The sequence below is a fragment of the Plectrocnemia conspersa genome, unplaced genomic scaffold (assembly GCF_051122295.1).
Source record: "Plectrocnemia conspersa isolate PC_06_02 unplaced genomic scaffold, ASM5112229v1 ptg000011l, whole genome shotgun sequence".
In the NCBI taxonomy this organism is placed as follows: Eukaryota; Metazoa; Arthropoda; class Insecta; order Trichoptera; family Polycentropodidae; genus Plectrocnemia; species Plectrocnemia conspersa.
In genome coordinates this window covers 8,536,036-8,680,214 of record NW_028277175.1, presented here as the reverse complement: position 1 = coordinate 8,680,214, position 144,179 = coordinate 8,536,036, and the positions used below count along the sequence as shown (strand labels likewise).

The 144,179-nt window shown below is 29.1% G+C and overlaps 2 protein-coding genes and 1 long non-coding RNA gene across 6 annotated transcripts; 1 reads left to right on the top strand and 2 right to left on the bottom strand.

Annotated features, from left to right (window-relative positions):
- Positions 1-21,007: 21,007 nt before the first annotated feature.
- LOC148229366 (uncharacterized) lies at positions 21,008-27,178 on the bottom strand. The gene is made up of 2 exons (XR_015811397.1): positions 27,044-27,178; positions 21,008-21,193 (listed from the first exon to the last, which is right to left on the bottom strand). It is a non-coding gene; the product is annotated as an uncharacterized LOC148229366 (long non-coding RNA).
- Positions 22,757-25,515, top strand: LOC148229367 (uncharacterized). Its single transcript, XM_088197747.1, has 3 exons — positions 22,757-22,878; positions 23,673-23,871; positions 23,952-25,515. The coding sequence occupies exons 2-3, from the start codon at positions 23,719-23,721 to the stop codon at positions 25,167-25,169; spliced, it is 1,371 nt and encodes a 456-aa protein (XP_088053873.1). The 5' UTR covers positions 22,757-22,878; positions 23,673-23,718; the 3' UTR covers positions 25,170-25,515.
- A 68,748-nt stretch (positions 27,179-95,926) lies between the features above and the next one.
- Positions 95,927-143,598, bottom strand: gsb (paired box protein gooseberry). 4 transcript variants are annotated; one of them, XM_088197742.1, is made up of 7 exons: positions 143,155-143,591; positions 127,613-127,699; positions 114,734-114,906; positions 114,404-114,662; positions 106,076-106,275; positions 105,202-105,815; positions 95,927-96,642 (listed from the first exon to the last, which is right to left on the bottom strand). In XM_088197742.1, exons 1-7 carry the CDS (start codon positions 143,207-143,209, stop codon positions 96,522-96,524), a joined length of 1,509 nt encoding a protein of 502 aa, XP_088053868.1. In that variant the 5' UTR covers positions 143,210-143,591; the 3' UTR covers positions 95,927-96,521. The 4 variants fall into 4 exon arrangements, with proteins under 4 accessions (XP_088053868.1, XP_088053870.1, XP_088053871.1 ...); XM_088197744.1 differs by having other exon boundaries at positions 114,560-114,662; positions 143,155-143,473; XM_088197745.1 differs by lacking the exon at positions 127,613-127,699 and having other exon boundaries at positions 114,560-114,662; positions 143,155-143,598.
- Between the last annotated feature and the right edge of the window lie 581 nt (positions 143,599-144,179).

Here is a 144,179-nt window from a genome sequence, read left to right as displayed (position 1 = left end):
AATCATTATTTTAAAGTGAATATTTGATCAATTTTGTAAGGAATTTAATAAGTTTTCATTGTATTGCTTTAAAAATATTTAATATATAATATAATTTACAACGACAAATATAGGAATATCAAAAACACTAATTCTAAATATAGTTTTATATATTTTAATAATTTTTGGTAATTTTTCTAATCAACGCAGTATTTTTTATTTGTTTGGTATTGACCATTTATTTGTTGTATTATCATTGAAGTTATATTTTCACTGGCATCATATCGAAATACAATTTCACCAGCAAAAATATCATTTAACTTATAAAGGCTGCTGAAATTATATGCTGCTCTAAAATTTATTTTATTTATTTAAATTAAATTATAAGCAACGTTACCGAATAGGTTACCCCAATGCGTTACGATGGTCAAAAAACAATACATAGTATTATTTCAGTACATAATAAAATATAGTTAAAATAATACATAGTAAGAAAGAAACAATAAAAAAGATTATGATATATTGAAATTAAATTATACGAATCGGACCAGTTTCTCGTAGCTGATAAAAAACAGATTAACGAGCCGGATTGCAACAGCCATATGCGAGTCGGCTAGTGCGGACGTTCTGGCCATAACAGGCATCAAAAGAGGACGCGATCGTGATTCACGAAGACGTTACGGAACTCAAAACTGGAATTTATTGAGAATAATTTTGATTGTATTTAAATAATAATTTAGAGATTGTCGGCAGCATCCTTCAGTGATTTGAAAAAATGCTTAGCGACATTTTTACGAGTCATATTCCAATGCTTCTAAAAATATACAGGAATACAAGAACGGATAATAACCAAATATCCTCTCATAACGGTATCTCAAGAAGTTTTTTGATGCTTTGAAGCTTATATAAAGAGTAACAAATTTTAGAATACATTTATATAATAAATAATTAGAAATGTAGCAATTTTCTTTCTTATACTTTACCATCTATGTATATTTTTATTAAGACATTAAATCTATAAATAAATTTATATAAATATATATACCTCTACATGTAACAAATCAATTTGTTATTAACTTTTATTGATGTTGGCAATTAGCGGAAACTCTCCAAGCACCGTCATAATCGCCGAGCTCGTTTCAATGCGAATCGTTTATCTCCTCACTTGATAGATTAAGATCTAACAGTCAAATTATAGGGTCATCTTACCGTTTTGTTAGACCCGTTGTCGATCGATTGCGTTCCCGTGGCTAATCGATCGGCTTTTCTTCAGTTTTCCCGGACTTTTTCGCAATCGACAGTAGGAAACAGGCGGTCAGTAGTCGCGTTACACACAAGATTGACGTGGGAAACAAAAACTCGACGTTTCTTAATCGCCCGGTATTTCTAGTATGGTGAAAAAAGACTTGCCGCGAGTGACAGGTCAGCTTTGAAAGCGGCTCCTTTATGGTCCGTGGCGCGTTTCCCATCCGGGAGTGGATAGATATACATACACACTTGAAGCTGATATATTATGTGTGGTTCACATTAAGATGTTTATATAACGTGAAACTGGACTGTAATGATTTCTGGTACAGCTATAATAGTATAAAAGCAATGTATCTACGTATCAAAAATTATACAACACAAGTTTTGGTGTTTTGATGTAGTTGATAATGAGCATTAAAATTCTAGCGAAAATAATTGACTTTCAGGAGTGTCAAATATTAGTTTATTTATTTATTTATTTTTTTTCTACAGAAATAACAATTTTGTACGAACTGTATATCGAAATTTCATCGCCCTACTGAGCAGACAATTTACAACGTAGTGAAAAAAAATTGAAGAGGCTGGAAGCGTTCAGTCGAGAATATTGCTGCTGTCAGGGCTGCCGAGAGTGGAGGGGGGAGGGGCAGAGGGGACACAAATTTCCGGGCACCGACTAGAAAAAATCTTAGCAAGAATATATGTATTAAAAAAAGTAAAAACCGACCTCAAATAATGAGATGTATTTCAGTTTCCTTCAGCCCTTTTTACACATATAATAAATAAAAGGAGCGGAACATTGCCTTCAAAAGCACCCACTTTCTATGTAGTAATTCACAATAAACATTATTATTCAAAGGGACAGATTGTAGTTTTTTGACGCGGCTCCGTTTGTGTTAAAGTTTTTTTGCAAATTATTATTGACTTTGTTGCTTTTTGAACATTTAAAAAATATTAGACATGAGAGAAAATATTCAACCAATGTAAATTAGTAGCGGTAAATTCGATCTGAAAATTCAGATCGAATACCTAAGGAAGCAGCAAAAAAAATAACGAAAAATCAACAACAGTACCAGCTGATTTATATTATATAAATTTAATGATTGTATTATTAGTAATTTGACAAATGGATTTAATGCAGCAAAATAAATAAATAATACATTCAGTTTCATGTGGTTATTCATATAAAAAATCTAGAAAAAATAGTATGGAATAATTTTTTAAATATGTCATTTCAGTAAAATCAAACCGGAATACATTTTCAACAGTAGATATACATTGTTAGCAGTGAAAATATAAATTATCTGACAGGTGCTAGTACAATTATATGATTTCAACTTTTCTATATGTAGTAATATATATTTACATACTCATTATTTATTTACATTCGATGTATAAATATTACAGTAAAGCTATATTTTTACTAGTAAAGTCCAAATACAATTCCACCAGTAGATATATATTTCTACTAGCGAAAATATAATTTAATTGTTAAGTGCTAATATGCTGCTCTATTTTTATTTTAGTATTTTCTTCTTATATACTATTTATTATTATTTTAAGTGATTTTTTACAAACGCTTATACAATATGGAATAAAAAAGGACATATTTTTGATCATAATCTAATATTAAAGGCTTTTACAAATCAACAACGGATGTGTGAAATTTAGCCGAGTTAAAAAAAGTACCACTTACATATACATACATCCGTTCGCTCTAAATTTCTATATTAAATTATATAAAAAAATGCATATGTTGTATTGATTTTAGAATTTAGACATCTATATAATTTTAAAGTGTATTATTGATTATCCAGGTCGGATTATCTGTGCTTGAAATCAATTTTTTTAATTGATTAAATTTTTGTGAATCAGAATGCATATAAAACAAACATGTGGTGAAGTAAGTGGACTGAAATTAAAAAAATCCTTGTGATTATTATGAGAGATTAGGTGAAAGATTTTTTAAAAAGTAAAAGGTTACCATAGAAAGCAGTATTAGTAGGAACTGTGGTCATATGGTTGCAATTTTTTTATGTATAATTCAACAAATGGGCCAAGGTCTTATATTAAAACTCTTGCTTAGAAAGATGATGGCTTGATCAATTTCTGAAAAAAATAATGACACTGGATGCTATATATGTAATAGTACAATCTTGCTCAGAAGTAAAAACAGTATCACTAGTTCGATCATGGAGAAATTATCTTTCTAACGCGGAAATAATTATTGGTTTCAAAAGAGTCTGAGGCAAGTGATATATCTGAAATATGCAGATTAATGCAAAATTGAAAATGTTGTTCGGGAAAACATTGAGGAATGGTTTGATTTCGATTCAAATGATCCGAGTTTTCAATGTTTAAATGATTAAACGATTTTCAATGTTTATATTGTCACTCAAATAGAAGAGAATGGGAGTGTTAGTGAGAATACAAGTAAAGAAGTTACTGACGATTACATTAAACACAAGATAGCACTGGCTCTCTTAGAAAAAAAATTGAGATTCTCAAAAGCAAATGAGAATCACAGATTTTCTTAATAAATAAATTGTAAATATATTGCAAATATTTAACACCACATAAAAAAATATAATCAGGATTATCTCTGCCCTTTCTCTCTGCCATTAGCCCGGATAATCGAGAGTATATTTTCTTATTAGTTTAACTTACTTTAAGAATCCTTTCTGTGTAATTACTTTATACAGCAAAAACGCTATTATATACAGTCGCGCGTAAATAATCGCCTGTCCTCGACCCACGGTCAGTTCTGCTCCGAAATTAGACTGTTTAATCACGTTCAATAGTTATTGATCTTAAATTCGTTCCGCTCGATCTCATTGGTCGAGTTGCTAGCACGTGACTGTGACTGCTCTGCGGCCCCTGGTCAGCACGTGAACGTGATTCGAATATCGGTCCTGTCGCCGCCATGCTAAACAGACTGTGATGATGATGACTTTTTGTGTGTCCGAAGAACAAAAAGGCCACGGCATTCATCGACACTTCGCACACAAAAACGGTCCGTTTCGTTTGAAGGTTTGAAAGGTAAGCCGAACGGGGTCCAGATATGATGATTTGAATTCGAGCCGAGATGCTACGAAATGGCAATGTCGTGGGAAAATGTACAAAATTGGTTTAAATTCGACACGGACGGCCGAGAATTTATTTGGTCAAGTCGTGTTTGCTGTTCTCCACGGAATCGGTGGGACGATTCGGTAAGTCGAGGTTTGTAGTTAACGTATTTAATTTTAAAGTATTTGAGAAAGCATAATGTTGATCAAAATATAAATTATTTGTGTCTTCTAGAATCAATATTTTATGTTTTTTAATATTAATTTAACATTTTAATCCCGTTTTGCCAATAAATCAATATTTTTAAATTGTGAATCACTTTTGATTGATGTTTTATAATACTATTTATACGGCGCATTTCTTAAACTCGTATCCAGAAGATTTTCAGCCAGTTGAGAGTTTCAGCATCAATATTTTTGGTTCTTTTTAAAATTGCCTCCTCCATAACTTGGGTTGAATAACAGTCTTAACTTTTCATTTCGTGTAATAAAAATGAATTTTGTTTGCGACATGTTTGTATTAATTTGTAATAATCGTCGGGAATGTACAGAAAAAAAAACACCAAAATCGCGATCATTTGGTAAGAATGAATGTCCAGATAATAATAATTTATGGTCAATAATATCTATATTGTTATAGCTAGAACAAACAATTTTTATCCACATTAACTCCAACTTTATATTTATATTTTGGCCAGCGATAACATGCTTTTAAGTTGTCACATTTTGTAGATGTTTTAAACAGCAATAAGCTACTTCTTGTGATCCTCTGGATGCAGTTGGTTCCTCCCAGTTATACATATGAATTTCAACATCATGTAAATTGTGGAAACCTTGATTTATAACATACATGTTTCGTTTATAGTATGAAACAGAAACTATCAATTTAGGGCATGGTATTGCATTTTATAAATCAAATGTAATTTTTTGGGCTTCTCTCTTCTCGTAAGGCTTTTCTAGCTAGTTCGTGTTATTTCATGAGATTTTTTTTGACGTTTTAATTTGCATATTGAGCGAATCGCATTTTTGGCATATGTCTTTACATAGATGATGAAAGTGAAAATTAAATTCTTTGTTAAAAATATTTCCATAAATTTTCTCCCTAACATAACTTGTGTTATTGTCCTTACATTTATCAACGTATAAATTGTACATTTTTATTATATTCAATTCAAAGTTTAAATACCTTCGATTTGGATTGTAAGACCTTGTATAATGGCTTTTTGATTGAAGAAAATGTATTCATTCACGCGTGTTACTTCTTCTTCACTGGTTTTCATGGAGAAACCTTCCATTCTACCACAAAAATCTTCTCCAAATTTTGTTGCACTGAAAGCATGGTCCACTCTTCCTTTAGATATATAAAATCTTTTGCATACTAAAACTTTTGCTTCTTTGGTATCTAAATAATATTTGAAACTGCAAGTCCTTTGCATTTCTCTGTAATTTCTCGGTCGCATTCTTCTTTTAGCACACTTCTGTGTAAAACGATTAGTCTTTAAGACTCCAAAAATTTTCAAAATATTGTTTCCTCGTAACGATTGAAACAAACTAACATAGCACGCTTTTGAATTTTTATTAAAATTATTTTATTTTGAGTGGACTTGCCTCACTTTAAAAATCAACAAACAATATCATTGACCAAAATAAAATTACTAGTAAAAAATTAACATTGTTATTTATATGATTGTAAATTGATTAAAAACACAATTTGTAAGATAATTTCTGATGAAAATTAGCTTTAACTATTTTTTAACAAAATGGACTTGTCCCACTTTCAAAATCAACGGCTCATATATAAATTAAGATAATCCAAAACTAAAAACATTTTTGAAGTAAATATGTATTGCAAAACATTTGACTTTGCTGGCGTGTCGAGTTGTATTATTGTCGGCTGTATCAATTATTTTATATTCAATATTATGAACACACAAAATACCAAAATGTGCCGGCTATACTAGCATAAATAAATTGTACATCTAAGACTTTCTCAATCACACCTAATGGTCTCCAGCGATACTCAACAATTAGCACAGCGCACACGTCCCCGGCAAAGTGACACGCGCTAAAAACAATACGGTCCAGTCGTAATTTAATTTGCAACCAACCTCATACTCACCACACACGACTTTCCAATTAGTTTTTCGCAATTAGCAAGTGGGCGATAATCCGCCCAACGTTTGAGAGCCTTCGCGTGGCGGCGAGCATTTCGGCCGTAATTACAGAAGACGGTATCATCATCATTGGTCATAGTTCATAGCCGTCGTTATCTCGACGATGGTTTCCGGTAACGTAATTTTGCTTTTAGACTTGCACGAAATTTCACTATTTACCCTCGGCTCGGCTCGTTTGAGATACGGATGCTCGAGATAACTTCACTCAGAGAGGAGAACGGACCAGATCGATTTGCTTTTATTTTTATGACGGCGATGTGCCGTCGAATAACGACTTAATTTTTTATAAACGGTATTTATATTGCATTTTTATTTGTCTTTTCCTTCGTATACTTAAAACAACAGCGATTAATAAATGTTACGTCTAGAATCAATATCAGATGTTTACTTAATTTTTGGTAAAATGCAAATATAAAATATATTAGATTATACTGTACGACATTGACTTATACCAAAAGATAAGATTACATTATTTATCTTATATAATATGTATAATTTCATGTTCATCAAAATTTAAAAGTAGAGCCATTTATTTTAAACTCAATTAAAATTAAGTTTATTAACTGATACTACTGAATATTTTTAGAACTGCCATTTTTTGATACAATAAAATAAATATTTATTTTTTTGGGCGTGTGAGAATAAAAAATAGCACGTAGAGTCCATAATACGATAGCAGAGCTTGTATTGTTATCCAAAAAGAGTAAAAGAAAAATTGTCAAATCGGTCATACATACTATACCAACTAGAAAAATCTTTGCCAGTATTTAAATATAGGCTTCTATATTCTTACTTAGTGGAAATGCTGTAAAGATTTGAAAAATCGAATCACTTCTAATATACTACAGCGAAAACCCGAGGGCAATATAAGATATATACAAAACATTACCTGTTATATGAAAATCTAATAGAAGAGTATGTATGCATGTGATAGACAAATATTGGAAACATAATAACATACCATAAGTTGATGATAATACACCAGGTCATTTGACTAAGTTAAAAACAGAATGATAACGTCTCTTTCTCCGAATACAACCTCTATCAATTAACTAATGGATCAAGGTGTAATTCATGTATTTAAAAAATAATACATACGGACCACTTTTAGGCGGGCAGTTAGAGCTATTGATGGACAGAACGTTGAATCTTTAATGCAGTTCTAGAAATAATATGACATTTATATAGCTGTTTAAAATATTAGTAATATCTGGAGTAAAATTTCAATATCTACGATAAGTAATATATGGAATAAGCTCGCTCTAAAGTTGCTCATAGTATGCAGAAGATGTAGATGTTAATAGTGAACTAGTCGAAATGAACAAAGAACTGTATTTAAATCTGGAAGAAGAGGATTTCTTTTTGAACGGAAATGAGTAACGATGTTTTGATGAAATTTGAAGGCCAGAGAAAAAGATTTTTGATAAAGAATATGTCTTAATATTTAAATATGGGTAAGAACGATTTTAGAAAGTGTCAAAAGCAGTAAATAATACTAATGAATGCTATACATTATTTTATGAAGAAAAGAAGCAAATACTACATACAAGTATAAGCTACATATTTTAATAAATAGCCTGTAAAGTGTATGTTTATATAACTATTTTATTTTTCACTATCTTTTGAACCAAACCATAGTATATAAAATATTTATAAAATTTAAGATTTGGTCTTAAAATGAGAATTCTCGATTTGGCATTTTTCTCAAGAATAAACACTAGTAGCTTTTGAATCACAATGGTCTTAGTTTAACATAAATAAATAAATACAGACATTCTCACCTAACTATACTATTCAGAGATGATATTCAGCCGGTAATTAATTAAAACCGGCGGTATTTAATATTATCATTTCCCTATTAGATAAATAAAATAATAAAAAAGTTTCATTATCTGTCGGTAGTCATATTTTTACAGAAATGAGAATATTTTTATAAAACAGATAGAGGTTATAAAACTTTAGTTATAAGCTTTAACAACTTCCCATAAAAGGGTTTTATTAGTTTATGTGAAATCTGATTGTTGAGATACTGAGCATAAAATGATTCCAAATAGAGATAATATGAAATATTCAATATTTTTTTAAATATAATTGCTGTTAATGATACTAGGACATCCGGCGAGTGATAAGCAGGTAAAATAATTCTCTAGTTACACATTCTCGAAAGTAGGTATGATATGTAAATTGTTAAGAGTGAATGAAAAAAAAATGTATTATAGATTTATCTCATGTAGTGTCGCTTCTAACTTTTTTTCTTATTGCTCGTCATTCAACATCCATCTGATCTATATGTATTTATTTACTTTTCCGACATATTGCAATTTATAATACGCTACTGGTATGTTGTATGGCGATAATGTACTGTATTCGTTATACGTCCGAGATACCAGGTACGAATTTTAAAATACATTTTTTCGAACATTTGCAATCCTGTCAGCATTCTTTAGAACCGAAATAAAAAGTTGTCCAATACATCTATTTCAGAATGTTTTTTTATCCAATAAAATGATATTTTATTATTGAATCGAGGTGTACATATTAATTTCAGGGTTGAGCAACAATGTTTTACACCCTTGATATATTATTTTAACAGGCCACTTTAGGTTACGTCTACAATCACTTAAATAGCTCAGGAATTATTGAGTCAGATCATCAGAGCAATTGAAACTATGTACATTCGACATTACCAATATTTCATCATGAAACAAAAGTGGGGAAGTTTTGCTTTGTAAGAACAAGAATATTTGTCAACCCTATTATTGTAAAATTTACTCGAAGATACTGTTTATATAATGTGTATAATTCCTAATGTTTTTTAATCCGTTATGATGAGTAGTAGAAGTTATTCAATACTTGTTATTGTATAGTAGTAAAGTGTTCCATCATTAACGAGCGCTGATACGTGTTCATTTCCAGTTAAACATACAGCGTGGGCATCAGAAAAACAAACAGTCCAATAAACAAATCCCGAGTTTGATTACCGTGGGACTTATATATCTTAAATGCTCTTGCCACCACGAATTCGTCAGTGGCACTGTCAATCTTGATCGTGGACCACGCCATCACGCCCACAGAAGTGAGTCATCTCGATGACTTTACATCCTCTCTAGTGCATCTGCCGCACCTTCCCACGGTTCAGAACTCGTTCGACTTGAAACACTCGAATTGGCCAAAGTCGAAAAACCAGTAAATGTCGCACACACCAAATACATAAAGACCAATGTACCTATGTATCGGCGCCAAGAGGTTTCCACGATCGAAAACCGCAACCTAAAAAAGAGAAGCAACTACTGCCGTTTATAAATAATTATAATTATGCATCATTGCGATAATAAAAAAGCGATGCTTAATGAAACTGGTTCTTTTTCTGTTGAGCCTTTGTCGCCCGGAGCTACACCCGTGCCCGGCACGACCCAAACGATTTCAATGTTGAAGGCACGTGCCCTCACCTTTAAACCTTTTTAGGCATGACCTTGTTGCTACTTCTCCTTCGTGAACTTGTTTTGTTTGTTGGCACGTCGATTGCGTGTGAATTTTCATGCGACTCTTAGTTTTTTGTGTGGATCTATAAAAAGTGGTAGATGTGTTTTTCGGCTCCTCGAGGTGGGCGAGGAATCTGGAATGGGCAAAAGGAATAAAGACGAGGATGGTAAATTATTATCCCAGATGTAGAGGAATTAATGTGTTGGCCGTTGGGGATGACAAAAACGAGCACACTTTGTGTCTGGCATGTGCTCGAGTTTTATATGAAACACGGTGGTCTTAAGGTATGTTATCTATTTATGAAATTAATTTGAAATACATTGAAGAATAATTACGTAATGAATACAGTGAAAAACTGAGATTCACTAGTATGGATGACATTATTTGTTGCAATATGTTGCACAGTTGTATATGGTATATTACGGATACAAAACTTTGATAATTGTTTCCAATAACATTTGTAATGCTAAAGATTTCGGGAAGCAAAATTATAGGAAATGTCATGGTACTCAAATTTGGTACAACTAATAATTTTTGCTACGTAAACTAAGATAGGATAGCTTGATTTACACCTAAGCTTATACGCTGGTTTTAAATTCCACTATATCTTTTAAATGGAAAAAATCTAAAAGTATCTAATAAATGATATAAACTAGTTATTTGAACAAGTTTATATTTGTGAATAAAATTGTGTATGCTTTAATGAAAGGTTGAACATGCCCTAATATAGGTACATACATATGTATATAAATAGATTTATAACTCAAAAAGAAACTATTCAGATTACTTCATGCTGGATTGCAGTACAGATTTTTCAGTCTACAGTTTATTTTGAAAAATGGGAGTTCTATTACTAGTGTTTCTTTTCGAGAATTTCCGGAGAAAACTACAAAATGACGATTTCTTAATTCATGAAAAATTTCCTAAATTGTTTTTATGTTGAAAATTAAATTTATACGAATATTTTTAATGGTTTATAATCGCTGCAATTTTAAAGACAAATAGTTGTGTGAATTTGCATAATTCACAGCTGTATTTAAAAGGTACAAATATTTCCGATTAATACTCTGAAAACATTGTTTGTCAATAGTTTTATGACCGACTCTAGGAATTACGATTAGCGAACACTTTGTTTCGATTTCCTTGAAAATTAATTTTATACGATTTACAATTGCTGCAATTTTTAAGACAATTAGTGGTTTTAATCCGCTAAATTCAATAATGCATTTAGATCAGGTGGTACGAAAAGGACAAATACTGCGAAAATATTGTTTGACAATAGTTTTATGACCGACTCTAGGAATTACGGCTAGCAAATACTTTGTTTCGACTTAATAAAATTTATACGAATATATTTAAATGGTTTACAATTGCTGCAATTTTGAAAACAGATAGTAGTTTTAATCTACTAAATTCACAGCAGACAAATATTTCAGATGAAAACATTGTTTGTCAATAGTTTTATGACCGACTTTAGGAATTACGATTAGCGAACACTTTGTTTCGATTTCCTTGAAAATTAATTTTATACAATTTACAATTGCTGCAATTTTTAAGACAAATAGTGGTTTTAATCCGCTAAATTCAATAATGAATTTAGATCAGGTGGTACGAAAAGGACAAATACTGCGAAAATATTGTTTGACAATAGTTTTATGACCGACTCTAGGAATTACGGCTAGCAAATACTTTGTTTCGACTTAATAAAATTTATACGAATATATTTAAATGGTTTACAATTGCTGCAATTTTGAAAACAGTTTTAATCTACTAAATTCACAGCAGACAAATATTTCAGATTATCACTGCGAAAATATTATTAGATAATAGTTTTATGATTGATTTCGAACATTTCGTTTCAACATCCTTGAGCATTTGCCGATCAACAATGAATTAAGCACACGAGGAACAATGACTTAATTTTAATTATATTATTAAGTCTTTGGTAAGGATTCGTTCATCAGAAAAGTGAAACAAAGGACAATGTTTTTTATGTGTCATTGTCATTTTTTTTTAAAAATACGATAAAAATAACATGTGATGGAAAGTGTCCATTAATTAAATATGTATTAAATATTTTAGTAATAATTATAATACTATCTCATGCAATAATTATATACCCATATGTTTTACTATCATGTTAACTAATAATAACATTATTTTCATGCATAGATATTGACCCAAATTTTCCATGTATAAAAATATTTTTTTTAATATTACATATACATACATATGTTAATTTTTTTCAAATTTTTCGAGAAATGGGAAACACTAAGTATAACATATTTGATGATAAAAGTAACAGAAAAGCACGAAACCATTAAAAAAATCTATATGCATGATAAACGATTTCTTAAATTATATTCTTTAATGTTGTAAAAATTATGTTTACTTGAACATGCTATCAATGCCCGGAAGTTTAAAAGTAGGATTTAGATATATTATCTAAATATCTTAAATTCTACTCAAAGTCAAATAGTACGTTCCATTGTATAAATAGTCAATTCGTTGTGAAAGACACTTGACTTTATTTCTTAATAAATTCACTATCGTTCAATCGATGATTCAAACTATTCCACGAACCACTTTTTAGTATAATAAATTTGTAATCAATATTTTTTTATCAATTTATTTGATAAACTAAAGATTAAAGTATATTTAACGTAGACTAAGTTAGATAATCCAGTATTTAATTTAGAACATATAAAAACATCCTTTGTGTTTTTTCTCTAATATATTGTATTCTTTAATACATTACACAGCTTTATTGGATTATTTTTATCTGACATTACACATTTTGCCGTAGATATTAAATGTAAAAATTAAAAATTTAATGGCATCCCTGTTAGATGTTTTTAACTACTATTGTCGCATTATGATCAAGTTGAAACTCATAAAGCATAATATAGCTTAACTAAGATTATTTTATCCACTGCCATTATTGATTTAGGATTAAATAGCAGTGACTAAATAGCATCATTGATACGACTACCGTAAACAAACACTGAAAATATCATTAATTTATAAAATGTTATACATTTTTGCAAATATAAAAAAAAATAGCTCAAAGACTTATGGGACAACCTGATATATAATTTGGCTGCTACACGATAAACGTATGTATATAAAGTTGTATATATTTAAAGACTATTATCACATAAAAGACAAGATACGACAATTGTATTGTCGTATATAAGAGTTTGACACAAAGAGGGAATTACTCTATACACAATAACTTTTTGTGAGGTTATATGAACTGTTATATGATTGTAAATATCTGAAAAGTTTTATTATAATTCGGTAATTTATTATTTTTGTGAATTTTTTAATAAAAAAATAGAGAACTATGTAGTGATAAAATACTTATAATATAAAAACAGCGAAGAAAAGTCATTGAGGTTAACATTTTTAGAAAATCTTTACCTTCATATATGATAGTCAAAAATTTGGTAGCTGAATTTTACACGTTAGCTGCCACGGCACATAAGTATAGTAGTGTGCCATGGTGTGCAACGGTGCCCGACATATCGATATACGTCATCGGTTAAATACAATGTACCCCAAATGGCGTCTTTTAGTCAAATGCATTTGCTAAAAGTAAAAAAATCATTTTATTTTTAATTAATTGCTATGTTTATACGTAAAGTTATTTTATTACGTAAAGCTAAATTTTTAAAATTAAAAAAAAATTATTTATCAGAATAATTCAACTCAAACTTGCTAGATCATATAATTTGTGAAGATATACAAAGAAAGCGAACTGGAAGGCTTACGCAAGGTGTGATTTTTAATTACTATAGCGCTCCAGCATTCACATGACTATTTGCGATATCTGATTTATTTTTATCAGACTTTCACATATGTATTTCTTATCTTAAAAAATACCCGGTAGGTTAACGATTTTTGTAGAAGTGGAAGCATTTTGCAGACAAAGCATTATGCCATTACAGCAGATGGAGTGTAGAGACTAATATTATAAATTGCCCGGTATCGATGCCACAAATTTTATGTAGTTATTGTGAATGTTTTGATAAGGGTTTAAAGTAATAGATGAAGGTCGGCAGTTATAGTGAAATGTTTTAAGTCTTAACTAAACTCTTGGTGAATCCAGACTTATTGACAAGACATAAATAATTGTTAATGCTAATATTAAAATCGAAATTATCAGTCTTCTAACGGACCGAATGATACTCTCATATTTTAAAATGTGAGGAAATCAAGGAGAAGGCATTCCTAGCTGAAAATTACAATGCAGCATTCGTTGCTCAAATTACGAACTACTGACCTTTACTTAAACTTATACATATAACATCTACGCTCGTAGTATTTTATTGAAATGATTCTGTTTCTATCCAAACTTATGTATAGATATATTTATCTTCAAACTCAAACAGCATCCAAATGCATTGAGCCTTTAAAAAAATATTAAGCTAGTCGGAGTCCGTCCTGCAACTACACGAGTGCTTCAAAATCAATGATCAAGCTATGTTGACAGAGTATAAGTTAACACTATTGAAATCACTTTAAACCATTTACACTCTAAAGAGCACCGTTTAACACTATCATTCGTCCATTCAAAGCGAAAAAAGCGGATTTGATCCGCATTGCGCAATTAGTCGCAAATAGCCAAGAAAAAATGGCCGCTGAGCACAATGGTGTCGCAGTTGTTGAGTAAAAAATGTGTTTGTGTATTTAATAGGCAACAAAAAAATATAATGCGTCATTATGCAAACACTTTGTGATCATCCGCCACCGGTGGCAAGTTGGGAGACAAGTTCGCCGCAGACGTCAGCATTTCTTCTTTCGTCCGCTCATCAATGAAAACGTAGTTGTCTCGCTTGCACCCGAGGCAGACGATTCGATTTTATCTCGCTCGCGCGCGGCGCATTCATACCGTGGGAATACTTGTCCGGCTCGTGTTCCCACACGGGCCACATTAGTGGTCTGCGGCACGGAAGACAAACTTCGTAACTGGAATTAATTATAAATATTTATAGGAAAAAATATATTATTTATTTATTTTATATTTATATTCTTGTTATAAAGAATCATGCCATGAAACGATTTTTGATCACGAACATCGTACATGTATTTGATTCTTTCTACTACCAACATAGCCGATATATTGATTTTATCTAATAACTACGAAATGTTAATTCAACAGATAATAAACTTTGTATGTAAATTAGTAGCTGACCAAACTCTGGTTGTCCTAAGAATGTACTACTCGCCACAAATGGTAAGCATATCAGCGTTTAGGTATCTATTAACCGCTTGATGACTAGCTTTTTTATCGTAAATTTCAATTGAGAGTATCATTCATATCGTAAATCAAAGTCAAAACTTGAACGCGCGTGTTAACTCGTCCATGAGGAAATTGGATCACATATTTTTGGCGGTAAATTAGCACAAATGTTGATAGATCAACGTAGATTAATGTACACATCATCACTGCCGTATTAAGAAATTGTTATATATGGCGGAAATTAAAAGAAAACTTTGTTTTACTCGCATCATAAGAGCGTCAAAAATTAACGTCAAAAGCAAGAAAATCTGATCCCACTGCAAAGTCAAGAAAGAACAATTTAATTGTAAACCAAGTTACTCGCAATCCGAGGGTCCACTGTATATAGAAAATAATACACACATACATGCTTAAAAATATTTAAGCTACAGTACCTCAAGGTAGTGTCCTGGGACCCGTACTCTAATTGTTATTTATGTTACAGTTATATTTTTATGAAATATACAATGAATAGACATAGTATGCATTAACTATGAGTTTTAGTTAAAGCTTACAATGCTACATTTCGTGTAACTTTCACTAAATAATGTATGCTTCAACTAGTGAGTGTGTGAACTCTCAGATGTGAGCTAGTTATATCGACAACGAACAAGATTTGAAAGACGAGCGTGTTTGACAATCGCGAGCCACACAGAGTAGGACAGATAGGACAAAACTCTACAATATATCTACTTAAAAAGAAGGATTATATAAAATGTCAATAAGATTTACTTTACATAAATGATTTCAAATACCTATTAAATATATAAATTATTTAATTTTTAATACTTTAACAAATATTGAGCAATGAGAGCATACAATAACTAGTTACATTATTCATAAAGTCTCTTGTGTATACTGTAACCAAAGTGATTTGACAGTGTATACATTGCCTAGGTAATGTATGTATTTTCGAAATTCATTCTTTGTCTGTTACATATATAATACATGTGATATAATTAGGGCCACCGAGAGCGAATCAGGGCCCTGGAAAAACAATGATTCCAAGCCTCATGACAAAAATTGCATTTTATATATTTTTAACATCGTAATATATTGTAATTTCTAAAATAAATAATAATAGATATGAGTTAACCTTTTCTATGCTACAAATAAATATAAAAATTAGCCACCGTTGCGATATATTTTCTGAAAACATACTTTGTGCGAAATATTTTAATAAGGCATTACAAATTATTAAAAATATCTACTCATAATATTTAACTGATAATAAGCCGTGTTTTCTTTGCTGCTCAGTGTTGCCATATAGTGAATTTCTAGTCCAGGTAAAAAGCAACAAAATCGCAGTGAAAACGCTCGATTATCAAGCGAATCGAACTAAACCGTTTATCTTAAGGCGTGAACACATTTTAGATGTGTGTTTAAGAAGCAATGCAATTGGTTCGTAAATATCCTTATCTGTCTCGAACGATTAATATAAAATACTGCAGCAAGACGAGCAGACACATGCAGACTTTGAAGAGACATCGAGGCAGAAGATGCAAATAGAAACAGACAGAGGCTGATCGATACGGATATTTACTGCATAGTAAGTCTTCCTGCGAGGTTTTGAGACGACTTTAATAAAAGTGTGAGACGCAAATGACCTGAAATGTGAAGACTAGGGATTGGATGTTTCACTACGATAATGCATTTGCATACACATTCTGACAAAAAGTAAGGACTGTGTTATTTTATTATTTTTTTATAGTCGTATTAAACAAACAATCAAGCTCAAAATTCACTTAGAGAATTTTACAGTATAGCTGGACTCACCGCCGGGGCTCTGCCCTTAGTTATTGTTGTACCCATAAATTGCAGTCTAGATGCTGCACGATCCAGCCAAAGAGTTCTACTGCCACACCGAACAATTATTGTTAATGTATGCATAGAATAGTACCTATTTCTCAGTTACCAGGCTATTGTCAGCAGTCAATCTCGTTTGATTGTCAGACGGAATACCGAGTAAGTGCCGTCACATAGCTTTAAGCTCACTGGTGTTTATCGTTAATGGTCGAGGTAGGCGCGCGATAGTCAGGAATGCGCGTGGCCAGTGGCTGGTCAATGGCGACCCATACACACAAACAAAACCAGGTGGGGTCAACGCATGCTCGCGGCCGTATCTTTTGACCTTTCCTCGCCGCGGGTCGACATCGTTATTCACGCCCGACATATCGCACTTTAAAGAAAAAAACTAAAATAAACAACGGCCGCTATCTACACAGAGGTCAGAAAGACCACCCGCAATTAAATATTGATATATCGTAAACTAAACCGATCGATAACTGTTTGATAATTATTGAAAAAATTACATCCGTTTGTCTTATCTTTATAATGGTTATGACCCAGTCTAGAGTTTATCTTCAAGTATTAATTCGATTTGTCGCGAGGCGCGAATGACCAAACAGTGACTAAATATGTTTCCGCATGCTTTAACGTGACATATGCCAAGCAGTGATTTTACAACACTCTCAAAACTCAATAGAGATGATGATGCGATCAACTCGTTCTTGGAAGATGTCAGTTTTTTATAAGTGCCCAATTTGGATGAATAATTGCATAGTTTAAACATCATGATGATGTTACGAGGTATCTGACCAATGAGTAGCTGACCTTAATTACACAAATATAGGAGAGATTGATGATGATTCGTAACTTCTTCCATTTTGAATTAGTACATCGGTTATTTTGTATATGTGTACTAAAAGCTTCGGAAGTCCTAAGAATGGAATAATTTAAAAAATCAAAAGTTTAAAAACCACTATTGGCAAAATTTTTAATATCAATGTACTCGTATATAATGCTACTTAAGATTATGTTATTTATATATTATATTTTTTCATAAAAGTTGGTCTGATACTGTTCGCGATAGAAAATTATACTGATAGTGTCAGAATGTATACGAATATAAAAATTCTCTATATGCATATATAGACAATTATAAAGACATCAATTTCATTACTGACCCTATCGCCATTTTTATGATACACTAGTGTTATTATATTTTATCGTTTAAATACTAATAAATAAGGAAACATTTACTATGGATTACAATACACTGATTTAAAGACAGTTTGGTGTCACTACATACTTAATTGATAATTATGTTTACCCAGTTATAATGCATCGGGCTACAAAATAAAGCCTTTCATGTTGCAACAGAAAATTCACAATAAATAAATAAATATTAAAAAAATGTTTTAATATACGTTCAACGATCCTAGTAAGACATATAATTAAATCTTCAATATAAAATGTTTACCAAAAGATAAAGCGTAATCTTAGAATCCACTACTTTCTGAATATAAAAATATTTTCTGAATTCCGTTCTTTACTTTTCAAGTATACCTCGTATATAATCTGTACAGTGAGAAATTTAATAGGTGTATATTTTTGCTCTTAAAAACAACTTTATCAATTTATATGTAATATTACTAATCGGTCAAGTGGCAACATTGATATTTGTGCTTATCGATAACGCTTTATTTGCTCATTGGTTACTTTTTATACGTAATACATGTTTTATTAACATTTTTCCAAAGTATTTATCATACTGATGGCAAATGTAAGTTGGCTAAATTCTCTTTTGGTTAATGCTCTGTTCTCATATGCTATAAAATCTCATATCTCCATTATATAAAGTAGTTCTAAAAAATTGTAACTAAAATATCAGTAATTAATATTTTTTTTTTTTTTAAAGAATTGGAGCTAAAAATATTCAGAAAAGTAACTAAATGGTTATTTTAGATGAGAAAATAAGCATAATAAACGGATTAGATCAATATAAATAGGTTTTGTAATTATTTGTGCGATAATGATGATTGTGTTTTTATATGCACCTAGTCACCTACAACCTCTTTAAATTTTTTTCTGTATGCAAAAGTTTTTTTAAATATTTTTCATACATTTTTAAACTTAAATTTCGTTCTTCAGCATATCCAATAATTACAACAAATTGTATAAAAAACTTGGGGAGTATTAAATTATGTTCTAAATTTTATTATCGAAAGGATTAGCACAAAACGATTAAGTTCACGTTGTATTTCAGAACAAATAAAATTTGTCGTTATTTGTGTCAAGATGTGCTTTATATTTTACAAGTATCTGTGACTCTGGGTATTTTAAAAAATAAAGCGTAAAATTTTTTGAAAGTTGTTTCACTTGAATTTGATGATTACTTTACAAAAAAGGGCACTAATTGGACCGAAGGTAACAATAATATAATAGACAACCGCAATAAATCCTTCCTATGCGCTGAGATATACAGCATAAACATAAACTGCTTTTGTATTAAATATTGCTTTAAAAATATAGTGGAATGTTGCAAATGCTGAACAAGACTTCAGGAAAATATGCTATGTATAACAAAGGGTTAATGAATGATACAAACGTGTCCAAAGGGGCCGAGAAAACATCAATGAGATATATTTTAATGATCTAATATCTCATACGATTCATGCGAAACAATTTTATCTGAGATTTTGAGCATGAAGCCGATAAAAATTTAATTTGTTGTAAACATGTTTTTTGTTAAAAATTAAATTTATTCTAAAATTGTAAATGGTTTATAGCCGCTGTAATTTTGAAAAAAGCTGCTAAATTTACAGTTGCATTCATAGCAGGTAGTGCGAAAAGGGGCAGGGATTACAATTAGCACTACGAATTTATTGTTTGGCAGTATAGTTTTATGGTCGGATTTAAGAATTACGAGAAGCAAACATTTCGTTATGACTTATCAATTTTTTTAAAATGTTTATTTTTTTAGATTTCTTTGGCAAAATGAAATAAGAGTCAATACTTTCATGTAAATACTGTTTTATATTTTAATTCTTAACTATAATATAATATTGACCCAAATTGTTTTAAAAGAAATCAATAAAAATATTTTTCATATACAAATATATATTTATATTGCAATAATATAAAAACATATATGTTTCCATATATATAATACATATATAGATCCAGATTTGGACCTAGGAAAAAATTAAATTTGGTGCAAGGAAACACTGCTGTGTAAACTGGAGAACGACTTTTTAGTTTGTTTTTTAATCACCGTAAAGAATTGAGTTGTTTATTCATTGATACTCAAATTAATTGTTGATTTTTTAAGGCATAAGGACCAACTGGGTGTCTCCTGAATTGTAATGAATGGTCAATCCCGCTTAATTGGGACACATATTGTCTAAACATTTTGGCTCAAATTAGCGAAGTTAAAGACAAAATTCAGAATGAATGTTTTTCTTAAACTTTATTATATTCTTGAACCAGAATTTAAGTGAAATAGTCAATATTACTAATAAAAATATAGATTTTTAAACAAAACTTTAAAATAAATTATATAACCCCAACCCAACAAATTGTAAAATAAAATTAATGTATATGTTTCACTTAAAAATAAAACAAAAAACTGGATATATCAATTTTTTTGATATGAAATTTTTGAGATAGCAATTTTTTGAGCATGTGTAGGTATAGATGCCATTGTCAAGTCATTTTCATCCAAAAGTGTAGTTAAAAATTTACACTTTTAGCCATCGGTATGTATGGTACATACTATATGGGAAAAAATAAAAAGTAAATTATTCTTTTTTGTAAAAAAAAAAAAATTTACAAATAATATTTACTACTACTTTTTACATTTTATCGAAATTTAATTCTTTTAATAATAATTTTATTTTAGATAACAAAATACTGAATGAACCGTATTTTATTCCATGTTAAAATAAAATAAATAAATAAAATCATACAGTATTTTGTCAAAATATTATTTATTCTAACTGTATCATATTTATTATCGAATAATTAAATATGATTATTTACCATATATCGTCTGTTACGATGTTTTGAAAATGTTGATGAAATCACTCGAATGAGTTTGTTTAAACGTTTTTTTAATATAAAGTCAAAGGACTTACCAGATTAGAAGTACTTATCGGGAATGATGACGGTGAAACCAGGAGCTAGAAGACAAACAAAAATTGATTACTTAATACATATTCTAATTAGAAATCAAAAACGACACGGACTTTATTGTATGTAACCCTAGAGTGTTCTTTCTGATGTACCAAAAGATTTGTACAAAAATATTTTGAAGGCGAGAAAAACACCAACGCCTTTTATTCTAGAAAAACTAGATATTGAACATTTTTATTCTATGAAAAAAAAGCATATTTTAAAGTTCCTGTGGGTAAAAATTTCGATCTTAGACAAATTCTAATGTACAAAATTGATCACTTATCAAAAGGGGATGTACTATGTCGATACAACTTTTATAGATCTAGGGTTCGATTATATTTGAATTACTTTCTAATATTTTTTTGCTATTTTTTTTTTCTTCCTATTTTACATGTTTTATTTTTATTTTTTAGTATTTGTAATGTATGCTAGCATGTATTATATATATTAAGCTTTAGCTGTAAATATAAGCAAATTGCTTATGAATATATTTAAAAAATAAGACAGCCAATGTAAAAAACTGACCAACTATGACTAATATCCAGGTTTTTATTTTTCATCTTTTTTTGTGTGTATTATTTTATTTCTATATTTCAATATTTAATGTTTATATTTCAAACGTAGTAAATTAAATTGTAATCAAAGAAAAAAAATATTCTCTTATATAAAATGTTGTTCTTCAAATAAGGTCTTAAATTATTATCTTTTGCTAATAAAACATAATAGTGCACCAAATAATCACTTTATTGAAATTTGGTCCAAATAAGCGGCTGCCCTAATTATGCGAAATCGACTGTATTTATTTTGATATTTGTGTTGAAATTCCCATTTATCAATGGTTTAATTTGATAAAAACACTATTAGTCATATCACAGCAAAGCGATTGTCAGAAATTTAGTTACTAAAAATACTTCATATTTTTCCTATTTAATATTTTTTAGTGAACAAGTTGTATAGAATATGCAGTGTTTTTGATCCGAAATCCAAATCAAAGAGCACAAACAAATAAAATTACTGTTTTTACTCAGATATTCTTCATAACAATCAACTTCTACTATCAATATTCCTAAATGTCTAAAATGAATATTCAATAAATTAAACAATAATCGAGAAAGAGATAAGTTTTTTCTTTTTCATTTTATTATTATTCATATTTCGATTACGGTTGTTATGAAAAATTTTTGCGAAGTTAAGAAACTATGGATTAATAATTACATAACATTAAATTATGGTATTTTATTGTTTTAAATAAATATAATTATTAAACCAGTGATGATGTTTTTCAGTGAATTCGATTTTAAAATAGAACTCAGTAACCCAGACGCCATCTCTTATTCGAACTACGAAATAATAAAGTAAATAGTCTTTCGTCTCTTTTACGCGAGTCATAAATGTGTGCGATAGAAAGAAAGAGATGTATTTGTGCTTGTTGCTTTGAAAGGCGCGTATCGTTTTTCTCGCTCTTTCGTTTGTCGCTATAAGGGTTTCAACGCGAGAGAAAGAGATGGGAGGTATCTAAGGCGAGAAGGTGTTTGAGGAAGTGGAGGTGGAAAACGGTGAGAAGTTTCAGTTTCCTTCGAGCTTCGGGGAAGTTGGTGGTGCGACTTGGGGTGGCGAAAGCTCGTTTGGAAAACGAAGTTTTTACGCACGCGAGAATTATCTTTGTTACTATTTTTGGTGATTGCATAAGGTAAGATTTTATTTGATTGAATATCTATGTAATAAATCTAAAACGATTAAAATGTATAATTATTAATATATATATATATAATTAAAAAATTGAAAATAATATTAAATTATGCTAAAAATACATATTTTTCACTACATTTTAATTGGTAAGAAATAAAATATTTATTTATAAAAGGCAAAAAATAATATTTACAATTTTTATGTATATAAAAAAAATATGTATTTGATAAATTAAAAATAATTATTACTTGAATTAAGAAAATAAAGTTTATAATTTTGTACTATATAGAATAACCAATATTATAATCATATTCGCTTTAAAATATTAATTAATGGTAATTTTATTTTATATCTTAAAATGTCTTTTAATTCATGAATTTATTATTTTATTTTATTTTTAATTGATAATAATTTTAATATAAAGTATAATATAAAACAAGAATAGATATTTTTTACACCATTATATTTCAATTTTGTGTCCGCGATATCGTAATAAAATTTAACTAGTGATTCCCAACCTTAATAACATTTTTATTAATATTTGTAAACTATTTATGTTATTATAACATATTAATATTATTGTTTTTTTGAATTGGAGATATACATATATTAATAAATATTAATTAATGAAATACTTCATAATTATTATATAATAGCAACATGGAATTTGTGTTAGTTTTTAATATAATTATGTATAAGTTAACCGTAAAAAACTGAATTATGAGCATTACATATCATATCATAAATTAATAAATAAATTATTTTTATATTTAAAAATATTTTTTTTTGTTATAGATGCTATTTAATTAAATAAATAATTATAATTAAATAAAACATAAAAATGACGATGGTGAGTCCTGATGATGGAAGGCCTTCAATTTCGAGGACAACTCGCTACAAGAAAATCACGAAACCTTTATTGGAAAGAAAGAGAAGAGCTAGAATCAATAGATGTTTAGACGAACTCAAAGATTTAATGGTGGGAGCTTTCGAGGTAATTAATATTTACACTCTCAACATTTTTCTATTATTATTATTTTTTAGAATTAATTATATATATTTTTATTTAATCAGATGGAAGGAGATAACATAAGCAAATTAGAAAAGGCTGACATATTAGAACTGACCGTTCGCCATTTGACTAAACTACACAGTCCAAAAGATCCGATTGCCGATGCAAAACGCTTCCAAGCTGGATTCGGTCAATGTGCTGCTGAAGCGTGCCAATTTATTCTATCGATGCCAGAGATTGATAAGCAGATCAGTCAGAATTTAGTTAGGCATTTGACTTCGCAAATATCTGAGATGCCGTTGAGCGTTCAAGTTCCACCGAGGCAAACTTTCTCACCGCCTATATCTCCATCGGCTAGGAGCTCTTGGTCTGGATCAAGCGGAAGAGAATATCCGAGAAATCCGCATCATTCATCACAACAAGGATCGCCAGTTGAAGTCGTTCCAATTAATAAAAATTCACCTTATGTTCCATTAATGTGCGATACCATGAGTTCAACTCCGAGCGTTCAAGATCTATCAAAACCTATGACTGGTCTTTTGATGACCGTAGATAACAATCCATCTCAATCTCAATACAACAACGCATATGCACACGAATACAAAAACACCGTCGGAAACGCCGAAGCTAAAAAGAAATATGACGCTGAAGTAAAGCACGTGATAATGAAGAAAATAAGGGATCAAATACTCGGACGACAGACTAAAGAACATGAAATCAGAGAGAATGTTTTGCCGATAACTTATGAACAATCCCATAACGAGCGTCATTATCAAAGACCCAATACAACATATAAAAATCCGTATACAACTGAATACGGACAAAACGAATCGATCGATCTAAGAAAAAAGTCTAAAGCCGAATACAAACATTATTCTCCGAGACTCATTGAAGACGTTCCTGCTAAGCAATCTCAAATCTGCTATGAACAAAGTATACCTCAGAACGTAATAAAATATAATCCAAGTCAACAGGAACATTATGCATCAGAACAGTCTGAAGAAACGTACAACATGAAGAAACGAACAGCGGACTACAGGAACATTCATCCCAAAAAAGTATTAATAAGACCAATCAGCGATATGCAAGTTACCAGTTCTGTAAAACAAGATCAATATAAGCGGCAACAGTTTCATAATGTCGATAACGGTGGAACATCATCTCAGAAGTTTTACGAATACAGATATTCACATGCTAATAATGGTACCGCAAGTATGTCCAACATGAGACCGGAAAACTCTGATAGCGATCAAGAAGACAATATGTGGCGACCTTGGTGATCAATTACTTATTATCATCGACCTCGAAGTAAAGCTTTAATTAGTATTTTAGATTTAGTTTGTATGTATGTACTTGACGCAATGCTTATTATGATCTCAAAGTTGTACGTATTTATCTAGATTACTTCAAAATTTATTATATTTTTTTATATGCAATATCTTAGCAAATAAGTCGTTTCAAAATACATATGTATTTGCTCAATTATATTTACCTCCGGTAAATCTAGCTTTAATGTTTTCGTTATATTGTTTATTATAAATAAGAATCATTTAATTATTTGTCTTCCAGTATTATTGTAATGAAAAAATAGTATATTGTTAAAAGTTAAGATTATAAATACATATATGAAAATTATTTTATAGGATATTTACTTATTATTATTATATAGATTTTACATATTTTTCTATGAATATTATACCCTTTTTTAATCAATAAAATTTTGATGAATATTTATGTTTTTAATTTTAATGTCATGTCCACCTTAGCTTAAAATGCAAATAGTACTATCAAATAATACTTACTATCAGTACATTTAATTTTAATAAAACCTGTTCTGTAAAACCAAGATTAAGTTCGAGTTTGAGATAGATAAACTAGTGACATCTAGTAACAAATATAAGAAATTATTTTTGATATATTATATTAAATTAATATTATTAAAATATAAAAATTATATAGCTATAGAGAAAAACTTCATTTTTTTTGGATCAAGACTTACATAAATTAAAATTGCTTACCGACATTTATTGATTAAAAAGAATATTCAAAAAATAAATATTACAACATTTATTATAAAAATATTCCAATATTTACAATACTGTCGAATAAATACAAAAATCTGCCAGCTCTGACTTTTTTTTAAATAATTTTATTTTGCAATGTGTCACACATAATCCTACTCTGGGTTACCGCCAACTGCACATTTTTTTTTTGATGAGGTTTGAAAATTAGATGAACTATTTTCTTATATTGTCAATAGATGTCTATAGTAATATTTCAAATTTGCTAACATTTCAGTCATTTGAAACAGCAATATTTGTTTGCGCACGATAATTCGACAAATGTACTACTAACTACCTAATTCAATTCATTAAAAATTTAATCAAGTTTGTTGCGAGCGAGTGAGCGTTATCCAGAATATACAAGCTGGGCAACATTTAAAAAATATTTGGTACCAATTATAATTAAAAAAAAAAATTTTTGTGAAACACCTAATGAAAAGGGTAGACGATTTAGAGGATTTTTTAAGAAGTGAAGAATTAGCAATGAACACACATAGACTTCCAATTTTTACAGATGTGGACATTGAATTCATATTGAATAACTTTAACTATGCACGTATAAAGATTTGTCAGAAAAAAATATGTTTTAGAATTTTGGGAGGGAAATAAAAATACATATCCTCATTTTACAAAATTGCAATGCTGGTTTCATTAGCTCCAGCAACACAAATTAGTGTTGAAATACCTTTCTCTGGCTTAAAGTTAATTTTGCGAATAATTGAAAATAAATTGTATATTAATAATTAGAGGAAATTTTAATATTTTTTATTTAAAATAAATAAATAAACATATACTTCAACCATGAATATACGAATTTACGTTGAATAAATTATATTGATATTATATATTATATTATATAGTGCAAATTATTATTCCTATAATTAATTATAAATTATTATCATTAATATTATATTATTATATCAAGTAATATAGTTTGCTTATAAACAATAGATTAAATAAAATACATTATAATATGTCAGAAAATAAAATTTTAATACTCCCTCTTAATAATAGAAGCAAAAGTAAATAACGTTTGCATTAACGTTCACAGATTTGTTTTTTCAAAGAATCAACATTAACATAAGACTCACCGTGTCAATTATTTTCGGAAGCACGTTTCCAAATTCTTGATATGGTCACTCTGTTGCACTTAAATTGTTTTGCAGCTAACGTAATTGCACTTTTCTGCAAATATTCGTTTTTTTATACAATAAACTGAACTGAACAAGTAAAACAATTGAATACTGAAAAAAAACAATTGATTTCGATCAGCGGATGAAATTAGAAGAAATAATTATAATTCGTAATGTGGCGGCGTTCTGACAGTTCTCAGTGCTGCCATACCACTGCTCAACTTAAAAGCGGGTGTTCTTAAGAACTGGCAACATTCCCTCTCTCTCATTATGGCTAAGGATTAGACTGCAGCGTCCCCGCCAGCTCTCCAAAAAAGGTTTAAGGTTGTTTTTTAAAGGTAACTTACATGCGCTACAGTAATAATTAGTTTAACCTAAAAAAAGAAAGACGTGTCAAAACAAATGACAGATGTCATGAAATATTGATTTTGATTGAAGGCTTCGCAAATTTTGCTCTACAACGTAACTTACAGCTGCATTCGCCAATAATTCCCGTTTAAATATTCATTTGCTACTTTGGAGCCTGTTTATATTTATATTTAGATTTTTATCATGGCCAAAACTTGGCAGTAACACGGGCGTGTGACGGTTTTTCTCTTGAGTGGCAACTCTGGCGAGGCTCGCAACTTCCTTCCGTCCTTCCGCAATCGTCTATTTCACCACGTAAACAACTTTATATCGCAATAAAATATTACTGCAGCAGCTCAATCTGTAACTAATTGCCACCCGTCACCACCCTGTCGCTAAACTACATTTATTATGGGACAGAGGGAGTACAAATAATAACATTTAAAAATAAATTACAAGGAGTTGAACCGAAAACAGCAAAAACCGATATTTTTTCCGGAACTAAATCCGGAACGATATATATATTTTTGATTAAACTGGAACGAAAAAAATAACGGTTCGATTCCCTGCTTTTAAGTCAGGTAAGTAAGGTAAATCTTGTTCCAAATATTATAATCTTCCTTTAAGTAGATTCCTTGCAAAGAGTTATTCATGGGGTTTTACTCTTCTAAGCATTAAATAACTTAATTTAGCTAATTTAAAAACCTAACCTTAAAAATTATGTGTTGGACGATGACAATTAGTACCCATAATTTTTGAAAATATAGCAGAATTTAATATTCTAAAAAAGGTTTACGACTTAGCTAATTTATTTAATTAATATACTGACATCTATGTATTTTTTATTATTAATATAGTTTTACTAGTTTTGCTAATTTAATTTTTATGAGACATCTATAGAATTATATTTAAAATTATTAATAAAGTTGTAAGGTGTTGGAAAATTCTTTGTTGTTAAAATTATTATAGCTTATACATATCATATGGTGACCAGATTTTAGTGTCCTCTTTTGAAAATTGAAAAAGAGGACATTAAAAATAAACACGCCATCTCGGAAATTTTTGTTCAGAGAGGATAAAGAAAGACAAATTGTCATGGCATCACAGAAATTTTTGTTTCAAAACCATCTCAGAATTTTGGTTTGAATGCGATAAATTGCTGCGGGAGCTAAAAATAGAAAAAGGTCATAGCGAAAATTTTGTTCAAAAGCCATCTACAAATCTTTTTTGAGGAGAAGAAATTGCTATGGAAGCTAAAAAAAGGTCTTTTGTAAAGAACAAAAGGAGAACAAATTTATTTATGAGTCTCCTTCATACTTATAATATACAAATTATAATACATATGCATAAATGTTTATAAATAATAGGTCTTACTAGAGAAGACATAATCTAATATAATATTTATGATTTTATTTAATGTTTTTTAAGCGGGTCATGATAGTCATGATTAAGCTATTAATCTAAAAATTACAAATATAATCGGTCATCTGAGTTGTAGTGTTAAAGTAGATTCCTGATCCATATAGTAAATACTTACGACAACAGATGGGTGTAGATGAACGAAATCCCAACATTGAAGTATAAAAAATCTATCATTGTTAACCGATAAGGGCTGCGAAACGAAGATCGCATACAAATGATAGTTATATTTAATTAATAATTAAAATTTAATAAAATAAATAAATTATTAATTTGAAAAACAATTTTTTTTTTAAATAATTTGTAACATGATTATTAGATGTCACTAGTTGAATGACAATCAATTAACAAAAGTTTTCCTAATACAATAAATCTAAAGCTTTTAACTTAATGCGTACTATAAAATTAAGTGTAATATATATGCCTTTAATTAATGTTTTCAATTAAACGTAGATCCGGAAATCTGCTTTTGGCATCAATCAGGTGATTCTTATACTTTGTTGTTAATGACCAAATAAAACTAAATCCGAATTCATTTACTTATATATGCAAATGGAATGATGCCAAAAAACAGTTCTAGTGCTGTACAGAGAAATACATTTCAAGAACTGTATTTATTCAAAAATCAATATGAACATCCTTCAGCTTTTATTCATCTTATATTTTTGGCAATATAAATTCACGATCCATTCTTCTGAAATCTTCAGAATGCTTTTTATAGTTTTTTTTTAGGGATAAGATCTGTCATTTCAGATTTTTTTAGGAGGGGGGGGGGCAAAATTTGGCCAGTTTGTGGTAGTTTTTTTATATTTTGATAGGAACGGAAGTGCTCTTTAATGTCAACTAACTTAAGGGACTCCCATTAATCCCATATGTGTCTTCTTCGGCCATCACGCGATGAGACAAGCATCTTTCAGCGCTTATCTTTTGATACCCAACGGGTTCTTGGCTAACTTAAGCCGGTGCAGATATTCTCTGAAGGTCTCATGTCCAGTCAAAAACTGCATCGTAGCTAGATCGCATTTAATTTATGATAGATAAAAGTAATGCTTTGGTTATCGCTTCTTTCAACACTTGACTTGTTTAATCCCACATGATCAGAGCTAAACAAAATCTTACGAGCGATAGGTGCAGATTGATGATCCGATTGAAGCGTATGAGGCAATTCAGTGTTTGCCTCCAAGCCGCAGAACATTCTCATTGTAGTCGTAACGTAATTTTTTTGATTAACCGATCGTTCACACTACAACAAGTATGGAATGACTTGAGATTTTTTAGCGCTACTACCTTCTTGGAACGGTTAAGGCTTAGCACCTAGCAGAATATTCGAATCACTAATCGAAAATCAAACCACTAAGAATATAAAGAACGATTTGGCAAAGGCAGTAAGAAGAAAATAATATATTTCAGTGAAAAAATCGAAGGAAATATAATTAATGATTACAAAAATTCAGCTAAACTAGTGTAAGACCAGAGAGAGAGAGAGCTTTCTCTTCAACATAAGAAATCTCCAAAAAATTAGAACCAGCTAAAATGATGACTCATTAAACATGTCATGTTTTTTAAGGCTCACTTAATTTTTTCTTCTGAAAGAGAATTACTTAAACAATTTTTGTAGCCGGTATCGCTGGTACTCAATGTCAAACTGTCTACATTTTACAATCATAAACCAAAACTGGTCTTACTAAGCTATTGTAAAGACATGATTTAGTTATTCTGGATATATGTATGTGGACCATAAAAACACTGATACTCGGAATTCTTGGATTAAATCTAGATGTGTCCTTTTACTAAAAAATATTGATATGAATATCTTATATTTATTAATGCACTGTTTGTAATCCCGAATTATCCTTAATTTATAATAAATAAATATAAATCTTGATTTATACGAGTGTAATATGTGTATACATATATAGTGTATTTTGTGTAATTTAGGCACGCTCTTCATGTTTTTTATTGACTGGTGTTTTCAAAGACGTCTCTGAATAATATTTATGACGAAAATAAGCACAAAAATTAATTTAGGACGATGTTTTGACGCCAGCGATATTTCGCCCATAGTCCTGGTTCCGAGAATGCGAATCAACAAAGTAAAACATTACAAACGAAAATGTTTCCCAGCAACGCATATGCGAATCCTTCGCGTTGAAGCGTAAAATTTATTGGCTACCATTCTTCTAGAGTTCGACTTGTCGATGAATGGAATATAAAAAAAGGAAGTACATAAACAAAATGAAATAAGAGGAGTGAGCTTTTCGAATCGATACTCATGGCCGATATACAGACGAGAGAAATAGATGGAAATTGGGGGAAAATTGAAGGGTAAACGAGATATTTATAAAACGACGGACCTTTACAATTTGTTTATTTGGTAAGGTAAATTGAATCGGATGGATCCAGGTACATTTTAAGAAAAAAATATTTAATTTTATATATGGCAATATAAATAATAAAATTCGCATTCTGCTTAAATATTGGGTTTAATTATTAGTATATATTATTAATTCAATAATGATATTATATAATATGTTATAGAAACTTAATACATTAATTAAGATTTGAATGATAAATTATTATGCAACATATTATTTTTTCTGAATTGATATAGCAATTCTACTAACAACAGTTCATTATTTCTGTCATAATGAAGTGTCTTCCATTTATTTTATTGTGAGATTATGTCATTCGAATTAAATATGGCGAAATGTGTAGTGTTGTATGCTATCTCTCACCACAATAAGATTTATTATAATATACAAATAATCTCCCTCAAAAGAAAAAGCTCACATAATAATGGAATAAATTTCTACTACGTACTTACATTTATAGATTGGCACACATATAAGGGTTTATATACAAACCTTAAATCACATAATATGAAAAACTAAAATAAGTTTCCAGATACACTAAAAAAAATACAGAAAATTATTTACAATATGTTAAAGTTACAACACATATGGACAAACATTTTTTCACAAACAGCTTCTAAGTGGCGCGATGCCGAGGATCTGTGCCCCCGGATAATATGCTCCGTAAACCGTGTCCACTGTGGTGTTTAAATGTGTTTATTCAGTGCTTAATTTTTACTTGCTATATACATATATTATAATGTATTTATAAAATGTCAATTTATAATCGCTTAAATTGCATGCCATATATGGCGAATTTAAGATCCATATAATTAAAATTTATTATAGACTAGCTCTGAAAAATTATTATAGAGTTTGTAATTTTTTGCAACCTTATTGTAAAGTGTAAATTCAATGTCATTCTATTTTATAATTAATCTGAATCATTGTTTTATTATTTTTGGTATGAATATTTTTTTTATTAAAATACTCAAAGGCTCCATTTGACACCGGTTCACCCCATTAGAATTTTTATCCCGGTTATTATAAATCGCGCTTGTCAATTTGACACTTCACAAATTTGACGAGATACCTTCCTTAAGCGCGCAACGATTTGTATTATTAATTTATACACATTTTTTCTTCGGAGGCTTCCAAAAAATAACGCGTGGATATTTATGGGTGGTTCGCGGGCGGTGAACATTAAATGATATTTTCTAATTTGAAATATGAACGGAAAAAATGGTCCATAAATTTATCAAAATGACGTCAGACATGATGGCCCTTTTTTCTCCAGCCGTGCCGGGGCCTCCTTTGGACCCTTTGAGCCTGGCCGACGTCAATCTGTCACTTTCGGGACCCGAGGAATTTCTCGCGATGGTGGCGCACGAAAAGGCCGACCGACACACTCCTGTACAGCACGAAGGACACGGGCAAGAAATCAAGGACGAACCTTGATTTATTATGAGAGAAAAACCTAATGTACATTGCCATTCTTGGCGTACGTGCGCCGAATGAACAGGAGAAAGAAATGCGGGAAAGAGGAAAATTGCGAAAATTCATCTCTATATCAACTCGAAAATAATATATTTTATGAAAATACCTATCGCAATTTAGGGTAACTTTGATCTTGTAAGGGAAACTTTGATCTATTAGATTGTATTAAATATAATTATTAGATTTCTATTACAAATTTTATCAGCAAGAAATATATCCATCTAGAATAAATATTATATTATACATTTATCACTTTTTATTTTTTTATTTATTATTATAGTTGACATAATCAATTATATTAAAATCGTATAAAATTCATAAAATAAAATCAATAAAATAATTAAATAAAAAAATATAAATTTAACTTAAAAATCCTTTGCTATACAAGAAGAAATAAAAAGTTAAAAATCTCACATTTTTGTTAATAAACATAAAGTTGCACATTACTTCAAATAAAGACGCGTCACATTAAAATTATAGCAAACTCAAACAAATATAAACAACCAATCAATAGATTCGGTTTAGTTAGTTTAGAACCATATGGTATTCGTTGACCAGGATAAAAATGGGTTAAGTGCAGGATTGGTTCCACTATGTCACAATTGCTTATTATAAAATAAGTATTAACCTATGTGCTCTTGTCATTTTATTAAACTGTTCATTAGTTATTTGTACTGTTAGAGGGATTTTTTTCTAGATTTTTTCAGAGCAAAATGGTCCAAAAATTTATTAAAATTTGCTTGTTCAAGTTTGTCACTTTTATTACACAAAATACTCTATGCAGATAAATTCTTCTGGTACATTGTGCTAATATATTTTTGTGTGTGTACTAATATATTTTTTACAAAAGTCCATAACTTCTTAGTTGCCCAAGAATACAAAAACTGATGAAACATAAAAACACACGAAACTATGTAGGTGATGATAAATCAACTTCACATATTCAACTAAATATTAAATATTTTTATTTAAGCTCACTCAGGTATTACACAATAGAATATGACATGTACCTTCTGGCTTATTAAAAAAATCCAAGGCATTTTGTTTGCTTTACCTTCTTTGAGCCCTGATGAGACAATCATATTACTTGAGTTAATTTTACACGAAGATTAAGAATAAGCCACCAAAGAGCTAGTCCGGTTTGTATCATTTCATTTTAATATATAATGATTTATTCCTTTCTTATATACTATGTATTATTCTTACCTTCGTTTTAATTTAGATAAATAAATAAATATAATATAACCTGTTATTTAAAAAAAACGTATCCAGGAAGTCTTTATTGTCTCCAGCTTTCCTTATACGAGTATTGTGTAGTATATTTATAATATTTTTTTTTTAAGATTATAAAATGTGTACATATTAAAAATAATTAAAATTAAATGATTTTAAAACATATAAATGCATTTCGCCGATGCATATCCCTACACATGCCCATAACTCTTTCATTTTAATTGATTATAATTATGCCGAAACCCCATTGTCTTTTAAACGGTGCGATTATTCATCCGATAGTTTTCCGGCGTCCACCATAGTTTCTCAACACTTCCAACACGTGATCGATACGCACACTACGTCGAAACTTTAGCATCCGACACGAGGTAATTTGTAAACGCCACTGTGATCGACCAGTTTTCGCCGGCAATTAGTCAATGTGCCTTGTTTAGTAACTATTTTAATGTTGGTTTTAATTTGAAGAGAGAACACGTAGCCGCGACTGGTCAATACGAACTGAAAAAAATAACTAGCTAAAGCATTAGGTAATAATTTGAGAATATTGTCAGAATAAGTATATATATATATATTTTAATTTAAAACATATTCAGGGCAAATTAATTATAGTTTAACATAAATAAAAAATGAGCATCTAAGATCTTTAAAAAGCATTACCTATATCTCAGGTGCATCGTCTGTCCTGACCTTCGTCAATTGTCTCGCCAACTGCTGTTGCCACCATCCCCTTCTTTTATATTATAACTCCGGAGACGATCTTGTGACGTTTTAGAACAAAAGCCGATAAATCACACTGTTTTGGTTCAAATAAAGCGCCTAATGCAAACAGCGGTCACGCCCCGTGGGCTTCCCATTCAACGATGGTGTCAGAAATAATTTGACATAAGAGTTATTTATTGAAACCTATATCCACCTTTTAAAATGCTATTATGAAATGTTGGCATACATATTTAAAAAAAAAGTAATCTAAATTAGTTCAGCGTATTTTTTATTTGTATTGTAATTCTACCGTTGCAGCATTACATACAACAATCTAATGCTTTACAACGGGGGAAACAACGGGGGATAACAGCAAATTGAATCTGAGTCAAGAAATCGAATCTTTTTTTAATTGTAAGAATTTTTGTATTAAAAACCCTACAGCTGATATAAGACAAAACGTATTTTTATTGTTTGCAGAAGACATTTTTATGATTTAAAAATTAAGTAAACTATCATGATCTTATATTTACCGGTACATTTTTATGTACCAGTAAATACAAGATCAATATGTTTCTATAAATATAAATGTTCTTTTGAAATAGCGTATTGATAATGACAAAAAATATGATTTTTTAGACATCGGCAATTGATGCTGCTATATAAAAAAATAATAAATATGTAAAAGCTCATTTTAACTAATTTTCATTCATGTATCAAAGGACTGGTAATATGTCATAATTTGGTGTTTTTATTAGTATATTTTTATTTAAATTATAATTTGGGTATACATCAATGAAATGACTTAAATTAAAATTTTTATATAATTTATATCTTTAACGATTCATGAGATACCATAAACGTGAGTCATATGTATAATATTTTTTATACTACTGTTGTGCTCATTATAATGTTGAATTTAATACGATCGAGCAATTGGTCCCTGGCTATCGAGACTTTGTAAATGTATCGACATATTCACTATCGGTTTTGAGGCCGAAGAAGATTGACTTTGCAGCTAAATCATACATAGTTATCAACATACATATAAATATAGATGCCGCTATCAGAAGTTAAAGATAAAATGGCAGGAGTCTTCATTGGCGTGTCGAGTTGTATTATTGTCGGGTGTGATTTCGGTGGAGTAGCTGGGTATTCTCGTGATGTCTCTCGTGTCGATGCAGTCTCTTATCTGTTTATTTCTGTAGCTGTGACTTCATGGTGTCTTGGCGGCGTCTCTTTTCTGCTTCTTTCATCGCGTCTCTCCCCTCTGTTATCAAGGATCACATATTTTATAATGCTGATTCGAGACAGCTCTTCGGTATTACAGATGAGGATAATTGTGAGTCAATTGCATCGCTTTTTGAACACACAAAAAATATGCTTTATAAGAGAAACGATCCAGGAAGTCACTTTAGCAATGCGTATGGTATAATGCATAGTTTCTTAACCTTTTTACATCCACAGACCACCAAAAAAATCAAAAAATGTTTTGCGGACCATCAACATTGGAATAAAATAGTAAATATTTATATAATTGATTTTTTTATTCAAAACAATTAATTTTGCAACACAGTATGCTAATATAACCATATTTAAGTATATTAAAACAATCAGTAACAAGAAATATAATTTAAAAATCCATAAAATACAGCATAAAATTCGATTGTTTCGAAATAATAAAAATCAATTATTATATGAGTTTTCAGTTTATTTATAGATATTCCAGAATTTTTGTAGGGCTATTTAGAACGGTTTATAAATAGCCCTATGCAAATACCAGCGAATACAGAACAGATGGGAAATTAATTTTATTACTTGTGGCCCACCCAAAAATCTTCGCGGACCACCAGTGGTCCGCGAAGATTTTTGTATGTATGGTCTAAGGCGCATCCTTTTCAAATAAAAAGTAGTTTTTCGGCGGTACTTATTTATTTTATTAATTAATTCAGCTTTATATGTAATTTTTATATCAACAAATTTTAACCTAACATATATATAATTTATAACACAAAAAAAAAATAAAAATAAAAAAGACTTATGAGTGATTAACATCTCGAGACGTATGTGGAATATTTCCAATTAAAAACGCAATTGTTTGGTAACGAGATCTCTCTTCCACTGTTGTGTAAAATACTGTGTGTGGCTTTACTTTAAAGACGCAGAAAAATACATGTCCAAAATACATAGCGTCCTACAAGATTTAAAAAAAAGGTTTAATGCTTTGAAAAATTAATAAATTCCGGTTCAATTTATTATCAATATATTCAAGGATGGCGTCGATATTAAATCAGAAGCAAATAAATTTGCAAAGCTTTTTAATTTTAAGAATATTGCGCTTAAAAATAAAATGATATGATATTTCTTTGAAAGCCACGTCTTTTGAAAAATATTTTTGAAAATTTATTTGTAAGGAAAAATACCCAAATTTAAGAAGATGCTGTGAATATTTGAATTCGTGTTTAAATTTTAAGTATCGTATCTAAATATGATAAAACATAAAAATCGAGTGAGTTTGACGAATAGTCACACGGTTCTTTAAGGTTAGGTTTAACCAATTATACTCCCGATTTTCTTTATTTTGCGGAAGAAATGAAAGTACAATCATCAAATCTTCAATGTATATTTTATATTGTACAAAAACATAATAAATGTTGTACTAAAAATAATAAAATAGTACACAAATATTCATTTAAATCTTAAAATTAAAACATATGAGTCAGTAAACTTCTTGCAACTTTAAAATCGTTCATTTCCCTACGTTCCCAACTTTATACAATATAAATAAATAAGCATTCGAACCAGTTATATCATCGCAATTTTTTTCGCGACTTTCCATCCAACCACCGTGAGAAAAGCGCCGATTAAGTGGTTCACAAACTTTTTTCTCACCCGTCTAAAATCCATTCGTCTTCCACGCTCATGTCGAATCGATCGACTTTATGCAATTTTGTCGAGTCACATTTTTCAGCAGTGCAATTCGGTCATTCGTCCTGACGTTTTTTCTACAACCATATAACCTTACGAACGTACATTTTATATCCATCGGGAGAAACGTGTCAGAAGATATTGATGCTGGACCATCCATCAGGCTGACGCGACCGCGGTGTTACATTTATTAAATATTAAAACGCAAACAAGCGTCGAGGTGATATGTTACGTTTCATATTGGACAGGTACATGCTCCGATAGGAAAGTGGATATATGTCGTAGGTTGAGAATCATACTGAGCTATGTGAACATTTTCATAATATATCATTGAAGCTTCTATCCAATAAATGTGTAGTGGTTTTGATTCCATGTCACTTTTGTAAAAAATCATGATTCAAAATCACTTCTTATAGATTCACATACTGTTTCTTAGTCATCGTCGAATGCTGTCATCTACGGATAATAATTTGAAATGTGTACTGACACACACTAACAACTTTTTTGGGAAGCATCTTATAAACTTTATATCTATTAGTTTTTAAATACAGTTTATAAAACTGTGAATTCTATCTAATGGTGTTTTTTAAAAAGTATTGAAACTGCACTTTATCTATTTTTTTTGATTAGAGAATTTTATTGCAAAAATAAAATTATTAATGATTTAATATACAGTGCAAAATCAGATTGCGAGTAACTTAGTTTATGAGTGTTTCGCAATACTACATTTGAAAAAAGAAATTTTGATTTGATAAACGAGCGATTTCTTGCACTACGAGCAGTGCGTATTGCACCACTTTTTCCCTACTAAGCCGATTATATTTCAGGACATACATGTGAAGACATACATTTTGAAAAATAATTTGCCACTAAAAGATCTTAAGGACAACTTACTGGAGGAAAGTTCTAAACCTGATTATACAATAGTTCTAGAACTTTTATTAGGTCAAGCCCAAAATATAAACTAAGCCAACTCATCTCTCAGGGGAAAATAAGCGGAAGAATAAGTATAGATAGACATCGCATCTCACATATTCCTCCATAGTTTGTCTGCATTTCGGTGTTTCACTATGTTTTAAAAATATGATAGCTATCCTTACCGATATTACTATGGAATTATAATATAAGAGGGCTGATCAAAGTATTTTCATATACAATTTTAATCTATAAAAGAGCGCAAAAACAATTATCACTTCTCAGAAGTCAAAAATTCACGTCAAAAGCAATGAAATTGTTCTTATAAAGAATTTTGCTTTGAAATACGAACACGTTTCCGGAACGAATTATGTTCGTAAACCAAGGTTCCTCTGTATATCGTATTCTTAAACACTTGACCACAAACATTTAATATTTTTTTTATAATATATATCTCAAAGATTTAAAAAATAAATTATATCACATACAGTAGCGTAGCTATGGGGGATGGGAGGGGATGGGCCGCCCCGGGCAGCACTTGCTTGGGGGCGGCATATTCGCGATGGAATCTTGTAGTGAGGTTCTTAACCCTGAATAAACTAAAATTTATGTAAATCTACGAATAGCAAGAGCTTAACAATAATCAATATATTATTTTAAGAAATGCTGATTTTATGACCCTGCAAAAAATGTATGGGGTGGGGGCAATTTTAAGGATTGCTCCGAGCGACACATACACTGATCACATAAAATCTGTTATTAATAAATTAATATATTTTATGAATAGATATATAATATTACATGTAAGTGAGGTATATATGAATCAAAGCGAAGCCTAGGGTGTTAATATAACCCAAAGAAACTTGCCATAGCGACAGGATATATTTTGTCAACAGTTGATGGATTGAAATCCGGAATGTATAGAGCGTTTTCGTGTACAAGCACTTACTCATGCAAACTCTCTCGAAATATAAAGCGTTATCATACAACCGCATACTAAATTCTGATTTAGCCACTCGAATTACGTCTGACCTTTTAAATCTTGTTTGTGTGCTCTAGTGTGTGGTGTTTTATCAATATGTATTTTTTTTCAAACTTAAAAATCACAGGTCTGACACTGACGTGTCATTGGCGAATTTAGTTCTGGGAAACTCACCATGGTGCTGATGATACAGTCATTTTTTTATATTACAATATTAATGTCAAACGAAGTCGAGCTTGAATTAATTGCTCGGTCGAAAAACAGCTCCATTAAAAGTCTCAAACGCACCTGGTGGCATTATTTTTTTTAATTTAATAAATATAAAGGTTGAGTTAAAATCATCTTCTCAGTAATATAATTTTATTGTTGATGATTGTTTTGATTTATATACGGAAATAGTTCGAATGCTTATGATATGATAATTATTGTAATATATATTTAACAAGATGGTTCACAAGTATCATTAACATTAAAAAAAAAATATTATTTCACTGTTTAGTATTTTTAATTCTTCTGTAAATTATTGAATCTGGTTTTATATAATTACGCGTATAGTTAATTAAATTTTATTTACAAAATCAGTGCTTCATTGTTAAAACGCAGTGAGCATGCATACATAAAGAGTGAACCACAAATATAAATGTATATACATCTTATTATTACAAATTAAATTTGGATCTAAAAATAGGTTCTTCACTTCTTGTTTATTATTCCATGCTTTAATGGCATGATCTGGCAGCACTTAATATTATGGTTGATGTTGAGCTTGTGCAATGGTATTTTTTTAATACGGAAAGTGGATTTGATTTCTATTAGAAATGCTGTAATGCTAAAAACTTTTCAAAAATTAGCTTACTTACTTTTACTTTTTTATCTGAAGGCTTTTTTCAGAACAGATTATGTTTCTTCAGATCAAAGTTTTAATTTTTAACATATATTAAAACGAATATAAATAATTTAAAATAATGTAGAAACCATAAAGCGGTTTATTAAACATCCTGTATTATAAATTATTTATGAGTGTTACGTTTTTCTGAAAATAAAATTAATACCACTGAACCTAAATAATATAATATAAAACATGTCATATCCACGTCAAAGCAAATACATATGTCACCCACGTTTTCCATAATAATTCAATTTGCAAATCCGCACTGAATGTAACAAAAAATTATCACCACCCACCACTCCAACAATAGAGTTAAATTGCTCACTTAGTTGGTGCACATTTCAAAATCGGATTTGTACGCAAACACCACTGTATATGTTTGACATCCACTTGATGTTTCAATCTGAGCGCCATTGTCTTCCTTCCAAATCTTCTTATGGCATATCCTCTTCATCGAGAGTCGGTTAAACGAAACTCATTGTGTGGCCGAATAGTTGTCAGTCAAAGTTGTTGACACGAGCCGAGTGTCAACATATCGAACGGTGGACAAAGCCAATTGTGCAGACCTTTGGACCATTGTCAATGCAATGACAATCGCAAACAAACATTTTCAATGACAATCATTTGGCACACGCAGCTCTTCTTAATAACCTAAATACGTTTCTTCGGTATTAATAACGAGCTTTTTAACATCGCCCCGGGCGGAGCTTTAACTGATTTTCAACTTTAGGATGAATGATGGTCTGCATATATCACGAAAGGATCTATGCATTCCTTTAAATGAGAAAATATCTATGAATTTAATTTTTTAAATGTTCATTAATTTTTTTTTATCAATAATTATTCCTAAATATTTTATAAATTATATTTATTTTATCCAACATATCATTAAATTAATATTTATATTTATTAAGTCTTTCCATTTATTATTTATTAATAAATGGAAATTTTTGACGTTTAACATTTAATAATTGTTATTTTAAAACCTTCGATGTATGATTTTAAATTTGCTTTAAAAAAAATACTCGTTTTAAAATCATTCAACAAAAATTGATATCTCGCAAACTTTTGAAAGCTTCAAAAATTTTACTAATTTTAAGTCTATTACATTTACGTTTTATGCATGGTTTCCTAATGCTGTAATAGCTTTTATACGTAGAGACGAGACTGAGAACAATCCTCTTATAAATATTATTCCACAGGATTGAGCAATATTTGTTCGAGTACTTTACCGGAGCTTTCAAATAGAGTTTGAATACTTATCTTGGTGCTTCTTATAAAATATGAAATTTATGCATAGTTTCAATAACAACATCCAGATTTAAACAAAAAGTTTCAGAAAAAAAACATATAACTAACATAATATATTATTTTTTGGTGAAAAGAATTATATAATAAATAAATATAAATATATACTATACGAGTCTTCAAGCGGAAAGGTATGCAATATATCCATATATACATAAGTATTAGTGTTATCGTAAATCTCATACATTTTATAAGCATGTGAAGGCTTAATTTTTACTGTTACCCGATACGTTTCGCCAGCCTGTCCTGCCCCTTTCTTCTGCTCATTTCTCAATTTATTTTGCACAGGGCTCTCTTCTCAAAATATTTATTAATTATTTTTTATTTATTCTACATGTATATGTATTATATTTTAATTTAAAATACGCACTATAATATCATTTATAATATTTACCAGCATAAATATTTATAAATATATCGATCGTACCTATTATTATATATTGCTAAATAATTGTTATAGTATTATAGTTTCTCAATAATAAGATGTACTTATTGCTCAATAGTTTATGATATATTATTGTATTTTATAGTGCATTATTTATTGCAAATTCAGCAGTATTGTCAAGCCCTATTGCCGATCGTTCGTTCACTTTGGCCGCAGGTGTCGGTGGGTTTGACCATCGTGCGGCTTTCCCTTGTAATTTGCCTACGTTGGTAATTGAACCCTGTGCCGGCTCTTAGCGAAGCCTTCTCTTACCAAATTGACCGTCGAGAAAACAAAGGCCATCGTCGACATTTCACTAAAATTATTCCATTTATAACGGGAGCAAATATTAAGAGAACCCTAAATTTTGGGCCACTTCGCTAAATACTAAAAAATCTGAACCAATTTTTATTTTATATAAATAATATTGTAAAAATAAAAAAATAATGTAAATAAATCAATACACTATAAAATATATGCAATATAATATTTAAGCATATATCATAGATATAAAGGTCGGAATAGCGTAGTTTATATGGTCTCGCAGGTTCTTATTAATACTTGTAGACATTTATTATGTCTACAAGTAATAATAATATTTATACAGTTATTACAGATTTAATCCGATGTAAAGCACTGGGTTTACGCCTGTCAGTTAACAGCTATATATTATTACTCTAAATTTTAGAGTAACAAACCTTATGTTTTAAGTATCTTGGACTTTAAATTTTGTTAATCGAAGTTTATTTTACATACAGCGCGAGATTTTTAACATTTTACTAACATCAATATAAAATTACCTTCATAGTGTAAACATTTTATATATTCTGCTAAATAACTGAGAGATAAGAGCATAAGATATTGCTGGTTTTATTTAAGAAAGATGCCGGCGAAAGTTTTTAAAATTGTTTTTTTTACGAGAGTATCGAGATGTAATGACTATTTTAAATAGTGATTGTAAAAATATTTATTTATTGTAAATTTTTAGTTGCAATATTACAGTCGTTAGCCCAATGCATTACAACACGGTAAACATTCTAGGAAAACTTAATATGTAAAGATCGATTGGAATTATTTTTATATAATAATAAAAATTCCAATTTTCCAGACATGAAAGAAATGCAACTACCCTTGGGTCAAAATGGGATTTGAACCCAGATATTTCTAATATTAGTCACCGATCTTTTTTGATAAATTAAAAGCTCGTGCTATTTTTACATTAAAATTAGCGCATGTATGCTTCTTAAAACTATTAAGAAGCATACATGCGCTAATGCAATAATAAATTACTATATGATTATTTAAATAATATACACTTTATTTATTTAATAATTAATTAAAAGGCAATAAAGAAACAGTATCGATATAGCAAATTAGTTACGAAAGAATTTGGTAGATAGATAAATATGTAATACAAAAAAGGTTATTCCCACTGCCATAGATTTTCTATTAGAACAAAACGCGGTACGTCTGTCTAAATTACAGGTTGTTTGTACAATTTATTGGGCGTTTACCCGGCAATTTAGCCTAAACTATTACAGCGCGTTATTATTAGCCGGGTGTACCCGAAATATATTTATTTACCGGCTTTTTCCACTAAATATTGGAGATACGAGCATAATATAGTGGCGTCGTGCAGTAGTACTGGCAGCGCGCTCGGGTTTCGCGCGAGCACGACGCTATGAATGATTTACGACACGGCGCATGCGCGGGCCCCTAATTTAAAAATCAAATATTGGCCTAATTGAAAAAAGGCGTCGAATAAATTACCAAATCGCCCTCGTTGGCCTCCAAAAATAAAAATATTGTGTATAGAAAATTGGTGTTGCGTGCGAGCCGAGTTTTCGACTTGACTGATGCGGGTTTCTAAGTATGTGGGATAAAATATGGGAGTTTATTATTTACGTATACAATTTTTTTATATGTACATAATATTAAAAAAATATTACACAATATTGTGACTCGATATCATTTTTATCAAATAAATGTTTGTCCTTCTATGTGTCTGTCTTATGATTTTTTACGAAACGATCTTATAAGAAGTTACCATATAGCAATTTACATTCTTAAATTACCTGAATAGAAATGATAATCATATCCGTTCTTTTTGGAAGCATTGGATACATTTGATTGTCATGGCAATAATGTGCTTATTTTCTAGTTATTTTGCTTTTAGCTATAGGCAGTTTCAATTCCTAATTAACCCATGACAATACATAGGTTTTTAAATGTCACAATAATCATATTATAAGATAAACTCAATTTTACGTCACAACATCATAAACTTAAAATTAATTCTAATAATTCAACAAAAACATCATTTATGATCAAGTGCAAAAGTAATGTTCCTCTGCAAGAATTATTTTTCGAGAGTAATGTCAAATCGAGAATTTTTATAGTTCGAGAAATTTACTATTTTCTCTAGAATTTTCATAGAATCTTTTTTGTTAAAACTAAATTTATACGAATATCTTGAAATGTTTTACAAAACGCTGCATTTTTTATACCGCTGCATAAGAAAGAGTGAGCCTATGCCATATGTTTGAATTAATGCATGCTTTCTTGGAAGCTTTTAATAGGAATTGGAAGTATTTGAATGGTCAAAAATTGTTTATGATTTTCTTAACTAATCTAATTGCTCTCATCTTTGTTGGTTTATTTTAAGATCTACATTATTTTTAAAAAAAGACAAGAACTTTTCAGAATATTTTAAGAATATTCGTATAAAATTTAATTTGTATGAATATTTTTAAATATTTTACAACCGCTGTATTTTTTTAATATTACTGAATAGGAAAAACCAGATGTTAAAAAATAATCATGCTTTTTAAGAAGATTCTAATGAAAGTCGGAAGTATTTAAACAAAAAAATAATTTACGACTCTCTCAACTACTCTAATTGCCCTTAAATGGTAATCTAAGAACTATAAAAAAATTGCTCTGTTTGTAAATTGGGAAAGATATTTTTTTTTTATTTATTAAAATTTCTCGAGCAATAAAAACATCGCGAAATCAGAATGCTTAGCTATGAGATTATGGGAGCAACACTGGTAGAAAAGCAAGTATACATATTAAGGGTATATGCATTTGCATGCTTCACGATAAACATATTTCTGTACTTTTGTATTTATTAAAATGTATAGAGTCAGCCGAATGCTTTATGTTTTATGTAGTAGGCGCGTCTGTGCCTATTATATGAAACTTTACTTGACGTGCGACGTTTTTACGAAGGTTCGAAGGACCAGCGAAACACTTGTATGATTGTTTAAATCCTATATTTCATTTAGAATTAAGCTCATGCCCATGTCCGATCGGTATAAAAAATTGCATTTGATTTAGTATACACAAATTAGTCAAAATAACGGTTTTACTAGGCATTTTTAAGTAAATTAATAGCTACTTTTTTTTGTATTAAATAATTCATAAAATTTTTTATTTAATTTACTGTGTACATTGGTCATTGATTTGTATAATAAAATACAAAAATGGCGTTCTAGAGCTTCCAATACTCTTAAAAATTGTTCTTATATACCAATCCTGATTTTATCGTTAAAAAAAATGCTATTTCAAATCCGGCGATAGTTTAGTTTACTAATTATAAGATATTTTTGGTTCGAAACAATGCAGTTAATACAGCTATTTAATATTTTTCATGAACAATAAATATTTTTAGCTTTCTTTTTTAACTAATATGAGTAATTGATATTTTTTTTAAGTATTATAACAACATTATGATATAACACTACAAATGATTGAATAACAGTCTTCAAGGCAGTGAAAAAAATATGTGTTTTTAATTAAAAATCTAAAAAGCAAACGTGTCTATATTTGCCAGATACATGTAAAAGAAATTTTAGATAGAGAAGTATTTACTTTTAAAAGCTCATGACTTTTTTTATTACTAATTGACATAGAAAGCTAGGTAGTACCTATTGATAACATTTAGGTTAAAAAATTGCATATGGACATTATAGACAAAGTACTAAGCTGATCAGGTTACATATCTATGATGAACATATCGGACCCATCACATCTGACAGGGTTGTCAAAATGTCTGTCGAAATGTCGTACATGGTATTGTCGTGCGTGTTACGTGACAAGACCAATCGAAGCATAATAAAGGTAAATAATTTATAACTATACACATATACTAATGTAATGCAACGTATACAATTATAATCTATATTAAATTAAATTAAATGGTAAAGAATATTTCTTGGATTAAATAAATATTTATTAAATAAAAAAAAGTAAATATTTAAATAATTCACAAAATTGTTAGGTATGAGTTTTAATACCTTCAATAAATAATTAAAAAGTAAATAAATAAATAATTTGCGTTTAGCATGTAATTGGAGATTATCACATTTTTGCAGTAAAAGCATTTTGTTGATTTATATAGATACATACTTGTAACATAATAAAAGTTAATTACAATAATAACATTATTAGGGCAAAGTAATAATGTGAAGAGAGTAATAAATATATTATTAAAATACATAGTGTAAGTAGTATTTAATAGTTATCATTTTAAGAGCTTTGAAAGTAAACCGTAAAAATAACTAAAGTATTTTCTACTGAAGTTTTTCGACACTAATGCTAATTATCTGTTGTTTTTTCGATGTTTACAGTACTAGTTTTTAAGAATAGACTTAATAAATATTATGTGACATTTATTAAATAATTATTATCTCAGTTCTTCATTTATTAAAATAATTACTACATTATTTATGTATATGTATAAAAATGGTTACACTTATATTTAATATAAAAAACATAAAGATCCGTAAATATGGTTAAACGATTAAATTGATTTTATATTCACCGTTGATTTTTTAACTTACAGAATAATCCTATCTCTTACTAATAACATTTATTATCATATATAATACAGTTGATATAGTTAATTTATTATTTACAGCTAGCAAATGTTTTTTGTATAACCCATTTCTTAACTCCTTTGTATTAAATTTTATATTTTGAAACCGATTTAAATTAAACAAACAACAGCACCTTTATTTTTATAATTACGATTACATTATACTTCCAAACGAGATTATCTGAAGCGTGAGATTAGTGTAAAGCTAGATTTTCTTATTTTATTCGATTTTGATCATTAGTCCGTGAAAAGAGCTAAAGAAAGTTACGAGTCCAAGAAGTAGTTAATTAAAATTTGATAGTTTTCCATTTTTTACATCATCATTAAAAATACTAAAAAAGCTTTTTTAGATGAAATATTTTCAATTACATCTCATAATCGCATTTCACCGCAGAGACCCATAAAGTCGCCCTTATCGAGTGTCAATGCCGTCTGACCTTTGCGACGGACGGGAACCCTCGGGGAAAATCTCATCTCTTGCGTAGTACGTGTGTGACGTCAATAGCTTCCGGTTCCTCTGGCAGGGATCGTAAACCGACCGGTTCTTGAACTCTTTCCGTTGCGTAACCGTTTATTTAATAGATCATTTAACGGTCGAACAGTTGCGATTTGGCAATTTGGCGTCGCGAATTTATTGCAGTCGTTGCACTCGACCAAAAAATGTTTAGTATTGTTTAGCAACGTCTTTTTTTATTTGGTTCTTGCATACATTTAATTGTCGCATTTCGAAATTTATGATATTATAATTCTTTAAAAGGTGTTAAAGCGTCGATTAATTTTGTCGGAGTAATAAATGTGTGTATGTGTGTGCGCGTGTGGTATATGATAATATGAGCTTTGTGATTTAGAGTGAGAAAGCTGCGGGGTCAGATATTCGAATATTATATATTTGTAGGCACCTGTGAGCTTTAATGGTAAGATAATATGACAGAGAGCATGATGCAGCCAGCGGGGGTCTTCCTTTGATATTTATGCACTTTTCGTCCACTTGGACACCGACTAAAACTGTGTTCCTAATCGCCTGGCATTTAAAATAAAGTTTATTAGAAATATTTTGAATCTTACTGTTTACAGATTACAAGTTAAAGATATAGACTTGAATTTTTTATACGAAATAGAGCTTTCGAATATACTTACGATAATGTTTAAAAAAAAATTAAAAAAAAAAAAAGTTTATTTTTTCCAAAACACGTTTAGTCGATCGATCGACCCCCCATACATACGCTCATAAGACTTGCAATATAGTTAAAGTCAGTGTGAGCTTATTTATACATACTTAAAGTGCAATTTTTGTGACAGTATAGAATTCTTAAGCACCCTGTGTATGTTTGTTAGCAAAATTCAACGTGTCAATTTTTTGCAAAATGGCGACAAGTATAAAAATAAAACACTCGTAACTCAGTAGGTTTGAATTTTAACAAAGAGATTGCTATAAATGAAACGTTTAGAAGCCTAAACTACATCCAAATAAAATATAAAAAAAATAGTTTTTTGCTTCAAAACAAGCGATGTATCAGTTCGAACGGATCCCCATACTAACCATTTTGAGACTTTCAGAAGAGTTAACGCTCTTAACTGCTTGGTTTTAAAGATTAAAAATTAAATTTTTAGTATCGTATAGAACTACCATGCACCCCCTATACGTTTTGTATGGAAAAAATATATAAAATTGTTTCACAAAATGGCGGCCAATGTAAAAGTTAAAAGTGTCATAACTTTGCAAAATGAAATCCTACTAATAAATGTGGTACGCAAAAAGTGCTAGGAAGCTTAATTTGCATTTAAAATCAATTTTTTAATATTTTTTTTTAATAAAAAACGAGTCTTACGGTATATTAACCGGGCCCCTGAACGAGCTTTTATGCGACTTGGCATATAGTTAACGGTCGTATTTAGTTCCTTTTAATCAATGTTACAGTTTAAAAGGTAATCTTCTAACTTGATATGCATTGAGTTTAATACGATGCAAGTAGTGTTTCTTCAATTTAAAAATTTACATTTCTCAATAAATTTTAATTTTTTTTTTGCTAAAATATTGATTTTTAATATTATTTTAAAATGTTTTACATGTGCTGTATATGTTTAGACCGCTGAATAAGAAACGGTAGGTCCGTGCCAGATGTTTGAAAATATGCACACGTGCTTAGAAGCTATTCATATAAATATTTGAATGGCAAAAAATTATTTACGATTTTCTCAACTACTCCCATCAGTCTTATATTTGCTTTGCTAATCTATGAACTACATAAATTAAAAATCAGATCTAAAGAAACCGCTTCACGTGAGAAGTGCTAGATTGCAAAAATATATAGGGGCTTTCCACAAAATTAAGCTATAAAATTTGCCTTTTGGCGAACTTAAATCTTGTTTTTCAAAAAATCCAAAAAGATTTTTTTTCTTTACTTGTTCGAATTATAAAAAAATGTCATCTAAATCCGGTATAAATAAATCGTCTCAATTATGCAAATTAAAAAAGTTGCCAGTTTTATTAGAGAAGTAGTTAAAATGACCTAAGATTGGATCTAAATTTAGAAGAAGAGGATTTCGTGTTTAACGAAAATGAGCAATGAAGTTTTGATGGAACTTGAGGACCAGAGAAAAAATATATAATTTATAAAAGAACAACTAGAAAATGAGCAATCAAAGCAAATTTTAACTAATAAAAGAACATGTAAGTGATATATTAATTTAGATAGAAAAGAATATACCTGTAAGGCTAACACTACATACATAAAAGTATAAACTATGTATTGTATTTTAATAAATAGTTTGTACTTAAATGTATATACATACATATGTACATACGTTGTTATAATATATACGTATATACATTTTGCGTGTATGTATATAAAGACATTTTAATTTAACCGATCTTTTAAAACTGACCATATTATATCAAACAAATATTTACGCAAAAAATGTGTAATTTATGGACTCACTGTATATGTAGACAATTTAAAAATAAAATATAATAAATAATAGGAGTCAAGCATTCATGAATGGATTATATATGTTGATGCATCTACTTCTAATATATTGACCGAGTCTGTAATTGAATATTAAGACTTTTAAATTAAACCATAAAATCGATGTACGCACATACATTTAAAATACATTTATATATTTATATACATATAAATAAGCTTATATTATATATATATATATATATATATATATATATATATATATATATATATATATATATATATATATATATATATATATATATATATATATATATATATATATATATATATATATATATATATATATATATATATATATATATATATATATATATATATATATATATATATATATATATATATATATATATATATATATATATATATATATATATATATATATATATATATATATATATATATATATATATATATATATATATATATATATATATATATATATATATATATATATATATATATATATATATATATATATATATATATATATATATATATATATATATGAAAACCTTATTTTCTGTGAAATTTAACACTTCATTGAAGACGTGTTTATTTGCCGAGCAGAAGATAGATGGTTTTAGCTTCGACACATCTCATTGTTTTTGACGTTCCACCATCTGCGGACGATCTTGTACCAGGAAAATGGATGACTTTGCAATTTGCTCATTAAACCTATGGGCGTAGGTGTATTATCATCACACTGGTGACGAGACGTGATTAATACAAGCTAACCCTTCATGACTAACTGTGGGGTGAAAGTCATGACACGGCAAAAATATTTATTAAACATTTTTTCCACGTTCAAGCTTAGTTTGAATAATAAATAAAAAATATATGTTATATGAAAAACTTTAAGATGTGTGCACATGTTACAATATGCTATTTTTACGTGCTAAAATTTTGTACGACACAAATTCCTTGGATGGTGCTCTAGAATTTCTTCGGGTCGTAAGGAATACTTGAAATTGCTCAAAATTGCTCCAAAATAACGTAATTCCTAACGCTGTTTTTTACACTACTTTCTCTCTTACATTTTCTTTCGCCTTATTCTCTTTGACTTTAAAAATCGTAGTCCTTGTATTTATGCGAAAATATCTTATCGCGTAAATGATCATTTAAGCTGAGGAACGAAAAGTGTGAAAATAAAGTATGTAATTTATTATTCAAGTGTTTTTTAAAATATGTTTCTGCTACATACATATTGATTAAAAAATATATATATAAATTGACAATGAAATTTATATAAATTAAAAATTGAAAAGAATATTAGTGTTCTAATCAAATAATATAAGATACGAGGACGTAGAATTAATATCTATAATATATTATTTCATATCAAAAATAAAATTTATTATATCGTATGAAATATAAAATATACTATCAGAATACTTTTTATGTTATTTTTATCTGTAAATGTGCTATTTTTTTTAAATAAACCTGTAAACATATGTATGTGCAGAAAATTAAAAGAATTTTATGTACCTGATGGGGTCCTGAAAATGTATTGCAACTGTTAAATTGAGTTGCATAGACATTTTAGAACAGATAAAAAAAATAGACTTGCTCGGTGTAGATATTTTTAATAACATATATTACACAATTTTATACAAATTTAAGAAAAACTTTATAAAAGCCTACAAACACATTTTCTTACTAGAAAATATTATAAAAATATTTGACGTAACAACAATAACCCACTAGTCTCATGTATCGACTATGATAGAAACAACCTTAAATTAAAATATAAGTACAAAATGCCAAAGCACTACTTAAGAAGTTAAAGATCACATAACAATGAATCCATTAATTCTTCTTCTTTTTACTTAAACTAGAAAGTTTTAGTTTTTTCCTTTGAATTTTTACCACCACTTTTTTAATTAATATTTTTTAAAAATTTTAGCTAATAATTAAATTATAAACATGAAAATTATTAAAAACTAGTAGCGTGTTTTGTATCTAATAGTAAACATTTTATAAAAACGAAATGGCATTTCAATTTTTTCAGGCCCTTAGTTCCCTTTAAAAGGGATATACAATACAATCAAACTAAAAGTGTGAAAATCAATATCCCAAGAGTAATCAGAACATCTCTGAGCTTAATACTTAACAAAAGACTGATATTTAAAAAACATTAAAAAAAACAAACTGACAGCGCTAAATTCTAAGATGTTTTTATTAAGACATGTCTTTTAACTTTAAAATATTGCCATTTCTCAACAATAACGACATTACACAGTAACCATAAATACATTTAAGAGACAGTCTCTTACAGATGCTGAAGGTAAATTTAAAATAACTTTCATTTTCCCATGGTGAACTTAATGAAACAGGCATGATAATCAATCCATGATCCATTTTTATCTCAGCAAAACAAAAAAAATATAAAGAAGCCTACAATAGTTTTTATATAATGTTTATTAGTAAAGTTTTATTTGTACTATAGTTTCAGTTAAATAATGACAGAATATATTTTTACTAGCAGATATATATTTATACTAGTAAAAATGTAAATAAAATGATGGGCGTTAGTGAAATTATATGTTGCTTTAAAACTGCGCAAACTGCGCAAACTGCGGCCCGCGAGCCGAATCTGGCTCGCGAGCTTAGATTAAATTTTACATTTTCAAACTCTTTAAAAATTTAAAGTAAGTGCTATAACGAAACAGCTATTGAGTTTATGAGTTGCGAGATATAACCATATGTGGTGTTCCTATTGCTTCGCATTACACTGTGGCGTTACGCAATTGCAATTTGACAGATGTTTTTTTGACATTTCGATCTCATTTTGTGAAATATAATTATAACTAGCGTGAATATTTTTTTTTGTTATTGAATAAATTATGTTTATTGTGCCACGACTTATTCATTATTAGAACAAATTTGATAGTTTAAAACGGAATTTTTCATTACAACAATTTAACTAAAATCAGTTTATATGTAGCGATGTAGCTCATTTATAAATTAATAAAGGTGAATTAATTCAGTTATATTTGATTGTTTCAGCCTCCCGGAAAAATATATTTATTTCAATCAGTTTATCGGCGAGAACAGTTTCAAAAAGGATTGAGCACATTGTGAGTAACATCAACAGCCAATTAAATAGTAAATGTTATTCTTGGCCCCACGCAGTGGTTCCTAAGCGGATAAAGATTTTCCCAAAGTGTCAAATTATAATAAGTGCACTTTGCAAAATAGCGAATATTTTCTATAAAAAAAGGTTAGGTAAAAATAATAACAGTAAATATTCTGCAAACGATTAGTTACTGGTTTGCAGAGTGACTGAAAAATTAGCTTCCATGAATAGTCTGCATGGAACAATTGCAGACAAAAATATTTTTAATGAGGTAAAGTAAAATTCATTAAAAAATAGTGCAAAAAATAAACGCGGAACAGGTTAAGACTTTGTTGGAATCAATATGGGGTTATAAAAATGCAAGGCTATTATTGATTATTAAATAGCCTTGGAAAATCAATGAATTTAACTTAAAAATATAAGGAAAAACAGTGCTTATTTATGAAAGTACGTACTTTCTTATGAAGCTCACTTTCATAAAATGAGTTTGCCGACCCCTGCTCTAATCTGTCGTAAAAAATATTTTGTCGGTTGCGAAACGTCCATTTGCTGTTCAAATTAAAACCTAAGCTCCACGAAATAACCGTTATAGTATTATAATACTTGTTTAGGTTAGGTTTGGATATAATACCCAATTTAATAGGTGCTTGGCGATTTTTTTTTATAATCAAAACTGACTTTAAAAATGTTAAGAACCACTGCAATAAAACGACACATTACCTGCTATCATGTCCGGTTAAGGACAAAATGTTCTGAATGTATGTGTAACAATACAGTATTACTGATTTGACAATTTTTACTGCCTTTGTTAATAAAATTATATTTCTTCAAGTGAAAATTTTGTCTCAACATACATACAATAAAAACTTTGTTATTAGTTTAAAGTACGTTTTTAAGTAAAATACTGTTAAAATAATAATTATAATAAAACGAATCAAAATAATATTTATTCAATGTATAAGTTCTAATCGGAAAAGCGTGTTCTCTTTTTCTGAGGTTTATCAGCCTAATAAAGAACACATCTAAAAATGTTTCATATCCTAATTATTCTTGTAATGTGTGGAAGCTTTTTAAAAATCGCTTGTATCGCTAAATATTTTCATTATCAGAACACATCTAATTATTCGAAAACTAATGACTATCGCTGGGCGTGTCTTTCGAAAGTCCCTGGGGTTAATGAGTGAAATTTGATTAGCGCGTAAAGTGGACCCACGTTGACCCTAAAAATGGTGTCAAAATCGAATTCGGTGGGAATTTGACCCTAGATAAAAGGGTCGGATGACTTGCCGAAAATTCAGCTATAACGAGGGCAATAAACGGGGGATAAATATGATGCCAACGAACCGTTGCCGATAAGCGTTCGTCACACTACATCTCGCGTTAACTATGCCAAATGTAAATCTAGTGGCACATTCAATCCGATGATGTATTTTAATAATATAATAATAAAAAATATACACAGGAAGCATTGTAGATCGATAAAAAAATCTTAGTCAATTTATTATTGTAAAAGTGTGAATTGATTTTTTGTCAGTTGCAACAATGTGGGATAGATTTTTTTATATTTATTGTTTATGGAATTAAAAAAGAAACAAACATTCATCATTCATTATTTCGTGGCTATTGTAGTGTGATTCCTGCGATTGTCCACAGGGTGCACAATAACACTGCGTCCGTTGAAAATCGTCGGAAAAACGCACACAATGCACGAAATTTTCAATTCACTGCTTTCTGTTTGTCATTTACTCGTAATTGGGTGTGGCTTGTACGCTTACATATACACGCACATAGTATCTGTGTAATTTACTTAATTTATTATTGATGTGAATAATGTTTATTATATTATACGAGCGTAATATTTATTAAATTTGCGCCGATAATGGTAATTTTCTGGAAAATGCGTCGATTTTCCGAAGTCATGCGTTGCATGCTAAATGCGATAAATTATCTAAATGCGATGAAAATCTATGAAATAAAAAATCGTCTCACGTGTTGGTCGCAATGAAAAATGTATTTTTCATATTTATTACACATATATAATACATATAAATGAAATGGCGCGTGTATATTATTCGTGAATAATTATGGGGTTATAATATAACGAATTCGAAAATCGTTCAGCAGTAACAAACATTTTTTTATAATATTTAATATATTCGACACATTTAACTGATTTAATTATTATTTATTTATTTTAATAATTTATTTAGCTTAAAGCTAATTTTTACACCTAACAATTTTTAACTAAACGTACATATAATATGGTATATAATTAATACTATAAATAATTTTATACATATTTGCCTGAATCTGCATTTTCATATTGACCAATGTTTACGATTGTTATCACCTTAAAATCCTGACCTTATAAATATTGCCAATTCTGGGCAGATCAACAAATTCATTAAACATGATATTTCAAATTGTTATTTTAATTTACTGAAGTATTTAATAAGCATTATTTATTTATAAAAATATTATTTATCTTTTGCATTTTGGTAGATCGCAATGATTTTTTATAAAGAGAAGTAAATCGCCACTAATAAAAGGTTCGGCAGCCCTGGAATAGATACTGTTACATCCAGTGCTGATTTCATTGCTATGGGTTGTGTAGTGCGGCGCGTCTGTTGATAATGAATATATTTTATTAATCATACCATTAATTACAATGGTAAAAAGTAATTAATGGCCCAATAATTGAAAAAAAACATGAAAAACACCTCTCAATTATCACATCAAAAGTTAAGTCAAATAAGTCATAGCCCCGATAATATTCTAAAAGGTAAATAAAATATGTGTTTTCTACCTTAAAACATGACATTTATTATATCCATATTTTTCAGTTTTATTACTACACGTTTCATTAGTACATTCAATGTATTTTTTATCTTTGTGTATGGTCGTAATTCATCGGCTTATCGCCAAAACGCGTCTCAAGTTATAGTGAACGAAGTACCCGATCGTTCTCTGAAAAAGTTTTTTTTAATGGCAACGTATTTATTTATATGCACCAGCGGCGGTAATGGTCCATTGTGCGCACAGTGCGAAATTTTAGCACCGTTCATTGTGTCGAGTTATATGTGTGTGGGGTGCGCGGGTTCGCAAGCACGCATCCCAAAACGCGAGCGCGCTATACACAAATGAAAATTGAAAAATCGGCGTGAAGCGTGACGCGTTCACCCTCGCTCGCGAATGTTGCCATACTTAAAAATGTTATTTATACGTTGGAAGAGTCTAAAAAGAATTTCTTTGAATCGGGATCAAGCTTGCTTACACTGATGAATTTTAAAATTGGCGAGGAAAAATTAGTGTCAGCTACGAGGAGCTGGTGAATTTTAATTTATTACATTTTGAATTGTTACCAATTAAATTTAATACTGTTTAAAAATAATTTCGGCCCATTTACCACAAAATAATATATATGTAATATCACGTTTTATGTAAAAAGTGGATGCTGTGATGTTCACTGCTGTACATTTTATTTCTATGCAATTTAAGTAAACATATATTTTTAAGAAGCAGATTAACAACATTTAAATTATATCATTAATTTATAATAAAATTAAAAAATAATTTAAAAAATCTGTTCTTAATAAAGTTATTAAAATTAAAATCTGTAAAGAAAATTATCTGATTAAATCGGCAATAATAGATAAAAAATTATGTTTAACGAAATTCCTCATCAAAACGCAAGTCTGAAAAATATTATTTCAGGAATAAATTCCCTAATATGTTACGATATTTTAAAACGAGGCTCACTAAATAAATAATAGCAGATAAATCGACACCATAAAACTTAAATAATACATTTTATATAATATAATTGATTAATATTAATTAGTTACACTAAATTTAATTATATCAATTAGAATGTTTACTCTGCATGTGTGGAGATTTAAAGGAGAGATGGGAAAGGCGTGTAATGGCTTTTTAATTATATGTGGTGGATCAATAAAAACGGTCTAAAATGAGCTTTCGTTTATTGTTTTTTTGAAACATTAGCGAAATTTGTGGTTCAAACAGCTATAATAATAACCGTTACAATAATTTTAATGGGCAAAGCTATCGTTAAAAAATGATAGCTTGAATTGCCATTTATTTCAATAGCATGAATATCTCGTTATATAAGAGCATTACTAAGAAGCTTACAAATCTGTTTAGTATCCTTTGAGGTAATCGCAAATTAAATATTCAATATATATATATTTTTACAGTGTATTTTATAAAATTAATTTTAAAATATGAATTAATTTTATTTTCATTGGTAATATTGACATACTGCTTTACATATTCTTAGTTTATTTGTAAACAGTTCAGTAGTAGTTTTAAATAATGTTCCACTTCAATTGAGCCATCCTGTATATTGTCGAGAGCATTGGTATAAGTTAAGACTAAAACCATATGGACCCGTATCTGGGAAATCGGAATTAATGATTTTTATAAAATATGACAAATTATAAGTATTTTTAAATATTTTAATAATATCTACGCTGAGAAATATATAATAAATTAAGCAAAAAATGTGATGTGATTCATATTTCAAATTATGGATTTATTTTCTTTAGTTCTAATTGTTATCCTTTATGCAAATTTATTATATAAGGACGAATATGTACAATGGTGAAAAATATCACTTTAAGTCTCAACCTTTTAGCGAAAATGTTTCAGACGTTTCTAACGTAGGTAAATAAAATTTACTTTTTAAACATGCCACAACCGTTTCCGTAGAACAAACCACCAAAGCGGCAAGAAAGTAACTACTTGTATGTTCAACAGACCGAACTCAGGTTTGTTTCAGACATTTCTGACATAAATACAATTTCCTTTTTAACACTAATATATGTTTTATTATTAAACATTATTGTTATTAAATTAATTTTATTCATTTAAAAGGTAATAAATAATACATAAATTCGACCACCCATGCTAACTAAAAGAGGGCACATGCCCGAGTGTTGACCGTGTGCCAGAATCCTATACGAATATACACAAAAGTCCTAAAAATTACATGCATAGGTTTTCATTCATTCAAACGCCAATTTCCACGCATGTCAATCTGGTCGTTTAGCCATTCTTGCCACTTTTTTCGACCCTTACTAAATCAATGAGAATGGATGCCAAAGTCGACGGTCTCGTTCTCACCTGTCCACGGAACGAATTATATACCAAAAAAATAAATACGTGCAACAAAAAATTACGCACGTGCATATAAAATCATTCCATTTCAATCTTTTCAATCAATTTCATTCGTTATAATTAATATCAACCTATTTTATATTTTTGTCTTAGTGACATTTTATTATCAGCATTGTCAATAGTCAGATTTATAACAATAATATAACAATATATAAATAATTTATAACGTGACATATTTTTTTATTTATGTCACAGTTAATAAACTTAATTTTAATTATGTTTTGATCACTTCCTTAATTATAAATAAAGAAAAAGATTTTTAATTACTGCTTTCTAGTTTAACAGGAAAAAATATACTAAAGCGTTTTTAATCAAAGTTTCGCTTGAACTTTGTTCAACTTGTGCTTAACTAAAATTTTTATTTTCATCCGCTAGACGGCGCCAGTGTTTAGTATTTCATAGTTAAGTTAAAAACATTCATTAAATTCAACAACCGCACTTTGAAAGTGGATTTTTTTACGTGCCAATAAGCAAATGGCAGAATTCGTCGATTTCATTCGATTCAGCGAATAAAATCGCAACAAAAGTGTGTCTTGCGCGGTCTCGTGGGAATCGTCAATGCCGGAGTAGTTCTCATACGTTGGTTGCGATCTAAATTAATAGAAAAGTATAGTCATTGATTTCTGTACAACCATTCGGGGCCGGGAATTATAATTTCGATTAGTGACGCTTCGATTCCAGATCAGACACTCGGCCGAATTAAAACATTGATATGGTTACGTAACGATTTTTTTATTGTTATTATTGATATTAAATTTATCTGGCCGCCTCTGATTACAGAGCAGGAGCTGTTGGATTTTGAGGATTTTTAAAGTGATCGAATAATTTCATGGGGTTTTCGCATAGGCCACTTAATCAAAGCAGAAACTGAAAAGTATATATTGCTTAAATAAAAATATGTATGTATAAATGAAAAGATGTTATTTTTTAAAAGTATTTTACAATGGTAAAATTTTTAATTATTATTTTATAATATATCGATGACTATAACTGCATAGCAGGGGATGTGAATCTAAGTTTCACGGACCTCTTTCAACCCCATAGAAAGATTTCAGTGGTACTAGTTCTCTAAAATATCGTATTTTTTAATAATTTTGTTAAACTTTTATAACACACAAATACGCTGGCTACAATTTTTTTTTGGAAGAAAAAAAAGCTCACTTTTGGAACAGAATTTTTTACCAGATGAATGTGACACGTCAGAGGTATTCGACATTTTGAATCTTCTGAGCCGCACCGCCCGATAAAAAAATTGTCAAGGGCCGCATATAGAATGTAACATTTTTTTGATAAACAGGCCTGCCGAGAGATGGGAGTGATTGGAAAATTTCCGGGGGCCCGTTTTCATTTAGGAGCCTGTCTCAAGGCTCTAAAAAGTATAGCAAGAATATATTTAAAAAAATAAAAACTGACCTCAAATAATGAATCTGAAATAAACTACAGTTGTTTGAGATGTATGTACAAATGTATTTCAGATGTAAGTTCCTTCAGTCCTTTTTATACATACAAGAAATAAAAGGAGCGGAACATTGCCTTCAAAAGCACTTTAGTACTTTCGCAATAAACATTATTCAATGAGACAGATTGTAGTTTTTTGACGCGACTTTGCGAATTATTGTTTAAAAAATATTAGATATTAGAAGAAATATTCAACGAATGTAAATTAGCATCAGTAAATTTAAGTATTTGATCTAAAAATTCAGATCAAATACCTAAGAAATAACGAAAAATCAACATCAGCATCAGCTGAATTATATAAATTTATGTTTTTATAATTTGTATTATCGATAATTTGACAACTGGATTCAATGCAGAAATATAAATAAATAATACATTCAGTTTGATGTAATAATTTCTAAAAAAAAAATTAAAATACTGTCTCGAATATATCACTTCAGTGGAATCATATCGGAATATATTTTCACCAGTAAATATATATTTTTACTAGTTTATTTATTTATTAATTTAATTTATTTAGCTCAATAGCTAATCCTTACATCAAACAACGTTAAGTATATAAACATATATAAAAATATATAAAAAATACACAACAGAAAATAAAAATATACACTAATAAAACTTAATATTATAATTTATTTCTATATGTACAAAGGTGTTTTTTAATTCCATTTAGAAAACCCGTTATAGTGAATATATATATTATCTGGTAGGTGCCAGTAACATTATATGATCTCAAATTTTCTATATGTTGTAATATATATTTACATACTAATCATTATTTATTTACATCCGATGTTTTTGCTAAAGTTATATTTTCACTGGTAAAGTAAAAATACGTTTCCACCAGTAGATATATATTTCTACTAACAAAAATATAATTTAACTAATAATCTGCCATAAAATGTCCATGAAACTCAATTTGACAGTTGTGCAACGTCCATTTGCTGTTCAAACCCAAACCTAACCTAACGAAAGTTCTAAAACTAATTTTAATTTTAGAATTTTTATTAGGTCAAGTCAAAAATACAAACTAAGCCAACTCATTTCTCAGAAGAAAATAAGCGGAAGAATAAGTACAAACATATCGCATCTCAAATATTGCTCCATAGTTTGTCTGCATTTCGATATTACCGATATTACTATGGACTTTTAATATAAGAGGGCTGATCAAAGTATATTCAAACCGAATTTTGGTCAATAGGAGAGCGCAAAAACAATTATCACTTCTCAGAAGGTAAAAATTCACGTCGAAAGCAATAAAATCGTGTCGGCGCCGTCGCAGTGGGAATGCTCGGTAACGAGCGTTCCCACTGCGACGGCGACGGCACGATTTTGTTGCTTTCGACGTGAATTTTTACCTTCTGAGAAGTGATAATTGTTTTTTGCGCTCTGCTATTGGTCAAAATTTGGTTTATATGTGTTTTATTATATTCTCACTCGTAATATTGTTATAAAAAGTCTTAAATAAAAGCGCTTGATAATCGAGCCGTTTCATCGCAAGACCATAATTTTATTTCTTTTGACCTGGACTAGAAATTTACTAAATGGCAACACTGAGCAGCAATGAAAACACGACTAATTGTCAGGTTATTGTGAGTAGATATTTTTATCAATTTTTAATAAAATACAATATTTCGCATAAAATATGATTTCAAAAAATATGTCGCAACGGTGGCTCTGATTTTTATTTTTATTTGTAGCAGAGAAAGGGTTAACTCGTACCTATTATTATTTATTTTGAAAATATATTACGATGTTAAAAAATACATAAAGTGTCATTTTTGTCATGAGGTCCAGAATCATTGTTTTCGCAGCGCCCGGGCTCGTTCTCGGCAGCCCAAGCAATGGGTCAATTACTACTTTACTTTTTACACAAAAAAAGAATAAAGTATTATTCACCATGTGAACATTCCGCTTTTTTATTCGATATCAGTGCATCAATATCGGGTTAATAATAGCGATGAAATATTGGTGAAAAGGCGATGTATAGATGTTTTAATTTACGGAAAAAAACTTTGCAAAAGAGACGCCATTAATAGAGCTTTTTCTTTGTTCCAGGAAAAATCAATATTTTATAGACAACGTATTTTATGTTATAAAACTGTTCTTAACTTTTAACAAAATGATTAAAAATTAATTAATAAAAGTTAATATATTTTACGCGGAACTCCTAAAATCTTTATATTTATAAAGTCATAGCATTTTTAATTTTGCAATACAATAAATACATTTTATTAAATAATTCTTAAAATTGCATATCTGATGTCAAATTATTATATCTGCAAGTTTGTAGGCAAAGTATCGATTTTAACTGAAAATGAAGTAGCAAATATAGTGAAATGCAATGACTGTTTTCTGAAATTTTAAAATCTACTTTCAAAGTCATGTATTTAAGCGATTTACTTAATATAATATTTACAATCAAATACATATGTTTATTAAGAATGTCTTTAAGTGTAAATTGTGTATATAGATAAATATCAACATTATAAAAATATTGGAAGCCCCAAAATTAAAAAGCTTAATTTTTAGAGATTAAAATAATTTAAATAAATACTAATATTGTCTCTCAAATAAAAAATAAACATGAATTTTTTTTTATAATATCAATATCGCGAGAAATGTGGCCATATTTTTTAGACACTAAATACCTACCCCTCGTTTCCCCCTTCACTCGAATCGCGAGAAAAAGTAGCACATCTGCCACGCGATGTATGTAAAAATTCGGTACCTAACTACCCATTATTATTTAACTTCCTATTATATAAATTAGATGATAGATGATGGGTTTCCGAAGCGTGGAAATCGGGAAAAATAGGGTACGTACCCGGGGTAGTAATCCGCCGAGTAACCAATGGCAGCGTTTCGTTCGGCAGGGTGCTATAGCATAAGGGGCGAGACCATTTGTGATAATTTTTTGTCAAACGTAACCGTCGCAGTTGGATATGTCCGTGACAATTTTAATAAGTCACGGACCGCTGCGTGGCGAAAAAAATAAATAAATAACGTTGCGCCGGGGTGAGAAATTCGATTGTTATGGCCAATTTCGGCGTGCGGAAAAAAACATCGAACGCTGTCGATGTGTGCTCATATATTTGCATATGTGTGTATTTCAATCAAGCGAGTGCTCAAATATCAGCATTAAAAAAGGCATATTTGTTTTAATGAGCGCACATCTTGCGCTAATTAATAATATTAAGTAAATTAATTTAAGCTCGTCGATGTTTTTGAACCGTAATATTATTTAATAATTATAAAAATAACTGTCATTAATTAATAATCTGATTTCAGTCTGGTGTCCCGCAAATAAATAATTATATTTATGTATTATTTTAATAGTGTAATACACAAAAAAATCAATGCTTTTTATTCAATTTTTTTTACAAGCTTACATAAATAAAATGATTTAAACAATGACAAAAATAGTAATATTTATGACTTAAATTAAACTGATTCAAGCTATTACTTCAAATGATGTATTTAGATTTAAGAAAGGAAACATAATTTACAACGTCCAATTTCCGGTAGTTCATATATAAATCATTCAGAATAATTTGGTATTTGACTAAATCCAAAAGTGAAAGCCTATAATGGTGTATGTATATAAATATTTGAGAACATTCTGTGGTTAGATACTCAATTATGGTTATTTATTTAATATAAGTTGAATTATTAAAACAATTATTTGTAATTTATTATTATTAAGTATATGTATATATTTTTAATGTTCATTAACATTAAACATATTTTCATTATCTTAATATAATGTTTTTCAGGGATATAAAACCAGTCTACTTTAAATTCTATTAAAATGCACAGAGTAAAACGCGGCGTGTGGTCAGAAGCGAGTGCAAAAAAAGAAAATACCCATTTAAAAATTCTTATGCATTTACGAGGTTAGCGCTTCAAAGCGAAAGCTCATTGTTCTGCAAGTTGATTGCTTCAATTATTTTTAGGGCTGTAAAAGCGCCTCTGCCGGCTGCAGCTGAAACTTTCAACTGATCACGCGACGTAACTAATTCGCGTTCCTAATCAGATTTCTACGAGCTGCACTCTCCTTTGACAAATACTTGCAAGTGCTCGCGCTTTGGTTACACTCGATACGTTTATACACGTTCAGAGATAATCAACTATTGGATTATATATTTTTTTGTCTATGCATTTCTGGTTGATTGCAGTTTAAGTAAATATTGAGTATAAAGCAATAAAGTAAATAATTATTTTAAAAATAAAGTGTAAATTGTGAATGTGATTCTAAAAAATACTAGATTGGTTGTATATATTCAAAGATTCCGTGTCGAGACAACCAAGAAATTTATTCTCAGGAATTCCCTGCTTTTGTGCCGTCTTGTGTCCCATTAAAAACATAGCATAAAAAATGTCTACTGTATTAGTAGATTTGTTTGCAGCGCTGAAATTAAATAATAAAGAGAGAATTAAAAAGCAGCTTTTTAGTTTATTATATATTTTTTAAAGACTTGCCAATGAAAACTATTGTAATTTTTTTCAAAAAATATGTTTTAATAATAAGAAAAAAATATTATAACAATTTTTTTAATGTAGATAACAGAGCTTGATTAACGGAGAAAATAATACTAGATTGGTCGTATATATCCAGAGATTCTGTTTCGATACAACTTTTGTGCTATTTCCTGTCCGAGACATATTAAATTATATTTATTTTTGAAGTTACTCCCAAAATAAATGTATTGGAATAATGGGCAAGATTTATTTTTTCTTCTAATTTAGACAGTTCAGAATCGGATTCTGAAATACCTAATAAAGATAATATTATTGACAACTTCATTATTATGACGTTGACAATCGAAAAATAATTTAATAAAGAACTAATAAGCCACCAAATATTTCTCCGGTAAAAAAATTAAGGAATTTTGCAATAAATCAGAGAAAGGCTCAAAATTAAAATCTTTTATAAAACGCACTACAATATAGCCAACATCAACGGAAAGCGAGCGAGTATTTTCAACGGCGGGAATATTCACTGCGAAATTTATCTGATTCGTGGTTCAACTTATTTTGCCAAACAAAAATAAAATATGTATTCTTATTTTTATATTATAACTGTACGAATGCTATTTTGTTAAGTTTTAAGTCAAGTTTTTGTAGTTGTCCATAAAATAAATGTCCGTAAAAAATCCATTTCATATTTTTTAATAAATTAATATGTATGATTTTTTTACACATATGTACATAAAAATATTTTTTGCTATGGTGCTACCAATAAGCAAATAAATATTTTTATTCCATTTACTCTACTTTTTGTGTTCCGGAAATTGGAGAAAAAGTCAAAATTTAAAATCACTTTACATATAACATATCCCAATTATAAAAATCTTTGTAAGGTGTCTCACTTCTACTTTGTAGAAAAGCTAATGAAAATTGTAAAAATCAATTAATTTCTAATTAACCAAAGTAAGAATCTAAGGGCCTTAAGAGTATTTCTAAGACATTCCTAGCTATGTATGAAATCTATGGTTCGGAAAATACATTTTTGAAGATTAATTTCCTTATCATTTTATCATTAATAAACATTATACATAATGTAATCATTATTAAATCAATTTATATTCTATATATAGAAAGAGTAACTTATGAAATAAATTCACTCTCAAGTTTGTCGGGAATGATATGTAAGCTAAAAAAGTTGACGATGCTATTATTGAATTAGACGAAATTAACAAAGAACTGGATCTAAATTTCGAGAAAATAATTTCTTTTTGAGCGGAATTGGGTAACAAAGTTTTGACGAAATTTGAGTACCAAAGAAAAGAAAATTCTTTTTACAAAAACTACTTAGTAAATAGATAGATGAATAAAAAGCAGCCTAAGTAATTTTTAATCAAGAATATTTTGATTTAAATAAATATACATAAGTACAAACTACATATTTTAGTAGTAGTTTTTATAATATTTACGTATATTAGACCCCCCAATAACACGGTCAATTGGGGTCGTGCTATTTAGATGCTCGTTACTTTATGTGTGAGCGAGCTAAAGAGAGAATATCTCACCACACGTGCCTGATTCGTACATATTGCAAAAAAACGTATGAGTATTTTCTAGTCCCCCAACTACACGCACCCAAATTACGCGTCCCCAATTAACCGTGCTATCGGGGGGTCTATTGTATATAAATAAATTTAAAAAAAAATTATCTTCACCGTAAAAATGTGTCATTTTACATGTCATTGCTTTGGAGTCTTATTAAAAAATAGTTAAATTTAAGGAATTAGTTTATTGAATGTCTCTACAAAAATGTAAGCATACACTTGGAAGATTTCAGTGCTTTTCGAACGTTACACCAATATCCATAATAAAGGTGTTTAGAATAAATTCGCCAAGATGCTAGGAATATTTCGCTGGCATCAAGGACCTTGAAAATAATATTGTGTGATATATATTGGCACTGAAAGGCAATCGGTTATTGAAAGCACAGCTCCTTAAAAAAAAGTGACATCCTCCTGCAGTTCATGAAAATTCGAAATGGACTCCATTCTCTTAAAAATATTTTCAAGTAGTTTGCATATAATAAGAAAATCGAACGATTCATTGCATCAATAATGAACAATATAAACTGTAATGGACCCAAATAGAATAATAAATGGTTCTGAAAATAAGTTTTCATACTTGATGAACTGATATTCATCGGTTAAATAATTAGCTTCATAAGACATTCAGAAGACCCAAAATTGGATAATATTTTTACAATGAATGTTCATATGGATTAAAAATACATATACATATAGATACAGACTATTGATGAATGTTTAGATGAGCTTGTTTAATTAGCAAATATGCATTAACAACGTTGACAACTTCTGCGTTGCACAATTGACTGTCGAGTTTAGTTCTGATTGCATCCATTCTACAGAATATTTCAATAAGGTCACCCGCTCTGTATATTGCTAGTTAATTGAATTAGTTTTAAAGCCTGCGCCTGACAAATCTGTTAATTAAATTAAATTTGAATCATTACGCCCCAGTGCTCAATAGCCGAATGGCTGTCATGTTCCGACCGATAGTCAGTTGAGCGCCCCTGTCGTGTCACGGTGGATGAAACGGTAACGATTGGGGCTGTAAACCGTGGTGCGTCGGCAAAATGTCGCGGAACAATTCGCGTTGGCTCCGCGTCTTTAGCAAAACAAACATCGCGAAAGGAGAAGGCGAGTTTTGTTTGTGTCTCGTAACTAATTACGGCCACTTTCGCCTCCCGTGATCGTTCATGCCAACTTTTTGCGCGTCTAGACCAAATAACCGGCGGACGAATAATAAACTCTTGCATTATTATCGATGTTATTTTTTTCTTCTTCTTTTCTTTTACGTGAATATGAAAAGAAAATGCAAAGGTTTTTCCGACGCAGAATTTGCATTTTCCTCGGCTAGCATCTCCTACTTCATTGCCAACTTATGCTAATCTGGCCGTTTGTGTTATTTATGCGACAATTCTGAATTTGCACAAAGGCGGTCCTATCATAATCATAATATGACATTCTGAGATAAAAATAATAAGACAAAATGGCGTTCGCCTCATCTTTGCGTATTGATTGATAAGCGGTTGTGTTATTAATTTTTTAATTAAATTCCATAAAGAGCATTGTTTATGTTATGATTACGATACATATGTAATTATTAGGTAAGAAATAAATATTAAATATAAATATTTAAACAAACATGTACACACAAAAATCAGTTAAAACTATTTTTGCAGCAATATTATTTTATGAATCGGGTTTAGCATGTGAAAAACACTTAATTTGATTCTCAATGCACTTATTTGAAAAAAAGTTTTCAGAAAATAAGCATACTAACATTGCAAAAACTAACTGTATTGGATCAGTAAATTTGAATGAAAATTCTTGCCCCTTATTTATTTAACGAAAAATAATCTAGCAGATTTTTGAGTTAAAGTTATATATTTTTAAGATTTCAGATATTTTTTATTTCTGTTTCAATGTAGCTATGTTTATTAATATAACTTTTAGTCTTAATTTTGTTTCGAATTGCAAAACAATGAGACGCTTTTCTCAACAAAAATATGTGAATAGTATGTTTATCGGCTGTATCTACTATGACCGAAATTTGCAGAATTCTTTCGTTGAACAAAAAAAATATTTGGAAAGGCCTAAGGATTTTATTTTAACCAGTTTCATAATTCAAGGATTTTATTTCAGCCAGTTTCATAATTCGATCGCGATTAATTAATTTCAAGTTTTTATCTTGATTTACTTCCGAGAAATCTTGAGACCGGGGAAAGATTCTATCACTGTAAGACCATAATGAAACATAATTTAATGTTGGTTGATTATCTGCCAATGAAAATAATAAATATAAAAGATAATAATAAACTAAGAATTATTTTTAATTTTGCTCAAGTTTATCTTTATATATAAAACACGTATGTAATGCTTATATATATAAAATAATTTATTTTCAACCCATAAATATTTTATTAATACCTTACACAAAAACTAAAGATATATTCATAATGAACTAGTTCAAAATAATCATTAATGTGGTTATAACAATAAAACGTAGACATAGCTTGTCACTAGGAAATACAATTTCATTCTTAAAATTTTGAGATTAAAATTTTAAGATCGTTAAATTATATACTTATATGCATAAATTTATATCTGCATATTTTTTATTGCATGGTGTAACTGCTATTTCATAGTAATTTGCTTAATAAAAAAGGACTGTGAATTGCGTTTTAAGTGGCTCTTAGCATATTTTGATTATGTTATTTAGCTAATCTTCCATTAAAAATTTAAAATGTTTCAAAATAGCATCATTGAATGAGTTGTGATTTATTAAATATTTTAGTGCATCAGTCAAATCTGTTAGCCTGCCTTTTTTATTTGTTTGTTTAAGAGCAATTATATCTTCAGAAAGTCCGAAATTAGATAATTACAAATTACTTAATTTAAAAAATATTTATCAATGTCAAACTTAGTTTAAATCAGTTATTAAAATCTTAATTTACAATATCATTATTGACAAATAAATTATTTAAAATATTATTATTATAAAATATAATAAATATCTAATAGGGCATCATTTGATTGGCACAAGATTTTAATTCATATTTCCATATTTGTTACACAGTAAAAAATTATCGTTTTTTAACATATTTATAGCCTCGGGACACAGCTGTCAAATTTTGAACCATTGTCAAACTCGCATATTATGTTTCAGATATGGATATATTTCCAGCACGACGGAATAATTTTGACAGCATTATTTTCACCTTAGTAAAGAGAGATAATTGGATTTTTCGAGATTTTTCACTGGTTCAATTTATTGAATAATATTTTTTACCTATATAATTTTTTTAAATGATATCATTTACATTTACTAAAAATAAAATGCAAACGTAATTTAAAAATACGATGATCGTAAGAAAATAATAGTTACGCTTGGTTATATATTTTTCCATTAAGTTCTGTTTTTTGTAGGTTTTTGAGCCATCCAAATCATTCAGACTATCTAATATTATATAAATTAAAGGTGTAATTGTGTATTAATAAACGGATTTTTCGATTAGTGAATGTTGTTTTCAATGTTTAACAACATACTTTAAAAATGTTTTAAATTATTTAATTCACAAAACAATGTTGAGTAAATTTAACAGTTTGCACACAAACTTATTTTTAGTTCATATAATTTCAATTTTAGACGATAATTATCAATAAGCTCAAAATAAAAAATAAAGTACAAATATTAAGGGTAATAAATAAAAAAAATACTATAGTGTAAATATTATTAAATCTAAGTTCTACATCAAATTTACCATAACCTATAGAAATTTCCGTCATAGCAATTAGAAGTTGTCCTGACGGGACAGGTAAGGACCCCACCGCAAGGCGCACGCTTCTCCACGCCATAATTCCTAATCAAAACGGCGGTGGATAGGTGTAAAACGCAGTGTAAAAATTAGTGTACAAATTAAGATTGGATCCAGGTATTTGTGACCGCTTGTTCGGTCGGATTTAACGCTCTTTTGTGAGGGGGCATTATCTTGTTCGATTCACTTAACGGTTCGCACCCGTCACAATTCGTTAATTGAAATGTGTTAAAAGCGGATCGTTACCGACGGATAAATATGTATGAACGTGACCAATCATGTGTGTAGATGTTTGGACACGTGTGTGGACACATCGGTGATAAACTTTTACGTTTTCATCCCTAATGCAGATACGATTTTGATGTCATAAATTGCATAAAAATATTTGTATATGTAAATTTGGATCCAGGTGTGTATATATGGGATATATCTATAATGAATATATCTATGATATATATAGTGTTATTGAAATGGATATTCATGATCACAAAATTAAGTTCTGAATCATGAAAAAAAAGTGTTTTATTATAACATATTTATATGTATGTATGTAATATTTTTTGTGTAAGAATCAGCTATCAATACAATTTTTATAATATATGTATATATACAATATACTATGAATGTAATCATTACTACAAACATACACATGTACTGGGAATATAGTGAGACAAAGTTTATTTTGCGCAGTACAAATTTTAGGATATTTAAATCGCAATTCTCCGTAAAGAAAATTTCAAAACAACATTATTTACGTAGCCTGAAAATTTGGAAAATTTTGTTAATAAATTACAATATTCTCTCAATAAAATGTCAAGACTTATTTTCCTTAATTAAGAAATAACTGTGCAGTTAGTAAATTTGGAATGCTATATAAATATTAATTAATGGCTTAGACTTGAATTATTTCTTTATTTATATATTAATATTATTTTGAGGGGGTTCGAATTCTGAGTTTGAAATCGATATGATCCCTAGTGTTTTTTAATAACAGATAATTATTATATATCTATTGAAATTTCATTTTTGTACTGAAAAAGTTGTCGGATATTAACACAACTTTATCACTAAAATTGTTTGCAAAGAAAAATTAAGCATCTTTTTCGTTTAATTATTTTTTTACAAAAGCCTAATTGTTGCTAATTTCACAGTTGCTTCTTAAAAATATATTAAAAAATATATTATAACGATTTTGTTTGACGTTAAAAATCCATGAGGTAGCAAACAAACAACTAATAAACCACCAAAATATTTCTCCAGTAAAAAATAATAAATGTAGCAGAAGAAAAAAAAATACAACTGCAGTAAATTAGAGAACGGACTTAATATCTAAATATTTTATGTAAATCATTGCTCACAAGTAAGCCAACATCAACGGAAAGCGAGCCTTGCCATAATTCTTGCGGCATGATTATTCACTACAAAATTCAGAAATAGACTATTTGAATTTTCTGTAAACTTCTTTTTAAAAACTTATTTGGATCATTCATTTAAAAAATATATTTTACAGTTGCTGCTTAAAGCAACTTGTTTCATATTAAGTAATCCCAAAATGAATGTCGTTATCTTAATATAAGGAAAAAGTAACATCTAAATTTTTATTTTATTGATTCAAAATATAATTTCCTCCTAAATATTTAATTTTTTTCCACCACTTATACATTTTTTTAATTGTTGGAGGCTTTGCTTTAAAAATATTTTTAAATAAAAGATTAAGCCGAAAGCTTCATTTTAAAAGTCAATTTCGACACATGGGGACGCGCGTTGTCGTGTTGTAAAAGTATTAGACTTATGTATATGATCCATTTGGTAACAATATAACCTCTCTGTTATTGTTTGATCAGGTTTAAGAGTTTCGTAATGCACAGTTTCTTTGCAATCCCACTATACACACAAAATATTATTTTTACAATGAGTCTGGGGTTTGAGCTATGATTTCTACTTGACCACTGTCTTCTACGACGATTATTGTCGTATCTTTTGTTATCAAATGATCGATAAAAGGTAACTCTATATTTGTAAAATCATAGCAAAATATTTTTTCGCAATGATTTTACTAATAAGCATTGATTCCCGGAAATTCCCGAGACTTCAAAAAGTCGATACTTCGAAATCACTAAGCCCACTTTATAGTCTATAAAATATTGCTAAATTCACCAGTTTCACCACACAGCTCACCAAAAGACTTAATATTATAATTTATTTCTATATGTACGAAGGTGTTTCTTTATTCCATTTATGAAACCCGTTATATTTTTGCTGTTTCGGATTTCTCTTGGAAGACTATTATATAAATCAAAACCTCCGTACATAATTCCCCTAGCCGTACTCGTTTTCTTATACTTAATTATCTTTAAATTTTCTTTATTTCTAGTATTATATTTATGTACATCTTTATTTCTTATTAAATACTTATTAAAATATTTTTGTAACATATTATTTTCTAACTTATATATAAATACTAAAACATTAATACTCAATATTTCTTGAACATTCAACCATTCTAATCTATCAATCATACTTTTACAATTAGTTAATCTATTTTTATTTAAGATTACTCTCATTGCCCTATTTTGTAATTTTTGCAGCATTTGTTTATCTAATTTATTTAACATATTTAATAGTGTTGCACAATAATTAAAATGGGGCAATATTATACTATTGTAAATTATTTTTTTTGTATTTATACTTAATATATTTCTTAATCTAGATAATAAACCTATTTTTCTACTAATTTTTTTTAACAATGTTCTTTAAAATTTAATTTTGTATCAACAATTACTCCTAAATATTTTATATTATCTACTATTTCTATACTAGAGTTATTTATTACTATTTTGGTACTATTATCTAACACATTTTTATAATTAATAAACATACATTTAGTTTTATTCTCATTTAATTTAAGTACATTATTCTTTAACCATATTTCTAATATACTTAATTCATTATTTAAATTATTTACAATTTCTTTAATGTTATCACCTATGCAATACATTAATGTGTCATCCGCAAATAGATGAATTTTACATTTTTTCACGTTATTAACTATATCATTAATATACAAAACAAATAACAATGGTCCCAATTTAGACCCTTGTGGTACTCCATAAGACACTAATTTCTCTTCAGAATATACATTATTTATTTTAACTTTTTGTTTTCTTTTATATAAGTAAATATTAAACCATCTTAAAACTATAAACTATAAAAACATATTCTTTGCATTAGGAAATATAGTTAATAATAACTGAAAAAATGTATTTAAATTTAAATATAATAACCGAAATTATTTTTCTAGCAATTTTTAAAACAATTGTTACACCATACTCTCATAAAAGAGCAAAAGTAATTTTTATATATATATGGTACAGTATTTTTAAAATATTCTCTTTTTCATATACGTAAACATCGTAATTAAATGCGACTTGAATGGTCGTTATATTATTAGAAAAATAAAAATATAAAATACATTATTACGTATTTCTTGTACAGCCCACCAATCATCACAATGGTCCCCGCGGGGTTGTTCGGGTCCAATTTTTTTCTCATATTCATTACATAATAATCGGATTTTCGCATAAAGCTCTCGTTCTAATTCTGCCTCGAGCATAATTTTCGGATGACGGGAAAACGGCTTAAGCGTGTATAAAAGACGCAATAAATTATATTTTATGTTCACAACTGAGGCACACACAATACGGAACGAGGTGTGACTATAAAACGGCCGACAAAGGACTCGGACCCCAACATTCAGAAGTCGACATTTTGATCTCAGACTGTTGCCCCCGTTGTGTTTTCGGACCATTGTTTTAATGGCTCAGCTTTCGGAAACGTTCCCAGAATCGTGAAAATAGAACGGGAAAAGCTCAACGAGGCGAAGATAGACGAGGGAACGCTGAAAGGAAAATTTTGCACGCAACGTGCATTCATAAAAAGGCTTATGAAATACGGCTGCATATGCAAATTATTACTAATTCATGCAACGTCCACCATGACGGACTTGAGTGAATATGAAAAAAATGCTTTTATGTGAAATGCATATTTGGTAAATCTATTTGCATTTAGCTACTCTAAATGTGAAGATTTTTTATAAAAATATTTTGAGCTAGACGTCTTAAAGTATTTTATGTAATAATAATATTTAAAAAACATAATAAATTTAAGTTATATAGAAACCATTTAATTAAATAAAAAAGTAAAAATATATTGTGAAATAAGCCATCTAAAGTTTATACATATTTTATAGTATTTATTTTTTACATAACTAAGCCAATAAATATATTTTTATAGTTATTTCATTGTTTCACTATTTAATGCAAATAACCTTGATTTGCTTATGTACAGTGGTATAAGCACAATCAACACCTATAAATTAAGTAATGAGACATCAGACTGAAATCAGTATGTTAATAATTGCTATTTATTTTATTAATAATAAAATATTATTAAAGCTTACAATTGCTCGATTTTTTAAATTATAATAATCTGTAAAATTTCAGAAATCTAGAAAAAACTGTGACGATCGATTAAAATTATAATTAAATAATAATTACTAATACCGATCTACCAGACACTATAGAAATTAAAAAAAACGTAATGGTCCATATATGATTCAAACCCAGGTCCTTCGGATTAGTCAACGGATGTATATATAACATATAAACATAATTCACATATGTTTTCAAATAAGCGTTAAACAATAGTAAATTATGAAGCATTAAAATCGTTATGTTCCTTTGTATCACGTGTAAGCGCCTTTCATAAATATTTTGCTTTTGTAAAAGGTAGGGAAAAATGGCAGCATTTCATGAAGACAAAGACATGGTGCTATTTTAATTATAAAATGCAATATTTTAAACCTTGTAAGAAAAGGACCTTTCTAAAGAGCGTTTATTCTAACTTTCACCCCTGCTTTTAAGAAAATATAATCTCAAAAAAATAATTTTTAATTTCTCACAAAAAAATTATGATATTTTTGGAAAACTTTTTGAAACCATTTTATTATAAATTTTCTTTAATTAAATAAATGCGTTTATAGTATGATATATGATATAATAAATATGTGCAAAGCGTTAACATTGACAAACGTTTTTTGGTGGAAATTCATATCGCCCCTTCATCGCATTTCCGCATCATATAAGCAACATGAGAAATATTGAGATAACATTCATAAACATCCCCACGTTGTAACACATTCGGAAGTGGCAACCGATTACATTCCACCATTGATTTTAGAAATTATCACTAGCGATAAACGTCAGTAACAACTTTATATCCGGCGTAGACCCCCTGGGTGTTAGGTTCGTGTGCGGTCTTGCTCATTCACCACAGCCTCTCGGGTACCATATACCATACATGGGACACATTTAATGGGGGACCACATCTCACAAGAGCGGCGCGCTCTCATACACACGGGGTGACAAGAAAAGAAAAATAGGCGTTGATGCATATTTTACTTGTAGCTTTCGACACCGCCACAAAAGACAAGCCGAATGATCTATGCCCTTTGAATTGGGCCCCTTTCAGATAGTCAGATACTACCCAGGTACCATTGTGACATTATAGAGGATACGTCCGGGAGGATACGCCCCTGGGCAGAGTGTGTGTGGCGTCGCTTGGGTGGTTGAGGTGTTAAGGTTCAAATCCCAAGAGATGGCGCCTTGTTATTGTCATTGAAAAAAAGAAATGTTTTTCCGAACGCCCAACTTCTTATAAGATGTGAATTAATCAGATATTATCATGGCATGATAATATTTCATAATGAGATCCAAAGTTATATCTATTGTAAATCTTCCATTGCAATATGTAAGGCGTTAGTAACGGGGTCAACCCAATTAACAACTACTAAGTAAGTAGTGAGACACCAGACGGAAATCAAAGTCTGTAAATCTGTGATATTAGATATAGTATTATTGTAACTTACAATCAAATTTTTCATCATGATATTTATCATAGCATGTGATGATCGATCAGAATTATAATCATAATATAATCAATTATATCGTTCTCTCAGACACGATTGCGATTTAAACCTAGGTCTTTCAGATTAGTCTATCGTGCTGATACAATTTTTCATTACAATCATTTAAATATTTTTTAAAAACATATATATTATTTAACAGGTGTATTTAATTACTCAACTCTTTCATAAAATCGGTAAAAATTTAGCATTTTTATGTATATTTAAGCATAATAAATAATTCCGTAAGTAATGATAATATTGCTTTATTCTATTATGTTTCACACATTGATATTTATCTTCATAAATCACTGCTTTAATTATTTAAGATTTCCTTGAACATTAACATTGGATATGTTTATTTCTTAATTTTTTTATTACAAACTCAGGTAGAAAATCAAAAAGTATTAGATATACCTCATTAAAGAATATATTCTATGTAACATGTAAAAAAACACAAAATATATTTTTAAAATCTTCCGAATAACTGTTGATTGATTGTCTGAAAATCTGCAACTTTCATAATTTAAAAATCAGAGTGGTATTCATTACTAACGTTTTAATATTGTGATAAATCATAAATCATAAAATAATTTTCAGTAAAAATGTTAATATTAAAGTTCTGATTTTTTTTATGTATTCGGTATTCAATAAAAATTTGCATTTTAAACAAGAAAGAAATATACGAAACAGTAATATTACTCTAGCAAGCGAATTTAATTTTATTAATTCTGTATTCAAAACGAATGGTAAAATGATTCTTGTCTACGAATAAACATAGTACGTCCACTCAAAACGCCAAAAATTTCTCTATTGAAAATAAAGTTAAAATTAATAACGTAATCAAATAACTAATTCAACAATGATTTCTTTTAACGCATTGCTTTACTAAATAGGTAGTTAATATTTTGTATTATTTAGTATAAAGTATTAAACCATTAGGTAAAAATTTAGTTTTAAGACCAGGCTGTAAGTATGATTGTTAATGTGGGCCAGCAAGTGCGCAGTCGGAATCGGCACTTTATTTTTCGACTGCCTAATGAATGTTTAAACCCCTTCTTTGACTTTGCTTTTGTTGCCATCATAAACCAAACCAGTAAATATTACATATATAATAATTTAAGGCAGATTAAGATGATTCCACGTAAAAAGGATTTATGCAGAATGACTTCTTGTAATTAAACCAGGAGTCTTAAAATATCTAGTCAGAATCAATTAAAATATATATTTTTAAGAAAAAAAAAACATATTTTTTAAATGAAAATAAAATTTATTCTCATTAAAAAAACCATATTTTTTAGTAAACATATCAATGCCATTATGTGTATTTTAAGTCAAATAACTTTATTACAATTTAACAATAATTAAAGAAGGAAATTAAGTAAAACTAACGATTATCAGTTAATTTATTTTAAATTTATCAGTTAAATTTATAAAATCCTAATTTACCATTGAAAAGTCAAAAACCATTCTTGAAAAATTTAAATATCCAAAATGGCATACCTCAATAAATTTTGCAACATTTTCATAAGAAGATAAACTGCTGAACAATTTATATGTGTGAATACCAGTAGATAAATACAACTAGATGAATTTAAATTTTACTTTTATTTCATTGCAAAGAGTTCAAAGTAAACCATATTTTTTATGTTTACTGTGAAGTTAATATTAAGAAAGTAATCTAATTTATACTTAAGACTACCGATAATATATTAATAAGATAAGCTTTAATGAACAAATAAAATTTATTGTGATGTCATCTTATTATGTGAAATAAAATAAATATAACCAAACTAACCAAATAAAAGTTAAGCAAACTATACTTAGTTTGGGTTTTAACAGCAAACTGAGTTTCAATGACAGCTTAAAGCAGAATATAATTTCACTAGTCTATTAGTTCAATTAAATTTTCGCTAGTAAAAATATACATAATTACCGGTGAAATTGTATTCGAATATATTCATTAAGAAGCCAGGTAAAATATGAATTAAATGGTAATTTAATTAATTAACAAAAAGTTTCAAATGTTGCAGAATATAATGGTTTGAATTTGTAAAAAAATATTTATCAACTTAGGTAAGATATATTTTAGTATTCAATACATTAAATGAGTATGATAGATTATGTTAATTGAATGGGAGTGTTTATTTATAATTTTGGTCATAAGTTGTTATCCTTATATGATATTTTAAAGAACATTTATTTACGTGACATATGTGACAAATACTATAAATTATTATTTAAGGAAAAAAGTGACGATAGGTTTTATGCATACCTAAATATATTTATATTATAATATAATCAAATGCTAAGAGACGTTAGGGAATTAATATAAGGCATTAATACAATGAATTAATACAATACCCCAATACAGACGAAACACTAGATAATAATATTTAATTTTTAGTTATTGAAAGTATTTTAGATAATAATATGCTAAATAATATTATATAGATGTATGGTAAATCTTTTTTTCTGTAACGTCACATATTTTTTTTCTTCAACGCTCTGCGTTAAAAATGGAACAATCTCAACAATTCCTCGTAATGACCTGAAATTTCTCAGTTGTTTCTCGGAAACACAAAGATCCATCATATCCGTCAATTTGGCCGCATTGTAAAAGGATTTCATGGAAAAATCTTTTCCAAATGCAACTGTTTGTTTGTTTATGGCACCCTAAAAACATTACACAGTAAACGCAGGCCCCCATTTGTCTTTGGGTGTAATTTATGGCCCTTGCTACTAATAATAAAGGACAGGGGGCGCTATTGTCTTTATTTAAGGACGCCGAAGCAATGTTTGTCTCTTGGAAGGTGATTCAATTTGTATGCGGTCCGTGTAATTTGAGGGACAGACACAAAAATGCTTGTATAATAGACAAACGGTACAATACTTAGGTGTATATGTGTCTACATTTCTATGTTTGAACAGTAATTAAATATAATAATAAATCACATGAACTATTTCCAATTTAGTTAATATTGACTCTTAATAAACTCAAATAAGGATAAAATTTATAATATTAATAATAATATGTTCTATGTCTTCGAAAAATAGTTATAACTATAAATTTGTTACGATATAAATATTGAATCTATAATGTGTGTAATAGGTTTGCTTTCGAAAATTGATCCGCAAAAAGTATTAGATTATGTATAAACTACTACGCTTCAAATAGTCGTAAAAAATATTGAATCGTCTATAATAAAAAAAAATACTATCTAATAAAATATAATTACTCAATATATCCATCAAAAATATTATATGTACTGAATACAATTTTTTTAGCTACTAGTAATCAGGGCCGCCAAGAGCGAACCCGGACCCTGGGAAAACAATGATTCCGAGCCTCATGACAAAAATGACATTTTAAATATTTTTTAACATCGTAATACAATTTCTAGAATAAATAATAATAGGTACGAGTTAATCCTTTCTATGTTACAAATAAATATAAAAATTAGCCACCGTTGCGATATATTTTTTAGAATCATATTTTATGCGAAATATTTTAATTAGGCATTAAAAATTATTAAAAATATCTACTCATATTATTTATCTGATAACTAGTCGTGTTTTCTTTGCTGACTTTTAAGACTTTTAATAATGAGAATCAAACGAAGCACATCTAAACCGAATTTTGCCCAATAGGAGAGCGCAAAAAATAATTATCCCTTCTCAGAAGTCAAAAATTCACGTCAAAAGTAATAAAACGCTAGTTACCGAGCGTATCCACTGTGATGGCGCCGACACGATTTTACATATTAGATATCGATTTTTTTTAATATTGAGATACTGTTCATAGACAATATCTTATATTCATTTAATTAAAAAAAATATGTACCTCTTTACTAGACGTAGAAAACTTTTGTTTGAACATTATTTTATGCACTCTTTTTTGATCCTAATAATATTCTAATAATATATAATCATATCTACTTATATAAATATGTGAGTATCAACATTTCCACTTGTATATTATATTTTTTTGTATACTTCGTATGTGAGAGGTAAATAATACATGAATACATAGAAATACCCACATATATATATGATTTTCTATATAAAATAAATCAAAACAAAACCTAAATATCTTTCCACATAAAAATGCAAAAATATATTTGGTCTTATGGTATATGTATGTATAATTATATATAAATAAACAAGATAAACTTTCTAAGAAATGAATGAGAAAATTCCTTAAATTTAAACCAATATCCAAAATATATAAAAGGAACAATCGGACGTGGTGAACAAACATCTAAATTTAGCTCCTTGAATTTCATTATAACCATTTTCTATTGTCCGTCTTATTTCAACATGCATATGTATATTTAATATATTAGTGGGACAGTGTAAAAGACGCGTGATTTGTTATTCTAATTTTTTATTTTCTATACGTGTGTATTCTACATTTTTTTACTCTCGTACAGGCCCCTCATAATTTTGTGAAAAATATATCTGTTTCAGTTCATCGCTCTAAAATGTTCAACAAATAAACATATTATTTATTTTTCCATATAATTTCACATAACTGAGTTTCGGCCTTTTGATTTACCGGATAAATTTGATATGTGTAACATTGATCCGTGCGAAACAGATTCGCGTGTCGAATTTTCACCTCACTACTGTTATAACGACGATTTTAAATGGAAATAATTCATAAACATCAATTACGAGGCACATAATACCAAATTTTCCCCACAATGGAACGAATAGATAAAGAGAGGACGCTCAACACCGAATCATCTCGGCTCGATTTCTGACTAAACGGCTCGTATAAGCGTTTTCTATTCACGTAGTCCCATTTTTTTCCTCTAAAATGAGATTGTTAGTTATTTGACTGGACCTTGAATATCTTAATTATTTTACTGTCGTCGCTTTCATGGCAAGACAATGGCGAGATGTCTCAATACTGGCTCCTCGAAGTACGCGATGGGACAATAAAGTTAGGACCTTGTGAAAGACGGTGGAAGTTAGAAACAGCGGGAAGTTTACTGAAATGCCCAGATGACATAATGGAAGCTGGAATGGATTGTCTCTCTGAAATCTGACGTCGGATGCACAGCTTGAATTTTAACGATTCAATGAACGACACCTACGGATTCAGAGTTATTGTAGTCAAACGTCGTTAAGAACGATCATTAGAAATAAATCATGCCTTTTTCACAGATTTTCAATAGTGAACATGTAATTTTAAAGAACAGTAGCAAGTGGTATGTTTCTTTAAGAATAAAATGAATTTCTAAATACATAACTGCCATTTTATTCGATTGAGTATAATGACAGTGTTGCTTAGTTTTCTAAAAAAATACATACATTCACAAAATTTACAGTAGAGAAGCATTCATTATAAAGTCAGAAATTTTTCCGTAAATCTATATAATTTATAGGTAATTCACTGGTTATTTGTTTTGATTATCATAAAGCAATATTATGGTGCAAAATATATATTTTTTTATAGCAAACAATTTTTGTGTTATATAAATTACGGTTCTTTTTATTAGACCGATCCGGGAATTGAATTTCCACAACTCATTCACAATATTCACCTATTATTAATAATATTTTACCATACATTTATCATTTTAATGAACATTTTACAACCTTTACAACACGGGTATCTAATCACTCGTTAATGCAACTTGCGTATCAATATTATTAAAAAAAATTACGAATAAAATTTAAGAAAGTCAAAATAAACGACATAAGAGTGTTTTGAAAAAAAGACAACTACTTATTGTTTGAAAAGTAAAGCATTTTTTGCAATGCAATAAAATTTACTTTTTAAAGGCATTATATTTATTTACTTAAAAATAATAAACTGCAAGGAATGTGACGTATCAAAAAATTAAGGATCCGGAAAAAATCTTATGTATTTCTCAAGTTATGGGGTAGAAAATTAAATTTCTAAACAAAACTAATTCGTTTACTGATGACGAATTTATTAAAGTATGTTATGAGAGCATAGCAAAAATAAACTGTCCTTAAAACTCAAGAGATAATAAATCTTTAACCATATCTTTGGATTAAAGCATTGATCTTACAGATGTGATTCAATTTCTTTCGAGAAATTGACAACGAATTTAATATTATCTACAAACATTTTCACAGATTTGTATGAAGCAGAAATAGCAGAATTAGCAAGTAAATATTGAATTACATAAAAAGAAAATAAATATTTAATTCTATATGCATTCATTGACGATTTTTTGTTGAGCAATGCTGCTCAGAAAATCCATAAGATTGAACACTCACCTATTACTTTTTTTTATAAGTCATAAAATATTTTTAATTGGTATTCTGAATTTAATTAGAATATATTTGATAGAATATTACATTTTAGGTATATACTTATCACCCATTAGTAATGAGTTAATATGATATTTACGAACTGATATTATAAAATTTAATAAAATTTCTACAAATTTTCAATCAGGGCATTGGTAAAATTAAATACCTTTCTTAATAAATATAACTTATCGGGTGTTATTATCCTGTTCTATATTGTGTTTAGTCTAGTTAAAAGCATTTATTTAAAAAGAAAAAAATGTTACCATCTTAAGCCAAAAATAATCTAAGAAAAATGGTTACCGATAACAGAAATGTACCCCATTTTGTACCTGTATTAAGATCCTGTCAATTGAAGTTATTTATATTCAGTAAAAAAATGTATCTTTAGTATATTGTATTTTGTATTCAATCTGTATTAGGATCTTATCTATTATGGTTATTTATATTTAGTAAGAAATATTTCTTTAGTGTATATATATTTATAAAATACAATAACTATATCATTATTTGAGCATAAAGAATTAATATGTTAAGTGTTAAATATTTATGGAATATTATATATAAATTATTTTGAGAAGAGTAAGCAATGTGATGAAGAAAAAAAAATTGGATGTTAATTTTAAGTTTAACGAATTAACGTTTTAATTTTAAAAATACATACATACATATATAAATAAGGATTAAGTTCTCAAGTGCTTGTAGTAACTTATATATTTAAAAGTTCATAAAAATCTCATTCTATACTAATATTGTGCAGATTGTAAATCTAGTACATAGTTATTTTTAATAAAGCACAAAGCTCAGAATTATTACATGAAAATAGCAAACGTGTTTATTTTAAAACGAATTCATTAATTAAGTTATCTAAATTTATTATCAAAAATAATATATTAAATAGCCCTTTTTAGTGTCCTACCTAAATCAATAGCTAATGGTTATCAAGTTCACCTTATTTATATTGAATTTATTTTTAAATTTTTAGAGGTTTTGATACTTAAATATTTTAATAATATATTGATAATTTATTTGATTAACAAAAACATAAAATACTGTATAAGTACTAGTGTTTTTTTATAAAAATTATCGTGTCTAGGAGATCGGAGTTAGTGATTATTATATAATTATAATTTCCATCGACCATCACATTTTTATTTATCTCACAGATAAATATCGTAACGAATAATTTAAATAAAATCAAGCTAAGTTATGCATAGTTATATCTATTAATTAATATCTATTAATTTAGAAATTTTATTTTGAGTCCAGTGTCTCGCTATTAATTTAATAGTTGTTGATTGTGTTTACTCAGTTGTAACGGATTGAGTTACCGACTGTCTTGTTGTGATGGAATATTTACAATAAATAATTATAATTGACTATACAGCGTTGCTCCAATTTAGAACTGATCGTCAATTTGGGTTTATGAATGCCTGTCATGCTGCAACGGAAGATTATAATACGTAAAAGAACCAAGGATAAAATTGGTGTGTTTTGAGGTTGTATGGCAGCAGCATAGGTAGGAATCATGTTCATGTGCGATTTTTCAAATATTTTTTAAAAGCAGTCTGATTCCAAAAATACAGCACTCTCTAGCATACTTCACGTAAAAATCAAGAATTGGTTTAGATTAAAGAAGTTAACGAGCATAGTTATAAAATCTAAATTTAATAAAGCATTTGTCCTATAAGGTTTAATAAAAAATCAGTCTATATATTTTTAATGGAAATTTTCTCATATTCTGTATATTTAGTTTAATTTTGACATATTATGACAATAACACAATTAATTTGACCATTGGAAAAACTTAAACAAACTTTGTATATAAAAGTTAAAAAACAATTTCAAGTCTGATCATCCATAACAGACTCGAGACTTTTAATGAAAACCGCCTTTAAAATTTTCAGTCCATCACAATAACTCAACAGTCGGTCGCTTTCGTCGAGTTTTTACCGCGTTTCATTACAATATCTGTTATCTCTGTATGAATATTTCGTCAGTGTCACAATTTACATAGTGTCCTATCCATAGTCGAGTTTTTGTGTCGGCACAAGGTCTTCCACGAGCCGCCTTCTACGAGCGCTCAATGTAAAAATGGCGGGTCATTGTTGAATATTCGGACAAGAAGACAAGACGGGACAACGGTGTCCAGACACGAAGACATTTTTTACCTGTCAGGTGAAACAATAATCGGCACGCTGTTGGAGACAATAATGACATTAGAGCGGGAGCTCAAGTAGCCGTCTTGGCTCAATGACGCAAAACATTCGGTAATTTATTGCCTTCCATACCGATCTATAGTGTTTAACATAGAATTTGACAAGTTTCGATAATCAATATTAAAAGCTGCGCTCTCGGTTATTTATCGATTGTATAAAGCCTTTCAAGGCGGGATGGAATATTTTATGATTCATGAATTTGACAATGGAAGATATAATGGGACAGTAAAATATGATAGAAATGGCTTACTATCTAACTACGTCGTCATTTATTTGTATAACTATTATCATACACATTAAAATGCATACGAAGAGTATACAAAAATAGTATAATAAATATATTTATTATCATCTTTGAACTGCCTCAAAATATTGTTGTATTTTAAAAAAGCAAATGGCATGTATTTTTATGTCATAATTAATATCAAATTAAAATGATTTAATATTTATTTTTATTTTAAAAATAACAATAAAGCATTAAAAATTAAAGAATATTGAAAACCTAAGTCGGTCTTATGACTGCAAAATATTTACCGCCTAATGTAATAAATTTAATTCAACAAATTGAATTTTTGATTTGTTGCAAAAATAAAGATTGAAAATTCAATATTTTAAAATGCAGTTTCTAATGACAACATCTCGTTGTGAAAATAAATGAAAAAAATGGGAGCAATTATTGATTTATTAAGACCGTAATAAAAAAATGTCTTTTATCTATGTATGGTTAACAGAACGAGAACAGCTTCTAATTGATTTTTGTCTCTCAGTGGTAGGTCGCACGGTTTCTCAGCCCATTGTAACTTATAAAATATTATGATACTATAGTTTACGAATGCACATAATACATATCCTCATCATGACTAATTTGGTATGAAAAGCATGATTGTTTAGTGTTCACTCCTGGTGGGCCTTGTCAACAACACGTTATACAATATCAGCGAATCCCTGCGTGAATTCGTCTTTCGTGAAACCAATCGTCTTCTTTTTAAACAATCAAAGGACTACTTATCCTTTCATGATGACAAAATGAATATTCGGCAGTGTTTTGGACCCCTGAAGTGTTAACAAGCGCGTGTCACTTTTGACAAATTACAGTCCGGAGCATACGACAATGTTTTCCATTGACACAGTCTCCTATTTACATTTCTTATTTACATTTGACACTGCTTCTATCCACTAGAAAATGTTTACGTTAACTACTGCTATAATTTATCTATTGAACGTAAATTGCATTGTGTCGCTTGTCTTTATAAGAAAAAAAAACTATGTCGAAAATATCCAAAAACGTAATGGATGCTGATTAGTTTTGGTTTTCCAGAGAGACTCATATACAATACACGAGTAAAGAACAATCGTTTAATTTTTTCGTCTCATCCCAAGTATTCCGCAATATAAAATCATCGCCATCGACTGAAAATTCACACCGATAGTTGGTTTTTTTTTGTACCGTCGCTGTAATTTAAACTGGTTCGTAATAAAAGACGCGATATGGAGTTTGTGTATAAAAAAAGAAAACAGTTAGAGATGACCGCCGAAGAAAGAAATCGCTTTTTTCTGTATCGCTCGGAATTCTCCGTTTCTGAACGCACGATTTTATAAAATTTCAAATAATAGAACGTCTCGGATTCTCGTGGGAAAATCCTCGAAGATCGATAGAGATGTTATGTAAAAAGAAGAAAATGTTTTTCGATGAAATCTAAAAGAATTTGAAGTACAGTGAAATTCGTTTGGATGACTCTCAGTAAAGCGGATTTAATTGAGTCATGCACACTTCATTAACTATTTTTAGGTAAATCTATTTTGTATACATGAAGGAAAACTATTTTTATATTTGACTACATCTAAATAGTACGAAAAAAAACATGATTACCTATCCAATAATTTTTATTTAAAATTATAAATGACAATGGATCACATATTAAAAAATAAAATATATATTGACATCAAAAATTTATAATACAAGAAGTAACCTAATTTTACAAAACTATTTGTGAATTAATGTAACTTCTGGAACTGATTATGTAAATACATATATTTGTTAAATTTAATTACGTGGTGGTTCTTATTACTTGTTGAAACTTTTTAGCCCTCCATTGCTTAGCAGCTAAACTTAGCTGAATACTTTAGTTATATTGAAATGTTTCTGAAGTCTTTGTTAATTTTATAAACTTCTTAAACGTTATAATGCGAATTTCGTGAAAAGTATTTAATGATATTAAGTGGAGTTTGAAGAGTAGACGAAGGGCATAACTAATGCTTTTATCGACCATAAATTTAATAAATTTAACAGTGCTTCGTGTTTATTACTTGGAATTGCTGCAAGAAAACTTTGAGCATAAGTTCATTATATGCTTTTTAAACCGAAATGCACTTTAAAAATATAATGCTTTAATTCACATGAAGTTAAAATACTATATATTGTATTAATTTACAAACTAATTGTAACTGATTGTTTATGTGAATTATTCGTTCGTAAGCGGACTAAGCATTCAAAGGTTAAAGGCTAACAAGCGCACGGTTAGAATTGGTCCTATCATTTTCAACCACTTAATTACTGATTGTAAATTAGGTTTGGAAAATATCTACATGGGGTTTATATTTATTTTCAATAAGTTAGCCAAATATTAACCATAAAACATCGATGAATACGATTAAAAATGAGCTTACATTTTTTCTTTAGTATAAAGTGCTTACGAAATAACAGCTATAAACATTAAAATACTGTCTTTTATATATTTTTCCCTACTCTACATGTTCTATATTTTCTTTGAGCAAGAAAAAGTACTTCGCTTTGCAAGGATTCCAGACGATTAATTTGAGCATACTACGTATGAACTGGTATATCATATATGTAGACTCGAACCGTCAATAAATTACTAAAGTGAACGCTCCTCTGCATAATGAAGCTGGGCATCCTTTGCGATGTATTTTTAATACCCTCTATACTTTTTCAAACTTTACTTTTACATCCTCGTCCGAAGATTTTTTTATTAAAACGCTTATAAGTAAATTTCACATAAAAAGTTTTTGATGCTGAAAGGTCTGTAGTTGTCTTGTAGACAGTCCTACTAAGAGGAAGGGAGAGGGGGAAAATTCACGGGGTCCGTTCTATAAGAAAAGACTATAAGAAATAAAAGAAGCGGAACATTGCCTTCAAAATTATTGTTAGCTTTATTGCTTTTTGAACGTTTAAAAAATATTAGACGTGAGAGGAAATATTAAACGAATGTAAATTAACAGTAAATTTAGAAATTTTATCCCAAAATTCAGAACGAATACATAAAAATCAACAACAGCACCAGATGAATTATATAAATATAATGTTTTTATAGATTGTATTCTCGGTAATTTGACAACTGGATTTAATGCAGCAAAATAAATAAATAATACATTCAGTTTTATGTGGTTATTTCTAAAAAAAATAAAAAAAACAATCTTGAATCTATCCCAAAAAATATTTTTTAAAATATGTCATTTCAGTAAAATCATATCGGAATAGATTTAACCATTAGATATATATTTTTACCATTGAAAATATAAAATATTTGGCAGGTGATAGTAAAATTATATGATTTCAACTTTACTATATGTATTATAGTAATATATATTTTTACATACTTATGTGTATTTTTTTGTAAAGCTATAAGTCCAAATACATTTTTCCAGTAGAAATATATTTCTTCTAGTGAAAATATAATTTAACTGATAGGCGCTAATATGCTGCTCTAAAATGTCTATGAAAGTCAATTTGACAGTTGCGAAACGTCCATTTTCTGTTCAGACCCAAACCTAACCTAACGAAAGTTCTAAAACTAATTATAGTTTCAAAACTTTCATTAGTCTAAAATACAAACTAAGCCAACTCAAGTCAGGGGAAAATAAGCGGAAGAATAAGTACAGACAGACATTCCATCTCACATATTACTCCGTAGTTTGTTTGCCCTTTGATATATATATTTATTTTTTTATTTACGTAACTAGCTCATTCTGCGGTTGCAATTTTAGACATTAAAATATTAAATACGTATACAATTAAAAAATATATAATTACATTTAAAATATTTATTATTAAATTTTAAAAGTACCAATAAGAAAAATAAGAAGCGTAGTAAAAGGAAAATATAAATTATATAGTGATATGATACCGATATTACTATAGATTTATAATATAATATGACTGAACAAAATATATTCAAATCGAATTTTGGTCAATAGGAGAGCGCAAAAACAAGTATCACTTCTCAGAAGTCAAAAATTCACGTCAAAAGCAAAAAAATCGTGTCGGCGTCGGCGCAGTGGGAACGCTCGGTAACGAGCGTTTTTTGACTTCTGAGAAGGGACAATTGTTTTTGCGCTCTCCTATTGGTCAAAATTCGGTTTAGATGTGCTTTATTTGATTCTTAATATAAAAAATCTTAATATAAATGCTTGATAATCGAGCGTTTTTACCGTGATGGCATAATTTTATTGCTTTTGACCTGGACTGGATATTCACTATATGGCAACACTAAGCAGAAAAGAAAATACGAGTAATTATCATGTAAATAATATGAATAGATATTTTTAATATTTTTTAATGCTTAATTAAAATATTTCGCATAAAATATGGTTTCAGAAAATATGTCGCAAAGATGGCTCATTTCTATATTTATTTGAAGCATTGAAAGAGTTAACTTGTACTTAATATTATTTATTCAAGAAATAATACTACGATGTTAAAAAATATATAAAATGCCATTTCTGTAATGAGGCTCGGAATCATTGTTTTCCCAGGGTCCGGGTTTGAACTCGGAAGCCCTGATTGTACAATTTCTAATCATCAGTGTATAAATGGTATTGTTCTCAGTTAATTCTCTATTGATTAATACTGTTTCCAATGAAAATTATGTTTATATTGGTCAAAGGCTTTTTCAAAGTCGACTTGAGCAACAAAAACTACTTTATATTATTGAATTTGTAAACGTAATTCTTAATGGATCATCCTGCTGTTAAAAAATAATAAAAATGTACGCACATAATAATTATATAAATTTGATAACATATGTTTGATTTATCTACGCGTACATTAATAAATAGTCCATAAATTGATTATCCACATGAATAATTTTATGAAGTTAAAATGTAATAAACACAAATTATTGGTTTGGCGCAGCGTCGGTTAAATTCGCGTCTTAACCACTAATCCATATGTTTAACCGAGTGGCTTTCATAGGTGCCGCGTGTTATTAAGATATTTATTGAATCGAAAATATATGCAGGAATGTATCAATAACTATATTACATTGGCATCAAAATTACACGCGATTAGTGCGCCATTTTTCCTCTGGCGCGAACTAGGCTTCCACGGCCTCGGGCGCCAGAATTACAAAAATTCAGCCCCCGAATTTGGCTCCTATACTTACTGTAATGGATTATTATATTTCATTATGTAATCTAATATGGTTACTAACCTACGCGCTTCAATATCGAGGCGTACACTGAAATGTCCAAATAATAGACTATTGGATTTGTCCGGATACTGTTGCCACCGCGTCCTTTCTATCTAACCTCCGGGCATAAGACTTATATATAATAGTTATATTGTTTTCAAATAACTGCGTATAATATCCAGTGTTTGAATATCACAAGGAATCTGCGAAATTGCCTAGCTTTCGCTCGAAAGAATCTCAAACATTCGCCAACAAGTTGAACGAATCGCTGGAGCAGTTCTCACAATATTAGGAATTCCGTTAAATACTTTCCGGATTTTTTATTTATTTCGCAAGCGTGATCGTTCAAAGGTCGCAAATTTAGAGTATGTATCGCAAAAAATTCACTGTAGACTTTTGGATGAGATTTTCGAGGTCGAATGGGCTTTATGCATGTCCAAACGATTATTGTTATTAACAGCGCTCCAGATTGACGATACACTTTTTACGATAATATCGTAAATTGAACGTTATTGATCAGTAAATATACATTTTTTAAAAGAAAATTATGCTATTAAGTGTGTACGTGTTACACATAAAACGATGGCGTATTAAGTTCCTACGTTAAATTTTATTGTGCCAAATTTAAGAGGAAATTATTTTTATTGAAATTATATACATAAATATTAATTACTTAATAAAAACGGGTTAAATTGGAAAATAATAATTGTATGTACTACATAAGGTCTATAATCTTATATTTTACACTATTGGAAAATCTTCGCCCATATCTATTATCTATATGAAACTAATATAATAAATTTTAATTACACAATTAAAAACGGCTATAAATATATAATAAAATAATAATTTTATAAATACTGTTATTTATACACTATTAACATATTTAAAAGTATTATTATGATTTAAAATTGAATTTTTCAATCATTTTCAAATAACGTATATGTTATTATCATATATTTGTCTAGATTATAACCATCTTAAGCAAAATAACCTTTGTCAATAACAATAATATGTACAAAAATATTTATTAAGTTTAAAAGCTTTTTAAAAATTTTAATCTGGGGATTTTTCATTCATTGATTGATAAACGTGACGGAATTTGAAGGCTGATTAAGTCAAGTTAAAGATCATAATTCTTGTTAATAAATAATGCGAAAACACCATGAAGATTACGTTGAAGATGAAAGCAAAGCAATAATTAATGATAAATAATCTACATCTAACTCTCATCACAATATCGTTAAAAATAAAATTAATAATAAGATTTATTTTTTAGCAAGGCTTCTTCATTATATGTTAATAAAACTGCTAAATTGAAAAGGCAAAATATTCGACAAAAGTACGTTTCATGAAAAAAGAATGACTATGATTGAAAAATAATGCATTTTTTTCAATGCAATAATACTTCATTTTTAAAGACATTATATTTCATTTCTTCAAATATTTTATAAACTGCAAGGAATGTGCCATATACAAAAATTAAAACTCTGGAAAATATCTCATTTCTCAGTAACAACTATTACTAAAAATTACTTCTCATTTATTCAAGGTAAGTTATATGGTAGTAAATTTAATTTATAAGCAAAGCAAATTCGTTTACTGACGATGTTTTGAAAGTGTTCGAAGAATAAAATGTCCTAAAAACTTACAGATATTTAATCTTATTCCATAGCTTTAGATGAAAGCACTCATGTTACAGATTTGCTACAAATTTAATATTACCGAAGAACTGACTTTCCTATTTTCACTAAAAGGTAAGTTTTACACAGATTTTTATAAAGCAGTTCAATCAATATTAACAAGATTTCGCTCGAACATCACATGTTTGATATTTTTGTCACTGATGGTTAGATAAAATAAGATCAATAATTTATATTTTATCACTACATTCAACATCAATAAAGCTACGTTAAAAATGGACAATATTATTAATATCGTCATTAACAAAATTATTTTATTAAAAATAAGAATGCTTTAATAACAAAAAATTCAATATCCTCTGGAAACTGTACACTGTACTGTAGTAAAGTTATCAAGTCATAACTCAAAAGGAAAACCTTCACTTGAATTTGAAAATGTCTGATTTAACATTTTTAGTGCATATCACTGCTCATTTAAATTAACTAAACACATCTCCAGGTTTATGATCAGTTAATGAACTGAATGTTTCAAACAGCGTCGGCATTTAAAATTAAACTGAAAGTGTGCCTATCTGTGAATAAGAACAGTTTAATTTACTTAGAAACACAATTATTTAATTGGGTTATAAAGAGCTTTTATAACCCAATTAAATAATTAGTTTAATTAGTTGCATTTTTTATAGTTATTTTAATAATTTATTATCACCTTTCATAAAAACAATTTCTTAAAAATATGTAATATATTTAATAAAAATATTTAAAATTTTAAAAACTTGAAAATATATAATAAAAATATTTAAAATTAAAAAAAAGCTTTAAATAAAATAACATAATTTTATCATAAATTTTAATTTCAGTAATATAAACGTTTTTTAGTTACACCATAAGTTACTTTTTTATTTGTTTTATGTGTAAATTTAAGAGCTAGTTTTTAATTATATTTATTAATTAGAAAGAAACAATATACTGAAAATATGGACCACCTAATTTGCTGATTTAAACCAAAAGTGGACAGTAAGAACAATATGCGCTTTAAAATATTAATAATTTTGAAACCTTCGTCTATTTTTATTAAAAAATAATTAGTTCATACCTTTTTTAAAAGTAAATTTTTTTCTGCGCAGCATTATTTATTTTAATAATTAATAAGTGCAAAAGTTTTCACTGTATTTAAAATAAATAATAAACTAAACATATTTAAAATCTATAATAAACTAAAAATATTTGAAATCCATAATAAAATAAAAATTATTTTTGAGATTGAAAAAAATATTTTGAATATATCTTGAAATTTTATTCTGAACTTTTAAAATTTATAAAATTTTTAATTGTTGTCATTGTGACAGCCTGAATAGTACTTATTTTGAGACTTTGTCCTTTTATGCTAGAAATGTTTTCTTTTTAGCGAAATATTAAAAATTCTCTAAAAAATGGCCAATGTTCGCCTGTATTTTTTTCTGTATAGAGAAGCTAATACAAATCTACATGATTTATATTATATTTAAAATCCCTTATAAATTAAATCATCAAGTTATAAATTTTTTTTAGAACTGTGTTTTATAATTTGAATCGAAAAATCGATTGCCTAGTTCATTCTCAAGCGCGCTAAAACCGAGATTTCCCTTAACTGTCAAATTTGCTTACATATGACAACTTTTCTGTCATGTCGAGCATTCGTCGCGCGCAATTAAATAAACAGTGAAATATGTTATAATCAAAGCATTTTTCTTACAAAGTGTTAATTGAATATGATTCATAATGATGTAGTATTAGAATTATGGACAATATGAACAAAACTTTAAATTATGAATGTTCCAAAGTGTTTATTCTAACAAAATTACTATTGACTTTCTAGAATAAAATATTAAAATACAAACAGCAGGGATCTGGCAATAAAATATATACATAATAAAGTTAAATTAAAATATTACAATGTATGATTAGCATGGTAGTAAAAATAAAAAATTACATTTTACCCACTATATAGTATCGTTTACAGTTAATTTTCAGAAGCAATTAGAACTTTTATAACATTTACGTATGGCAAATAATTAAAATATGACGTATTACGACAACTTTGAAGAAGATGAAGAGATGCCTCTACTATTTTACTATTATATTTAATCATCTACGGTAACGTCCGTTAATTTTGTTTTTCAGTTGCCATTTAAATTGAATTTATGAATTATATAAGTAGTAATAATGTGTTCCATGTTGAACTCTTGATAAGTTCATATTGTTTTTAATTATTTTTCAGAAGCAATGATAGAACCATTTGATAACCTTTATGGCAAAAACATAGAATTGAAATATATAAACAAAAAGTGAATCATCTCAAGTTGAAATCACTGACAGCTAGTATTATCTTTTTATAAAAAACATACTACATAAATTTGATGTGACAGAACATCCTTAATTTGACTGTTCCGAAAAATAAATGATTGCACAGAACAAAAATTGATGAAAATCCATGACATAGATACATATTCTGCCACATAGAAATGAAAAATAACCCACTCTTAGATATTTTGGCTATCGATTATTCCAGGTATGCAATCACATTTTTATAATCATTGTAAAATGTTGTCTATTAGATAACATCCAAGAATCTACACATTTATAAGCTGTCTGTTGATATATTATGAGTCGTCGCGGAACGGTATTATAATAATGGTTTTAATTTATTTTGTTTATATACCTTGGTGTATACAACAACTCACTTACTAATCTAAATATTATCACTGCTTATTAAATTAATTAAAAATTCAAATATTTACATCCTAGCCAAATTATTACGTCATATCATTGTCAGTTCTCTGTGAAAGTATTGTGTTAAGATTTTAATTATTATACATATTTTCAGTATTTATAATTATTTTTTAGAAGCCACGAGAAAACAATAAGATGTCTACACAAAAATTTAAAAAAACTTCTTCGACTAAATAACCGACTGAATCACAATCATTGTCACGCGATCGTCGTGAAAGATAGTATCCCCAAATATCAATAGATAAAAAAATGCGTTATATTAGCATTTATATGGTTTGATAGACATTAATCTCAATCCTCATACGTACTAAGTATAAATGTATTTGGAATTCGTGTAAATATATTCAGTCAAATCTAACGTATATGTGCATTAAATCGGAAGCAATGAAAATGTTTATGTATTGTAAAAGAAAAAACTCACTTTTTGGCCTCGGAACTTAGGATTTGAAGATTTCAACACCAAGATTGTTTATGTAGTTTAACAATGTATTCTTCTAATCCTCACACACATTATGTATATAATTAATTTAATAACACACCTAGTTAATTTGTAAACCGAATTCAGTCAAATCGAACAACGCACATAACGAATTAATGAAAATTACTGTCGCGTAGCAAAATTATTTAAAACTATTGTCACGTTACTGTCGGCCATCTTGTTTTATATTTGAATACTTATTTTTCATTGGTCGACAACAAGAGAATACATTAGCGAAGGCTCGAAAATCATCGTTCGAACTCTATTTTTATTTTTAATAATTATAATTAAATATATTTCCTTTGTTTATGTGTATAATTATGCACCGTTTATACAAAGCGATACGATTTACAAAGTAAACAATTGAGCATTTAATGTTTAATTTTAAATCGCGCGCGATTCAATATTTTATATAAACAATTATATTTAAGATATTAAATTTAAAATACGGTTTTTCTACAGGTGTGTTTTTAATTATGTGCAAACTCGCATATTTATTGGTTAGTAGATGGTATGAAGTTTAAAAAATTAAGAGGCTTAAATTATTTTGTTCTAAAATGTTTATGAAACGTAATTTGACAGTTGCGATATGTTCTTTTTTGCTTAAACTCAAACCTAACCTAAACGAATAAATTTAATGGAAGTTCAAAACATATAATTAGTTTTAAAACTTTAAGTTAGCTTAGTTTTAAACAACAAATGGACGTTTCGTCTCTGTTACAGTGAAGTTGTTTTTTCAATAGTATGAATAACATTTTACTAATTAGGTCAGTTAAAATTAATCAAACAATTGCTTTATGATTCCATTCCAGTATACGTACGGTCAGAAAATTCATTGCTTCCAGACAGTAAATATCATTAGTAGGCAATAAATTGTTTATGCAATCAATTAACGCGGCAATTGCTGGCGATAAATTGTAGGCGATACATTTTTCTCAACTATTTTAGGTGTGCAATATAAATGTTTTTTTTATATATTTAATTATATAAATATTGTTTATATGATGCCAAGCATCTTGGAAAAACCTGTCAGTAATTTTGGCTCAAGATTAGACTTATTAATTTTATTGTGAAAAAATTAATGATTTTCGAGAAGGTTCGGAGGTTTCAGAAATTTCAGCAATATATTAAATTAAATACAAACGCAAAGATTGTATTTCATAAAAAAATTAACTTGGCCTCAATCTAATGTTTTATATAGACAATGTAGTGATAAGACAAACCTAATAAATATTCTTAGTACTTTTGGAATTATTAATAAAAGTAATAATAGAAGTAGTCATCCTGCTTTAAATGTGTATTGTCAACCAGCGGTATTTTAAATATCTTTAAAGTTTTAAAATGTAAGATTTATTTCTACTGTTTCTTCTTAGTTATTGATAAAAAATGTAATTTTTATATATTTCAGAGCTACTTACCTTTTAAAAATCAATCTCGAATATATTGCTAATAATCTGCTATGTAGATTGAGAAGGAAAGAAAAATAATATGAAAAGAAAAATGCGATAGGAACAATACTAAACTGCTAAATTTATTCAGAATATAAATAATTTTTAGTGATAATAATATTCATTGTTAAATAAAATACACTAATAAATTGCGAACGCTTTTATTAACTTTCTTCATTACAGTGAAACATATATAATTTATTAAAACTAAATGTGACATAAAATTTCGACTTAACTACTTCTTAAAATAATGTTTTTTACATAATATAATTGCGTACATTAATTTACTTATGAACTAAAAAGCCATACATAATACAATTATTAAAAAACTAATTAATTTATATAATACAATAAAATACATTTAAGGCGTCGATTAAGGCAATTAATTTTGAGATGCGTTGCTTCAAAGCATCGCTCATACCCTGGTGCTTTACAATAAAATAACTACGAAAATTAAGTGATTTTGTACAATAATAAGACACATAGAGATTGCTTAAGAGTAATACTATTGAATAACGTTATATAATAAGGCGAATTGTAGATTGTAATTGCATCATTGTATTTTTAATGAACATTTTTTTAATAAGGCAACTGTTGACAAATAAAGTTTGACTACATATAATACAATGGAATAAAATCTAAAACTAGACGTAAATTAAATCGCAGACAATATTTTTATTTGGTGTTTTGACGATATGTTTTTTTAATATTTTTTTTCTTATCATTTCTTCAATAGGAAATTAGTGCACTCTGCTCATGTCCATTCCTCCAAGTTGACCGATGTAAGGATATCCTGATTTGGCTTCAGTCGGCGAATGAGCGTGAGATCCGTAATGGGACGGATTGGTCGTGAAAAAGGAACTGTGAACAAAATTAAAAAAAAAACATTATAATATTTGTTTTATTACATTTAGATAACTTAGGAACTACTGGGTGTGTTTGATTAGATCCATTACAAACGTTTCATAAATAAGATGTATTACAACGAAAAAAAAAATACACAATAAATATAAAGTATGAATGCTGGCTAGTGTGAACACGCTCGTCTAATTACATGTGCCATAATTCAATTTATACATGCATTGTAATCATTGGTAGTATTTTGCAAGTGGGCTACTAAATTTGTAGGACACCGTTCCTATTTTCTCAATTGAAAAATAAACCTTACTTTATGATCGATGCGCATGCGCATTTGCTACTGAGTGTACCAGTCGTGACTTCTCTCGCGCATATAATAGCAGATCAGGCGTGGGGAACGAGCGCTCGTCTATCATTAGAATTAGCCGAAGTCGGCGTTTAAGCAACACTCGGACCGGGGCATAAAACCGATTATTTGGTTAATTATTAACCGGCTACCGGTTCGTGAACCGTTCATTATTGGCGAGAGAGCGATTGTCCGTGCGCCGCGGGTGCGCGACCGCCGACCGTCGATGGCGACTTTTGATAAATCACCGCGACATGGCTGACTATGCTGGATACTTTCAATTTTTTTATTAAAAGCATTTTTACCAATAAAAATATTTATATTTAAACATAAAAAATATAGTAACATTTCTAATTTCTCTAAATTTATTTAAAATGTAGAAAGGAGTAATGATAAGTATATCGAACGTATATCTGCATCGTGTACTTTAGAGCAAATTAGTGGGGCGTACACACAAAGTTGTCATCTCTTTTTCACTTATGAATAATGACGAAATGAATAGATCTCAAAGTGACTCTGTTAAAAGAAACGGAGTATAGACGTGTGATTTGGTGACAAATGTATAAATATGTACGTAATTGTAATGTACATACATAAATATATCAAAGTAATAAAAAATACAATAATAAATTCCGTTCGCTTAAAAATATGTTGAGAACCATTGGTGGTGTGTAAATTACAATAGTGAACAATTAAATGCTATTTACAAGGATAGAGCGAAACATTCTTTCTGTTGTCATTGCATTCTTGGGTGTTTTTATTTTATTTCAGGTAGAAGTCGCAACATTTGGAACGGGTATATATCCTAAATAAATTATATTATGTAAGTAGCTTAATTTTTGTTATTAAATAAATTAGACCTCAGTAAATTCAGTAAGAAAAAAGTTTTTGTCCGGTAAAGGTTAAAGGTACATTTAATACTATAGAATTAAAATATGAATGTTTTTGCTTCGATTTAAAATAATAAAGCTCCAATTTTAATTGTCATTGGATACGTACACGCGAACAATTAGCGAAAGTCCTACCTAATGGATAGCTTAGAACAATAATTATTTAAGGGTTTTTACTCCTTCGCCCTTTGATATACGGCCGTCATAAATAAACCGTTGAATACAGGGCCACAGTCAGATTTATACCTTTTGATATAGGTGCTCGTGTAAACCTACACCGTGGATTTAATTTATACCATAATGCATGATGGCCTACTGTTAATTACCACTCAATAATCATAGATGCGGTGCCGCATGTGATGCGAGCGCCGATCGAAAAATGCGCTACAAATCACGTGGCAGTTCTAATTATGTAAATATATTTTTGTGATTTGAGATAAAATTTTGCTCATCAACTTATTATATGAGCATTTTTCTTATCTTTGAGATGCTGTATTCATTTTTATTTGTGTGCATATAGCATCACAATAAAATACATATTCTATCCTTGATATATAGATATATTAGTTTATATTTTGTATAATATTTATAATAAAAATAAAATTTATTTGTTAAGGAAGAATATTTTAATAATTATTTATTCATTTGCCACGCTATTGCGAACGGGTTAATGGTCAGCCCAGATGGGAGATATGAGGGCAATTAGGCTTAATTCGTGTTCCAGGCCAGACATATCTACCGGCCCACCGGAATATTTATGATCAATGAGCACAACATACGGTAGCCGGATCGATTTCGGGATGAATCAAAATTTTATCTTATTCAAACTTAAAAATAACATAATTAATAATTGAAGGATATATTTTTTAACAATATATTTTTATATAAAAATAGCATAAAGTAAATATATATTTATGAATTTGCAAAAATACGCATCCTTTTAAGCTTTCTCAATACTTTATGGAAGTGGACTTTCAATAACTATCACTCAATTTAATTTTTATGGTCCTCGAAAAGTACTGGAAATTCAACATGCACATTGCAGACAGCAAATCGATTTTATCTTGAGAAATACGCATTTCTTTATGGTTGTGAAGCCAGATTTTGTAATAAAAATATTAATGAAAATTATAATGTCAAATCGTCCACAATTTAGTTGATTAAAAACTGCGACTTTATTGTGTATTTGGTAATTTTCAGTTTTTATTTCATTTTTTTTTAAATCCCGGGAGACAGGATTAAAAATTAATAGAATAACGAGAATCGTAATATTTTGAAATTATCAAAGGAGGACACTAAAAAAAGAGAGACATATTTTTATTCTTAACGAAAACTAGTGAGTGCTAAATAAAAAAATACATTAGTTAAAAGTTTTTTTAAAATATTCAAATGAGTTTAATAAATCGGTTTAAGTGTAAATATAACTACTATTGGCGAAGATCAAGTAACTATACGAATTTGCTTACGTTGATGAGTATTTGCGAAACATTTGATAATGAAATTACTGTGGACAATCTCATCGTAATGGGTGTAATAAATCGGATTAAGGGTAAAAACGATTACTCTTGTGGAAGATCGAGTGATACTACAAATGTGCTTACGTGATAGACGTAAAACTACCAATGAATGTTTGCGAAACATTTGATAATAAAATAAGCGTTCAAATCTTTATATGAGGCATAGTGCAATATACATGCTATAAAAACCAAATCGACACAAAAGATTATTGTTTTGAATTGAGAAAGAGCGGCTCTTTCTGAAAATAAATGAACTATCTACGTTTATCGTCAAATGATACAGCGAAAAATGTCTTCAGACAACTTTGGGAAATATTAGTTTGAGGGTGCTTCTTATATTCCGGAATTGAAGGTATCCACTTCATTGACGGAACAGTAAAAGTGGTTAGCACTTTACCCACCGGCAGTTTCACTACCAGAATTACGCTAAATACCGGCACTTTTTCGCAAATCTGCGCGAATTTTATGTCTGGTAGTGAAACTGCCGATTGAAATAAATACAAAAAATATTTATAAACCTTTGCATTTGTCTAAATATAATTTAAAAAATAATTCATAATAAAATGAAAATTCATCTCTTAAAAACAATCAAATAAAACACTAAACATATATTATTAATTTGACATGGGAACCTTCACATACACAAGACGCCAATTGGCGTCTGCGGTGCTTAACTTTCGGCCCACTCAGGACGCCAATTGGTGTGACCGATAGGTAAAGCAAAATAAAAAACGTGGGAAAATATTAACATGTTCACCAACAGACATATGTCTACTAGCGAAAATACAAATAAACTGAAATTATATGCTGCTCTAAAATATCTATGAAACTGAATTTGTTGTTTAAACCCAAACCTAACCTAAACAAATTAACAAAATATAGTTTCTGAACTTACGATAGATAAGGTTTTGGTTAATTTTAATTTATTTTGAATATTGTAGTATTTTATGTAACGATGTAACGTCACAAGTCTGCGAAACTTTGATCGTGTAAAAATACGCGTACCAGATTATCTGTTTGCGAACAAATACAGTAAATCAAAACTGGTTGAGTTAGTGAAATTATATTTATACTAGTAAAAATATAATTTCACCGGTAATACACATTCACTGTAACATCTATCATACATAAAGAAAGAGATCATTAAAATAAAATAATAGTAGATTCGCTCGTCGTCAGTTAAAATTTAATGCGATCAATTTTAATCGTATATCTTAATTTACAAAATACAACAATATTAATATCGAATTTGAAATGAAATTATAGTTTTTGAAATTCAACTTTTTTGTATGGTTGACTAATTTAAATCAAATACATGTCAATCAAAAATATTGTAAAAAAATAGAGTTCAATTTATAATTTTAATGATTTGTTGTAGCATCATTGAATAAAAATAGTTCATGTAATATTTTAGATTATAAATAAAGTGGTATCAATATGTACATATTTATTAAAAATAATTTTCATTTCATTAAGTTACGATTTTTTTTTTATCAAACGTTGCGCAGCACAGCCATGCGGAAAAGTCTCGCATCTAAAGTCGGAAAATGGAAAAAGTGATCTAAAATGCTGTTAGTGTCATCTTTATCGGTTTATCTCGAAGATTTACGGTTATGAACCTCAGTACGTTCACTTTTATGTACACGTATACAATATATACTCGTACTTTGTGTGTATATAGTTCCTTTTTTATTAGCTGTCTCGGCGACCTTCTTATATCTAATAGGTAGATATGTGTGTCCATATCTTGGCTAATAGATCACGATGACTGTATTCTTCTGGTAGGCTTTTCCCACGTGGCACCGTTGTTCGTATGGCACGCCGGGGCCCCCGTCGGCAAGATGTCAATGTGTGCGTGCGTAATTGGGGGCGGAGCGCCCGACCGTTTTGTTTCATCCTTTTATTATGGCCCCAAGCCGCCAATCAATTAACGCGGGCCGAGCATCAAACCGACATTAATTTAATAAACAGCCTCTGAGATCTTTGTATATATCTATCTCTCTCTCGCTCGAACTGTTGCAACATTTAAACAGTGGAGAACTTTTCGACTAAAGGTTTCGATAAATAATTACTATTGAATGTAAATGAAAAGTATGCCGAAGGCACTGTGCTAAATAATAAACACAGTGACTTCGAAATATGTTAACATCGAGAGCCGGGCCTTTTATATTTTTTTTAATAGATCTTTCACGCTTAATGCACGAAAGAGGAGTAGAGTTTTTTAGGTAAAAGCAATAAACGGAGAAAAGTCGGAAAACCCAATGTTATTTTTTGTGTCACCACTAATTTTGTTTTGATAAGTATTGTTTTATCATCATTCTTAGAAACTGCATTGAACATAATATAATATATAACTATTATATTAACATTGAAATATCAAATTATTTAAGATGAACTAATAGCTAAATAACGCAAATTAATACAACGCAGATGTCTATCATTAAATTTTAAATAAATATAAAGATGCTTTTACAACACTCATAAATCTCGATTTATGTCACATACTTAACAATTTTCTTTCATATCTTATTAATAATCAATTTTATATGATAATCTATTAACCGAATCGTGTGAACGAAGCCCATAACTCGACAACAGCAATTACCGAGAAGCGGTAGTCGCATGATTACAAGTTTACGCACTTTCAGTGTTTATTAGCGTTTTTTTATACGCGTAATTGATCAATCGGTGGACTCGAATTGTAGCAAAAAAATACACACAACGTTGTGTTTTTTTTGTATATTATTTACCGATCTCTAATGGTCGGTATTGATCTAATTTTAATGGTCTCCCCTGTGATGATGTTTGAGAGCCGCTCGCACACAGCGAACGTACGAATTAGCGTCGATCAATGTAATGCGACTACTACTAGAGACTCAAGACTCAAGTCCCAGACAATTATAATTCGATGGTCAAAGAACCGCCATCGGAGGCGATCGACTTTTTGGGTAATTATAAAATTCGGTATTGTGCTCGTAATTTGAGTTGGTAATTAATGATCGTTATTTTTTATGCGCTATATCTTCTTTATATGTTATACTGACTTAATATTTGTTTTACTGGCTGAGCATTTATTAGTAGCAATATTGAATTTAATTTAAATACACTAAATTTATAAAAAAAGTCATTAGATTTTTATATTTTAGTAAAACTCATCGTTTTATTAAAATAATATACAGTAAATAATTAATTGATATACAGCAAAATTGTAAGTTCTAGTTTACATTTATGAAATTTAATATCTCATGTATAAATATAAACAGTTTTAGAGTATTTTTAATTTTTTTCGCAAAATTTTTATTTATTTAAAAAAAAATTAAATTAAATTAAAAAACTTTTACGGTTACGAGTGACGCGTAGCCATTAAACAACATGTTTAATTAACAATATTATTGTGATAAAAAATATGCATTATGCTTAAAATACATCCCATTAAATAACTGTATTAATAAAGAGTTTGATTTTAGTAAAATAATAAATATTTTTTATAATACTTAATTTTCAATAGATACAATCAATAAAACAAAATTTATTTATAGCCCTTTAACAATATTTATTTTAATACAGTAATTACACCATTTAAACGAACATGACAGGTGATACAAAAAAATACCACATACATACATATGCACTTTTATTATAGGACTGTATAATTATGTGAATAATTTAATTCAACAATCAATAATTATATTTTTAAAGGGGCTGTTTTAATACTAAATGTCAAATTGTATTCCTTACATATATTTGATCGATTGTAGCTATTTACTCTTTGGTAACTGAATTTTGACTTTTAAAGCAATTATATTTTCACTTTAAATTAAATCTGTTTCAATAGTATTTTTTTAAGTTTTGAATGGTATCGCCGTACATGTACGGCGGTCGATCATTCATTGTATTATAATTTATGTTAACACTTTTCTAATATATAATTTCGTATATTTATTTTACATATTTTTTATATTTATTATTCGGCTTTTGTGGATTTTTTATATTAATTCAGAGGCTCTCAATTTTTTTTATAAAATTAATATAAAGTATTTTTGATTATGTTAATTTATTTCATACTCTTTCATTTATTGGTATTATTTTCTATAGAAATCATTTAAATTAAAATATTTTTTTTTATATAAATATGATATTTTTTACTTATTCTTTCCTTAGTTATATATGTAAATATATAACTATCTGGAGTACCTCATAACAGTGAATCGACCGTCGTACATGTACGGCGATACCGCTCAATCGCTTAAAAAAATAATATTTAAAACGGATTTAATTTAAAATAAAGATGTAAATGTAAATTCATTAAAAAATAAAATTCAAATTCAATAAAATAGTAAAATTTATAAATTTGATTTTCATAGAAAATTATACCAATTGATTAAAAAGTACGTTAATGAACATAACAAAATATGTTATAATAATTTTATAAAAAAATATTGAGATTTGATATAAAGTAATTCCACAAAAGTCGTAAAATATATAAAAAAATAAATAAATAAATTAACGAAATTTAATATTAAAAAAGCGTTAAAATAAATTATTAATACACACTAATACAAAAACGTAGTAAAATAAATCAAAAGAAATAAACGTTGAGAAATACTAATTTTTTTCTATAATTTACCATAAATAATAATAAATATATAACAACAAAAATAATTATGAAAAAATACGTAAAATTAACACACTCTCAGGTGTATACTAACAAATTAAAAAATGTCTTTAAATTAACTCACTACTTAAAGGGTTTAATTATAAAAGGGGCTTTTTAATATTTCATGTAAGGCATATACCAACTTAAATTTTATTGTTTAGTGTATTTGACCGATTGTTCATATTTTAACGGGGATTATTGCGTAAATGAAAATTGCGCACACAAATATTCCGCACAGCGAAAATTACGAATAGCAAAAATTCATTGTGATGTAGCATGTATGTATATTGAAATTAAATTTCATTAAATTGTTATATGCTTATATTTACATATACTAAAAAATATTTATGTAGATTGATTGTAAATTTTTAAAATGTTATATTATTGTTAGAAATTTTTGTGTTCGCAATTATTGGTGTGTGAAATTTTTGTGTGCGCTGTAATCACCAAACAATTTTTAATATATAACGAAAATATGCTTACTAGACCTGATATTAAATGACTAAATATAAAAATATTTTATACAATGATCACATATATTGAAATAATAATGTTTTTATTATCATTTTTTATATTTTAAGAATAGCCAATGTTATGTACAAGACAATTAAAAAAAATATATTCTATAGGTACATATGCATATGAACAATAATTTTATTTAAAAAAAGATAGCGCTAAACAAATTTAAAGTGATGGCTAACTTTGATCCTTAGTAACCTAATTTTAAAATTGGGTTACTTTTAGTGTGCCACCTGGATATTTACTTTAAATATAATCTGTTTTAAATAACAAATTGACCACAAAAAATGAAAAACCTCACTATAAATAAAAATACTAAAACACTTTTTCGCCTAATAAAATTTTTAGTTTTAATGTAGTGTAATATTTTTAATTTAGAAATTATTTAATGGCGATCAACATTTTGCAACTTCCTCGTATTCGGTAGTAAATACACATGCGCGTACATTATTAAACGCCATACACGAGGAGGTCCAAAAAAACGCTACTTCTAGGCGTCCGAATAAACTCGTAATAATAACCCCGAGTACGTAATTGCTGTTATCAATTTAAAATTTCAAACACACATACACATATAGAGAGCGGCGCTTCAGTACTAATAATAAAAAGGCGGTTTCGGATTTTAGTGCTCACCTGTAATTATCCGCCCATGCGGCTACTTCTGGGACCTTGTTCTGAGCATGGGCCGCTGCCGTGTGTCTGGAAGCCCAGTGTCCGTGTCCCATGGCATGATCTTGTTTTCCGTAATCTGCAGGGAGTCCGTAGGCCGCATAGCTGGTAGGTGGACTTCCGGTCAGGGTTGCCTCTCCGCTTGCATAATTTCCATGAGGGTATCCCGATTGGATGCTAGGACTCAGCTGGGGCGGGGTCGAAGTCACCACCGGACTGGCGGTTGACGGTAGATTGGTGACCTCTGCGCTGCTTCCGGTCGTCGGTGGGTTCAGACTCGTTTGGTGGATGGACGATGAAGATAAGCCGGTTTGACATAGGGGAGTGGTGCTGATCGAGGATTGGTGCAGCGGAGGCGCCGATAGAGCGGAAGGATTGAGGACTGATGCTCCCAAGGCGCTGTATGATTGTTGGGCCCAAGAAGCTGCTGCGCATTGAGGATTGAATGTAGTCGGTGGTTCGTATTGTTGGGAGTGGACTGAGGGGAAAGCTCCCGGTAAAGACATGGTGTTAAAAGCGCTCAGTTGTTGAGAGTTGAGCTGCTTTCGAAGGCGAGCGCGACGGTTTGAGAACCAGACCTGTGTAATAAAAAAATATGATTCAACGGACACAAAAATAAAAAACTAAGATTATGAAAATCAAAACTGTTTCTCTATTATTTTTTAGATTATTGATTAAGCTCATTAAATCAGAATGAATAGCTAAAATGTTATTAGCTACATTTAATAAAAATATTTTAGTTAATCGTTGGCATTTTATTTAAATAAAATTAACACTCATGTAAGTGTTATATATGTGTATATTACATGTTTGATATAAATATAAGATTTAACAGTACCTGAACTCTCGCTTCAGTCAACTTGGTCTTCTGTGCCAACTCTTCTCTCGTATACACATCAGGATATTGAGTCCTAGAAAAGGCTCTTTCCAGAGCATCTAGCTGATCGCCGCTGAAAGTAGTCCTAGACCTTCGCTGCTTCCTTTTCAAAGTAATCCCAGGCTCAGATTCAGTGTCAGATTCATCGCAAGACGAAGTACCTGAGAACAAAAAAACGCCAATATTTTTTAACTTGCTCAAATATAATCGTCCGGAAATATGATTTCGCATTTTTCGGTTGCGGTTTTCGCGGTGGGCGATTTTTTTGTTGGGCGCGAGCCGCACTTGCAACAAAGCAACTATATATCCATATTATATGATATATGTATTTAGGTATATGTATATATTACATGGAGCGGCGATACACTTAGTTACCTGTTAAACAAGGCGACGTATACAAAAAACGTATTACGGCTGATGTAAGGCCGCTACCGAATGCATATTCGATTGTATCTCGATCACAGGTGAAAAGTTGTTAACTTTTTATCGGCCTTATTTATTTATATTGTGTATAAAAAAACATAGAGCCCGCGGCCAGTGCTGGCGTGAGGATTTTTTACTAAATAAATATCGTAATAATGCTTTCATTGTATTACACACCACGGATTTGGTTGAAATATCAATGTAACATTTAAACTGGTCATAAACACGTGGATGGCTCACTTAAAAGTAGCCCAAATGGTTAAATTTATGATTAAAATTGATTTAAATAACCTTTGATCGATTTTTTAATGAAAAAGACATCGACGAGTGGTCATCTATTTAACTTTTTTTGTAATTTTACAATCTATGTTCTTTTTTATATATTTATATAAATACATATAAATATTTAAAAATATTTATGTTTATCTAATTATAAAAACGTATTTTAAATAAATAAAAAACATAATAATTTATTAAAATTTAGTATCAAAAATTATGATTTTCAATCGATCGTTGTATGAAGAGACATCGACGAATGGTAAAGACACAAACCTGTTATTATTTTTTATGTTTTATTTTTAAGTAGTAAAAATGATGACGTTGTATATTTATATGCTCAAATTAATTCGCTATTTATTTATCTATTTTGCAATTATTTTTACATATTTGAGTTTTAGCATCATGAATGAAGGTGACGACACACTCGAGTCTCGGTGGTCCATCCTTCATTCGTCCATAATTTTTTCCACGTTCCGCCTCACGGCATCGTCTCATTCACACCTATAAAACACTTTTTTAATTCATCGGCAATGAGTCGACACTTCGGAGGGTCTATTTTCGTAGACATTTTGTCCCGCGATGAGTTTCGGTTTCGATAGCCGCGCCGTCAAAAGGCCTCGGGGTGAACAAAACGATGACCTTGCATCATTGTACTTGTTTTCCCAAAAAATAATAAGAAACGCATAAGTTCATTTATCGATCGTCCAGGTCCGAAATGGGCGTGTTTCCATCGAAAAAACGCAAACAAACTGGGAAACGGCGTGAGAAACACAATCAAGTTATAGATGTGTTTTTTTGGGCGTTACATTTTTTGTTGGTGTTAATAAACATCGTTGCGTAATGATATTGCTTTTCGACACCTGTTTTATTGTTGGACATAATTGAGTCGATATTGATAATATTAAAATGCGGCACACGAAATACAATTATGTGATAATTAGTTTTTTTTGTAAAAAACACTGACAAAGCAGACGGAAATACGAGAATGAAATGCATTTTTTAAGTTAATGAGGATAAACTTAAATATCCGAAGAAGCAGAGTTAGACATCCTTAAATGAATACTATGTATAAAATACATTTATTTTAATCAACGATTTATTGAAATTGTTTTAAGATATAAAATTATAAAATATTTTTCATGTAAAATATATTGTTATCAATGCAATCAGATACATGTAATATAAATTATCACATTTGTAGCAAATATTTGATATTTTAAATTGTTTGGAATCCACTGATTTATATATCTTATTTTAAGTACAAATTATGTATATTTTAAAATTATTTTTATTATAAATTCAATAGTAATCATGTATTATGTTTTAAAAGTCACTGTTGAAATTAAACATTAAATATATTTTTATTATTGTTATATTTCAATTGATGTGCTATTTTTTAGCATGTTCTTTCAATTTTAATACTCTTTAACAAATTAACATTTGCAAAAAATACAATTAAAATTGTATTTTTTGCAAATGTCACATTTGTTTTTTTTTATTAGGAGTGGGCATTTAAAATAAAATATCCTGTTTTCTTACATTATGAAAGCCATTTTTTGCGAATGAAACCAATTTTGCATTAACATTTTAGTACACAATGTAGTCAAAATAAACAAACATGCATACCAGTCATGTGTCAATTACGTCTGAAAAATCACACAACCGTAACTCGGTGGCGGCTGAAAAAACGCTCGAAACGCGATCGATAACAACTGCATAGAAAGTAATTCATATTATAATGATAGAGGAAGTTTTGCTAATGTAAATTAGAAAGTAAAACATAATTGACTCCAGAGTTTCGACACAAGTCACGTCACAATTGCTAGAGCGCCGCGTATGCGCACATTGCTTGTTTTGCATTGACATTTTTTTCGACTTAGAAAAAATAGATTGAACCCACAAGCTGGTTATGCAATGATTTAAAATTACACCGTGTGTAAATATTTGTATATGCGAGTCATTAAACATATTTTTCGCTGACCTCACCGTGATTCGAAATCGAATCGGTCCAATGCTTCTGCAGATCTCTTCTGTTCACCGCAAGCGGCGGCCCTTCGATGGAAACTCATACGATGGGGTAATTACTTTTTGCGGTGGAAAAAAATGAGTTGTTGCAAATTAAATCGACCGGATGCCTTTGATTGAATTTAATAACGCGCTGGGTCGACGTACGCAATCGGAACAATCATCCGGAAGATAAGCACATAAGCGAAATCGTCTTGATCCGCTAAATGGTGACATTGTGACGTGTAGAACATGCAACTAATAAGTCACATCCATCATTTTCGATTACTTTCATGTATATTTACGTATCAATTTAATATTGTTTATACATACAAAATTGATTGTTTAATAGATTTTAACCGCAAACATCCGAACGGAATCGATTCTAAACTGCCTCAGGGATACATAAATACTAACAAACACGGCTTATCAACTTTGTCACGGTCAATTTGTGTACCAACCACAAAATGAACGTTTGGCTCGAGGGATAACTAATCTCGGCTTGTCTCTTCCTGTCTTGATTATTTACCAGACGTGGTGTTCATTGACTTGACTTCATAGAGTAACCAAAAAATGTAAATGCTCTACCGTGTTGTATGGGTGGTCTCTCGCAAAACTTTTTCAAAGTTTTGCGAATGTTGCGGTGGCAAGTGGATGTGTAATCCGGTGTGTTTTAATATCTTAATTCGACCTCCCCGTGGAAAACGCGTGTTATGTGGGGCCCATCATCGTGTTTCTGTGCAAGAACGATTCCTATAGGGGAGGTCTGTGGGTCAATCAAATTGATTGACTGTAATCATTGGGTTTTGTGGTACACGCGCACAGAAGTTGATGATCCGGTTTTCGTGTCCGCCTTGCGGCGTCGACCTATGCGATCTATTTTTTCTTTGCGAATATTTTGAAGAAAATTGAAAGCGTTAGGTATGGAACAGAATGTACCTCTGGATCGTTCAGATATTTTCTGAGAACGCTACTGCTTTATATAATATAATTATGAGCTACTAGTGTACTGATCATATCGATTATCCTTATCACCTCCTTATCTCGTGATTATTATAATTAGAGTAAGTGATTTAGCTTCTAATAACGGTAATATGGTATAATATTCTCATACAATCTATCTATGGCTTCATTGGACTTGCAAATTAAGTAATATACTCTCGAGTCTTATGCTTAATAAGATTTTAAATAGATGTATAAAATAAAATTTACCCTTTCCATTGATTTTACAACGTCTTAATAATTTAATATAATATTGTAAATTTAACATAAGTTTTTATGTAGATTGCATTATAATCAGTTGAATCAAATGACTTTAATATTTTTTTACTGATAATATGCGCTAAAGTATCCATTTAAATGTCTTATTTAAAATAATCATTGCAAAATATTTATTTTATTATGTAAAAGATTAGTGTGATTTTTAATTGATGCAAACTATGTTACTTACTAAAAATAAAACTTGGGGGAAAATAAATTTTTATTAAAAAAATAATGGTGTAAATCGAGCGACTTGTGGCCAAAACTGTCAAAAACACCGACGCACTCGAATGGCGTCGAGTGCGTGACAGGTGCGAATTGGAATCGTTACGGCAAAACGAAGCGCTGACAATTAGATCGTTATAAAATTTTGCACGCCGTTCAGTGAGCGCGTCTCATCGAATTTACGGTTCCGGCGGAGAAATATAAAATTAAAAAAAACACACTTGGATTGTGTCACTTGGTCGTAAATCGTAAAAACGCGACCATAAAGTCAAATGAGACGTTTCGCTCACGATAAACACGGGTGATGATGGGCAACAATGAAGATATGCAAAATTGCCCGGCGATTCTCGGCGCGCGGAAAACGCTGTCGTTTACAAAGTTATTCGCGTTCGATGCAAGCGCGATTTAACGCGATTGCTGGAGATAGGTCGTGCGAGACGACAGTGGCGCGCCATTTATTTAATAAAAAGGGGGGAATACCATTCTGTTAGTTGGAGTTATTGATATGTAGTTTTATTTGTAATTCATTTTTCCCTCAAAAAGGATGTGTTTATATTTGATTGATTTTAAAAACTTATGTTGGTTGACATCTTAATACATACATTTTATTGTTATGCTGTAACTAAAGCGCTATGTAGTACAACATAACTTAAAACTAATATTGCTTTTATTAATTGTGAATTTTAAATGATATAATTTCAGTTCAGGTCGGTATTTACAATATTTATATAGCGTAAATTTGGAATTCGTAAAAGTTGATTCTGCTGCAGTAATACAAGCCATTCTAAATTCAAGTATGTACAAAGTTTTTTTATGCTACTTTATTGTTTCTTTTCATCTCACCCTACCACAAATTGATAATAGCCTGGAATAATATATATGATATTGTATGTGATAGGAATTTGAAAAGATATAATACAACTACCGCGGCTAAAAAAATCTATGAATTGTGTCAGAAACACGAAATTGTCGATCTTGTCAAAACGCACGATTTGCGTTACAAAAACCCTGTGTATCTGTTATTAAATTGCTCTGTCACTGAGAAATAATTTTGTGTGTTAATATTACAAAAAAAGCATTTTGTTATCTTTTATATGTAGTATTAGGTGCAGAAATACTAGATCAAAAATATAAAAATAATTAATATTATTTTTAATTATATTGATCTCGGAAAAATAACGTTAGGGGTTAAAATTGTGGAATAGTGCAAAAATTTAAGACAACTTTTATTGAGCTTCTTATTTTACATATAATATTTTTATTGGAATAGAATTTATAAATTATTTATTTGATGGATAAATGTTGTATCCAATATTAATAAATTGCAAATATTTTAAAATAAAATTACGATATGGTAAAAAAATGTCGTGTTATGGCCGTCATGTCGCCATAAAAAATAAAAAATCTATATTGATGGTTGTTTGAATGCTATTGCTTAAGTGGACATGTTATTATGAGTATAAAAAATACAATTAGATATGGTCATAATTTAGCATGTTTTGGCCAACTTGATTTAAGACTACGTTTTGACAGATGACATTTATTTACTTCTAAATGTTGAACTTTTTGAATTCCCACCATAGTAATAAAACGTAAGCGATCGCCCACCATCGGCCTAGTCCGTCCCTGACCCGAACCTTTCAACGTTTTCCTCTCGATAGGATATTGGCACGGCCGCCCTGCGAGAGCGTTCCGAAGCGCGCTCGTACCCGCCGGCATGCGATGGGATAATAACACCTTTCTGGACTAATTTCATTTTTATAACCATCAATTTCGTGCGAAGCCGCGCGCCCTTTGATCGGCCGGCCATCGCCATGATATATTGAGACATGCGCGCGCGCCGCATCACCTGCGAACGTCAAATCGAACTACGTCTCTATCCCTCTTTAGTATTAGACATCGAACGACAATAGAGAGAGAACACCTATCGCGAAAATCTCGATTAGGAATCAATAAAACGGCGCCTATTATCAATGTAAAGTGGGCGTCCGCCATTGTTGTCATCTGTCAAAATATATTTTTTAATTTCAACGACGACGTGACGGTCATAACCCCACATTCTTGGCCATGCATAATTTTATTAAATTATAAAAGAGGCGAATAAAATATAAACGCATGGTATATACATTTTATAAATATCGCAAATGAGATCAGGGAGCTTTCCGAAGTTTACACAAAAGAGAAGCGCGTCCGCTCGGGACAAAGTTTTCACAGCGGCCCCTCATTTGACTTTCATAACCTATTGAAATTCGTTATTTTTAGCTTTAATCTCGCATGCTACACTGTCTGTATCGTTTTAATTAAAATATTTTATTTTAGTATTAAAATAAAATCCGAGCTGATAGGGATGGGGGAAAATTCGTATTTTAACACTGAAGTATCTGACATGATAACGATCGCCGAGAAGTATATCATATCAAGATCGATGCTCGACGATTTGCTCGGAGAGAGCAGCGGCCTTGCGTGTCCGCTTATGGAAACTGTTTTAATATGGAAATGAAAGGGTGTCTCCCGGAGCGTATCATTCTTGCGGACCACATTGTCAGATTCAGCGATAACTTTAATCACGACATGAGTAAGCGCTCGAGATGATCAGATAAAGGCGCGTTTACCGTATCGATGGGTGGTCGTTATTTATTTTTGTTATGTGCAGCTAATAGGCGACGAATCTGGTCAACGGGTTTATAATTAGCGCGAATAGTATCTATAAAATAAAATTATATTTTACGAGCTTTTAATTTATGATGTTTTTCACTTAACTTCACTTTTTATTTCCCTGACTAAAAGTACTAATGTATTTTCTTCTAACAAATATCTATTGCGCGATTTTGAATCATTCGGAAACGAGCTATGATTGAAGCAAGACAGTTGTACCAGTTCAAATTAAAATACAGTGCGGTGAAGGTAACGAGAAATATAAATTTGGGATTTGGAGAAGGTACTGATAGTCAGAGAATTGTAGGACATTGATTCGAGAAATTCCTTTCTATCGATATTAATCTTGAAAAAAGTCCTGTGTAAGAACTCTATATGCTATTTAGGAAGAAAGATTAAGAAACATTTTTAGACTTCAAATAAGCTCTAAAACCGAGTTTCCGATCGAAAAAAATATGGGGACAGTATAGTAGTATTCTGAAGGAATTATTCATCGATCGATTCTAAAACACGGTGAGACTATTATAACAAAATCACATCGTAGGGAAATTGCAACTATTCATATAAAATTAGCCCTTATATTTTTCTAAGATAATGCAAGACCTCGTACTTCACTAATTACTGTTGCAAAATTAAACGAATTATAATTGGATTTTTTAATCATTCCACATATTCCCTTGACCCTTTACCTACAATTTTTTTCATTTTTATACATTGAACAGAATAACTCTCAATGATAATAATAAAAATCAAATAAATTTCACAGATTTCGATCGAGCTTTTTTAAATAATTTATCTCAAATTTATATGTAAATATTGGTAAAAAAGGAAAAAAAGTTCGAAAATTCTTAATTTAACTTGTAAGCCAGAAATAATGAACTTATGTACTTATTGGGTTAAGCGTATTGTAAATGCAAACTTTCTTAACGTAGAATTTAATATAATGATAAAAAACATTCGAGCGAATCTTCAAAATCATTTCCGAATGTAATATGATCAGATCGTAGCTGTCTAGATTAGATATTTTATGCAAATTTTTAAAAAGAAAAACATTTGTATGGGTTCAATTCACGTTGAAAATGTAAAACGTACAAAGAGCTCTCTGACTTGACAAATGCAGGAGTGACATCAAAGGAATTTTTTCACATGCTTGAATTCTGAACATGTATAGAACGAATCTACTCGGCTTGTAAAGGTTAATATGAAATTTAGACACGTCTGTCTTTGTCGAAAAAATTTCGTCACAATTAAGCGGTTTTCGGACGTAAATATATAATGAAAATCACTGATCAGGAAATGCGGCATCACGGCTCGCCGGTCTATGATTATTTGTATTTATTTTAAATCTGTTCGTTTCCACAGATTTGTCAAATAGAATTGAGAGATGAAAATGTTTGCTATCCGGCACTCATTGATTTACTTGATAAGATCAAAGATATTCACCGAGTATGCCGTCGATGCTGTGGTTCCTTCTCGGATCTGATTCGTCTCGCCTTCCGCCTCTTATCAGTCGCGATATGGAACTGACCGAAGGAGCGGTGTGTTTGTCGCAAATTCCGTCCTTGATCAGCTTGTCTCTGATTTCCCACGAGAAAATACCTGGATTTTGTCGCTTTAGCTCTTCGATCCTGTTCTCCACTTCAGGGGTTGCGACTCTCGGCTTGGAACCGCCTATAACTCCCGGCCTGATTGATCCAGTCTCCTGTTTTATAAAATAAAAATAAGATAACTCTTGATACATATTTTTCATATTAAATAAAAAGTTATGCATACCTGATAGCGATTTAGTATCTTAGAGACGCATCCATGCGAGACCCTCAACTGTCTTGATATAACGCAAGGTCTGACTCCAGCAGCCGCCATTTCTACGATCTTCAATCTGGTATGATTTGGAAGTGGTCTTCCGTTGATGAAGACTCCTCCCAGTTGGTTAACTCGACCTTGTCCTAATAAGAACAGAAAAAATACAACATCACAATAAAGTCGTAAAATAATCATAAAGCTCGCTTTTCATTGGATTAAAGCGGCCGTAAACGTTCATTTTATATTATATACACAGTAAAAAGGCTTTAGTATGTATTATATGGATATATTGTGGTAACAATGGCACGGTTTTATTTCTCCGCTGCCCCTCTTCACGAAATCCATTTTTAAGCCTCTAAAGGTGGCTCAATAAACGGCTGCCATTACGACGAGGAATACAATAAGGATTTTATTGGATGTCTTCCACGCGAATGAATTAACATAAGATGTACAAGAATGGCATTGATGTGCAATGTTGTTTGATCGTTTTCGCATTGTGACGACAACAATGCGGCGCTGGATTGGAAAAACATGGCGCATAGTCGCGTTCGCGCGTTTTGCCATCAATTTTAATCTAATAAAATAAAAATAAAGCGTGTATTAGTTAAAAAAAGATTTTATTATGTATTATATATATATTATTTTATATATGCAGAATTAAATCATTATTTTTTATCTATAAATAGGGATACAATAAATTAATTTTAATATTTAAGAAAATTATACCCATATAAATTACTAAAATATTATTGTAAAAGCCTATGGATTTTTAATATAATTTTATCACCAAGATTAAAAAATCTGATCTATTTATTAAATGATGTATTGAATCAAACCTTACCTGGCATATGTAATTTTTTGATATTTATTAAAGAGTGCTATTTAACAGGAAATTATTTTAAGAGATATGTGTATTAAAATAAAAACTTTGTTCCATTAAATTGTTTGTGCATTTATGTAAATAATCTACAGATTTTTTCTTTAGAAAAAGATTCATTGCAGAGAGTTATTCTTTTTCTAGATTTGTCTTTGCCCCCTCCCCCCTCTCTAAATGTTGAAATAGTCAGATTTTATTATTTAAAATCTGACTATTTCAACATTTTAGCACTTGCCCGACTCAATTAAATGATATGGAACATCTGGTTTAACTTCGACTTTTACCGATTCTAAAAAACTGGCCAAATTTTTTGGGCGGCATTTTATTACCGGCCGGGTCAAAAAATTGTTTTCACTTATTCAGGTTAGCTTTTAGCTTTACGTAGATATATATTTTTAGCGTATTCAGTTTAAGAACGACACTACACAAATGGTCCTTCCATCGCGAAAATGCCGCCACTAAGTAAGTGCCACCCGGGACGGTCCACCTTCCCCGCCCCCTTAAATACGCCATATGCTATATATTAAAGCGTCAAAAGTAACCGTAAAATATTAATATTTACAAGGAAAAAAGTATTTACACTCCTTAAAACTTTGTAAAGCAAATACTATGCATTATTTTTTTATTTTTTATTTCTATTTATGCTTTTACATTTAATTGTTTGAAACATAGTCTATCAGAATCAATCATTTAGTTGTAATCCAATAATATAATATCAATAATCGTAAAATGCATTTAAAAATATTTTTTTCGCAAAGTGATAATAATTTTATAGATTTTTTAATTGCACTGTGTACAATTTATGAAATTTTCCATATAAGATAAAGTTATTCAATCTTTGTGGCAGCTTTTAAAAATACATTTTTTTCTTTTAAACTCGTGGAAATATTATAATATCGCTATTACTTTTAACTTTGCTGATATTTTTATACATCTAAATTATATTTTATATGTCAGTGGTATAAATCAGGAGCTATTATTTTGAATCCTAGTGTTTTTAATTTCAATCGTGTCTGGGAGCTTGGAATTTGTGAATATTATATAATTATAATTCAGATCAATCGTCTTGGATTAGGTTTTCTTACATTTTCCCAATCTCACGGATGATGAATATTTAAATATAATCGAAATTTACTACGTAGTGATATTTTGACTGTAAACTATATTAATAATCTCAATGAATTATGTTTATCTCATTATGACGCATTGGGCTAACACAATGGAAGATTTACAATAAATAGCTATTATGCTATATGTATTAAAATATTGGTATTCTACACCTTAAACGCCGATGAGCATAATATGTAGGCAGTTATACGTGGGTGGGAAAAAAGCTGTACAATGGCCGATTTGACTTCTCAATGAGTATCATTCGTTTGAGGGATGATACCGCGCCCAAAAAAATACCCCAGAATGGAGAAAATGGTGCGTTATTTGGCGTTATTGATCATTTACAAGATTGCCCTGCATTGTTGCGATTGTCGTGTGCAAAAAGTTCGCACAAAGGTGCCATACAGGTAAAATTGACTGGTGAAGATCCTTTTACCACAATGGACCACCCCCGGCGGCGGTGGATGCTGCGTTTGATCGATACACATCACACACCGGCGAGAGATGAAAGAAGTGCGCACAGAGATGGATAATTGAGAGAGAAAAGGCACAACAACATCACGGCTCATGTGGCAATAGCACAACTTCAAACGGTGTCGGATAACGCTACCCGGTCAGGTGAATTCGCTACCGGCTATTATTCGCGTAAAGAAAAAAAAGCTCAAACAACACACCATATTCGATTAAGTAAACACAATGCGTAGTCATAAAGGTAGTTTTATTCCGTTGGGAAATATGTTATTTTTTTATAGAAAAGTGATTGAGGCTTGCGTGCTACTTCAAGTCAAAGGTCAAAACATAAATAAAATTGAGATTGCGTTGATGATATCAATAAAAATTTCTATTGAAATCTGTTAGTAACTGATCATAAACTTTTGTACGATATGTATCAGTATTTCTTAAACATTTGTAGTTAGAAACAGATTTCAAGAGTCAAATTTATATTTAATGTTTCTTGATATGTAATTTAGTATAATACTGAGCCAATATATGACCTTGAAATGATCTAATATACAATATGTATATACGGAAATGATACATGAATATAATCTATAGATAACATGTACGTGCTGGAACGTTATTATCGGTAGCCAACAATGCTCACAATAGTAGACATTATTCCGACACGTTCCTTCTATTTGTTTAGTTGAGCGGAAAATCGCAATACCTTTTCGCCTATGGACCATAAATTTGTACAAAGATACTCTTACTTTTACTTCCACATCTCAACGGCTCAATGGCATTCGTGCGTGATGAAAGACGATACGCGAGTAATACGAGTAGTCAAATTAATGACATAAGTGATGCCCGTTGTATCACGCCCCGTTCTCGATTGCTCGACGAAGGTGTTCCAGAGGTGGAGTTATATGTGTTTGTTCATGGAGTTGGTATTTTTATTACGTTACTATGATGAACAAATAGTAATTGATTACGCCTTCGATCACGATCTTAAGTAAATATTTAATTATCTACGATTGAAAAGTTCTCGGCGGGGATGAGTCACGTATGCAAATATAGAAACCGGCGTAATTAGAAGCAGAAGATGATAAAAAATAGTGTTTTTACTGTTCACGTTTACGTTGCGTACGAGAGCGTGATGGAAGCTGTGGCTTCTGAAATGAAGATCGTGATCGAAACTAGAAAAGTTGGTATTAAAATTAGAATTTACCGTTCAACAACAATCTCTTCTGATATTAAGAAATAATTAAATACGAAGAAATATCTTTGATTTTCTGATCTTAATAAGTAACAATTTTCAGTAATACAGCAATAAAGTAATCAAGTATAATTTTAATGAAATAATGCATCACATACAACTATAAAAAAAGATAAATAAACCTTTACGTGTTTATATTATTGTAAAATACTACACATTTTTTTTTGTAGAAATTTTTATTCTTTCCAATTTAAAAATATTGTAATCTATAGACAAAGCTTTTTTATTTAGTAGTTTTGTGTATTTTGTAAAATTAAAAAGTCATATTTTGATAGAATTAACATTAACAATTAATTATATGTATAATATTTACATTTATAAGCTCTTAACTTTGAAACAAAGTCTATTGACCACATATATAATAGTATGAAATTTTGCTTTAACCCTTTGATTAGTGAGTTAATTTATACATATTTGTTAATTTGTTAGAGTACACAAAATAGTGAGTTAATCTTATGTATTCTTTCATAATTTTTTATTTTTTTTATTAATGTATTATTATTTTATATTACATTTATAGTAAATTATATAAGAATTCTCAACATTTTATTAATTTTATTAATTTTACTACTTTATTTCAATTTTTTTACTTTATTTCAATTTAATTAAAATTTATTAATCAATTCATATTTAATATATTTGGCCATTTTAAAATTTTTTAAATTTAATTCAGTGGCTCTCAATATTTTTTATAAAATTATTGCAAAATATTTTTTGTTATGTTACTTTATTTCGTACTTTTTTTCTATAAAAATAATTTACAATATAAATATAATATTATCTGGGGTACTTCTAAACAATGATAGATATCGCCGTATATGTACGGCGATACTCCTCAAAGTGTTTATAAATACCTAGTATTTTTAAGTTTCAATACTTATTTTAATTATTATTTTAAATAAGTATTTGTAGTATTAAATATCACAGAAATTCCATAAAATTATTTAATTATTTTGAATAATTTATATAAAAAAAATACAAATTTTACTTCAAACTATATTATCCTACATCAAAGAAATTATATGTGGTTTCTTATTTTCATGAAATTACTATTAGGTAATACCAAAATTAAGGTATTGTTTTAAATATGTAAAGCAAAAATCACTATATATAACTCTTTGCTCACAATTAAGCCAACATCAACGGAAAGCGAGTCTTGCCGTTCATGTTACCTTAATTGTGACGGAAATAATATTCACTACAAAATTCAGAAAAAAAATAGTTGTTCCTAAATGTTTCGGTCTTATTAAATTAAATATGTATTCTTAATTTTATAATTGTTGCATAAATCAACTTGCTTTATATATTAAGTAATCCCGAAATAAATGTCGTTATCTTAATAAAAAAAAAAATAATGATAGTAAATATACTTTTATTTAAAATAAATAATCATCTCTCACTAGAGCATTTTTTTCAAATCCATTAGCATAAAATGTTTGATGTAAAATATTCCGATCGCTCCCTTTTCACATCGTCTGTATTTTGATTTTTTTTATTATTCGGAAGGAGCAAGGTCTGAAGAATAATATGGATGAGATAAAAATTTCTTTAAGTTCCTTGATGTTGTAGAATTATTCGACTTCTGTTGAAAAGTGTAGGGATTTTTTACTTCTACAACGTACTTGTACAACGATTTATCTAATCACAACATAAGCTTGTTGTTACTGTTTGGCCATGTTTAAGAATTTCTTAATGCACAATCTCTTTGCAATTGCACAAAATATACAAATTACCATTTTTTACAATAAACCCGGGATTTGAGGTAGATTTTGCTACTTGACTTCTGAATAACCACTGTCTTCTACAACGATTGCTGTAGTACAACATATTTTTGTTTTTCATTTTCGTGTGTAAGCCATATACATTTTCTTTAAATTTTCACAATCTTTTTGTGTCTATGCACTGTTTTTCGGCCAACTGATTAGTTTGAGTAGGATTTACTTCCATTTCTGTAGCCAGGACATCATTGTATATATTTGCTGGTCTCCTATTTCCAGGACTATACATAATATAATAATTTATTGTCCAATTTTTTTGTTTATTTTTTTCTTTTGTGGATATTAAATTGATCATTTACTACTTTACAAATGTTTTAAGTGACCGTGGTTAGCAAATTTTTCTTAAGAAATTCAAACAACATGCAATTTTGTATAAATTGTTTCCTTGGTAAAAATTCTGGCATTATAAATTTTGAGGACCAAGTCTAGATATGTATCAATACATATAGTACTGTATCAACGGCCAAAGCAAGACTGAAACTTAAATTAACCATTTAAAGGCCAACGACTAATTAATGGGTCACCTGTTTTTTTTCTTCACGCGTCAATAGCTCTTTCTTAAAATAAATATAAAATACTTGCTTTACTGTATAATTTACGAATTAAAAAATAATAAATGTTAATAATTAATATGATTTAAATTTTAAACAATTAATTTGTTTTGAAAAAATATCAAAAAGTGACTCATTGCCGTTTAAGTGGTTATAAAAAACGAGATTTATTTCATGATTACCAAATATGTTATAAAAATGAATGAATGATACTTTTCTTAACAACTATAAGTTAATTATTAAAGTAATTTCAATATATGGATAATGATAAAATAATTTAAAATGATAACTTATCTTACTTTCATAATTGGGTAAATTGTCGAGATTGAATGTCTCTTCGTCACCAAACATTTCCGGAAACTATTTTCAACTTTTCCAAGGCAATTTTTAGAAGCTCTAATTTCTTATCGCATGAACGAGATTATTAGAACAAACTGTGTAACGGTCCAGAGGCGAATGAAGATCGAATTGAAACTATAGTCGCCAGTCAGTCACACCGAGCCGATCGTAAAATTAATCACCGTTTGTTTTACTAGGAAACAATGATGAAACTTTTCCGGTTCGTTAATGTCGAACAAGAGACTTTTGCACGTAATGTACTGATAACAGAAACCAAAATATTCTGAAAGTCAGGTGTGTGAAATCATTAATATATAGCATACAAAATCGAAATATTTAAAAACATTAAACATAAAACACCCACACGCTATGAAAAAAACATGGCAAACCTTTCTCCTGCATTATGAATGTTTCGTTAATTATACAGATAAAATATAATGATGCTAGTAATTTATTTTAATAAAAATATCATTAACAATATTTTTAAAGAAAAGCGCATTTAGCGCTTTTCATACATATTATATTATTATTAAATATATTGCAAATGTTTCGAACCACTGTGCTTAAAAACACACAATCGAGTTATTAATAATTAATTAGACCGATAAAGATCTGACGTAAAAATTGGTGTGGTATTGCATAAAAAACGTTAAAAGCTAATACTGAGCTCAGCGTGATGAATATTTTATCCTTTTGTGAGAAATAACCGGAAGTCTCTACGCCCTTTGTGCATTCGATGAAAATTCTGGCAATACTTATGGCGAATGTTGATTTTGATTAATAAACTGCGTTTCGTTTGAATGGCTGTCGAGGTTATTGATTGATTAATCTGAGTTTATTTAAAAAAAATGTTTTCAAAGTTTGCCTGAAATTCGATTAAAGATGGAGAAAGTTGCGAGATTATCGGTTGAGGTGAGCTTTCGTTGCCTAATTGCTTTATATTTTATTTAATATAAATATACAAATTTGTGTTAATCAAATAAACGCTATAATTATTTTTATTAATATTCGACAAGTTAATTAAAAATAAGACACAGGAAATATAAATCGTCTAAAAGTTAATGGTAGCAAATTAATGGTTGTCGATTGATTATTAGGCCATGGACCACTTTTGTTGTTTTTTGTAGTTGTTATTTAAGTAAAAAATATACAAAATCATTGGTTTGTTATTGACGTAAATTTATAAAATATATTTTTTGCCCCAAAAATAAGATGATTCAATTTTATAGCTAAAACAATATGGGGCAACAAACTGTATTAGCTCAATTACAAAGAAATATCCTTTCTCGCTTTTCCGTTAAATGAAAGCAATCACACACAAAAGCCTGGTAGTCGGCTCGCATCCTTAATATTAAAACAAAATCTCTCGATACAACCACTATGTTATTACGGTAGGCGTTAAAGCGCTATCGTAAATCAACATGATATACCCACCCCGGCGTAGCGCCTTCAAATTTACAAGAAAAACGAGTAATTATACCTAATCGCGTGTGCTCGCCAACTTCGTCTCGTGTCTCACCTGCGAGATTGCCACATATTTGTGTATATCGTGTATTACATACAATATATGTTATATGCTGATAAATTATTCAACAAATTGGCCGCACATTGTAGTACTAAGAAGAGAGTGTGCGAAAATTTTCCGCTGTGATTATGTGCACCTTCCGCACGACAGCCGCCCGTTTGTCTTGTACCCCGAAGTTTTATATGGGTATAATAAAATCGCGATGTTAACGGATTGTAACCTTACATTACATACTATTTTATTGGCAAAGTTTATATTACATGCATGATCATTTAACGCTACTGGATAAATTTAAATATTAGATTATTGCCTTTCGCATATTTTAAAGAAGGAAAATAGGAATCAGTAATGTAGAAAGAATATCTAGAAATACTATTACTATATGTATATGTATAATATTTAAAATTTATGAAAATTAATTGTTTATAATTATTCTTACTAATAATTTGTCAATAGGCCACTAAATAAAATATAATTACAAAATATTTCTTAAAATATATATTTTATAATATTAAAAAGTTCACTATCATAAAATATTTAAAAATATTATCAAAACTACTTTGAGGTTTTTTTAACTTTTACCAAATATAAATTTTATTATATTTAATAACTCGAACTTAAAAAACAAATTAAAAATAAAAATGATACAGTACTAAAACTATGTATAAGGGAACTTTTTCACATTAGTTGTAAAATATTTTAGAATATGATTTTAATTCTGAAAAAATATGTTTTGTAAATTTTTGTTTAAATGCGATTTATATAGAGGCCGAGGAAATGATTTTTTAATTTATTCAAAAAGTGATGACTGCTTTTTATTTTGACTAAATACGATGAAATTAATTAAATAAAAATAATTTAAAGCTACTTGTGTATTAATTAAACTAAATAGTAAAATTATTATAAAAAAAAACTAAACCTTCGTTATTTCGCATTCCTTAAAATGTATTATTGTAGTGAATTATTTAAAAAAAAAAAAAATTAAGGTAATTTAAGTGAAAATGTGATTTACTTAGTAGATTTAAAAAAATGATTGTTAATCTATTATAAAAAATATTTGAAAATGACTTCTCCTAACTTTTATATTTAATTTTAATTTATACATAGGTTTAACTTTTTTACTTTTAACTAAAAACAATGAAAAAAATCTAGATACTTGTTAATACATAATAATTATTTTTTTAAATATGATGTACAAAAATTACTTTTTTTATTTACAACGATTTTTCTTTCTAACTAAAAACGATGGAATAAATTTAATAAATTTAATAATTATTGAAAAAATTATGAAGAACAAAATATTTTTTTGTTAGTTTATAAATTATGTAAAAAGTATAAAGTAACATAAGCTTTCGTTTTTCGCATTTAAAAAAAAATATATTTTATTACATTATTTAAGAAGATTTTTTTTTGTAAATTGAAGTAAAAAAATGATTTCATATTCTATTAAAACAAAAATATTTAAATTTTAATTAATTTATTTTTAAAAAATGCTAAAAAAAATTTTCTCCTTATTTATATGTATATAATTTTAATTTATACATAGCTTTAACATTTTTTACTTCTAACTAAAAACAATGAAAAATTCTGGATACTTGCTAACAATACATCAAACTGATTTTTTTAAATACGATGTACGAAATAAACTATTTTTAGTTTATGAATTGTGTAAAAAGCATAACAAAACATAAACCTTAATATTTTTCATAAATCTAAATATGAATGTAATTTATATTTTCAGCATATTATTTTCGCATTTATTATAAGAAAATGTTTTTTTAATTTTGTTGATAATTAAATTTTGTTTAAATACATCAAATAATTTTTTTACAATTGTAAGTAAAAATGATTCAGGTCTATTTTAAGAAGCGCCACTTTTAATATTCATAAAATATACCAATTAGTGCAAGTATAATTTTTTTAAATATGAAGTACAAAAAAAAACAAATAGTATATAAATGATGTAAAATGTGTTTAATTATTATTTTATAAAAAATAATCCTTAATAAATCTCAGTATAAATGTAATTTACTTAGATTCTTAGTAAATGACTTCATATTTTATTTAAATGTGACTGGGATAAATTTAAACGCACTAATGAAGATTTAAAGATAATTTAAATTTTATAAATTAAAGAATAAATCGGATTATAAAAGATACTCTTTTTTTAATGTTAACTAAAAATAATACAGGGCTACATTTAAACGTGCAACATAGTAATAATAATTTTGAGGTGGGGGGGGGGAATATGTAAGTACATAAAAGTTAGTTTATAACTTTATATTTCATGTAACTTAAACATTTTTATAAAATTCGAATATATTTATTTATTATTTTATTAAAAAATCTATATAAATATGTTGTACTTAAATTTGTAACATTTTTTTTAAGCTACAATTAAACGGATCAAATTAAAGTAGTGACTTTGTTTATCTGTTCTATAAATCAGTAAAACTTGTACTAAAAATGTTACAGGGCTATTTTTAAATGCGCCACATCAATATTATAAAGAAGAAGAAAACACAAAATAAAAAAAATTTAGCTTGTAAGTTACTAAAAATTGAATAAACATAATATTTTTTGAATTATATATAAAAATATAATTTATTCCATTGTTAAGTTAATTTTAAATCAGCTAGTGTGAAAATAATGAATTAATTATTATTTACTTAATTAAAAATAATTAACCGTTGTAATATCTGTATCTTTAATATGATTTATTTATTTTTAGATTTATTATAAGAACTTAAAAAAAAAATTATGCTAGGCTTCTATTAAATATAAAGAATCATTTATGAATATGAATATTATATCATTTTTTTTTAAATTTCATTTATTTATTAATTTTTAGAAGAAACTCAATTTAATTGCGAAATAAATCGATTGAACTAAATATTGAATAAAAATACTATTTTTAAAAACAGATAATAATATTTTTTTTATATGATTCATATCATAATAAAATAATTATAAAAGTATAAAAAAACACTAATTTAAAATGCACCGCTGAGTATGTTTATTGTTTAAGAATAATATTGATGTAGTAAAATGAAAAAAAAATATTATTTTACTTTATTGTTCCTTTTTTAAAATTTTGCTATAAATCATTTAAACATTTTTTCAATTTTACTTAAAAATGAAACAGGACTTATTTTAAACGCTCTATATAATAATTATTATTTTAATGAGAGAAAAACACACAGTATAGAGAAAGTGGGTTTATAAGATTTTTTTAAATTGTGGTAAAAAATATAAGAAATGTATACTTGGGTATCTTTTAAGAGAGCTAGTGTAAAAATACTGAGAAACATAATATTCCCTTATTGAATAAAATAATTTACCAAATTAAGGAATCGCTGTCTTAAGTTATTTATTATAGGAAAACATATAAAAAAATACTTGGGTTAGATTTTCTATAAATTTTACAGGTTATTGATTTTTTTAAGACTATATATACAATAGTATTCATTTGCCCCTGATTTGCCCTACAAAGTGACGAATCATTTGCGTCATGTTTAATAGATCATCGATGACCTAGAGTGCCTCTATGCTTCAATAATTAAACTATTTTATTTAAAATAAGAACTTGATAAATCAACCTTGTCGAGAATAATAATTACTAAACATAAGTTAACATATGATAAATCTAAGCACATTTAAATAAAAATATTCACCCTAATGCTGACTTACACGAATAGAAATTTGCTTTAGAAATAAATTATATTTAATAATAGGAAAATAAGTCACGTAACGCAGCGCTACATTGTTACGAATCAATATACTTTCCAGAGTCGGAAAGCTCTCCGATATGACATTTTCCACTATATCATATGATATTGAGTCACACATACACATAGACAAACTGTTTGTAAACATTGCCCACGGCGCGGTTCGTTTAATAAACGTCGTCCCGACCGACACATTCTCGATCACATACCAAACTCGTACGTGCTTTCGGATCCAAAACACAATAAAGCAGTGACTCTCAACCGTTGGTTATTCGCGTCTAATTAACACCACAAAGTCGCCGCCTCGAAAATGAAAGTACTTAGTTCTAACCGCATGTATCTCATTTCGGTTTTGCGTACACAAAATACTTGCCACTTCGAGATAAATGGGGTTAGATCTAAGCCGACGATTTTAATGTAGAAATTATCGTCGCCGGTCAATGGTCCGATAATCAACACATCATCAATTTTGTTACACACAATAAAAGATGTTGTGTTAAAATGATAACCTCTATGAATAATAATAAATTAGCATAACAATGATGAGATGAGGCGCGGGCGAATGGAAGGTGTGTGCGTTTTATAAGAAGAAAAATATTAAACATGTGTTGTAATACATATTTATATATCAACTTATGTACGAAGCTTACTATTGTATGTATGAAAAAAATCGCATTGTAATATTAAATTGGGTAATGTGCACATTGTGATTATAAAATGCAAAAGGGGCGGAAAAATATTTTGTTGTGTACAAACATATGTTATTTTAGGATGAGTTTACGTTTATCGTTTTTTAATAATACATATTATATACTACAATATTTTAAAGCAATTTTAAATAATTGCTTATTTCAGAAAATATTTTCTTATAAATATATTGGATAGATGTAGTAATATATTTGAGAGCATGAGAGCATATTGAAATTTCAATATATCCGTGAAGATTCAATATCACTATATAAAATATGAACCGAACATTATCAATCAAAAACAGAATATAAATACAAAATACTTGTATATTTCCAATAAAAATAGTTTAAATGCAAAAATATTAAAAATGGAATATATTACATTAGAAAGATTCTTATTTTGATGTAGCAAGAATATTTTTTAAAGTAAAAATGCGTTACAATAATACCATATATTTTTTTTTTGTGTAAAATTAGCAATAGTTAAGAATTATTATTATTATTAGTATATAAATAATTATTGGATAATATTTACCGTCGACGTATGTATAGAAACTATCCGGTTGTACGGCCATAGTATCGCGTCCGATCTTGGCACCCTCACGTCCCCAGTACTTGAGTTCTGAACGGGTTTTGCAAAATAAAACTAAAATTAATACAACTACACACACATATCGTATTACGACAAACAATAAAATATTATTATAAACATTATACAACAAGCATATAAATGCAATTATGATCGAGAGCCAAACGCACAAGTAGGCACCTTGTAATTGGATCACTTGTCGCCTGGCAATAAAAAAACGAGAACGAGAACTCGACCGATAAAATATATACCTATATTCAAAAAGCAATCTGGAGTAAAAAATAATATTTGAATTAATAAAATATTGCTTTGTGTAAATATAAAAATGTTTATGCTGATTGCCTATTATGAAAAACCTTCGAACGATACGTTATCGGACAGCGTGCGATAATAAATAATTTAGAAAAAAAAGTTGAGCATGTGCAATTTTATTTGTTGTTGATAGGCAGTGATTCTAAAACTGCGGTGCGATCGAGCGGCATCGGGAGCCGACCAAATTTAACATCCTATTAATTTTTACGACGGTTATAAAACCCAGGGACACTAAATTTCGAATTTGGAACTCTTTGATGGATGACGTGCGGCTGCTCAATAAAATTACTTTGATCATTTCGCGTCGATTATTAAATGTTTAAGAACCTTAGAGGTTTCAGATTGTGAGTAAATCACTTTAAATTTAATTAAATATTGTTTAAAAATTTACATAAATACAGCGTAGATCTGTAATTAATCAGTATTTATCGAGAAGTTCTACATAATAAAAATTTAACTATATAGGTTTATGTATACTTAAATTTGCTTTAATTAAATATTAACTGTTAATAATTAATTTAAATAGGTTAATATCTATAAAATCTATATACCTTAATTAAAATCCATTTTCATATATTCTACCATTAATATTATTTATAGAAGGCAATGCAAAATTATGGAAGAATCAATTAAAATAAAGGTAAACTCATTAGACTTATACGAATCAGTGATTACGATAAATTTATTATATTTTATTTCTCTTTTCTCAGGTTTTATATATATTTTTTTAAATTTAGTATACTTGCGTATAATTTATAATTTTTTTTATGTTATTGTATAACTTAACCAATTGTAAACAATGGAAATGGTTATGAACCAGTATTATGCATTTAATGTATATGTATGTTATTATACCTATGTATATTTAAAAAAAAACTATTATAAAAAACCCGTGTGTTTAGCAAACTAGTTGAGAAGCTAGATGGCTTATGCAAGAGAAGCGTTTTCAAGCGCGTCATCCGGGCCACAACGGTCAAGAATAATGGAGGCGATCGCGACTCTTTAAGGCAATATAAAACTTGCTTCCGAAAGACGTCGAGCATTGATACTTTTTAACAACTTTATAATATGCTTCATTGCGTTAATGACTCTACGCTGAGAATACAATGAATTGTATTACAAAGTTACTAGCAAAAAAGGCACTGGGATACAAATTCAGAAACAACCGTTACTTCCTCTTGTAGAGATATCTGAGAAAAAAATGTTTTTTGCAACAACAGTGAGTACTTTGCTTCACTTGAATCCAGACAATGAAGCCATATTTGTGGACGCTATGAACTAGTTTATCGTACAGAAAGAGAATCATCAATATATTATTGAAGTGACACGCGCTCCGCATAACGAAGCCGAGCATCTTCATCGCCTTATCGGATTTTTTTCCGATGTACATAGAAAATATTCATCCTTGCTCGAACGGCAAGGATGAATATTTTCCTGAATTTTAATGAATATACCCTAGAATCTGTAGGTAAACATATGCCTCTAAAAAGTGAAACTTATAGAAGGTGTAGACTTTGTAGAGTAAAAAAGAAGGTGAAACAAACTAAATGCAGGTGTAGAGCTTGCGATGTACCACTATGTACATATTTCACCATTTTTTGATCTTTTTCGTAAATGATTTTATTTTTGAAATGATTTTATTTTTATTTTTACCTTAATAATATTGTTCTTTTACTTAAAATAAATTAAGTAAATAAATTAAATTCTTAAAAAAAAAGGTTTTCTTTTATGCGCACAATAAGTACTCTACCAAGTATCAGTGGGAAGTAGGGATTCCAATCCCGGGCCAAAATTTTGATCCCGGGATTTCGGTATTGCAATTAGTCGATCCCGGGATCCCGGGACCAGTCCCGGGATAATTTTCATGTTATTTTATCGATAAAAATAATTTAAAATGAATAATACAATATCCTTTTACATCTGTTTTTATAACGTACAATGTATAAAGTACGTATAATTTTAGTCTTGGACTTAAAATAGAAAATAATATAGTAAAAATAAAAAAGGGAAGATCTTATATATTTATTTGAGAAGAAAAAAATGAACTTTTGACAATGTATGCACATACCTATGTACATTCATAGACACAATTAATTGAAAACATTATTTTGAATAAAACTCACGAAGTAACATCAAAGCATCAAGTGTTTTATCATTTAGCCTTGATCTGATTTTGGTTCCTAAGCAGCCTGCTGCTGAAAAAGCACGTTCAGAATCACAGCCTCAAAGATTCACAGATGACACGTGCAACTCGCGCAAGTTTGTACACGAAATATAACGATGTTATCAATAATAATTCGATTGTGCTTGATAAATCAACCAATCCGAAAAATTCGGGATTATGTTTTATAATCCCGGGACTCATCGGGTATTGAAAATCGTTCGGGATCCCGGGATCCCGGGATCCCGGGATTGGAATCCCTAGTGGGAAGTATAGATCCCAGTAATTTTTTTATAAGTTCCAATCGCTTTTTTTTAATATTTTTTTTTCTATATTTCTTAATAAATAATAATGACTAAAAAATGCAAATTTTTTTTTAAAAAATGAAAAAAAAATAATTTGAGCACGAAAGGGATAATAAGTATATCATTGATGAAGAGCAGATGACCCAGATAGGATCCTTGTGGCACTCCAGAAGAAGTATAATACTCATAAAATTGCCATAGCTAACAATGTCGTGTATAGTTATACAATGTATGCAATATTTGTGTACATTGTAATTTTATATTTTACATTAAAGAACGGATCTTAAAAACTTTTAAAATAAATAATGGGTAAAATAATTGTGACTGTAAATAATTTTACTTTTAACTTCTTTTGCAAAATTTAATATAAAATATATTTTTCAATATAACATATTGTTTATTTTTATATTATATTATATTTTCATACTAATTCTAAATAATTTTAATTGTTGAAAATAGTATAGCACAATAAAATATTTTGTATTTTTTCTTTAAATATTAATTTATTTACCACAGTATAAAAATCACAATGATTTACATTATATAATATGATAATACAATAGCGAAAATTTATTGCAAATTTAGATTTAGAACGACCGGCATGATCAAAGACCACATATGATTGATGACCCGTTGGGGTGATGATGATGATGAATATTCATCATCCTTCACATACTGTGGTTTAAAAACGTGACGTTTATTGCAAAAAAGGCGCATATTCGCAATCCGGTTATTTTCGTCTAAAATTGCAACAAGAAACCAGTTTTTCGATCGCTCGGCGACAATCATCTGGTAATTAATATACGGATGATAATAATCTGCATCCCTTTTCGAGATGATTAAATTACCATAAGGTGCGGCAGTTTAGCACAAAGTATATTTATATATATATAGAAAAAATATAATATCTATACAAAATCATATTTTATCCGCCTTTTAGCGTAGACAAGGTGCGTTCACGTGATCCATTGATCCACTAATGATCTCAATTCACATAATTCTATAGCCGAGTTTAATGATTCTGGCAGATCAGTAGTAATGGTTATGCGTTAAAGTTATCATTATTATCGAGGTTTGAAATTATCGAAGGCCGATCCGGCGTCGGGGGATAAAATAATGACACGATATTCAAACGAATAAAAAAAGCTCATCTTGCATTCCATACGTTTGTATACAGTGAAACTCGGTTGTACTGATACTTTAATTTAAAAATGCTTTAAATTTATGTATGTCACTGTCAAGCTTTGGATGATTGATAGGCAAAATCCTTCGAAAGTAAACTTTGATTTTCGCAACACAAACATGAGTTTATTTTGTGTGTTTTAGTTGAACATTATGTGTATTAAATATTCATGAACGTATTAGGTTTATGCATAAAAAGCATATCTATATATCAAGTCATTAAAATATACAAATTTTCATATTCAATATATATTTTAATGGCAGAAAATTATATTGTTTTTCGTTAATATTTATTGCAATACAATATTTGTTTCTTATATTATATATCAAAGCAGTACTATAAATGTAAATATTACGTTTTAAATTAAAAAGTCATAATAGTAACTGTATTTCTAAAGTAAACTAGCATGTTAAATAAAATAATTTATTAATCATATAAAAATCTAATAAAAAATTGCAATTCATGTTTTATTTAAAACAATACTAAATATAGAAGTTATATTTAATAATAAATAAAGTTCAACTTATAATTATTTTAATAGATACAAAGATCGTATTTAATTGTGATTTAATTATGCTCTAGAATATTTTTTTAGCAATGTAATGCATTAAAATTTAATGTCACAAATATATGATAGCTCGTTTAAGATCTAGAATTATACATATTATTTAAATGAATTTTGCTAATATTAATAATATAATCTTCTTTAAAATTTACAGGTAAGTTTTAAAGTTTTGTAGTAGATTTTAAGAATATGAATATTTAATATAAAAAAAGATAAAAAATTATGTATATATATGTATTTAAATTTATAAGCTCATTTAGATTTTTAATTTTAGCTTATACATATATTTTTTATAACAATGTTTTGTAGTTATTATAAATTTAAGAAACATAAGCTTACAATTTTAATGCATTGTATATGAGTAAGATTTTCGGTGCCAAATAGTCTGGAACATCGAAGTATTGCCAGGTGCATCGTAAAAAATACCCCACAGAAAACCCTTAACCGAACCGGTTGATTAGTTAATTACTCAACGGCGATCGTAAACTAAGCCCGAACCTATAAAAGATTTATGTCTTTTTCGCTTAGGAATTTTCGCAATAGATCCTATTTTTTTCTTCACTTTTCAAACAAACACATATGGCGTTTTATTAAATTACAAAATTTAATTTAATTCATGCATAATAATTACATAATAGATGTATCGCTCTCAATTTTCTCACGGCTAACTAACGATCAGTAGCCAGTCCGAATCATCGCCTTTTATCCGAATCAATTACTACGTTCATTATCCGGATCGTTCGTTGCTCATTTGCTCGGTTAATACAGACGACGTTATTATAACGTTATTGCGTGAAAAAGTGTGTGAATCGATCGATGTATCATACATGTGTATTTCAATAAGTGATCCTTTTGTGTTTTATCCCTTTCGGATGCTGTGGCACAGGTGTGTCGGTCGATCTTCTCTTTCTGACCAGAGAACTCTCAGGTGGGCGTCTGTCGGCATTTAAGGCAATGAAAAGTCTCTCGTCTTTTCTTCACCCGAACTCTTCGTCAACTTTTACGCGCAGAGCGACTTGGCGTATAAAAGAGGCAACGATTATAATTGTACTATTAAAACTTTTAATTATCCAGGCAAATGCACTATTAATCCAAACTATAAATTTTAATTTCTTTTAAAATATGTATAATATATTTACAAATAATATTTTTTCATTTATTAATAAAATCTGTAATTTGTTTCCTCTTGAGAATCTCTCAATAATTTTCAGATTTATGTAAGATTTTTTCTAAGAGCTATTATATCGTTATATTCAGATCCAGTAAAGTTAAAACAAAAGTCAGTGCCGTCTTGTGACTATTAGTATAGTATCTGTTTCACTTGAGTGACAATATAAATGATATCCGCATCATTTAAACATTGAATTGCGATCAAATTACTAATCGACATTTTTAAAGACATTATCTTTTACATTAATCTGTATATTTTAGATATATAATCCATATTTTTTCACGTTAGAAAAAATCTTTCTCCGCGATCAATTTGAGTTTGACCAAGATTATGCTATTCAATGTCGTATTTTTTCCCAGAAATAGATCAAATCATATTTTTTCTCAGTAATAGTTTTCCGTTACATTTATGATTTAACACTTTGGTCTATGGGTTAAATTAAACTTGTAACATAATTCGGTAAAAAAATGCAACCTTAAGACCGTTGTTCGTTTACATTCATTTATTCAGATGAGAAAGAGGTTTATCTATTAACAATATTGCTTTCTGCGGCAACCCTTTAATTTAAAAAAATCCACATAATAATCTCTTTTCTATTAATTATACACCACACTGTTTGTTTCACATATCACAAATCATTAAAAAAAATATTTCAAGCACGAATAATCTGCTATTACATAAAATGTACATTGTATATGATTTATATGTGGCGCGTTTAAGAGTAGCCTGACTAAAAAATGTTGTTGCACTACTAAAATATGACGCCAAATTGTCAAATATTTTTTAATATTATTTTTTATTAAAGGGTAGTTTATTTTTGTTGTATGATAACACGATATTAAGAAAATTGCAAACATTGAATTGAAAAAATATTTTATTTTATGAGTTATATTTTGGACCAAATCTAAATGAAGAAGAAATTCAAAATTGTATTTGTAGTTAATAAATAATTTAATTATTATAATAATTTTAACCAAAAAAAGTAAAAAATATTTTTTATTCGATATTAAGACATTATTATAACTAGGCATAATGGTTTCTAAACTCTATTTGCGTTAACACAGTCAGTTTGAGATCTATAAATTTCATCATTATTCATAATTTAGAAAGAAATGACAAGTTTGGGTTTACGCTCCTACTATTAGCTCTAAAGCACACGATATGGATATACGTTCGATATATTCAGGGCTTTTTTAAACAAAAAGGTGCCATAACTCACTTATTGTCAAGCGTTTTACTAAAAAAAATATATTCAAATATCATTTATATTAAATTTAAAGCATATTGTGTCATAAAATAAAAAAATTAACAAAATCTATATGAAAAATTTATTTATTTCAAAATTTATTGATATGAGAGTATTGATCAAAGGGTATTCAAACCGAATTTCGGTCGATAGGAGGGCGAAAAAACAATTATCACTACTCAGAAGGCAAAAATTCATGTCAAAAGCAATAAAATCGTGTCGGCGCCGTCGCAGTGGGAACGCTCGGCAACGAATTTCAGTCAATAGGAGGATTTTTATCTTCTGAGAAGGAATAAATATTTTTTGCGCTCTCCTATTAGGCAAAATTTAAGCATCGATATTTTTAAGCATCTGGCACGGATCTACTATTTTATGCAATAGTATAAAAAAGTGCAGAGGTTCTAATACATTGAAAAATATTTGTACAAATTTAATTTTTAATAATAAAATGGCTTCATGAATTTTTTTAGAAATCAGCAAATTTTTAGAAAAATGAGAATCTTTGATTCGATATTTTTTTCGTACACTAATTACACACCATATTATTAGCTAAAATACTCAGGAGTAATAAAACATCATCTAACATAGATACATACTATATTTTTAATTAGCCATGTATAAAAGTATCCCATCAAAAAAATCAGAAAACACGAAATCTATTAGTTTCTTATGAATATTTTAATAGACTTATATATTTTAAGTACAAAAGTAAAATTAAAATTAGAAGGCAATGATTTTTTTTTTGTTTCAAGGATTGATTCTAATTGCAGTATATTAAATACAAGATAATTTAAGACAAAATAGTTAAGATCTCAAATTATCTGAATCATAAACCTAATTTCGCTTTAATAGTGCTACAATACTGCTAAGAAATTCGGATCAATCAAAACTTTGCGATTTGCGAAAGCGGTTTATTGCAAAGGCATTTAAAACATAATATTTTCAGAATCTAGTCGCTTCAAATGAGATGAATGATACTCAATTTTATGTCACCGTGATACTAAAGTGCTTCTAAAATAATTTTAATAAAAAAAATATTTACCATGATACATTTATCTTTATATTTGAGTATGATTATTAATAATACATAGATTAATTAAATTATCATTATGATACAATGAAGTTATTTATGGGACGTAGATAGAGAAATCTTTACTCTAAAGTTGGCCAATAACACATGAAAATCATCATATAGGTTATACGTAAAAGTCGATACGTTCAGTTTGATCGTTGGCTCTTTCACATCGATCGTGGCTCAGGTGGGCCGGCCGATCACATTATGCGGCTTAAGAGTCCCGGCGGCGCCTTTGATCTGCGGCCAGCGGCCATGCATCATCTATTATGTCTTGCCACTAATTCCCGTTTTCATCGCAATCGCGGACAAATCTCGCCGACACCCATTCCTCATCGAACGCATTCCACCAGGACAATGCCCGACACCGGCACCCCTGAGCCGACTTCCGAATGTCGTGAGAACATCGATAAACGCGACAACAGGTGACAACTATGACGTCATCAAGGATTTCAGATTGATAAACAACCTCAGAAGAATCGCTATCAAGCTTATAAGCATAAAAAAGTAAACCATAAGACGATTCCATTATTAATTCGCGGTTTAAAGCAACTTACATGCAAAGAGCACTTCGCGAATGTGTACTTGTAGTAATAAGACATTTCACAATTTATCCATCGCTTAACCGAGCGATCGTTCGCACGGACGCGAAAACCGGTATTAAAATATTAATTCTCAATACATCTCACCGGTTCGATCGATATTAATCGTTATCGTCATGAAAAGTATTAATTTAGCAAATATAATTGAGATAAACTCAAAAATTCCACATAGAGAGCGGAATAGACATCGACGCGCGACAAGAGCGAAACCCGTTAACTTTTTTCGCGCCGTGATTTTATGACTCAATTATAAATTATGTTATTATTATACTTATATAGGTTCTAAAATGTATTATTATGCAGAATTGATCGTTGTTATGTATGTATATGTACTCACTTTCATAGAGATTATTCACGGATATTATAAAATGTTGTAGAGTCATTAAGAATATTATTATAATAAAAAAGCGGTGGCGCTTATGCGTTATTGATTTCTTTTCGGAAAAATTCAAAAGAGACCGCCGCGGTTTCCCGCAGGCGAGGTCCGTACCTTTTTTGATAAATGATTGCGGTGCGAAAATGACTTTGTTATCACTCGACGTACCAAATCTCGAAACTGCCACTCGAGTTGATGGATCGAAAAAAATATATGCGTTTTTTATATGTCGACGAGATGTAGTGAAGAATGAGGTTTTTTATATGCTTACTATAGTACTCAGTTATAATGATAACAAATTTTATACTGAGGAGCATTTGATGGTATGACAAAAAATCATGATTCTGGAAAATGTACTACAGTCTTTATAGTTTATTTTTAACGTCGCTGTAAAGAGCTGTTTGGAACTATTTCAAACAAACATCAATCTTCATGATCTTATTTATAATTAAATATTTTTTTAAAAAGCTCTGCTTGGGATTAGTTATATTATAATAATCTATCATTGAATATGTAAAAATATAAATGATGTTTTTGAATGATATCTGACTGCGACATAAAATTGTGCAACGATTCTTGTGCGTAATTTATTATCATGGCAAAGGCAATGTGCATTAAGAATAAAAACAGTTTGAAACAAAAATATAGGTTACTAGGAATCAATGTGATTCTTAAATATATATATTTTTCTTTAAATCTTTGCCTATATCACATACATATGTGCGAAATTATTCAACAACCAACCACGTTCCATTGCATAGTTTTGGTGAATGAAAAATAATTTCATTGACTTTTAAAATAATAGATTTATACGTATATTTTAATTTAAATATAATATCAAGATTAGGAGTAAAATAATTAAGAAATATTATAGTATAGATTTGTTTATCTAAAAATATTTTTAATTTAAAAAAAAATTGTTTATCTTAAGTTAAAACAAGACTATAAGATTATAAAATTCAAAATAAAAATTGCTTAACATTTATATACAAATCATGGTTATGTAATAAAAGTAATATTGAAAATAAAATGAGTTTGTAAATTATCAAAAAAATAATAATAATAAAATAAACCTGCTGTTCACAAATGGGACTACTACATAATGACATACCGAAAGATCTATTAATAACCTCGCCACGGTTTCGGTTGCTGTAAGTGTCACGGAAAACAAATTCGCCCCCATTGTGACGGGGGCAAATGATGGAGCTCTGAGGGTATACGTAAGTCCTGATGGTAAGCAATTAGCCGAAACGCCGTATGTGTTCGTTCGCCCCATACGGCGCTCCCTTATAAATCGGAGCTGCCAACTAATTGAACTCGCGAAACGAACCCATCCCGGAGCGCCCCCGGGGCAAATCGGGGTTGTTAAATTCAAATTTGATTGTGTGCTTTAGGGCCTATATAAGTCTATTTTCGACCCGACCCGACATGATCTCATTCCGCGAATTAATTAGTAAGAGTGAAACGCACCCATATTCGAGTAACTTAATAATTTATGAAACAAACCGCTACATAATATAAACTTATGGATTGTATGCATATAGAAAATGACGCAAAAAGGCTGTATACATTATACATGTTGCTCGGAGCGGTGAATGAGTCAGTCGTTTTTTGTACGTTAAAATATTTCGAAAAAAATAACATGTATATTGTATAAACAACGCGTTTTATATTATATATTATAATATCAAAAGTCGGTTATAAAAAATATTTTTAAATTGCTTTTGCATAAAAATAATTATTGCAGTCTTAATATTTTTAATCCTATTGTGTTTTTATCATAGTGTATGAAATTCTTTACAGCAAAAAATATATACATATATCTAATTTAAATTCTTTGTTCCGTTCTTAAGCCACATTCTTTCACCCTCTTGGGGAAACGTGAACGATGGGTTAAAATACGTTATTGTTATATTCGGGTATATAGAATATAGTTCTGAATAGTAATATTTAAAAATAGTAAGTAATTTTATGCGAGAAAAATATTTTTATATAATAAAAATAAAACTAACCTAATTAATTAACGTCTAATATTTTAACATATATATTATAAAGCTAAAGTTTTATTGTTTAATTGGTTAAATTGAGAAAATATAATTTGTTTACAATACAATATTTAAATAAAATGATTAATTAAAATCACAAAATTATACAAATTGTATAGTTATACATTATTAAGTACTTTATTTATAATTATGATTTGTATTTATAGATACAATGTTGGTAAAAAAAACTGATGAAAATAGTGATTAAGCTAATATTTATATAATGTTAAAATTCCGTTACATTGATTATTCCACGTAAGTATAATTTTGCATAATAACATATTTTATTATTTTACTTTTTTGATCGAAATTTAATTAGTAATATATTCGCTAATCCCTAAATAAATCTCGGTTTTGTATATAAAAAAATACTTTTAAATGTTTATTTAAATTTTGATGGTTCAGAACATAATTTCCTTCTAATGATGCATATAATTTTATTCTACCTTTCAGTCACTTTATTTTTTTTCCCTACACTATAAGCATTCAATGTATAGAATTTGATTGAAAATATTCCGATAGATTCCAATTTCAGATTGTCTGCATTTTGTTGCATCGATCGAAATAAATAGTAGTCAGAAGGAGCAAGGTCTGGAGAATATGAAGGATGAGAAAAAACCTTCCAGCCAAGCTCCTTGATTTTATTTAAGCAATTTCAATGGGGACGCGCATTGTCGTATTATAGAACCATTGCGAATTATAAACTGAAGAAAATAGTTTTGTAGTTAATAGTAATATAAAGTTTAAATTCCGTTCCATTTACTATGCCACGTAAATATAATATTACATATTAAAATATTTTATTATTTTACCTTTTTGACATATAATAATTAGTAAATAATCAGTAATCCCGAAATGAATGTCAGTTTTTAATAATAAAAAAATACTTTTATATGTTTATTTAAATTTTAATTATTAAAAATTTAATTTCCTTCTAAAGACACGTCTAACCTTATTTTACCTTTCGTTTACTTTTTTTCTACAATATTAGCAAGAATTTAATTAAAAAATATTTAAATAGCCTTTTCACATCGTCTGCATTTTTTCCGTCCATTGCATCAATCGAAATAAATAGTAATCGGAAGGAGCAAGGTCTGGAGAATAAGGTGGATGAGATAAATCTTCCAGCCGAATTCTTTGATTTTATCGAGTCAATTTTGCCACATGGGGACACGTAAGAAAAAATGAATGATGGGTTATTGTCATATTATTATACCGTTAAAATAATTTAAAAAATATGAATTTGGCAATTAAGTAAAAACTTCATAAAACATAATTTATTTATTTTAACATTAGCCCAATGCGTTCTACTAGACTTCTACGTTCTACTAGGCCCAATGCCATATATCAAACTGAAAACACACTGAATAATAATAGCATATATTTTATTGATTATCAATTATTATTACGGATTACAATCAATAAATAATATCTAAATCTTTCGTTGTAACATTACAAGCGTTAGCCAGGGAGTAAATGCAATCAACAACTACTAAGTAAGTAGTAAGACACAGTATCACAAAAAAAGTATAATATTATAGATGTCACTATGAATATCTTAGCTGGATTTTAATATAATTATTCCACACAATATTTATCTGTGATATTGGGAAAATCTAGAAAAACCTAATTTGTGATGATTGATTGAAATTATAAATTGTTAAGTTTCACTAATTGTAATCTTCCGGACTCAATAGATATTGAAAACACACGGGTCTTTCAAGTATTATCTACAAAAAAAATTTGGGAGCTTTTGTATATGTTATTTATTTACTTTGTATAATTAATTTTAGTTTTAATTAAACATAAAAATATCAACAAAGTCGAAATTAGTATATATTATAAGATTTTGAAAAATTTGAATTATTGGAAGTTATGTTTTTATATTTGTTTAAAATGCATATTACATTATAATTTTACCACAAAATAGCAATAACTTTATATATGTAATTGCACACTGATTTTAAAATGGTTGTTTTTTAAAATTATACTTTTTATTTTTAAAAAATCATTAAAATAAATATATTTTTGCCACGGCTATTTTTTTTGCATATTATAATTATTTATTGTGATGATTAATGAAATTTATAGTTAATTTATATTGTAATAATGATTACTATCTCTTTGTAGAGCTTTTAAAAGAGTATCTTTTTAAGCAACACGATAGATCAAGTTTGATTGAATCCCATCTCGACTTAAATACTTTTGCATGATAAAAACGCTATATGGGATAAAAGTATCATCCTTTGCTGTAACCAATACTTTAACAGATAATTAAATACATTATTAGCTAAAATGCAAAGCTATATTGTGTCAGATATAAATAGCTAGTGATTAATGTAATTAAATCTATCTTAACACGTCATAAGCATACTTTGAGATTATAAGATTAACATTGTTTTGTCGCGTTCGGTTCGAACGACTTTTTTATTGTAAAGATTATTCATGATGTGGATCTGACACATTTTCTCCTAAATTAATCCCACGTTCTTTATTTTTGTATGCGACACTATGTAGTATTGTAATATATAATCGATTTGCTTAACTTTTTCGACGTCGACAAGTCGCGAACCCACCCCGTATCATTTTTATTATCCCTTGTCCAACAACAAATCCCTTCTTACAACCTCAATCATCTTCGAGGATATTTCATCCGAGGTGCCACATCAAGGTGCCGAACGTCGCGAGCTTTGACTTAAGCCCCGAGGATTATGTCTATAATGAGAATTAAGAAGAAGAAGACGAAGAAAAAAACGACACTCGTAAAGACTCGTTCAAAAGTCTTTGATCCCAGCCGATTGCGTTTCGAGAAATTATTTATTACGCTCGAGCATGATCGAAAAATTGCGTGTGACTCACTGCAACGTCTTTATTTTTTAAAATGGATATTCAAATAGTTTTGCAAATTATACGACAACAAAAAAAACTTGCAATACCTGTCCGTTCTCGAGGATGCCACAAAAACGAACCGTTTAATAAAGGGACCGCAATAGGCAAATGCACGACAAGAAAAAATGGTCATAAATTTATTTTTTATATATATGGTAGTAGTATACCTGTGTCGGCTTTTTGGTCTTTTTTGTGTGGCGGATGCGTCAAAAGAGTGACATCTGTTGTTGGGGGTGTTTGACCATAATGAAAATGGAATGGTTCGTAATGTGTGTATTTATATGTCCCGCAGATGATTTATAAACGGGTGCTTAATTCATAAGTCACTTTGTACGAACACTTGTTAGATTTTTTAACCCATTAGGGAACGCTAGGTATAATAATTAAATATAAATGGAATTGCCATCCGTATCTATATAAGACATTTATTATTTTTTTATTAGTAATTTAATTAGATAAAAGCTCTAACGAAAAATGCATATGAATATTTATTTTTACATATGTTTTAAAATGTTTTAGTATTCCAGAATGGTACACTCAGATTATTTAATACAAATATAATAAAAAATCTATCCCATTTATATATTGAATAACTTTAAAATACCGATTTTATATTTTATGATTTGGTCTATCAAAACTAAAAATATTATATATAAGATCAGATGCCAAAAAAATGTAATTGTATTCAACTACGTGTCGCGAATAGTAAAATAATCTATCTAATCTAAATCTATAATAAAATAGATATAGTAGTAGATAATATGCATTGTACAGAAAATTCAGTTCTATGAATTCAGTTCCTTTATGAACAACATGAAGTAATTTCTATACCTTTTTTAAAATTTACAGCTACAAAGAACATGTTTATATATTTTTTCTAATTTTTCTACATTTAAAATCCATAATTATAATCTAGAGCCAAAAACTATGCTTATTAAATATTTTTTGATGATAAAAAATATAAAATAACTAAAATACAAGATAGTAAAGAAACGTTTGATACAGTATTTTTTTGACAAAAGTCTTGTTCTTTTTTTTAATGGAATATTTTATTTGGATACTGTTCAAAGATTTGATTGATTTTATTTTGATAAACATTTAGATACTACATATATTGATTTGTTTTAATATTATGTCAATAATTTTAACCATTTTTTTGAAATATACTATTCTTTTGTTATCGTGTAATAAATTAACATTTGTTTATACATAGCGGCAATTTTTTTTTTTATGTAATCTGTTTAAATAGGAACCTTTCCATTAAGTTTTATTGCCGCTAACAATGAAAATCTTACTAAGAACTGTATTATTTGGCGTTCTAGAAATGTGGAGAAAACATCCCGAGAGTGACGTTTATATTATGGGCAATTAGAGAAACGTTTTTGTGGCTCGCTAAACAATCACTGGTAGCTGTAAATTTTGTCTGTTATTTATGATCGTCGGCACTTTCAACATAGACAAAAAAAAAGGGAATACGTCAGGTACAGATATTTCCGAGATTTTGGTGGATGATTTACGATTCGATATTTATATTATAAAATTGTATTTAATATGAGCTCACCTTGAAAAGGATATCCTGTGTAGTACGGGGTCATATTCAGCGCTGATACTGCCATCAGATTAAATTGTTGATAAAGATGAAGTGTCACTTATTGTTTTTTATTTGGATGTATGTCACAAGCACTGATGTTTTTTATTTATAAGAAACATTCACGATTTGTTTTTTGGTTGCGTTGCGATGCGTTGCTAGGCACTCGAAATGTTACGTCTTGCGCAGCATCCGAGCTGCAGACCGCTTGAGTGCTCACACGTCACTGCTTCGACACACCAACACCACAACAGCCCAAGAAGCGGTCACCTCTTCCCACCACTCCACCGACAGTCCGTCCCTTTCCCATTCAAAAAGAAAAGCACGGCAAGAACTGCTTCTCCCACTCCGAGAAGCAGCAGCACGCTCGACTTCTTGGACTGAACGACCGTCTCTTTCTAACCGTCCAACTGCAATAAGGCAAAGCAGGAGGCTAGATATCCAAGCAGTTTTTTCCCCCAACTCAGTTGACGCCCACGGTTAATTGAACATCATTCTTGACTTTTAGTTGGCCACTATTGGCCAGCGGATCATTGGGGGGACGGTCGAATCGGAGGTCTTGCCCACATCACGTGTCCAACGGTAATAATGCACGGGGAGGTGAAAAATCTAATCGCTCACCCAAATTTATACGGCGTGCGCTAAATTGTGGCGTTTCTAATGTATCCGCGATATTTTCATACTTTTGTATAATCGATTCAGATCGAAATTATACACGGCGGATGATGTATTGGAACGAATGAGAGTGGCCGGCAAATCGGTGTGATTTATGCATTTTTAAACGTTTAACTCAAAAGTTGATAAAGCATGATGTAATTGAGGATTTTTTTTCAAACATAGATAGTATTTAATAAATCTTAGATGAACAATAATTAGTTCCAAGATATTCAATAATATAAATTAGCAAGATTCTTGAATCGAAAGAATCGAAACACGAGAATCAAACATTTTTATTAAATCTCACTTAAATATTAAAATTTCTATTATATAAAATAAAA

Bases quoted from the DNA above. Each gene is read 5' to 3' on its own strand.
- LOC148229367 (XM_088197747.1), top strand. From the start codon at position 23,719: ATGACGATGGTGAGTCCTGATGATGGAAGGCCTTCAATTTCGAGGACA. The intron at 23,872-23,951 runs GTAATTAATATT...TTATTTAATCAG, and splicing joins TAATGGTGGGAGCTTTCGAG to ATGGAAGGAGATAACATAAG.
- gsb (XM_088197742.1), bottom strand. From the start codon at position 143,209: ATGGCAGTATCAGCGCTGAATATGACCCCGTACTACACAGGATATCCT. The intron at 127,700-143,154 runs GTGAGCTCATAT...AAACCCGTTCAG, and splicing joins CACAGGATATCCTTTTCAAG to AACTCAAGTACTGGGGACGT. The intron at 106,276-114,403 runs GTGAATATCTTT...TTTTGTTCTCAG, and splicing joins CAGCATCGACGGCATACTCG to GTACTTCGTCTTGCGATGAA.